General features: G+C 30.1%; 10 protein-coding genes and 1 pseudogene across 26 annotated transcripts; 8 read left to right on the top strand and 3 right to left on the bottom strand.

The window, feature by feature from the left end:
- The first annotated feature begins 4,224 nt into the window (after nucleotides 1-4,224).
- Nucleotides 4,225-8,147, top strand: LOC130934916 (probable ADP-ribosylation factor GTPase-activating protein AGD6; annotated as a pseudogene).
- Nucleotides 8,148-8,224: 77 nt separating this feature from the next.
- On the bottom strand, nucleotides 8,225-16,240 carry LOC130932824 (uncharacterized). Of its 11 annotated transcripts, none has more exons than XM_057862246.1 (8): nucleotides 15,943-16,238; nucleotides 14,259-14,644; nucleotides 12,927-14,059; nucleotides 11,775-12,221; nucleotides 10,301-11,688; nucleotides 10,084-10,214; nucleotides 9,928-9,991; nucleotides 8,225-8,809 (listed from the first exon to the last, which is right to left on the bottom strand). In XM_057862246.1, the coding sequence occupies exons 2-4, from the start codon at nucleotides 14,602-14,604 to the stop codon at nucleotides 12,153-12,155; spliced, it is 1,548 nt and encodes a 515-aa protein (XP_057718229.1). In that variant the 5' UTR covers nucleotides 14,605-14,644; nucleotides 15,943-16,238; the 3' UTR covers nucleotides 8,225-8,809; nucleotides 9,928-9,991; nucleotides 10,084-10,214; nucleotides 10,301-11,688; nucleotides 11,775-12,152. The 11 variants fall into 11 exon arrangements, with proteins under 11 accessions (XP_057718229.1, XP_057718231.1, XP_057718232.1 ...); XM_057862248.1 differs by having other exon boundaries at nucleotides 8,226-9,991; nucleotides 11,775-11,947; nucleotides 12,095-12,217; nucleotides 15,943-16,240; XM_057862249.1 differs by having other exon boundaries at nucleotides 8,226-9,991; nucleotides 11,775-11,893; nucleotides 12,095-12,217; nucleotides 15,943-16,240.
- A 2,026-nt stretch (nucleotides 16,241-18,266) lies between these two features.
- Nucleotides 18,267-20,980, top strand: LOC130936613 (uncharacterized). 4 transcript variants are annotated; one of them, XM_057866707.1, is made up of 5 exons: nucleotides 18,267-18,445; nucleotides 18,619-18,881; nucleotides 19,125-19,300; nucleotides 19,426-19,717; nucleotides 20,785-20,980. In XM_057866707.1, the coding sequence occupies exons 1-5, from the start codon at nucleotides 18,314-18,316 to the stop codon at nucleotides 20,846-20,848; spliced, it is 927 nt and encodes a 308-aa protein (XP_057722690.1). In that variant the 5' UTR covers nucleotides 18,267-18,313; the 3' UTR covers nucleotides 20,849-20,980. The 4 variants fall into 4 exon arrangements, with proteins under 4 accessions (XP_057722690.1, XP_057722691.1, XP_057722692.1 ...); XM_057866708.1 differs by having other exon boundaries at nucleotides 18,267-18,477; nucleotides 18,663-18,881; XM_057866709.1 differs by having other exon boundaries at nucleotides 18,312-18,477.
- Nucleotides 20,981-41,965: 20,985 nt separating this feature from the next.
- LOC130935578 (cysteine proteinase mucunain-like) lies at nucleotides 41,966-45,915 on the top strand. The gene is made up of 5 exons (XM_057865379.1): nucleotides 41,966-42,509; nucleotides 43,481-43,716; nucleotides 43,805-43,945; nucleotides 44,282-44,734; nucleotides 45,445-45,915. The coding sequence occupies exons 1-5, from the start codon at nucleotides 42,020-42,022 to the stop codon at nucleotides 45,529-45,531; spliced, it is 1,407 nt and encodes a 468-aa protein (XP_057721362.1). The 5' UTR covers nucleotides 41,966-42,019; the 3' UTR covers nucleotides 45,532-45,915.
- Nucleotides 45,916-49,034: 3,119 nt separating this feature from the next.
- LOC130934915 (thiol-disulfide oxidoreductase LTO1-like) lies at nucleotides 49,035-49,865 on the top strand. The gene is made up of 2 exons (XM_057864437.1): nucleotides 49,035-49,374; nucleotides 49,612-49,865. The coding sequence occupies exons 1-2, from the start codon at nucleotides 49,035-49,037 to the stop codon at nucleotides 49,863-49,865; spliced, it is 594 nt and encodes a 197-aa protein (XP_057720420.1).
- Nucleotides 49,866-54,212: 4,347 nt separating this feature from the next.
- Nucleotides 54,213-57,224, bottom strand: LOC130933000 (protein RICE SALT SENSITIVE 3-like). Its single transcript, XM_057862484.1, has 7 exons — nucleotides 56,974-57,224; nucleotides 56,758-56,811; nucleotides 56,488-56,613; nucleotides 56,263-56,371; nucleotides 56,069-56,110; nucleotides 55,870-55,926; nucleotides 54,213-55,286 (listed from the first exon to the last, which is right to left on the bottom strand). The coding sequence occupies exons 1-7, from the start codon at nucleotides 57,135-57,137 to the stop codon at nucleotides 54,678-54,680; spliced, it is 1,161 nt and encodes a 386-aa protein (XP_057718467.1). The 5' UTR covers nucleotides 57,138-57,224; the 3' UTR covers nucleotides 54,213-54,677.
- A 3,598-nt stretch (nucleotides 57,225-60,822) lies between these two features.
- LOC130932743 (mannose-P-dolichol utilization defect 1 protein homolog 2) lies at nucleotides 60,823-64,389 on the top strand. The gene is made up of 8 exons (XM_057862153.1): nucleotides 60,823-61,148; nucleotides 61,932-62,085; nucleotides 62,605-62,677; nucleotides 62,772-62,838; nucleotides 63,000-63,059; nucleotides 63,491-63,551; nucleotides 63,635-63,676; nucleotides 63,948-64,389. The coding sequence occupies exons 1-8, from the start codon at nucleotides 60,879-60,881 to the stop codon at nucleotides 64,052-64,054; spliced, it is 834 nt and encodes a 277-aa protein (XP_057718136.1). The 5' UTR covers nucleotides 60,823-60,878; the 3' UTR covers nucleotides 64,055-64,389.
- Nucleotides 64,390-65,892: 1,503 nt separating this feature from the next.
- Nucleotides 65,893-72,280, top strand: LOC130935092 (transcriptional repressor ILP1). 4 transcript variants are annotated; one of them, XR_009067806.1, is made up of 8 exons: nucleotides 65,893-67,167; nucleotides 67,928-68,095; nucleotides 68,993-69,663; nucleotides 70,385-70,673; nucleotides 70,904-71,193; nucleotides 71,315-71,551; nucleotides 71,649-71,691; nucleotides 71,890-72,280. XR_009067806.1 is itself a non-coding variant. In XM_057864661.1 (6 exons), exons 1-6 carry the CDS (start codon nucleotides 65,965-65,967, stop codon nucleotides 71,496-71,498), a joined length of 2,805 nt encoding a protein of 934 aa, XP_057720644.1. In that variant the 5' UTR covers nucleotides 65,893-65,964; the 3' UTR covers nucleotides 71,499-71,852. The 4 variants fall into 4 exon arrangements, 1 of the variants encoding a protein (XP_057720644.1); XR_009067804.1 differs by having other exon boundaries at nucleotides 71,315-71,691; nucleotides 71,890-72,278; XR_009067805.1 differs by lacking the exon at nucleotides 71,890-72,280 and having other exon boundaries at nucleotides 71,649-71,852.
- A 1,312-nt stretch (nucleotides 72,281-73,592) lies between these two features.
- On the bottom strand, nucleotides 73,593-75,822 carry LOC130935081 (F-box protein At1g47056-like). The gene has a single exon (XM_057864644.1). It carries the CDS (start codon nucleotides 75,517-75,519, stop codon nucleotides 73,831-73,833), a length of 1,689 nt encoding a protein of 562 aa, XP_057720627.1. The 5' UTR covers nucleotides 75,520-75,822; the 3' UTR covers nucleotides 73,593-73,830.
- A 2,843-nt stretch (nucleotides 75,823-78,665) lies between these two features.
- Nucleotides 78,666-81,976, top strand: LOC130936172 (protein DCL homolog, chloroplastic-like). The gene is made up of 3 exons (XM_057866195.1): nucleotides 78,666-78,940; nucleotides 80,029-80,143; nucleotides 81,520-81,976. The coding sequence occupies exons 1-3, from the start codon at nucleotides 78,729-78,731 to the stop codon at nucleotides 81,694-81,696; spliced, it is 504 nt and encodes a 167-aa protein (XP_057722178.1). The 5' UTR covers nucleotides 78,666-78,728; the 3' UTR covers nucleotides 81,697-81,976.
- Nucleotides 81,977-101,010: 19,034 nt separating this feature from the next.
- On the top strand, nucleotides 101,011-103,735 carry LOC130936101 (cyclin-D3-1-like). The gene is made up of 4 exons (XM_057866089.1): nucleotides 101,011-101,535; nucleotides 101,867-102,053; nucleotides 102,135-102,268; nucleotides 103,201-103,735. Exons 1-4 carry the CDS (start codon nucleotides 101,131-101,133, stop codon nucleotides 103,480-103,482), a joined length of 1,008 nt encoding a protein of 335 aa, XP_057722072.1. The 5' UTR covers nucleotides 101,011-101,130; the 3' UTR covers nucleotides 103,483-103,735.
- The last annotated feature ends 16,788 nt before the right edge of the window (nucleotides 103,736-120,523 follow it).

The following is a 120,523-nucleotide window of genomic DNA, read 5'->3' as shown; positions in this document are numbered from 1 at the left end:
TATGTATGTTTTTCTACCTAACATAGAAGAAAATTCAAACAAAAAGAAAGAATATAATAATAATATGTATATACCTTAACTATTTAGTGTCACTATGTATAAAGCAACCTCTCTTATCAAAATTACTCTATAAACTTTCACAACCACTAAAAATATTTGATTTTTGAAAGCATGTGTGACAAGTGTCTGTTTTTCTTTTCTTTTCTTTTCTTTTCATTATTTTGTATTCTACTTTTGGAGGGAATGAATATACTTTAATTTTAAAAACTTACTAATATATAGGACAAGATAAAGAAAGCATTAGACATAAACATGAAATTAAAATTCACTTTGATATATTTTTAAAGGCATCTTCCAAAACACGATGTTTCCTTTCTTTAATTTGCATCAATCTACATTTTCAGAATCTCTTTTTTACTTTTCATTTTTTATTTTTGTTTCCACGCCTTTTAAGATAACAATTTATAATCGATTTTAAGACTTTAAAAAGTTTAAAGGGATATTTTAAGAAAATAAAAGGAAAAGAAAAATTGTAAAGAAGAAAAGAAAAAAGAAATTGAAGAAAAACGTAACTTCCTTTGGCTTTTGTGGCTTTACCCTTTTTGTTTTTTTGGTAAAGACAATAAAATTCAACACCAAACAAGGTGGAATAAAAGACTTAGTTTCGAAATAAACAGATTATAATAATAAAAGATTATTAAGTGAGACTATGTTATTTGTGAATAATCTTAAAAAAATTATAATATTTTCTATTGACATATATCTTTAGTCATTAATATAGCTACTATAAATAAAAAAATTAGAATAATTTTTTTTTCACAATTATTGACAGACATACAAGAATATGTTAATTAATTTTTTTGAGTTTTGATAATTAATTACCTTAAAAAATACTTTTGAACAAAATTTTATAACTAATTGCTGTAAAAAATACGTTTAAATGCAATATTTTACAAATAACGACCATAACATAATCTACTGAAATAACTAATTTTAATAAGGATAAAAATATATTTATTTTTTTATAATGATTGAATAATTTATATCACTAAAAATTTGACTAATCCAACTATATTCAGAAAATTTGATTAATCCACTCCTTTGTTTTGTAAACACTTTTTATATGTAAAATACAATAGTTCTTCCGTAAATCACCTCATAAACCTTTTGTACTTTATTGGTATATGGTGGAAACTCAGGTGTAGTCGACTTCATGTGAAGTTGATACCTGAGAGCCATTAGATAATTTGACTGATTTGACTAAATTTTCACACAAAAATCAAAGATAATTATTTAAAACTAAACAAAAGCAAATTCTTATATCTACTTTTAAATTATGATAAATAGTTAAATACCCACAAATCAAACCTCTTGCTCAAATTCTAAGTAATAAATAAATTTGTTTTTATTATAAATTAGTTTTTGGCCGCTATCCGCTTATTCTAAAGGTAATTTTAAAACATATTATTGAATAAGTGAAGGCTCACGTATAATTATTTTCATAAATTATATATATTTTTGGGCATATAAAAACATTTATTTTCCCTTGATAACTTTTGTTCAAATTATAATTGCAATTACCAAACTGAAAATTTAAATACTCAAGATATGCAGATTAGACAAGATAATAAGAGAATAAGACTAAGAAGCCAGAACTCAAAATTATTGACGAAATTAAAAAGACTTAACATACAATAATAGTTAAATTCGATAAATATATAATACCTACAATAATCTTGCATTGCTGTGTTGCTGTGACTTTGTGATTATGCAACTCCAATAATCGTATAATTTTGGGAAATTTATGATTATGGATATAAGAGAAAGCACGAAGTGAATGTTGAATTGCAGAATGAATATATATAGTAGTAATAATAAGCATTAAGCAAGAAATAATAAAGGGTAACAAATAGTAATTATAGTTATAATTATAATTATAATTATTATTATTATTACACGTGTGAAACATAAGATAGGGTTAGTCAATTAGGAAGTCAACGATGGACTATTTTGGAAATCTTTACCACTTTACTCATTTATTTATTTTAGAAGATTTTGATCAATTTTTCTTATATTACAAAATCCACTGAATATAAAATACGCTTTGAATGAATCTTTGTTTTTATTTTTATTTATATTTGAGACAATAAACAAAAATATTTCCGTTTTAAAATTCATATAAAGAAGACGACTAGGTATTCATTTTTAATGATGATAAAAATAAATTTACTGTTTTTAAATTTTGAAAGAGTACTTTAATTTATTTTAGAAGTGATCCTTTTTTATTTATTTCAAACTTTTCCTGGTTCAGAAAATTTTCTAACACTTTAGGATTGTTGTGTTGACTTAGCTTGTTGAATTTTACTACTATACTTGATTTGGTAGAGGGGACCAATTACCTATGTTTTGGAATTATAGTTGAATAATCTTATCTCATAAATGTAGATTAGACTATGACTTTCAAAAAGTTATATTCTTTAAGATAAGTTTAACAACATTATAATATATGAGATTTTTCTGATTCATTGAAAGTTTGACACGACTATTTTTATCACCAAATAAGGTACCAAGGACTATCAACAAATTAATTGGCCTCGTTTGAGTAATTTCAAATAAATTTCGTATAGGTAACTTAATTGTCCTAAACGTGTTGACTTTTCAAGTTAGTAATAAGATAACTCAGTGTTAAAAATATTGTAATAGATTTATAAATTTAAAAAAAAATTACTTAAATAAAGATGTCAAAAACATTTTTTTTAAATATTTTTTAATAATTAATTTAATATATATATAATTAATTAAATTGTGCTATTTTTATTAAAATTAGACCGGAGAAGTCAATTTAACCGAAAAACTAATAAATTAAATTTTGAACCGGTTTAAATTAATATTTTTTTTTTATAAAAAATTACTACAATATCTCTATTATAAAAAATAACTAAAATACTCCTAATATATATATATATATATATATATATATTAATTTTAAAAACTCTAAATCTTAACTTTATAAGACAGAGAAGTAAAGGGCTAGAATTTAAGATTTTTAAAATTAATATATATAATAGAAATATTTTAGTCATTTTTTATAATAAATATATTATAGTCATTTTCTATAAAAAAAAATAATATTAATTTAGATCAGCTCAAGATTTGATTTATTATTTTTTCAATCAAATTAATTTATCTGATCTAATTTTGACTAAAATAACACAATTTAATTAATTATATATGTTAAATTTTAATTATTAAAAAACATCTTTAAAAAAAGACGTTTTAGACGTCTTTATCTGAATGACTCTCTTTTAAAAAAGTTACCAAATAAATTCTTTAAGAAAATTTTGTGATAGGCTTATATGTCTCTAAAAAACTGCAATAGTAAACTTATAAGTCTATATCAAAATAAGATAAAAAATTTAAAAAAATAAGAGAAAGTATAGATAAACATATAAGCGTGGTAATTTTCAAAGACTTTTTTTAGTATTTTTATTTAGAGATCTATAAGTCTATAATAATTTTTTTTTCAAAAGTCTTACTTAATTTTATGTTCTTAAAGAATTTATAAGCTCGTTACAAGGTTTTTATTATCCTTTTCTTTTTATTGTAATCTCCTCAGTGGCGAAAATTTCCTGTACATTTAAATTTTAAATTCACATTCACGATGGTCATATTTAAATTTCTTGTTTACAAATAGTTCTGTATTCATCTGGATAAAGTAGTTATATACTTATATGTTAAAAAATAAATTTATTTAAACCTAATTAATGCGAATTTTACTAAAAATTATACTAATTAATACTAAATACTAATAAATAAATAATATATAATTAAAAAAAGTAACAATAACATATAGTCTTCATATAATATTTGTTCAATAATAATAATTCTTATTTTATGTTGTAACTCCATCAAAAAAGTAATTTAATGGAAACGGTTGAATGATATTTGTTTCTGCAACACCAAAAAAATATATAACATAAGCAATGGTAAAGAAAAAATTGACATAGAAAAAAGAGAAAAGGACAAATAAGTCCCTGACTTTTTACCCCGCAGACATTTTCGTCCCTGACCATTAGAAAATATATTTAAGTCCCTGACGTTCTTAAAATTAGGACGGATCAGTCCCTCCGTCAAAAAGCCACCGTCAGACCCAACGGAAAAGTCTGACGTGGCTTCCCTTCTACTTACCTGGCATGACGGCTGCACACGTGGCACGTTAGGCAGATGGAGCATTTGAAAAGTGGACAAATAAGTCCCTGGCACTCAGAACGACGTCGTTTAACGGTGTCGGTCATTCACGACCCACAAGCCACTCAATCCCAAAATGTGCTGCAAACTCTTCTGAATCTATGTTTTCCTTTTTCCTTTTCCCCACTCTCTTCATCCAATTTCCATTTCTATTGTTCTTTTGGATCGGATACACAAAAGACATGGCGGCATCGTGCGGTTGCGGAAACTGCAATCCCAGGCCGCGAACAAGATCTGCGTCGATGCTCTCAGAAGAACCCACAGTGGGCCTCTGTCTCCTACGGCGTATTCATGGTCTCGAGTGCTCCGGCAAGCACCGCGGCCTCAGTCCACATCTCCTTCGTCAGATCCATCATCATGGACTCCTGGTCCGAATCCAGATCAAGAAAAATGGAGGCTGGCGGCAACGACGCCCTCAACGCCTTCCTCTCTCAGTACGGTATTCCAAAAAAAACTGATATTATCACAAAGTACAACACCAACGCCGCCAAAATCTACCACGACCACATCCAGGCCCTCGCCGAAGGCCGTCCCTGGCGCGATCCTCCCGTTGTTAAGGAGGATCTCCGCTCCTCTGCTGAAAAACCTCCCTTGTCGCACACTGGCGGTGGCGGTGGTGGTGGAGGTTGGAGGCAGTCGGAATTGGAGGCCTCCGCCACGAATAAGGAAAGCTTCTTTGCTCGGAAGATGGCGGAGAATAACACGAGGCCCGAGGGGCTCCCGCCGTCGCAGGGCGGAAAGTACGTCGGGTTCGAATCGAGCCCTGCCCCTTCGCAGAGAAACATAAACCCCCAAAACGACTATCTCTCTGTCGTTTCGCAGGTGGTTCTCGATTGCAGTGAATTGTGTGTTGTTTGTTAATTTGCTTATATTTGAATGGAGATGTGTTTCTCTTTGTGATTAGGGGATTGGTAAATTATCATTTGTTGCTGCATCTACCGCTCAATCTGCTGCTAGTGTTGTTCAGGCAAGCACCAAGGAAATCAATGCTACGTATCTGGGTTTATATATAATAACTTATGTTTTGAGTTCGTTCAATTGGATCAAACGAAGAACCCAAACGAATTTTAGGATTAGGGCAGCGATGTAAACGACGTCGTTCAGAACGCCAGGGACTTATTTGTCCACTTTTCAAATGCTCCATCTCCCTAACGTGCCACGTGTGCAGCCGTCATGCCAGGTAAGTAGAAGGGGAGCCACATCAGACTTTTCCGTTGAGTCTGACGGTGACTTTTTGACGGAGGGACTGATCCGTCCTAATTTTAAGAACGTCAGGGACTTAAAAGTATTTTCCAATGGTCAGGGATGAAAATGTCTGAGAGGTAAAAGGTCAGGGACCTATTTGTCCTTTTCTCTAGAAAAAAAAAATAATTACCCGCAAATATTCATAGCAATTGTTAAAACTTAAAAGTTATCAATTAAACTAAAATTATGTATAAAAATAATTAAAAAGTATGCATCTGATAAGATTAATCATAGCATTGATACAAGAAACAAAATTTCTATAATTATAATTGAAAATATGCAGTGTATTAGTTGGAAAATTTTGCCTCAAAGTATATTTGTCTTGCAATTTTTTATATACATGTCATTGTCATTATCATTAATCTTAAGTTAAAAAATGAAGAGAAAGTTGCTAATCCATCATCCTCTAAACTGCATAAATTAAACAATTTGTAGTCAATAAGATGAATTCTAAATTAGGACAAAGAAAAAACTTAGCAAAAAAGATAAGAGAGTAATGTATTATTAAAATAGAATAAATAAAATAAAATCAAATATAATGAAATGGCAAATAGATAAAAAGAGATTACCTTAAATATAATAATAAACACGATGTGGTATTAGCCATAAAAAGGTACGTCAATAACTTCTATATTAGAATAATTAATAGCTAATTATATTAATTAGATCGTTAAAAAAAGGTCAAAGTCATTAAATTGAAGCTAAAGACTCAAAATATAAAATTAACAGTAAAATTAGGAGTCCAAGTGATTTTTAAATCAAGTTTCAACAAAGTTATGGTGCACTTATTTTTTTCGTAAGTAGACGCTGTTGGTCCTTTTTTCTCTTCCTCTTTTATTATCATCTTTTATGTGTTGGCGTTGCTATATTTTTTTCTTCTTCATCTTTTTTCTCCTTCATTATTATTGTCTTCTTCTTTTTTTTTTCTATATATATCCAATAAAAATACTGAGTATAAAAATTTTGATACACAACACAAAAATTTTTAATATATAATACAAAAAATTTTTATACTATATATATATCAATAAACTTTTTATGTTATTTTTATGTTGTGTAAAAATTTATGTATTATATCATCTATAAATAATTTATGTATTATGTATAAAACTCTATGTATTGTGTGTAAAATTTATGTATTGTGTATAAAACTTTATGTATTGTGTGCAAAATCAAAAAATTAAGTGATAGATGCATGTATTATTTTTGCTGGACTTGTATTAATTGTTGGACTTGACTATAAAAGATGTTCACCATCAAATTTATTAGGTCAATGTTTAGAAAGAACGAGTCAAAGTGAAAAACTTAAAGGAGTTAACTAGTCTTGGAATAGTGAACCAGATATATATTTGATGTATGTATTGACTTTTTTTATGATATATTCATAAATCGATGCATGTATTGTAATATAGATTATAGTTTAGAAAATAAATATGTTAATAAAACAAATCAATATATGTAATGGAGAAATAATTAAGATTTAGCCATAAAAAACTATATATATATATATATATATATATATATATATATATATTTTGTAAAATTCAGATACTTCAATATATATATGTTGTGTCTTTTAAAAAAATAAATATTATTATAATGATAAAATACTTTATATATATATGTTGTATCTTCGTATGTTATAAAAATTTAAAATTTAAATGTCCATATGTCCCAAATATATATTAAAATCCAAGTATGCCCAAATAATTTGTTTTAAATTAGAAAAATTATTCTAATTCATTCTTAAACCACATTCAACTCAAAATCTTAAAGTAGTAAGTTAATGAGTCTCTTATCTCATAAACTTTTCGTCATTCCTTTCTTTCTTCAATATGAAAATAATTTCATACACCTTACATTTACAACATTAACAATTTAGTTCAATAATAAACTTATTCATTATTTAAATAAGTATTTAAAATTCGAAAATTATCTTATATATACAGTAATTCATTATATGCACCGACAACTATTTAAATAAAGTTTAGACAAAGAGAGAAATAAAATTTATTAATTGAAAAAATGTGTATAAAAATACAAATTGTAAAATATTTAATGTATTTATTATATATTTTAAAAAAATCACTTAATAATAACCTTAAATAGAAGTGCATGTAGATTGAATTGGGTTATTCATAAAAATTGAAGACGTTAATTTATTCAATATTTTAGAAATATAAAAATTTATCTTTTAAAAAAATTAGTCAAATAATGCTTTTAAAATATATCCTTAAAACATATATTAGTAGGATATTTTTAATACATTGAATGTATAAAAAAAATTTAATAATCCATTTAAAACACTAAGGAATGCAATGGTATTAGTAAGATTCATAACAAACTAAATTTATATTATAATAACTCGATGAAAATTGGATTTGGTCAAACCGATTTGGTATTAGTATAAACAATTGAACCGATTTAATATGAATTCAATTAAGGTATTAATAAAATCCATCAACATTTTATTAACAAGTTGTCATTCACAATAATATTTGTTATTAAGATTTCAAGAGGACTAAATTGCAAAAGAAAAAAAAAGTAAAATCTTAAATGTTTTTTAAATTGAGAACAACAAAGATACTTCTATGTATGCATGCTTCATTTTGCTGTTTTGATGTGTTTCCGTAGATTTTCAAGAAGCTTGGTAGTATGAGAAAACTATATAACTTGGTTTTGAGTTTTGAACCTTGCTCTTCATAAGCATTGCTAAGCACTGCAAAATGTCTCAAAGCCAATGATAAATCTAACTCACATTGTTATTATTATAGCCACAACAATACTAACTGGATTACATTTTAACAAGACAATTAGGAGAAGTGCATATTCATTTTTATTTCCACTATTACAAGAAAAGGGGAAAAACAAGAAAACATTACAAACTCATCACATACACAGAAATGAAAAACCAAGCACACCAGAAAATTAGAACATGAGAAACATAAAGTCACATACATGATTGGAGTTTGTAGCACATGTCATCAAGGAAACGGTAATATGCATACCTCCATGATTTGTATATGAACAATGGACCAACAAATCCCCAAAATCCCACTATAAATCCAAAAGCCACACTCATAAAACACCCACTTCACTCCATGATTCTTTCTCTCTTTCTCATTGTCATCAGGAACTTCCCCCTCCATGGTACAGTTGAGCAGCAATGGTGGACCACATAGCTTGTTGCCAACGAAATCGGATGCTTCAAAGCTTTGCAACTGAGTGCCCGCTGGGATTTTGCCCTCCAAGTGATTGTAGGACAAGTCTAGCTTGTTCAGGAAGTTCAAGTTTGTGATGCTTTGAGGGATCTCCCCTGTGAGTTGGTTGCCAGAGAAATCAATGGATTCCAATAACTCCATATTGCCAATACTTTGAGGGATGTGACCACTTAACTCATTCTTGGACAAGTTCAAATAAATCAGACCAGTTAGGGTTTATGGTTTCAAACAAGTCGGACGATCCGTCAAGCTCAAACCCGACGTTTAGGACAGAGGCCACGAAATGCTTGAGCCCGACTTTGAGAAGGAACGGACTCAAGCAGGGACACTGTTCATACCCTGACCCAATAACTAGCAGTCAGGCCCAATAACAATAAAAGGGCCACCAATAAAGGTGGACCTCGTGGGATGCCCGACCTCTTTTGAAGAGGTCGGACACCGACTCTGAAGGGCAAAAGCCCTATTTGCTCAAAGCAGACAAACTGCTCCCTAAAATCTCTACCGCATCTAGAAGGTTGTAGGTACCACCCCCCAACTCCTCACGACCTGCCACCCAAAAGGACTTGAACCTCACGTTCAGGCCCAAATCGGCGTTTCAAGTAACCCTCAGAACATTTTTCATGTTCATCTGGGTAATGTGGGTCTCAAAGATCTTTTTGGTTGATTGTGTGTTGCTATCACACTATGCTTTGGATTCCAATGTAACTGTAACATGACAAATTAAGAATAATGTGATTATTAAGAATTCTATCTTGAGAGGGAATGTGGCATGTATCTCAACCCTCTTCGGAAATCTTGTCATGTGAAAATTAAAGTGGTTTAGCGCACTAAGGACTAAAAAGTAAAATTAAACTTTGAAGCCACCAAGAAGGTTGGTTCCCTATAAGCTAATAGCAAGAGCAATTCACCCGCTTCTCACTTTCTCACTGTCTGGCTAGCACAACTAGTTCCACCCTCCACTTTTAGTTTTGTCCTCAAATCACACACCACGTTTTCACCAAGCTTCAGCTCTCTTCCCCATCATATTTATCTACCACACTTAAATTTTACGAACTCTTTAGATTTTAAGATTATAAATGTATATAGACAAATAAAAATTACAATTAATTTTATGTAAAAGTGGGTGTGTCTAATTGAAAAGCACCTTTTTAAGTTTGAAGTATCTAAAATATCATTTTCCACTTAATTTGGCCGATTAAAGTAAATACGTCACCTGTGGCTTTCTGCAGTGAAGACTCCATCAAGATGTACGAGGATATGTTGAAAACGCTTCACACCTATATCACAGCAAAAGCCATATAAGATCAAATATTATATATAATATTCATGAATAACTTATGACTCATACAACATTTCAAAATCACTTTACCAGTCATGGAAGGTTCCAATAAGGCCTCGATCATAGACCACGGGGAGCGTATTGGTAGCATAAGATTAGACAACATTCATCACCCACACAGGATCGTTAATAAGTCGGTAGGAGCCATACTTCCTCCATCTCTGTAAATCAAGTAAACATAATCAATGACGAAACTATTTTCTCAAATCATACACCATGAAAACAGGACAACCATTAGTAATATTACCCTTGGATCGGTGCATGGTGTGTAGTCTTGATAGTCAACGCCACATTCGGGAAAACTGATGGACTTCATCTGCACATAACCTACTGAGGATATATCCTTGGAGGGTTCAACAGACCTATGGCTGCTAATGAAGAGAAATCTATTCCTCTCAGAACCAAAGATTCCACCAAGCGCATGATGAGGACCTCCACAATGATGCAGAAATTCTTAGAGAGTGGCAAAGCAATTAGCATATGCACATGTCACATCACATCATCTATCATATATATTTGAAGCCTTAAACAAGCATATATGTAGACCGGTTATTATACCACACACAATGGATCAAATCATCGGACTCTGATCTCCAGTATCCTGTATGCAGTGTTAGTTTTGAGGATTTTGGGAGTCCAACAAAATCTAATTGGATCACTAAGCCTAGGATATGATTAAGATTGATTCACAAGAGAACAAAGCGATAATCAATATAAATCTAGCTAGCATATTATATACATATAGAAAAGTAACTTTTAGAATTATAAGTAATTGAGTTATCTACATTTAAATGTAATTGGCTATACTTGCATCGATTATTATGTAACTAAGATTAAGAAAAATAACTAATTAATTATGTTCTCTGCCTTTTGTAAAACTTAGAGAATGAAAATTCACATCATGGAGAAGGTACCAATATTCTCTTCCAACATTGACACTCGCTTGCGACCTCAATCTCTCATACTACACGCGTCATCCAGATCGCACTATAAGCATTAATCTTTGCTGGTCTAGAAAATTGGACCAATATAATGCAAGCGACATACACAACCAAAAGATTTACGTGGTTTAGATTGAGGTGCTAACCTAAGTGCCAACCTAATTGGAGTTGGTCGGATTTCAGCCAGGAATACTTCAAAAGTGCAGACTAAGAATGAACATCATATACAGAAATACAAAATTAAGCTTTCGACCTTACAAATCACAATACAATAACAGTACTTTCTAGTATTTAATTTAGAAAAAGTCTAGGGGATCAGCACTTTTATTAAAATTTGGCTAGCACTTAACCAGCAAAAGAAAAATGAATAATCTCACACCATTAAACACTAATGATGGCTAATTGATGGTTACAAATCACAAACCTGCTGGCCCCCTAGCACTCCTGAATAATTTATACTCACTCAACTTAAATAACAGATATCATAAATCAAAGAGATATTAGTTGGTAATGTGGTCAACAAAAGAGTTAGTCATAGACCTTCTTTTCATACGCTATCTGAATAGGAAATTAGTTCAAGCAATCAAGGTTCTGAGTCCATTGTCTGCTTCACACCAAAAATAAAGAAGGGAACAGAAACTTTCTATCACAAGTTGCATTAACAACGTCTTGCTTGCATCCCGTTCTCTTGCATCTGCAAATACAAATGACTAGGAGTTGTGGTATGCATGTATAAAATACAAGTATAATGAAATATAGCTTTCGAAAATAGTCATAGACCTCAGGAATTAGAGCTTGCCTGCATGCACTCATCACACACCCTGAATGAAACCCTTGCAACGTTGATGCTAGAATGATTTGTGATGGGGAAACTCAGCAAGGTCTTGCCACTTCATGAACTTCCCAAAGAACCCAGAGTTTAATAATCTTGATAGATTTCTCAGGCAAGCTTTCTAATAAAAAGAATTCCGATCTTTCCATGTGTTTACGTCTTACGAATTTCAGCCACAAAACAAAAACAAAAGGGGACCGGGAGGGCATGCTTGATATCAACCAAGTGAAAATACCACAAGTAGACAACTGATCAAGTTAACCCTTACCCACAGTTTATAATGATGATGGCACAATACCCCGGTCGTCCACTGAAGCAACTTCACCTCATTTTTCTAAAAGCCATGTCATCCACCTAGACAAGCAATGCTTATGTAGGTGCTCCGGCAAATCTGCCTAGAAAAATTAGTGGTCACAAAATCAGAATAGCAGAATAACCAGTTCATATCATCATTACAAAGATCTGTGTATTTTCTTATTCTAAATGCTCTACAGGATGTACTCATGTATCTGAAATTATTCAAAAGCTAGAACCGGACAATTATACATGAACTAAGCATGTCTTAAAACAAAACATTTTCTGGTACAGCCGCAGTTTAAAAATCTCCTAATAATAAAAATAGGTATGTATATCATACTTGTGAAATAAAAATTCAGAGCTTCAGAATCCAAGTTATTTCAAATGGTACAAATTGATTGATCTATATCAACAACTAAAAGAAAACTCAAGTATCCAAATATTCAGGAGATTTCAATAACAAAATATGAGGTAAGAACAATTTCAATTTCAAAGCAATCTTGCGAATCTCTGCCCCTACACAAGTCAACCAGCATATCAAGACAAAGTAGCAGACCTGTTTTATGTTGAGCTCAAATATTTGTGCTGAGATTTTTTAGATAGGCTTAAGCACTTCAAGGTCTATTGTTAAAATTAATCCCACATTGTTGGGGCAGAAAAAACACTTAAATTATTCACATTTATATTGCCTGAAAACATATCTCAGATGAAATTATGGATTTCTCTTTGCAACTGCTGCAAATAGAATGCTTTAACTTAAGTTACGGAAGATTGCTTTGTTTATTCAAATTTAGGGAACATACACTACTCCATGCTGAAGTGTAGCCATCAGTTGAAAGTAGCCAGCTTCTAGTATTTTGCAGAAAGTCCAATTCCAGGCTTGTAGAATCAAAATCCAGCAGCTCGTCATCATTACAATCATCACTATCATACTTCCTCCTCCTCTTCTTTTTAGCCTTTTGTTTTTTCTTACGTTTCAATCTAACTAAAGGACTCCGATCAAAACCAGAACAATCTTCTTCTAAGAGTCCATCATGATCTAGCAATGCATTCTTATTCGAGATGCGGAAACCAATTTGATTATTCATAAAGACTGACTCCCATGACTCAGGAGTTTTGCATTCTTGTGACAATCTATAGTAAAGAACCCAAGACTGAAGTCCCAAACACTTTATTGCTTCAACAATTGTCATGTTGCCTGTATTCTTAAAGATTGGGGTCAAGCTATTGCTATTACTTGGGATTGCAGCTATTTTCGACACAGTGTCACCGATTTTTGCTTGCAGCTCCGAAGCCTCCTCATCCCGTAAAAGGCGTAGAAGTTGCCTTCCGCAAGTAATGACAGCATTCAACAGTAGCATCAGGTCAATAGACCCAGTAGCAGCACAGTTTAAAAGTACAACCACAAACAAATCAGTGACATTATCAAAATGTTGAAATTCCACTTTGCGGTTGAGTGATTTACGAAGCAATTCCAAAAAGTAGCACAGGTCCTGCTCGTCGAGAGTAATAAGAAGGTGCTGGCACAAAGAAGAGAAGGGATGCTCTGTGAGAAATCCATCTATAACTTGCCATACATCTCCTGAATCCTCTTTATACATTAAGTTAATGAAATAATGCACAAAGAATGGCCTATCAATGAAAAAAATATCACCATCTTTGACCGACTCAACAAACTCGTCAGATGACCAAAATTCAGGTACATTCTGAATAAAATTTTCCACAGTTCGCTGGATATCCAAGTCAAGGAAATAATGTGGCTTGGTGGCAACCATGGCTGGTGACTGCCCATGCTTTCCCTTCCACTCCAGCTCCTCCCAGCAAATATCCCGGTTTTTAAATGCAAATTGGGTCAACGCCTTGAGACCTTTCCCTTGCTCTAGTCCATTGCCCGAGGAAGAATATGAAAACCACTGCAATACACGATTAGGATTACCTGCATTTCACCGGCAAGATGAACAAAAGAACATGTTTTGTAATAAGTAACATCTAAAGTGATTAATATCGCACCAACTATATATATAAAATTTCGACACAATAGTAGAAAATCAACAAAAGGAAGCAGCAGCCTAAAATGATAAAGAGTACTTTGAATCCTCCACACATATATACAAGTGATATAAGATTCCACATACCCTGAAAGAATTTCTGGAGTATGCGACTTGTGTGAGCTAAAATGGAACCGCCTTTATTGGGGGACTTATCGAACATCAAATGCAAAAGATGGGAGGCAAGGCCACACTTGTGTCCTCGACATCTCACCAAATTCCCAAAGAGCTCTCTCTGATCGCGTGGAGCCACACACGTCACAGATGCGATGCTGCTGCATAGCCATAGCCGAACCTCCGCACGACCCCCAGACATCATCCCTGACCACATAACGGATTCCAGCTCCTTCAACAGAGATATTCTCCATTTCGTAGAATCATTGTCATGCGCTTCGTCGCGCCGGTTGGGGTCCGACAAGAACAAGTCTATCATTTTTGCCAAAACCTTGACGCCACAGAGGAAGCAAATAACCCTAATTCCCAAACAGCTCAGTTATATAATAACATTAATGATCAAGGTTGTGAAAACCGAACCGGTTAATAAACCAATAGGATGACTGATACAGTGGTTCAGTGGTCCAGCTGAAATTTAATCGTAGTTTAACTGGTTTAATTAAATATAAAATAAAATTATTAAAATTTTAATATATTATTTTAAATATTTAAATTTAATAATTTTTAAATTAATAAAATTTAAAATTTTATAATTTTATATAATAAATTTATTTTGTGGTAATTTCATCCTCAACATACAACCAACAATACAATTAAAAATAATTTTAGATAAATCAACTCAACAAAAAACATATCAGCACAATCAACAAAATATAAAGTTGCCAAAATCGAACTGTCAATAAACCAGTAGCATGAGTAGTTTTAAGTTTGATAGCTAAGAATTTTAAACAATTGTTGACAGTCATTAATATCAAAGTTAAAAATAATTGTGCTTGAGCATGTTGTTGCAACAAAAAATTAACGAAATCAAGCAAAATAGACTTCATCAGAATAAATTACATTTATTTTAGCATCAAATACAGATACAAAAAATTTTATCAGAAAATGAAATCTAAAGAAAACAAACATAATGTAAAAACTTTTGTAATATGTCAAAATAACATATCTTTACTTATAACCACCATATTTTTTTATAAAAAGTAATGATAACATTATTCAACTTAAAATGAACTACAATCTTAAGTTCACATACCAAAAAAACATAAAAAAAATTACTACGATCAACAATCAATTAAAAATGCGAGGAGATTACAAGAATTTAAACTCATTTGGTAAAACTAGCCAAAACTTCTAAATTTGTCATGAGACAACTAAAAAAAATAGAAGAATACATAACTAATGTACTCTAAATTCTAATAGTACATGAAAACAACCGCGAAACTATATAACACCTCAACGAGTAGCGGGCACGCTCTAGGGAATCAAAAAATATTCAACAAAATCATTCCATTTAACCATTATTTCAAAAAATCAGTAATTTAGAATAAATAAAAATTTATAAAATCAGTATTATATTATTATTAATTCAGTAATTTAAACAGAATAAAAAAATTAATATAGTCTCCAATTTAAACAAAAAGAAGCAATTCCATATAAGAAACCAAGAACACAACAAAACTGAATAATTAAATAAAACTAAACAAAAAAAATAAAGAAGCAAGAACAACCTTCACAGTTCCACAACACAGCAGCTGAGCAATCATCAACAGAATGTGTTCTCAAAACTCAAAATCGAATAAAAAAGAGAATCATGTACCTAACAGAGGCGACCAAGGCTAAGCTCGGTGGAGGGACAAATCGCAGCTGAAGGCAGCACAACTGGAGGAGAGACTGGAGGCGGCACGGCAGAGGAAGAACTCGGGCTTCAAGAGGGCGATGGCAGAGCAATGGGGGACGTCGTTGACTAGAGAAGAGAGAGACGCCGCCAGATGGAGCAGAGGAGGAAGCTGCGATTGAAAAAACAGAGGGACAACAAAGGCTAAAGCAGAAGAGGACGCGGCGACGACACCCTCTGACGGAGGAGAGAAGTTCAGCGATGGAGAAGGTGGCTGCTAGGGCTGCTATTAGGGTTGGGTTTGAGTCAGAAACCGTTAAAAACCTGTCGGAAATTAAAAAATCGGCTGCTTATTTCAAAAATCGGTCAAAAACCGTTAAACCGGCCGGTCTGACCGAATCGGGTCCTGGCCGCTTTCAGAAATTTAAAAAAAAAAAACTAATCATTTTCCCTCTTCTCTCTCTGGCTCTCGCCTCTGAACTCGACGCATGAACGGAGAGAAGAGAAGTGAGAACTGAGAACTCGAAAATTGGAGGAAGCAGCTCTCCATCTCGTCGCCGTTCTTCAACGTTCAGTCACCGCCGCTGTCCACACTGCTACAGATTCGTCGCAAGGCATCTGTTCGCCCTCGTTCGCCGTGCTTCGGCCTCCTTTCTGGCCGAGATTCCGCCTCTGTTTCGCCGTGATTCCGCCGCTGTCTCGCCGAGGTTCTGCCGCTCTTCAGCCTCTGTTCCGTCGCGCTCCAGCCGTCGTCTTTCAGTTCGAGCTGCTTAGCCCTCTGTTCAGCCCTCTCCGTCGCGTGTTGGAGCCTCTTTTCAGCCTCCGTTCGTCCGCTGTTCAGCCTATCGTTCAGCCATCTCCGTCGCATTTTAAAGCTCCAGCTCCCTCTCCCTGATCTGTTCGAATTTCAGAACGTGCACCTGCCTAAGGTGATTTCTTTTTCTTTTTCTTTTTTTTTTGGTATTAATTATTCAGTTATTATTTTATTTGATTGTTGTTTTAACTTTTAATGAACTTATGCTGTTACAGTTCTTGTTTTGTTGTTGGTTTGCTGTATTAAAAGTTTCAATTGTTGTTTTAATGATTAGTATGCTGTTACAGTTCTTGTTTCAATTGTTGTTTCGCATTGTTACAGTTACAGTGTCGATGCATTGTTGGTTTTAGTGATGATGCTGTGAGACTCAGATAAAAATTGAAATGCATGTTTCTCAGGTCGTCTGCACACAATTTATGAATTATGATTGTTCTCTTGTTTGTATCACTGGGAGCACAGCTTAGACAGTACATTGATGCTACACTAGATCAGGTCTTAAAAATTAAAATTGACTATCATCTTATTAGAATCCCAGAGTTTGAGTATCACTTTCTTACCGCTATTGAGGTTCCATTCCTTGCCATTCCTTGCTATATGCTCTTAATCTATTAATTGAGTTTCTGGGTGTAAAATCAACCAATACTCAATTATTTTTCATGTTTCTCATACCTTTTCATATCTATTATTATTCTTATTCACGCCAACTGTGCTTTAAGAATCTACCCTATTTAATCAATTGAAATCAACATGACTGAAAATATATGATCCCGTATCCTGTTGCTCCTCATTGTAGTTGAACAGGCTAATTAGGCACATTTTGTCTTCCATTGCTCAATCATTTTGTGCTCATCAGCTTTTTTTTCCCTGCTTTCCCTACTTTAGAGTAACATAATTCTTCAACTATATTCTATCATTGAGAAGAGTTTACCATCTATGAATTTTTGCTAGCACAATAAACATGGAACAAAGTTAAACATTGAACGAAGTAGCTGAAGGTTCTTGAACATGACTCTTCTCTTTTGAGTTTGATGATTTTGTTATTTGACTTCTGAGTTTGTATTTGGGTGAGATTATAACACTTTGGTTGTTGTAGTACTTTTAATTTGGATGATATTTTAAAGTTTATATTAGACTATAATTATGTTTTAGTGTGTTTATTTATATTTTATTTATTATTTTATTATAAAACAGTTATTCCGATTGACCTATTGTTGAATCAGTTAAACCAGTAAACTAGTAACTAGAGCGGTTCGATAGCCGATTTGGTTTTCAGAACCTTGGTGATGAGTATTGTTGCTGATTACTTGATTAAAACTTAGAAGTTAATTAGAAATTTTAATTTTGTTAATTTTTAATGATAAAATATGAACAAATTATTATGTAAAACTTTGAATTTTATTAGCTTAGAAATCATTGAATTTGAATATTTGAAAATTGTATATTGAATTTTTGATAATTTTATTATATATTTAATTAGACCACCACGGTTCGACCTTGGTTGGATCAGTAACCTGTTGAACCGGTCACTTGACCGGTTTAATGACCGTTTCGGTTCTCGCAACCTTGGGTTTGATTGATGCAGTGGAGGCAGAGGAAGAGGAAGAAGCAGCTGGCATAGGATGCATATTCCGACAAGAATCTCAGCACTGCCTCTCTTTCTTCCCTTCCGAGGTGCCATTTCCTTCCACACAACCCTTCTCCCTGTCAGTTCCCTCTCATTCTCACTGTCTCTTTCTCTCTATTTTACGTGTTTTTCTTTTAAACTTCAATATAGCATCGTGGCTAAAAGTACTTCCTGTTGCATTTACTATCAAAATCTAAACTTAATGCGTCATTGTCTTCAGAGAATACTTACACTTTTTCCTTATTATCTTCGGGGATTCACAAGTTCATCATTTTCACCTCATTTGCAACCTGGTAGTGGCAGTAGAAAGCTGAGAAGAGATTTTCCAAAGAACATGGCCTGTGGTTTGGATAACAAGACAGGAACTGCTTTATTTCGCCCTGCAACAGATGCGTACGCACCTGAGGCTGTTGAAGCCTTGAGAGCTGGCAAGGTTATTGCAGTCCCCACTGACACACTCTATGGATTTGCTTGTGATGCTTGGTATGAGCTGTTCTTTTTCATATCTAATTACGTTTTATCTTCACACAGTACAGTTTTTCTCATCACACTTCTCCCATATTAAACAAAGCATGTGAAAATAATCACTTCACCACATTCTTTTATAATATGTCTCAGTTTTTTTACTCGGCAAAGACTGGTCTTGTGTCTCATGACACTGCAATGGAGACAGATTTATGAATGATTGGTAATTACTTATTGCCCTGTATTGGGGTATGATTGTAGCTCGTTGGAAGCAGTTAATAGGATTTATGAGATCAAGGGTCGAAAACATACAAGCCCTCTGGCTATCTGTGTTGGAGATGTATCAGACATATGCCATTTTGCCGTGACTGACCACTTGCCACATGGCCTGCTTGATTCCCTCCTTCCAGGGCCTGTTACAGTTGTACTAAGTCGAGGTTTGTAAGTTACCCAAAATGAGTTTGAAGCTGTAGCCTTATTTTGTTCTGTCAACATTTATTATATAAACATCAAATTCGGTTGTGATCCTACATATGTGATGGTATGCCTTGATATTTTACAGGCGATTCAAGTGTTCTTGAACAATCTTTGAACCCGGGATTTGATAGTATAGGAGTTAGAGTGCCTGATAACAATTTCATTAGAGTCATTGCTCGCGGTTCAGGAACTGCCTTAGCACTTACAAGTGCAAACCTTAGTGGACAGCCAAGTAGTGTTTGCATCAGAGATTTTGAGAATCTTTGGGAGCATTGTGCTTTTGTATATGATGGCGGTGTGCTTCCATCAGGTCGAGCAGGTTCAACAGTTGTGGACCTCACTACACCACACAAATACAAGATACTGAGACCTGGAAGGTAGATATGTTTGATCTAAATCTTTTAAGCTGCATTGCTCAAATAATTTGATTATGCATTTCACCAATTGTTTGTGCTATGTTAAGGGTCAAATACTATTTGTGATAGAAAGGTGGTTTCTGATATAAAAGGTTTTACATAACCTAGACCCTTAACGGACTTGGTTTAAGAATCAAAGATGAGTTTTAACCCAAAAATTATAATTCTTTATGTTTTTGAACATTGACAATTCAAAACTTCATTTTCTCAATTTCTTAAACAAGAGTCTTTATGGAGTACTAACTTAAGAAACCCTTATAAAAACTAATGATACTAAATATCAAATTAGGAAAGCTTAATAGGCTGCAAAATGCATACAGAAGGCTATAATTATTTTTCTCTCAAGACTTTTTGTTTCACTTTCACATTGTGAAGTGAAAAGAGTAAATAGTCAAATTAGTCCTTGAAAGATCACACGTTCTCTAAATTAGTTTTCAAAAGATTTTTTTAATTAAATTTGTCTTTTCAAAATTTTAAATTAGTCATGTTAGTCCTTATGTCACTTTCTTTGTTAATGGCGTCAAAATTTGCTAATGTGACACAAATGACACCATAACACACATCTAAAAGTCTTAATTGACTATTAAGATAATAAATTTATAAAATTAGATCAATTTAAAACCTAATTGAGGAGAGAATTTGAGGTATTGGAATCCCTCAATTTAGGTTTGATGTGATTTAATTTTATAAACTAGTCATGTTAATAGTCAATTAGGACTACTAGGTACCTGTTGTGATGTTACTTAACATACCACATCAACAAACACGGACATCGTTAGCAATGAAAGTGACGGGAGGACTAACATGACTAATTTAAAATCTTTAAAGAACAAATTTGATTAAAAAAATCTTTTAGGGACCATCAAAGACTAATTTGACCGTTTACTCTTATCATTTCAAAACTACTCGTTTATGAGTTTTAAGATATTTGGTTACTTTTATATTTTGTTTTCGTGGTGAATTCTGTTATATGGACCAGCTTATATGGAATTACAATATGCATTACTTGTTTATTTTGCAATGTGCAGCGCAAAGGAAGAGACAATTGCCATCTTGGAAAAGCATTCTTTAGTTGAATCAGCTGCCCAGTAAACAAGGGTGATTATATTTAATTATTTATTCGTATGCAGTGCCACGTTCAAGGCCTCAATTGTATTTGCTTGGACATGTGAGAAATTATGACCAAACACACTTAATGTGAATATTGAATCTTAAGCTTCACATGAATTCATGTTGTGTAGATTTTTATTTTATTGTTGATAAGATTTTCTTCTATGCTTAGGGATTTGATCATGTAAAACTTAACATGTTATGCCAATTGAGACTATCAATTTATCTTTGTTCGCATCTAATGGGTGAAATGATGGGAACAAAATGATACAAGTACTATTTTCTATTCATATGAATCGAACTAATACTCCCTAATGATTTTTATAAATGTTAAAATTAATGTCCAAATTTAAAATGTTTTAAGATTAATATGTTTTGGAAAATTTAAATTTATATAGTATTTAAAATATTAAAATTATTAAAAATAATATATATTTTTTTACCCTCGCTAGTCGCTACAAGCTAAAATTACTTGTCAATGTCAAGATTTTTTTTATGTTATGAAAAACACAAATGGGTCCCACAAGGCAAGTTGGTTGTTGTATCTACCTATGATAATTGCAACAAGAAATTAAAAACAGGAAGTAGTGAGGAAATTTCACTCCCCCATACTTTTTGGTTATATGTAACAACAAAAAAAGAATCTTAATTAGAATCCAAATTCCACACAGATAAGAGAAACTATAATCGAAGATACAACACACATCATCATCATCATCCATAGCATGTTATGGTCAAGTGAGATTCAAATACATACAAATTTTCTGGGAAAATAACCATGTTATCAAAAGCAATTTCTAGTTACTATATCCAAGAGAAAAAAATAATTAATTTTATTTAAGTCATTTTTCTCAATTTTGAAAAGGACTATATACTTTCCTATATACATGCTAATATTATAAAATAAATACATCCGAGCACATTAAGAAAATAATATTTTCCTATCCCTAGTGCTGTGTATTGTTATTTATTAGCCCTTTTGTTTTATTTTTGACATAATTATTAGTTTAATTCAAATTTAATTAAAAAAAATATAATGTTGGCCCCCCAAAGAGTTCACTTTTGCTTTCTGGGCTATGAAGTGTGGGCCCAATGAAAAGGCCCTATGTAGCATTAAGAAATCAGAATCTTCGCCCATGCATTAAAAAAAGGAGAAGATGTTTCTCATATTTTGGCCCTTTTTTATCCCGAAATTTGTGGGGTACCCCTTTCTAATCCCATTATTGGACCAAGTTGCACGGAATCTAATCTAGATCATGATAAGTTGAATAATAATATCTTTGATCTCATATATGAAGGTCTTACAAAGATTCATTTAAGGCAATTATGTTATGTATTTTATTTAATTTATCTTTTGTAATAAATTTTAAATTTTAAAAATTATTTATTTTTGTATTTTTTAAATTAAATATTAATTTTTAATTTTTTTTTTAAATTAGACATCACCTTTTAAACACCATAATAATCATTTTTATTTAATCTGTTTTACTACATACGATTGGAGATGCTGAAAAGAGATTTATAAAATAAACGGAATGAAACTCTGAATTAAAAAAGAGAGGCTTTGGATGTAGAAATCAAACACAAATGAATTAGGGATAGAGATTGCAACACAAAGTACGAACACATGAAGACTATTATTAGAAGGAGACACAACAAAATTTATTTGTAAAAATTCTGTTTTATTAAATTTATAATTAAGTAATTGTAGTTTAAAATTATATTTTAAACCCTTTTTTCATAATTTTAAAGCATTTGTAATTGAGTTTTTGTTGTTTAAAAAATATTAAAAGAAAGGAATATTTCTATGTGAATATTAAAGATTGGATTACAAATGATGTTTTATGCGCTGATATGTAAACCATTTGAAACAAAAATAAATAATACAGAAAATAATGAAACTACAATGCGATCTCTGAATTTGGATTCATGGATCCTACCATTTTTTAACGTCAGATCCTACAATGTTATCAGAAGAGATAACTTAAAGAATTAATAAAATAAACATTATGTGAAGGTAATAATTATTAGGAAAATTAATTAAAAAAATAGACATACAAATAAAATTTTTTTTAACAAGAGATATAACGATATTTTTATCCAAAATAAACATTAAAATTAACTATACTTCATCTAAAAGAGTGAAGGATACCATATTCTTATTATACATAAATAAATTTGATTTTGCATTTTGTTGTTTTTTTTTATGTACTTTATTTGAGCTTTAGAGTTTGACTCATATCTCTCTTTTTTAATATTCTCTAAAAAAAAAAAAAACTGTTCAAAATTTTGTAATAATTTTTTCTCGATTAGAGGTTAAAATTTTTTTTGTCCAGAATTATAAATGAAATTGGAATTTAAAATTTCTCTAAATGAGAAAAAAATTATGTCATTTGAATTATAATTCGCGCTAGAAATTAAAACTTGAGATCTTACCATTGAAATTTATTCACCTTGGATTTACCACGCAAATGCAGTCTTGCTATTGGCTAAAAAGAATATAATAAATTTTCTTTTCGAGAATATAAGAAATGTTAACATCACTATAAACGTGTTTTACTTTTTCCCTTAACATTTGCAATATTAAAGGACTATACCTTCTCCCGTACCCATAACATTATTGAAGCAACAATACATGGATCCAACAATTAAAAGAAAGTAGGTCAGATGCCAATTAACTTTAGTATTTGTATTTGGATTTAGGTTTTCTAACTATACAAATTCAAAAATAAAAGAAAGTGAGAGCTAAATATTATTAAATTAATATATTACATCAATAAGTACAAAGTCTTATCCACTAAATTTATATATATTATTCTTTATATATTTTTAATTATATATACTTTTTTTTCTTTTTATCACTTATAAAAATTTAGTGTTAAATAAAATAGAATAGTTATTCAAATTCATCCATAAAATTTTTAGAAGAAAACATTATAATTTTCAAAAAAAAAATTAATACACAATATAACTTCTAGCATTTATTTCTATTACTATCACGCAACTCAATTCCTAATCAATTTTTTCTATTATTTAAAAAGATGATAGATTAGTTTGGCTCAAATTTTTCGTTATGAAAATCATAAATGTGATGTGCCTAGATATGAAAATAGGGTGTACTAGACCAAATGGTGGGACAGCTTTATGTGAGTGGTAGGATTTAGAACTCGCACGTTCCGAGTTTTCTGTTGAAAAAAATTGGCTAAAAAGTCGAAGAGTCCGATTTGGTAGGGGCTGAAATTTGAATTTCATAGCATGAAAATCAGACAGTACGTTTTGTATATATATATATATCCGAAAATGAAGTCGCACGGTCCGAGTTGTATTTTTTAAATTTAATTTGAATCGCTCTCCCTAATCGGTGGGTCCGATTTATGGATATTGTATATATAAAAGTGTGTAACTCGTAGAAGAGTTTCAGATCCCGTCTTCTTCTTCATCTTGCTCGGCTTCTTCCTCTGGTTTCTTCCATTTGTGTTTTTCTCCTTCTTGGTATGTATCCCAAAAATCTGGTAGTGTAGTTTCTGTTGTTATTTTAGTAGAGTGAGAAAAATGGATGACAGAGCTCTTTTAAAAGTGTATTATTTTGGTAAGATTTTGTTACAAACATCTGAAGGAGTAAAATTCATTTGTGAAAATCTGTTAGATGTTATTATTCCCTTTACAATCTCATTTGAAGAGCTCAAAGGTGTGATCTGTGAGAAGATAGCTTTTGATATGTCAAGAAAAATATCTTGTATTTTATATAGATATCTCATACCAGTGTTTGGTGGATTCGTCCAATTTCAAACCAAATATGTAACGGACGAAACGAGTTTGCAAGAGATGTTTTCAATATATATTGAAAGTCATGCTCAAATCTCGTTCATCGAGTTGTACCTTGAGTTCGAACAATCTGAGGCCGACCGAAATATTGTACGCGAAGATTACAATAGTGACAGTGAAGAAGAGTTCGAAAGCAATTACGAAGTTGTTGGTCCAGACAGTGATGAAGATCAAGGTGACGACATCATAGCTCCAAATGTGACAGACGTGGCAAATGCACTCGCAAACGAAGTATCGTTTGAGGAGCCATCTTTCATGCAAGTTTTGGATTTGGATGCCATGCATGTTCCGGAGTTTCCGGAATATATGAGTGCAGGTACGTGGTTGCCGATATTTATAAATAGGATTAGAAGCTTGTAATAATTTAGATTGATTGATGGACCAAATAGTTAAGTGAAGTGTGAAAATATACTCAAGTAGCATTTGTTTATCGGTTTATTTAGTTAAGTTTAAGATAATAATGTTGTTAGTTAGTTATTGATTTAGTTAAAAAAAATTAGTATTTATTAATCAGTATTTAATTATGTGTTTATGTTGTTATTTTGTTTAGAATGAAATAATGACCAGATGTACAGTTTATTTATATCATAATTGATGCTGTGAGTATTGATTTACTTCTAGTTTTGTTTATTAAATATTCGTGTATTAAGTATTTTCTGTTCGGCTGCCTTCGCCGCAGAAATTTCTATTGTCACAGATGGTGAATTTGCCGTTGGGATGGAATTTAGTTCTAGGAAAGCTGTTATTAAGGCAATGAAAGAGTATACATCCGAAGAAGTGTAGACTACCGGGTATATGAGTCGGAGCCGTTGACATTTTATGCCAAGTGTACACAGTATGGGTCAGGGTGTGATTGCCTTGTCAGGGTTAGCATGATCAGCAGGAAGCACTGTTGGGTTATAAGGAGGTATAATGGTAGTCACACCTGTACCAGAGCCACCATTTCTCAGGATCATTCTAAACTGGATTCGATAACAATTGCAGAAGCCATCAAACTGTTGGTCGAGGCTGACCCCTCGTTAAAGGTAAAATCAGTTATTGCAGAAATACAATCAAAGTTCAACTACACCGTCAGTTATCGGAAAGCATGGTTGGCTAAGCAAAAGGCAGTAGAAAAAATATACGGAGGTTGAGAAGTATCGTACGAAACATTGCCTATATGGTTTGAGGCCATGTGTCATAAGGAGCCATCAGCTGTCGTCTATTTTGAGATTATGCCTGCATATCAAGCCGATGACTTGGTGACTGATATTCGGGTATTACATCAAGTATTTTGGAGTTTTTACCCCTGCATTAGAGCATTCAGACATTGTAAGCCAATTGTCCAGGTGGATGGGACTCACTTGTACGGAAAGTATAAGGGTTGTCTGTTAGTGGCAGTTTCACAGGATGGCAACAATAACATCGTCCCAATTGCATTTGCTATTGTGGAGGGAGAGACTTCTGATGCGTGGCACTTTTTTTTCAGCAACCTGCGACAACATGTTGTCACTCGGGATGGTGTAGGGCTGATATCCGACCGACACGAATCCATCAATGCAGCTGTGGCAGGCAGTAACAGGGCTTGGTCACCTCCCAGAGCTTTTCACATGTTTTGCATCAAGCATATAGAGTCGAATTTTCTGAGAAAATTCAAGGCACTGTACCTATAAAAACTGGTCGTCAATATAGGTAACGTTGAGTAATTCTAAATTCGTTGCTAACAGAGTTACCTTCAACAAGTGCTTGTCATCCATTTTTTTACGATTTTTTTTGTTATCGTGCAGGTTATTCGCAGACGGTGCGCGAGTACGAAGTGCGTTACCAGTGTTTACGAGAACGGGGCGAGGCTTATACTAACTGGTTAGACCAAATTTTCTGCGAACTGTATGCGTTGGCATTTGATGGTGGCTACCGATGGGGCCACATGACGACGAACCTAGTGGAATGCATCAACTCAGTGTTGAAGGGTGCAGGCAATTTTCCCATCAATGTTCTTGTCAAGGCAACATTCTACAGGCTTAACGAGTTGTTCACCCGAAAAAGAACCGAGGCAGAAGCACGGATTAATGCTGGGCATGTTTTTTCTGAGCTCGTGACCTCAAAGTTGCATGCGAACCAGCTAGCATCAGGAAAACATCCAGGTAAGTTTCTTCAACCGGTAGAATGAGGTCTTTGAGGTGCGTGAGATGCCAAGTGGACTGGAATATGCCGTTGACCTCCGTCGACAACGATGTGACTGTGCTGAGTTCCAGGTGGACCGGATTCCTTGTCGACATGTATTTGCATGTTGTGCAAATCAACGACTGGATTGGCAAGCGTATGTGCATGATGTGTATAAGATGGACCAAGTTTGGCGGGTGTACCGAGCTAAGTTTAGGCCACTGAGGAATCTTACTACATGGCCTGCTTACAATGGGCCTCGATTCGTACCAAATCCGTTCCTGAGACGCATTACCAAATGTTGCCCCAGGATGACGCGCTTCTTGAATGAGATGGACACGCGAATATTACGTCGTCCCAGGCGATGTAGGCAATGTGGGGCTGAGGGACACAGTCGTAGTAAATGCCGTCAGTCAGTTGGTGCAAATGCCGACGGATATGCTCAGTAGATTCATACATTGTGATATCTGAAACATTGTAACCTATGACAATCTATCCTACTCTTGGTTGTCAACATCCATATCCTGATTGCCCTCATCATTCTCTTGAACCACAAGATTGGACAAGTTCAAACGGTGCCCAAATTTTGCCCAGTACCAATACTTGTAAGTATCCAAGGGATGCTGTGAAGGCATGGAAAGCTCAATGAAAATGTGATTATACCTGTTTGTTCACTGCATCACTCAAAATGAATGAGTCATGACCGTGGCCCAGTTAAGATTTTTAGGACCAGTCAGGACTTCTCTGTGTGCCTTGTCTAGATTCCGTTACTGATGAGGAACTCCCTGAACAAAACCGAATTGTCACCTATACCTATCGGTTGCATGCCACTCAATGCATTTAAAACAGACCAACGACACCGTAGCTCTCCAACAAACTGAGTGCATGTAGATATCTGGAAGAATTATGTCCGGATCCACGCGATCGACAGCATAAGCAACCCACACAAACTGGAAAAGATAAAGTAAACTCATGATTACAATCCACTTCACAATTACAATGACAAGAATAATAACACTAAAAATAAGATTAACACTAATACTAAACCCGAAACAAATACTTCTTTAATTAAAACACACTTGGCATTCCTAAAGATCATCCAAGGCCTTCCTAAAGTGAGCAAGACTAAGATATTTATAGCATCGGTCTCCACGCTCCCAGTTACGCCACCTAATATGACTTATTTCATTAACACAATTGGATTCTAAATAATAAGATAAGGGTGACTGTAAGATAATATTACCTGTTTGCAAGCGAAAAACTGCGGGGTTCCCTAGGAAGCGGGGCTAGATATGGCAGGCGAATCCAAGCCCAACTTAGCAGAAGTGTCAGCGGATCATCGATCTCCTTACAGTCATAACGAGATGCCCTACATAACGCCCTGTATAGGTGTGCTAGGCATGCCGATCCCCAACTGTACTGTCCAATACTCCCAAAATCACGAAGTAGAGGTAGAAACTTCCAATGCACACCTGCGCCAGACTTGTCCCCAAAAAAGATCGTTCCGATCAACAACATAATGTGGCACTTCACGTACCTCTATATACTATTTTTATCAGTCAACTGTAAATTTTCTTTTGAATCCCGCAGTCAGGTCAGTTTTATGCAGCTTCCTCTACAGTCCGACTTACTGGGTGCAACTCTAAATTGGTGTAAACACTCCACCTCCAATGCTTCAAAACTACTCATTGTCATCCTTGTGACTGGAAGACCGTCCGTCGGAAGACCAAGAATTATTGCCACATCTTCAAGCGTCACCGCACATTCACCAATCGGAAGGTGAAAGGTATGTGTGTCTGGGTGCCACCTTTCGATTAGAGCATTTACCAGTGCTTTCTGACATTGGACTACCCCAATCTGAGATACATGATAAAAACCAGTTAATCGTAAATGCTCATCCACCCTATCATTGTACTAATCCGGAGGGATTGGGTGATCACATGTCAACATCCTTAAACTCTACAAAAACATAACAAATTATTATTAGTCAACTTGTTAACATTTACTAATTTACTACTATAGCAACTAAAATATCAAACTCGTGCTAAACTTTTTCCTAATTACAACATTTAATAGTTACTATGTACTAACCCACCAATTTATTAACTCTCATTAGTAAAAATATCTGCACAACTAACTCAACAACATATTAATTGAAAGCACACAACTATCATAAATTATCTTACTAAATCCAACTAAAACAAATAATTCTAACTTCTAAATTTACTTAATATTCCTAAAAAATATTCATAACTAACTATTAACAATAACAACTAATACATAATTCCAATTCTTATTAAACTAATAATGCTCTTATTTAATTAACAATTCTATATTAGTTGTTTATTTATTCACGGCTACAAAAAAAAGTAATAATATCTAAAATTATAATCTCTAAAATTAATTATAAAATTTAATCAACTAATTATAACTTTAAAAATTATTACAAAAAATATTCTAACTACATTTAAACAAATATTCTAACTATTATTTTTAATGTATTCCTAAATTTTTTAAAAAAAAAATCATTCTGTTTATATTCCTAAATTTAATTTCTAACAACAATAATAATAATTAACTTCCTAAGAATAATAATTATAATTATAAAAAATAAAAAAATTCCAAAAAAATAACATAATCAGGTAAAAATAATAATAATCATTTACATTTCTAAATTCAATTCATACAATAATAATAATTAGGAATAAGTATTGTTTTGGTCCCTTACGTTGAGAGTCGAAATCGAACCCGTCCCTGATCTAATTTTCGATTTAGAATCATTCTTAATGTTTTTTTCGTATTAAAATCGTCTTTTTTATTTTTTTGGACAAAAATACCCTTCCCTTTCCCCTCCCCCACCCCCACACCCGGTCTCCCCTTCCCGCCTCCCCCTCCCCTCCCCCCACCACCAACCCCACCCCCACCCCCGGTCTCCCCTTCCCGCCTCCCCCTCCCCTCCCTCCACCCCAACCCCACCCCCGTCCCCCCACGCGTGTTTTATTTTTTTAAAATTTTATAATTTTTATTAAAGTAAGGGTAATTTAGGAATAAAATTAAAAATTTTATTAAAAATGACAATTTTAATACGAAACAAAACGTTAAGGACGATTCTAAATTGAAAATTAGATCAGGGACGGATTCGATTCCGACCCTCCACGTGAGAGACCAAAACAATACTTATCCCTAATAATGACCTTCCTAACAATAACAATTATAATTATAAAATATTTAAAAATTTTCAAAAAAAAGAGTAAAGTATTGTTTTTGTCCTCAACGTTTAAGGTAAATCCTATTTGTGTCCCTAACGTTTAAATCGTCCTATTTGTATCCCTAACGTTTGTAAAAGTGATTCAATGTTATCCTGCCGTCAATTACACATCATGAACGCTTTAGTTTGAGTTTTAAAAATCTCTTCTTAAAGCTAGAATACAAATGTCTGGGATAGAATCGATGATCCACTCCAAAAAATAGCTCATCAAAAATTAAAACTAATTTATACAACATTTACATAATTCACTTTTCTAGGGACAATTGAATCTAAACACAAATAGTGAGTATAATATTAAAATCGAATACATCCAAGTGAGACATAATTGAGAATGAATACATCCAAGTGAGAATAATTGAAAAATATAATCTGATTTGTTAGTATAATTGATAATATGATAACATTGAATCAATTTTATAAACGTTAGGGATACAAATAGGACTTACCCCAAACGTTGGGGACAAAAACGATACTTTACTAAAAAAAATAACGTAATCACGTAAAAATAATAAACATTTCTATTCAAGTTCTAACAATAATAATAATAATTAACTTTTTAACAATAATAATTTTAATTATAAAATATTAAAAAAGTTTCAAAAAAACTTACAAGTAAAAATGATAATAATTTCTAAATTCAATTTTTAATCACAATAATAATAAGTAACTTCCTAACAATAATAATTATAATTATAAAATATTAAAAAAATTCAAAAAAACTTACATATTTTGGATGACTTAAATAATGTATAATATAAAATTCAGGAATATCAACATCTTTACATTTTTTTTTTCTTTGGCATTTTGAGTTTTCTTCTACCATGCAAACCAAGAATCAATGAAAAAAGAAAAAAGAAGAAGTAGTGGCTGTTCTTTGGTGAAAAGATGAAAGTAAAAATGGATGGTGGGTGTGAATTCAGCATGGGATAATGTTGAGTATAAGGGCACCGTTACGGAAAGACATCTGCGTGCGACACGTGGCTAGGAAACCACAATATGCACGATTTGTTTTCTCACCTACAACTCAGACCGTCCAACAAGCTATGATAAACAAGTATTGTCCAATTTGTGGTGTTCTGACACCACATACAGGTTAAGCACCCATTTTTTCCATAACCGCATCAAACCAAACTGTACCTCTATATTAAAATTAAAAAGTGAATTACTTTCTGTAGTTATTTCAAAAACTAAATAAATATATCAGTCTCTATAATTATTTCAAAAATGACATCATATATTCTTTTTTTTATAGTTATACTTCTAATAATCAGTATTTCTTATATAATATGAGTCAACATAAAAAATCATAATGTAATGGAGAAATAAAATGAAAAAGATTCACATAGAAGGCTATAAGAAAAAGATGCTTTTGGCACAAAATTTTTCATAACAGAGGACTAACAAAATTTTTCCCTTAATTTCATTAAGATCCACCTTAATCAAACTTAATTTGTTAAAATATATATATAATATGCATACTCCCAACAAATTTAATTAAAAATGTTCAATTTTTACTTAATTATATTCTTTAAAAAAAAAAAAAACCCTTGTAGAGGGGATAAAAGAAAACGACGGGTTTGGAAGAAAAATATCGAACAACAGATAAAAAAAATGATGTTACATTTGTTGTTATAAATACTAGAAAATATTAAAATTTATTATTTTTATTATTATTTAATTATTATTTTTTTAATAATTTAATAATATATTTTATTTTATATTTTTAAATATTAATAATTAATTATAATAATAAAATATTAAATTCTAATAACACTAACATTTTTTTTAACTAAGGAGTCCATAATAAGGGCCATTAGGGTCCATGATTGGGTTGATTCGTTGAAGCCTAAACCATTTCAATTAAGATAAAAACAAAGAGAGATTAAAAAGGGTCCAAATATTTTATTCTTTTGGTGAACATTATTTTCGTCCGGGAAACCACAGAGAACTTTCGTACACCAACGTTGGTATCTTTTGTCCATTCCACCTACTTCGTGGATCATGGCTGAATCATCATCATCATCATCCACACCACAAGATTCTATTCACACTAATTCAATCCATACACATAGATAAGATTATCAATTAATTTTTACCATTAACTAATACCATGGTGACCGTACTTAATGTTAATCACAAGCAACCGTGATGGCATGGTTTCATAAAACCTTCTTAATCACAAGTTGTTGTCACACTTGGCAATTAATGATTGGAACATGTTTCAAATATAGATTTGTTTTTGTCTTTCAAAAATTTTTGTTGAGTTTTTTTTTTTTTAATAAGTACTCCTTGATCAGTTTACAAATATATTTTAATTTTGAAATGACGAATTAACTGGTGTTGAACACATCTATTTTTTTAAGTAAACAATATGTAAAAGGAATATCTAACATTGTTGATAAGATTTTCTTAATTTTAAAATTATGTAGCCTACATTATTCGGTGTCATTTGATTATAGTAAAAATTAAAATTTAGAAAAAGCACAATAAGAAATTTACAATAATTGAACACACTACTTACAAAGGGAGAATTATTTTGATATTATTGTTTTCACAATAAATACAAAATATGATGAAGAATATCTAGTATTTATCTTTTCATAATAATTTTTTTTTAGGGGAACTTTTCATAAATTATGAATGGCTCTCATTATCACGAACACAATGATTGATAGGGAAGAATGGGAGCAAGAGATGTATATATTTTAAGAATATTTGTAGGTGTAGATTATTTGAATATGGATTTTTCTCCCCACAAGAGATGGAGATACAGTAAAAAATATTATCAAGTAAAATTACTATACTTAATGAAATAAATTAATAGTGAAGATTATATTGAAATAAAATATTTTTAATTTTATTAGACCAAAACTAAAAAAGGACGACATTATTGTAAGAAACAAAGAGAAAGTATCAAATACTTACTTAATCCAATATTGAAATTCACTTTAAATAAATGGATAAAATCATTGTAAAGAATTAATTAAAAAGGATTATTTTAAATTGGTAATACATTATTTATAAGTAAATGAAAAAATGTGATAATAATAATAATAATTTTTCATAGCAAGTAATTTAGCATATTTGGTGAAAAATAACTTCTAAAAAGATTCAGACCAAATTATCATTAAATACTATAGAAAGAATTTTAATTGTATTAGATATATAGGTGTTCTAATAATTTTAACCGTTTATTTCAATTATAAAAAATACATATAATATATTAATTAAAATTAACGATTAAAATTATTAAAACAAATATATTTAAAAACTTTTTTAATACTACATTAGAACAAATTGTGGGTCATGGCAAAAATGTTATAGGACTATTTGGCCAGCCCAGTTCGTACCCCTAAATAATTGTCATGTAACAATCTCAGATTTCACTAATAATGTCCTTTATTCGGTAATTTTTCTATTATCTTAATTAATTATATATATTATTGTTTGGCAAATTAATTTAGCACTGTCGTGACGTTATCGGATTCTAATTTCTAGTACTAACAATATAACCCCAAAATATATTTTCTAGCCCCTTACCTTATAATAATAAATAAATAATAGACTGAAGGGTTGTATGATTTGGTCAAACATTGCGTCTCAAGATTATGAATGAAAAAGAAAGCGATTTGCCATTATAATTTATAAGTATTCTCTACCCCAATAATATTCTTACTCATTCTCAAATGATTTTGAGTAAAAGAAATTATTCAATATTAATATGTATAGTTTTTTACCAAAGAAGGTTGATTCAACTCACCCCTTAATTATTGTTTCCTTTTTTTTCCCTAAATATTTGATTCAAGTTTAGTGTAACTAGAAAAAAAAATTCTATTTAAGATCTCATAATAACTTGTTGTTTTCAACTTGAATTTGATTTTTGTTTATAAAATATATATAAAAGATAATGATAGCTAGTTTGAAAAAAAAATATATATTTTTTTTTATGTAAGTCTAATTACTATATCTCTTTTTGTTTGTATCCATTATAATTTTTTGAATTAATTGCCCCATAACCTATGATAGTTGACATTTGTAAAGTGCCATTTTACTTTGCCTGCAAGGAAACTAAACCAATCTTCACAAACAATAATGACCATGTGAGTATTCATTCCTAATTTTGAAACTAAATAGTCTAAAAGTCTAAACTTCCCCTAAGCCATTTTTTTTGTAAACTATATTAAGCTATATATATATATATATATATATATATATATATATATATATATATATATATATATATATATATATATATATATAAATAAAAATAAAAAATGATAATCAACACAACTATCCAACACTATCCTACGTATATATGATGTATACGTATAGTGATTACATTGGATGCAAACACAAAGCTCAAAAATTTTAGGAGTCTTTGATGTTAACATTATAAGCTCTTAACAAATGCGAAAGAATATTATGAATAATATATATTAAAAAAATAATTTATTATTGGTGTAAAATAATTTTATGTGTGTATTTAATTACGTAATATTATATCAATAAAAATAATTATCTTTTGTTAATAAATTATAATTCAAAGTATATAATCTCCTCATTCTTATTTAAAAGTTTTAAATTTGAGTCTTACTTTTAAAAATTAAGAGAATAAATTGACAATTTATAAATATAAATCCTTCCACAGAAACTTTAGTAAATAACAATAAAATTATGAAGTAGATTGATTATTTAAAATAAATGCGTCATATTATTATAATTAATTTAATAGTTCATATTCATATTATGATATTTTCCCATACGCATTAAATATTTAAATATTACCATACACAATAATTATCCATATGGTAGAAACTATATAGAATTTAACCTTTTATTCTATATATACATGCATGTTTGAAGCAAGGTAAAAGTTTTAAAGTGAATTTTTTATCTGAAAAATTAAAGAAGTGTATGAAATTTAACTATTTAAGTTAATAGAAATATTTTATCATTAATCATAAATATATAAAAATTAATTAAATACTTTGTGACAAGTTAAAACATTTTTTATTATGTGATAAAATATTAAAATGAAAAATTATTACAATCATAAATATATATTTTGTATTATTATTTAAATCAACTAATAAATAATTATTACTAATTTTTATATATAATAATTATTGATGAATATTTTGATAAAATAGTCGAAAATTAATAGTTCGATACAATTGATAAAATTTGTTAATTAATATACTATTAATTTATTTCTGTTGAGGACAAGTAAGAATATTCAAGTATCTTTGTATATTAATACATTTCTATTATAATATTATTCTATGAGTTCAGTATAATTTTATGACCAGGGATGGAGCAAAAGCTTTAAATTAGAGGGGACAACATAAAAAGTATAACCGGAAAAAAGGACAAAAAAAAAAAGAATTATGAGAGACTAAATTATAAAATAAGGAATTTTTTATATAAAAATTATTTAGTTAAGGGGGCTATTGTCCCCCTTTCTATATCTTATTTAAGTGTTTATGACTGATCATGAGTTTTTCTACATGATCATTTATTTAAATAATTACTTCAACATTTAGTATGTCTTTTTATACTTTGTATAATTAATATAAGATTAACTAAAAGTATCTATATAAGGAATTAGTTCACATGTAAACAAGTTTGATTCCTTATCTATGAACAACGTGAGTTTTTAGTCTTTTATTAGATACTAACTTGTCTCTGTTCTAAGAAAGATGCCTAATTTTACACTCTCATAAATAATAAATACTACTAATAATTTGGTTTAATTTGAGCAAATAGTTTTTTTTTTTTTCGGTTTGCATAAGAGTATTTATTAGGTCAAAAGTCTAATGACTAATTCTTTAGATATTGCAGAAACAAAGTGGGCGACTTTCTTAAGCAAACAAGTTTCTTTTAAAAAAATAGCTTAAACAATAACTGATTATATTAAAAGTAGCTTATAAATAAGTTATTTTGTATTTAAATTTTTAGTTCTAAAAATACTTATTTAAAAAAAATATGATAAAAAGTAGTAATATTATGAGAGAATTTATTTTTTTTTATTTTTTCTATAAACTCTTAAATAAGTTTTGAAAAAGCTGTAATTTGATTTTAAAATTACACCAAACATTAATATTACTACTTTTTATAAGTCACAAACTTAAAAATATTACTTTTAAAATTTTCCAAACGAATATTTAATGCTATGAACATTTAGAATAAACATGTAATAATGTCACATGCTATAAAAACAATTGCAAAAACTTTACATTAATGGAAACATTTAGTATTTTATTTATTTATGTAAACATGAATTTAATTTTGATGTACCAATAGTGTAAAATATTTTATATAATTATATAATCACATCTTTTTTTCATAATTATTCACGTGATCAATATAAAATATAGTTATTTTTATTGATGTTGTTTCGGCCTAATCCGAGCGGCCGACTTGGCAGGCGCGCGATGCCCGAACTGCAGATAATATCCAGACACCTCCTCCCTCCACCAGCCAGCCACATGACAACTATAAGGGAAAATTTTTTGGAAGGCAGGCCTACCCTGTGGACTTGTCTTATACTCATAATATATTAGGAGAGTGTCCTATCCCTCCTTCCAGGTACATCACGATTCCCTACTTTTACTGTCATTTCGTACGGATTCTGACTTGAGCGTCGGAGTTTTTTTTGCAGGTGACTCCCCCTCATCCAACCAATAGCTCAGGAGGTCGTGAAGCCCCAATCCTTACGCACTAGCTCTAGCTCGGGAGATCCGTCTTCATACTAGTGACCTAAATCTAATTCTCTTCACTCCATCTTACATCCCAAATAACATCGATTCGTCCGAGACTCAAAATCTCGAACATATATAATAGTATATAATTAAATACACATAAAATTATTTTATACTAATAATATATTAAAATTAAATTAATGTAAATATTTATATAAGTTATTGTTTCTAGGAGTAAGAAGCTAGAGAGGATGTGACCTCAAATAAAATATACATAATAATAAGGTGATTTTATCCTCACGCAACTTGGCGTATTCAATTGCAACTAAATGAATATGAGATCTTTGCACGTTGTCTATATCAAAGTTCAATTTTCGTGTAATTAGCAAGAACTATATGGGCCACTAGAGGGTAGATATTTTTATCACACAAAAGAATTAAAAGATTAGATATTTCCAATATTTTTCGTTTTATTATTTTTTAATTATGTTACGTATATATTAAAATAAATTGTAAATTTTAAATATTAAATTTTATATCAAAATCAATTATCAATCATTATTTTTATATTTTATAAAAAATATATATTATTATAAATAAATTTGGTTAATTATTTGTCTATTAAATATTTAATTATTTTACTATAATATGTATAAATATACAATATTATATAGTACTAATTTATGATTACCTTTTAGTATACATATAATATTTTTGTATTATCATTTCCCCCTTTTTTGGGGTTTTTTGTTTCAATAAATAAAAAATTAATTATTTACAAACAAACGTAAAAAATGAAAAAGGTGTGATCAGTATAAACAACTTATACCATTATTTCATAATAGATTATTCCGTTGAAAAATTAAATTGTAATTTCACAATATCTTCAGATCTTTAAAAATAAGATCCAAGCATGGGCGGGAATGGCGAGGACCCAACATAACATTGCTATTATGAATTTGATAACATTTTTAGAAACACAACATGAATTTAGATAATAGTTTTTATATATATATCAAGTCAGAATTTTTGTGGCGCGAATTTATTTTTTTTGGACGTTTTCTTTTCTCTTCTTTTTTAACACATTTCGTTTCTTGACACGTTTATTTTTCTTCTTTTATTTGTTTTTGTTATGTATACTAAATTTTGTATTTTTATTTAAAATTATTTGGTTTTAGTATGAATATTGTGATAGTTTAATACAATTTATATATTTTTATTATTTAAATATTCAAATAAAATAATATTAGAGAGATAATAACAATAAAATTTAATTTTTTTATTTAATTTAATATTTATAATTTTATTTATATAATATCTATAATCTGATTTGGACATATGCATTATGGTGGGAGTTTTTTATTTAAATAAAATAAATTAACACTTTTTTTGTTACTCATAAAAAGATCTAATATTTATTTGTTATTTTATCGTATTTTTAAATTAGTTATCGTGTGCATCTTTAAGAATTATTTTTGTCAGTGTGATAAATTTTTTAATATTATTTTAATAATTTATCTTTCTATGGATTTATAGGTCTATTATTATTATTATTATTATTATTATTATTATTATTTTAATATATTGATAGTATAAAATATTTATAATACTTTTAATTATATTTATTATTTTAGATGAACGTTTATTACATTATTAATATAAAAAATATTTATTTTTTATGAGTAATATTATATGATTAAATACATATAAAAAATTGCTTACATTGATATATAATGCATCAAACTATTATTATTATTATTATTATTATTATTATTATTATTATTATTATTATTATTATTATTATTATTATTACAAATCAATGTTGGTACCTTTTTTATTAAATAATTGAACAAGTATTACGTAATCTTCTATCTTCCGTATATATGAAAGTTTGATGCATACTTTTTTTTAAAATATTTTTTATCCTATATAATTCATAAAAAATGTATTTTGTTATTTTAAAAAATAGTTTAAAGGATTTCTTGGTTAGAAGATAATATATTTACTATCTTGATTAATCTCATGTTTACTATTATTATATGTATTTAATTTATAAAAAGATAAATTAATATCTAAGTTAATACCTATTAATATACTAATAATATTGAGAGTGAATAAATAATATATTATTGAATATTTAATATATTCATATTTAATTATATATGTTTTAATATGTTTGTTTATTATTATTATGTGTTATATATTTACCTCTACTATTTAAATATTTTGAATTTGTCATTATTTATAATTATATATTTATTATATATAAAATTATTATTTATTTTAATAATAATTTAAAAAAACAAAAATAAAAGATAATAGATTGAAAAAAATTGTAACTTCTTGTAACACTCAAATGATGACTCCTAAATATTCTTCAAATAATATTGAAGCAAGGTACGACTATCATTTTTATTTTATAGAAAATAATAAATGGCAGCTAAACATTTTTGTATAGAAAAATCAAAGATATTTTTATCTGAATTAATTAATGATTTGTAGCACTAAACTTCAATGAATCTACATGTGAAGGTGATGGGCGCGTGGCGTGTGGCGCGTGACGTATAGCGCGTGAGAGAGTGAACAAGCTGCGAGTGTTTCCAATTGGGCCATATTTCCCATTTCCGTGGGTACCCTTCTCTTCTCATTTCTTCTCTTCTCTTCTTCCAAAGTCTTATTCATTTTTATTCCCCTTTTTATTTTATTTATTATGAATTTATCTCTCTTACTTGGCTTTCCCATGCATGTGTCTACTTGAAAATTGTTGATCTAAGTTATTTATTTTATTATGAAAACGTTTAAAATAACATGAAATTGAATTTATTATATAGTAGATGCTATGGTGCCTAAAAAATAGTATTTATTTACTAAAAAAGATTAAAATTATTATTTAATTTAAAAAATATAAGAATAAATAATTTTTAAAAAATTAAAATTTATTATAAAAAATAAATTAGACAATTATAATACTAACTTGAATTTGTTATTTACTTTTTAGTTTTACTAACAAGTATATTTTAATTTTATTAAAAAATGTATTTAGGAATATAACATTCCAAAATCTGATTTTTGGAAAAGAAAACAAACTGTAAACCAAACATATTATAAAGAATACTCTTTAAAATAGTATATAATTAGATAATTTATATAAAAATGTAAATCAAATCTAAAGTTTTAATTTTTTAATTGAATATATTAAAAATAATATTTTATCCTTTTAATCAATATTCTTAGGATAGTATTTAACCAAATCTCTTTTTTTATGCAATGACATCATTGTAATTTTACTTTATATGGAATCAAATGCAATGAAAGTATGCAATTCAAAACGTAAATAAATAAAAAAAATGTAAAAAGAAAGAGGAATAACGTAATTCATTTTTTTCCATTTTATATATTTTCAAATAACGCTGGGTTTTTTTTTCATTTAGTTTTTTAATATCCATAGGGTAAATATAATATTAATACCATTTTTTGAGTGCATCTGGGCATGAACAAATTGATATTTTTTAATTCAAATAATTTTTTTCTTAAAAAAAGGGGCTTTTCACTTACACGAGGCGCAAATCAAGTTGCTCACTTGCTCGTAATTAAAATAATAATATTAATATTATTCAAGAGAATGCTACATATTAACAGGATCTAACAATAATAATATTAACATTCAAGACAATGCTACGTATCAACATAACATAATCTTCATTTTTAGACAGAAAATATACGAGTTCAACTAAAAAGATAATTGTTAATTAAGAAGATTTCTTAATCACACCATAATCTAGCTGTAAAAGTAGTAAGAAGATCTTAAATGTTAGAAACAAATAGATTATGAGATTTTTTTATACAAATAATAGATTTATTTAATTATTATAATTAATATCTTTTCATTACTTAAGTAATCTTCTAATACCTTAAATTAATTAACTGATATTTTTAAATAATTTTACACTATTCATATATACCATGATGAGTAAACACATCTTATCATATCTAATTCATTTTATTCCCATAAATAATCTATTTAGGGATCGGATATGTTTAGAAATGCTGAAAAATTAAATTTATTTTAATAATATTTACTTGTATGATTATTTTTTAAAATAATTAATTATGTGACAATCCATTATATGTTTGGATATTTAACTAAAAAAATTTATCGTATTAAAAATATATGAAGAGAGGTGATGTAATTACAAAAGTGAGTATAAAATATTATATTATTTTAAAACGTGATATTGAAAGTTAAGTTGAAAAAAGTTTTATAATTTAAAATATTATTTTTACTTATAAATTATTTTTTAGACTAAAATAATTAATTTAAATTATGATAAATTTTCACATAAATATGTTTCTTTTCAAGCTAAAGTCTTTTTTTATTGGGTAAAGTATTAAATTGGTCCTCTAGATTTGGGCGTAATTCTGTTTTGGTCCTTAAGGTTTAAAGTGTTCTATTTGAATCCTAAAAAGTTTCATTTAGCATCAATTTAGTCCCACAGTGAGGTCAAAATTAAATAATTAACAAAATATCCTACATAACAACAGTACAAGAACAAAATCGATAATCTAGAGAACAAGTACAAGCTCCAGAGGCATAAAATCAACCATTGATACATCAATATATTTATTTATTATTTTTTTATAATATAAATAAAATATTTTCTATAAAACTAAAGAAAATGATAAATAAATGTATTGATGCATCAATGGTTGATTTTGTGCTTCTGAAGCTTGTACTTGTTCTCTAGATTATCGATTTTGTTCTTAAACAGTTGTTATGTAGGACATTTTGTTAATTATTTAATTTTGACCTCACTGTGGGACTAAATTGATGCTAAATAAAACTTTTTAAGATTCAAATAGAACACTTTAAACCTTAAAGACCAAAACAGAATTACGCCCAAACCCAATTTAGTACTTTACCCTTTTTTATTTTTCTGATAGCTAGGTTCCGAAATATGCTATACGTCCCTCCTCCCATAGCCTCACATTTTATTGATATATTCCTACCTAATATAGGCATTAATATTTAATAATCATTCACATAACAATCTAATAATGAACATTATATATTATATAATATATAATAATAATAATGCAATAATTTAATATAAACCGAAATTATCTTCCTACCCTCTTATGCCTTTATAAAGTCCACCTTCACTGCACCCTTTCTCCAACCCTTTGATCTTCTTCTTCTTCTTCTTTGTCTTCACAACCATGGCTTCATCCTTCACCATCTTCCTCTTCTTCTTCACTCTCTTCACTCTCTTCACTCTTTCATATGCATCAGACATGTCCATAATCTCGTACGACAAAACCCACTCCAACACATGGAGAACCGATGAGGAAGTCATGGCTATGTACGAGGAATGGCTTGTGAAGCATGGAAAGAAATCAAGTAACGGTCTCTTGAGTGGTGAGAGCAAGAATCGGTTCGAGATCTTTAAGGATAACCTCCGGTTTATTGATGAACAGAACAGTTTACCGAACCGGACTTTCCAGCTCGGTCTGAACCGGTTCGCCGATCTGACCAACGAAGAGTACAGGGCTAAGTACTTGGGTACCAGGATGGATCCTAACCGTCGGATGATGAAGGCTAAGACCAGGAGCAACCGATACGCGCCACGTGTCGGGGACAAGTTGCCGGAGAGTGTTGATTGGAGGAAGGAAGGTGCTGTTGTTGGAGTCAAAGACCAAGGAGGATGTGGTAAGTGTAAAAAAAAGAAAAGGAAAAATTATTTTCCTTTTTTTTAAAAAAAATTTATAAATTAATTTTCTGTCTCCCTTATTTATTTATGTATTTTTTTTAATTTGAATTTTGTTTTAGCTGCTATGGATGCGATTGTTGTATTGGTTGGTTGTGACTTGACTGGTGACTTGTGACCACCCACATGATCTAATAATATCTGAAAACTTTATCTGAAAATATCTGCAGAGTTATTATTACTATTATTATTATTATAAGTTTTTTTAAAAAAATAATATAAAATAAAAAATTATTTTTAAAGTGATTTAGTATGATTTATCAAGCTTTGGAGGTTCTGGATCTTGATAGGAAGAGATTGAAATTAGTATAGTAAGATAAATTAGAATAATGAGAAAATAGAAGCAGATTTGAAGTATTAGATTACCTTCGTCAGTGTATCTAATGATTTAGTATATGTCATGAGAAATTGGATATTTTTGGGTGCATTATGTCATGACTTCCATGCTTCAGGAATCAGGATGACGTTCATTTACTCACTGACCCTTATTGCGTTTTTATTTTTTACTTTTCTATAGTTTTATTTTACGGATTTTGAGATTTTGTGAGAAAAAAAAAATAGTAAAGAGTAAAAACAAGGGGAAAACTCAGGTGAAGTTGCAAACTGTTTGGATGAAAATTTAATAAAATCAATTAACTACTCTCAGGTATCAACTTAAGTCAGCTGAGTTTCCACCTAAAAACAATCGCCCGCTAAGTTGTTTGTTTGTATTGAATAAGATTCTTCAGGACCCTTTGTATTTCGTAGCAAAGATTAATACATACTTATATCCTTTTTATTAAATGAAGCAGTAATAAGAATTTTGAAAGAGATTTAATTGTCGGTTGAATACTCATTGAGTCTTGAGATTAATAATTTGTTACATGTTAATAATGTTATTAATCTAAATGTAAATATGAATTCTATAATGTAGGGAGTTGTTGGGCATTCTCAACAATTGCTGCAGTGGAAGGAATAAACAAGATCGTAACAGGGGATCTGATTTCACTGTCAGAGCAAGAACTTGTGGACTGTGATACATCATACAATGAAGGGTGTAATGGTGGACTCATGGACTATGCCTTTGAGTTCATCATCAACAATGGTGGCATTGACTCTGAAGCCGATTACCCTTACACTGGCTATGATGGCATATGTGACCAAAACAGGGTTAGTTTTTCTGCACTTTTCTTGTATTCTTGACACCTGCATAAAAATGTACTTGTTATTAATCAAATATGTGTCCCTTTGTGCACAGAAAAATGCTAAGGTTGTGAAGATTGATAGCTATGAAGATGTTCCTGCCTATGATGAATTGGCATTGAAAAAGGCCGTTGCCAATCAGCCCGTGGCAGTTGCCATTGAAGGAGGTGGCAGGGAATTCCAGTTATATGTATCTGTAAGTTTGCAACCCTTTAGATGCATGAATTATGATTTGAATTCCACTAGGGAGCCAATGGAATATCTGTAGTGTACAATGGGCTGTTTATTTGACCCAATATGAGTTAAAAAATGAATATTCAGAATGAAATACTACTAATTTTTCAAACACAATATACCCGTATTATCCAAAATAACCATCAGGGTAACAAGGATAATAAACATATAATATCCTACTGAATCGAACATCCCTAAACTTCGTTTGTACACATTGTACATATACTCCATTGGCTCCCTATACTTCCTCTTATGATTTTGGATGTATATTTACGGTGATTGTTGTTGGGTGTGGTAGGGTGTATTCACAGGAAAATGTGGAACAGCATTGGACCATGGAGTTGCTGCTGTAGGGTATGGGTCAGAAGGTGGGCATGAGTATTGGATTGTGAGGAACTCATGGGGAGCTAGCTGGGGAGAGGACGGTTACATCCGAATGGAGCGGAATCTTGGTAACAGCAGAGCAGGCAAGTGTGGAATCGCCATCGAGCCTTCTTACCCTATTAAGAATGGCCCCAATCCTCCTAACCCCGGACCATCTCCGCCGTCGCCTGTGAGGCCGCCGTCGGTGTGTGATAACTACTTCAGCTGCCAATCTGGAAACACATGCTGCTGCCTTTTCCAGTTTGGAAATGCATGCTTTGAATGGGGATGCTGCCCTCTTGAAGGTGCTACCTGCTGTGATGATCACTACAGCTGCTGCCCTGCCGACTACCCCGTTTGTGACACTTACAGAGGTCTTTGCCTCAAGGTATGCATAATATCCTCACAATTTATTTCTTGCTTTCAATCACTATTCTTATAGTTTGTTCCTATCATTTTAAAATTTTTGGGATGAGTGGTTTCATAACAAAACCGGTTACAAAATTGAGTTAGGATAATTTTAAATTGGTTATGAATATCTAATACAATTGATGTGTTGAGACTTGAGATAGAAGTGAAATTTATTTTAGTCATTGTGAGTAAAATTTATACAAAGTAAATTTTAGAGATATTTATTTCAAAAAATATACTTTATCTTAGATTTTTCATTTATCATCATGTCATTCTATAAGATAGGGTGTCAATGATGTCACTACTAACTTGGGGATAGATTAGCGTCACATTTTCTAGATCAAGGGCTATTGTATGTGAAATTGTTTAACCTCAAGAAGCTAGTGTAATTAACCTTATAAGTTAAGGTTTATAAGTGATATATTTTGTGGATTAAACTTGATTCTTGATTGTTTTAGGATGTCCCTTTTGTATAACTACTCTTTAATTAGGTGGAAACACAGGGTGTAGTTAACCTTATGTAAAGTTGATAGTTGAGAGCCGTTAGATGACACTTTAATCAAACCTGTCATATCATTTAACTGACTCTCAACTATCAATTTCACATAATGTTAGTTACTCCTCTGTTTTCATCCTTAATTTATGATAGAAAATCATATTCATTGATGTTCTTGTGATTGCTTGCAGAACAAGAACAACCCATTTGGAGTGAAGGCGTTGAAGAGAACTGCAGCTAAACCTCACTGGGCCTTCAATGGTGTGAGCAGTGCTTAAAAGCAGTTAAAGTTGAAGAAATGTGTTTACGTGCTGAAGAAGCTAGTGATGAAAACAAACAACAATGGAGGAAGAAGGAAAAGGACTACAACACCAACTATATATGATACTAATCTTCCTTTTAGTTTCATCAAACTGCACGTAACACATGGATCTTCATCTTCACCATAGTGATGCAAAGATGATAGAATTATGCTTCTTTATCAAATTTCAGTCACAGGCATTGACTGTGTACATAGGCATTTAAATATCTATGTTGGGTGTAGTAGTAACTACTATTTGGATTCATATTTCAGAAACAAGGGAACGTTATTTGGTTATGTTGTGATGTAGTATTTGTATTCTCAAAGTTTCAATCAAACAAAGGACTACTTGATTATTGCACTTTCCAACTTTCCAATTTGTTAGATTATATAGCGATAATTGGGAAATTTCTTTTTATTTGCATTTGATTAGTAATTCTGAGAGTGATTCTTTTGGTTTTAAGATCTATATGTGGTTTTATTTTGTGATTTTGATCACATCATCTAAGATTTAACACAAGGTATTTGGTATGGAAGATATTTTCTTATTGAAAATCAGGCAATGCAAAACATTATGGAAAATTTATTTACATGGTTGGCTAATTAACAATTATAAATTTTGTGAGGAAATTCATGTTTTTTTTTTTTTTTTTGAGATATTTAAACCAAACTGCTTAAAAAAATGATGCTTTTTTTTGCATGGGAAAAAAATGAGATCTACTTAAAAGGCTACATACTCTTGATACATTTTCATTGGCCCAACCCTAACGGTTCCCTTATCGGAGCAATAAATTATGTGTCTCTTAGGTTGCATTTGTTTATAGAAACATGATACTCAGATACGAATATAGAGTCATAACTGAGATATGAATATAGAGTCATAAAACCATATTTGATAAAGGAAATATGAACAGAGACAATGTGTCAAAAGACACTAAATTAATGTATTTTGTATTCATCCTGACCGTAAAGACACGGAGATATTAACAAAAAACACAACTTATTTTTTATTTTTTTATTATTGTTGTTAATTTTTTATAATTATATTTTTCATCTCAAATTTTTTGAATAAAAAAAATAAGAATAAATTAGATTTTTATAATTTATTTTAATTTATCACCAAATAAGATACAAGAACACAAAATTTTATATTTTTATTCTTTATGTCTTATTTTTAGTGTCTTATCTTATCCTATTCTCAAAAACATACACAGCCATAATACACTAAATTCGAATTCAAATCTTAGAGAATGTTAAGTGGTGAATAAAATTTTGAAATGTTGTATATATGAGTGTGTAGGAAATCACTTGTTAAGTTCTTCTCAACCCTAAAGCTAATACAACTTTACGAATTTACCTTGGTCGCTTTTTTTTAGTCCTTGTATTTTTATTCTTTCTTAACCTTTATTTTTAAGTGGGTTAATATGTTTGCTAAAAAAGGTGAATATTCACAACATGATTCTTTTGTAATCGGTCTAAATGTATCGATCATGATCTAAATTGCAAGGGATAAGTAGGACTAAATTCTTAAAATGGTCTCTTAAATTCACAATTTTTATTATTTGTTTCTTAAATTAAAAATTATTTATACTGATTCTTGAAATTTAGTTTTGCACATCATATTATTAATCTTTGGATTCTTTCTAATACTAAACTAGTGAACTAAGTGTTAAATTGGTTCTAACTAGTTACGTTAAACATATAGTTAAACAGCGTCGTTTCGTTTTGGCATTTAATTAAGACAAAAATAGAAGAGTTTATATAATGTGAAAATTATTATATCTTCTTTCATTATCCAAAACGATTTTATTTTCCCTTATTTAAACACTAAAATGAAAAGACACTATTTAGCCATTTATCTAGCGTGACAAATTAGAATTAGTTTAGCATTTCGTTCGTTGATTCAACGTTGTAAAGCGTTTAGGGACCTATATGGTGCATTTTATTCGTTGATTCAATGTTGTAAAGCGTTTAGGGACCAATATGGTGCCTAGAATTGGATCTCGAGGACCAGTATAATGAATTTTAAATCTGAGAAACTAAAATGGTGAAAGTCGTGAATCTGAGGGACCATTATAAAAATTTAGTTGGATAAGTAGTTGCAAAGGATTGTATTAGATAGTAATATTTAAAACCTGGTTGAAAATTTAGTTTAAATTTAAAGTATATTTTGTCAGATTTGAATTTATTATTTTTTATTTGGTATAATTTTAGGTTTTGGATCTGAATAATTTTAAATAAGTGTAATTTAAGTATAAATTCGAATATTTAAATCAATCTGAAATCATGTTTTATATTTAAAATATATATTTTATGATAAGGCTTATAATAAAACATTATATTTTTATATTATATGATATTGTTTTAGATTTAAAATAATTTATTTTTGTATAATGTTATATAACATTTCTTAAATTTAATATTTAAAAATAAAAATTTATTAATTTGTTATATAAAATTTATAAAATTTATAAAATCATATACACTAATTATATATCATATTTATTCATTTTAATTAATCTGATATATTTTAAATTAATTTAAAATTGAATTTATATTTTAAAAATAGACCTAATAAAATATTAATATCGATTTCAATTCTAATTAATCCACAACTATTTTTAATTGAATTATTAACAACCCTACTATTACACATGCACATCGTAACAACGATCATTCGATAGATATATTTTGACTAAATAGTTAAATTATTTCTCAAAAAATTACTCATTTTTTAAATTAGTCATTTTAATCTTTTTGTCACTAATGTTATCAAAATTTGTGACATCACAACACATATTTAATGATCTTAATTAATGGCTAACATGATAAGTTTATAAAATTAGATCAAATTAACTCCTAAATTGAGAAATTTTAATACCTCAAGTTCTTCTCTCAATTAGATTTTGAATTGATTTAATTTTATAAATTTATCATATTAATGTCAATTAAAATTTGAGGCATTCTACTGTACAGATTGGAGTAGTATAGAGAGAGAATATAATTCTTTTTATAGTTCGTTTTTATTATTTTATTATTATTTATAATGTGGATCCTACTTTTATTAATCTCTCTTTCATTCTATTAAGAGTAAAGGACATTTTCGTCCCTGACCTTTTTTTTCGCGAACATTTTCGTCCTCAAGGAATGGAAAATACATTTAAGTCCCTGACCCCTGAAAAACGTGGATATTTATGTCCTTCCGTTGAATTCAGCCGTTTGCACTAACGGAAAAGGATGAGCTGGCAGAGGTGGCGCTGAGGTGGCCGTAACGAAGGACAGGTGGCATGGAGCATTTCGTAACAGGACATATAAGTCCCTGGAGACAAAAATGACGCCATTTTTGTAACCTCCCCCAATATCTCTGCCTTTTCTTCTTCCTTCGTCCTTTTTCCCTTCCATTCTTCTTCCTCGGCCCCTGCCTCCATCACCGCTGCACAGCGGCGCCTCCGTCAGCCATCATCAACGCCTTCCACCACCATGGCCACTTTCACCTTCTCCATGTCCCTATCGTCTTTTCGTTCCTTTGTGCCCATTTGGCACCACCGGAGCTTGGGCCTCTTTGACGTCACGCAGCGTATGAGGTTGCCGCCGCCTCTCAAATGCTCCACCGCAAAACCCGATCAGGAAACCAAGGTTCCCGCCACTTCCTCCGGCTCCGGCGAATGGACTCATAAGCTGACCGCGAGGATCGGCCGGATCGACTTCCTTGAAACCTCGTACCTTACCTACCTGAAGCTCACCAGTTCCGAAGCATTTTGCCCTATCGGTGGTTCTCCCTGCGGCGACATACTCAACAATGATTACGCGCTTATTTTTGGTATTTTTTTTTCTTTGCCTTCTCTTGAATGTGTTGCAACTATTCGATGGTGCTTGCAATTGAACTGTTCTATGATTTGATTCTGTTAGGGTTTTGGCTTGATGTGTGTGTTTGCCATATTGTTGTTTTATGTGTGATTCTTTTTTGTCTATGGATTTTGTGGTGTGAAGGGTATTATTTGCAGGCAATGTGTTTGAAAGAATGTGTGAGTGACATTTTTCTGTTTGTGTTTGATAGGTGTTTCTCTTCCTTTAGTTGGGATGGTGGCATATGGCTTGGTTGCGGCGCTTGGTTTGCAATTGGCCACAAAGAAGATGTTGCCTTTTGGGATTGGCAGGTCCAGCTCCCAGCTCATGGTGTTGGGAACCACTACCTCCATGGCAGCTGCTAGTGCCTATTTCTTGTTCATTCTCAGCACAAAATTCTCTGGGTTGACTTCCTCATACTGTTTGCTTTCGGCATTCTTGTCTTTCAGCGTTGATGGTGGCTGACGGAGGCGGCCGCTGTGCGGCGGTGATGGAGGCAGGGACCGAGGAAGAAGAATGAAAGGGAAAAAGGATGAAGGAAGAAGAAAAGGCAGAGAAATTGGAGGAGGTTACAAAAACGGCGTCGTTTTTGTCTCCAGGGACTTATATGTCCTGTTACGAAATGCTCCATGCCACCTGTCCTCCGTTACGGCCACCTCAGCGCCACCTCTGCAGCTCATCCTTTTCCGTTCAGTGCAAACGACTGAATTCAACGGAAGGACATAAATGTCCATGTTTTTCAGGGGTCAGGGATTTAAATGTATTTTCTATTCCTTGAGGACGAAAATGTCTGCGGAAAAAAAGGTCAAGGACGAAAATGTCCTTTACTCTTCTATTAAAGAAAAAATCTGTAAACTTATATCTTTACTATATAATTCACTTTAAAATTTTTATGTATTTTATAGTATCATTTAATGTGTTACATTAATAAATTTTGATGCTGTTAACAAAAAAAATAACAAAAGAAATAACATGATTAATTTAAAATACTTAAAAAATAATTTTAATTAAAAAATTTAGAGGCTAATTTAATCATTTATCCAAGATATTTTCTTTTGATTCAATGCTATGAATTTGGCCAAATAAGACCAGTCATATCTCTTGTACTATATGTGGCCTAAAAGAGATAATATGACTAATCATGGGCAAAAACATAAAAATAAAAATATCAAATCAATTGCTCTTTGTCCCATTTTAAGCATTGATTTTATTGTAAGATTTATTCATGGTGAAGTCTTTGTCAATGGAATAAGGCCACCTATGTCACAAAATTCATAACCTAAGTATGAATTTTCTATTTATCTTCCGGTGTACCAACCTAAGTATGTCCAATGTCCTCCTCATCGTGTTTCACGATTAGTCATCACTATTCACCCTCTAATAACGTTAGCGACTCACTAAAACTAAAAGGCACAATATGTTGGGCCAACCGTAGGGAGTTTTTGACCATCGAAAAAATTTTGAAGAAGAATTAAGCGAGAAAACATAAGATGAGAAAATACCACATTTAACTCAAAACCTTAAGGTGTCAAATTAATAGGTCTCTCATCTTATAAACTCCCCACTCTTCTTTATTTTTTTTTATCTGGGACTAACTTCAACACTTCTCACACTTGCAACACTAATAATCTCTCCCTCAATTATGAGTCTCCACATCAAGCATCAACTCCTCTTTTTTCTAACTCCTCCACTATGGGTATTCGTCTATCACACCGCCGTAAAATACCGCGGGACAAGCCGCCTGAACCATCTTTGCTGAGAAGACTTTCGATACTTCACCTTAAATACTCCTTAAAACCACCAGACCAATTAACCATCGGCTCTGATACCACTTGTTAGACTAACCGTGGGGAGCTCTCAACCACCAGAAAGATTTCAGAAAAAAATCAAGCGAGAAAACATAAGATGAGAAGACACCACATCCAACTCAAAACCTTAAAATGTCAAGTTAATATGTCTCTCATCTTATAACAATATAAAAATTTTCTATTTTTAATCTTGCTCTAAAAATTAATAATACAAAATACACCTCATTTCTTCCAACAAAAATCTAGCAAATGTTGTCATCTAGACATCTACAATGGAGTTACTGACTTAGAGCTAAGTTAAAATTTTTTACAGTATGAGTAATAAGGATATAGGCATATAATACATGAATTATATTACTAAAAATTAAAAAAAAAAAGTTTTTAAAAAATTTTAAATTGAACATGTTATTTTGAACAAATTTTATTTTCTAAAATTTTTTACAAGTATTCTTTTGTCATATTAATCATTCTGTTACTTTTAAAGATGATTAATTTATCTTATAATAATATATTTTGTGACTTAATTATGATATAATAAAATTTATTATCTACTTATCTAACTCATATTTAAAATTTGATTGAAAGTCTAAAGAGACCAATTTATCCTATGTGAGTTATTTTTAAAAATTCTATCGAATAAAATTAAACTTTGTTAAAAACTAAAGTGTCTATCTAATTAAAATTGATTAGAGACAAATTTAGATAGTTACTCTAATATTAATTAATGTTTTCTAGAAATAATTTTGTTGCAAGCGAACATATTGTACAAAAAGAAACAATGTTGTGTACGGGAGGAAGGGCCAAATACCAATTGTCTCTTACAGCAACTTGATGGAGACTTCAATTATATACCATCCTCTTTCATTTTCAACATTATTAGCCCTTAAAAATGGAACACCCCATCTCAATAAGGGATAGGCCTACCCACAATGTATGTCCACCCCCACTTACTATTCATTCATTCACCTATATATATATATGGTTACTTTATTTTTATTATTTTTCATTGAGGCCTTGATTGTTTGTTTAAAGTGATTTAATAAATTTTAGCCCACGTTTAACTTGCATTTTTTTATTTTTAAAATTTTGTGAAATAGAAAAAAAATTGGCAAAACCATAAAATTTTGTTTTTTTTTTTTCACTTTTTATATCCTAATTTTCTTTTTTTTATAAAATTAAAAAAATATAAATGTAAATCAAATATTTTAAATATTTTTTTTTAAAGTTAGGAGTGAGACTCGAATTCACGACTTCTAGATGAATATGGAAAAATTATGCCATTTGAATTATAGCTCGTTGGCCAATTTCAAACACTTTGCTATGTATAAATTATTGAAATTAAATCTTTTGATTTGACTAAATAATAAATCAATTTTAAGCACTTAACTCAAAGTAAATTAGTTGAGATTAAACTTGCAAGTTTTGAATTCTAATAATTTAGATGGAAAAAAAAGAAAAAAAAATAATATCTCAGTGGTCACAGGTTTGACAAGGACTACAAATATTATGATCATCAATCGTTTAATAAGAATGAAATTAAATTGTAAAAACAATGGCCCTTTTTAATTTGCTATTTTATTCAATTATTGCCTTGTCATGACCTTTTTGAAATCATTGATGAGAGAAAATATCATCAACAGTGTGAAGACCACAATTTGGGTGCAAGTTGTTATGGTAGCATCAATGTGTATTGTCACACAATATAAATATATGATGGATTGTGTTCAAAGGAAGAAGCTGCAGCAGATGGTATCTGCAATTGCATTTATCTTTATCATTAATGCTCTAAAAAGAAAAGAAAAGAAAACATAAAAGAAAGCAGTAGCGGTTTCAGAAATAGTACACAAGCTATGAGTCTATGACTAATTTAATAATGTTTGGCCAGCAATAAATATAAACCATTGTGTAGTGGCTGATTTTTAACCCTTTAACTCAATTATAAAATATATCAATCATATTACATGTATATTAAAATTAGTTACTAAAATCAATTATCAGTATAATATTCATGTTAAAATATAAATATATATTAAAAATAAAATAAATTATATATATTATATATAAATACATTAATAATTAATTTTAATAATTAATTTTAGTATATAAAATAATATTTTAAAAATATACATAATATATTAATTAAAATTAATAGTTAAAATTATTAAAAGGTCTATGTTAAAATTTAAGGTAACATACAATTTGAAAGTTAGATTTGTATATTTAAAAAAAATTAAAATATTCTAAAATTTGATCATTCTATTTGTTTATATTGGCCTCCATATCATGGTGAAACACACCAAATTCTAATAGGAAAAATATAGGTAGACAATAAAAATATTAAATAATGTGAACAATAGATATATCGAATGTTCATTTCACTAAGTATACGAATGATTATTCTAATATTAAGATTTAGGTGTAATATATTTTGATTTGATTAATAATTATTCATGTTGTTCAAAAAAGTTAATAGTTACCTAGCATTACCCATTCTAATAACACTGAAAACATAATTGTTGCCCAATATTAAAATTAAAAAAGTGTTGTTTAGTGACCTAATGTTGTTGTCCAAGTAACCAACCATATACTAACAAGATAGCTGTTAAACTTAAAGAGTGATCACATGAATCATGATCAAATTCAAGGACATTTAAGACCTACTTCAATATCCAAAATACATGATTAACAATAATTCAATTTCGATGGGTAATCATCTCATGTCAGAAATATACACAAATTTATTTATAAAAGAAAAAAAAAAACAAAATATCTCTATCTTGAGACAAAATTTATCTAATTTTTATCGACCAAAAAATTAAAATAGTATCAATATTAGGGAAAGACATAATTAACTTTTCTGTCTCCTTTATATCTTCATTATTTCATTGTCGGGATTGAAATACTAACTAAACATCGTTTTAGGTTCGTGTTTATTCTATTTTTTATTTTTATTTTCAATATTTTTCTATAATCTTGTGAAGTAGAAACTATAAAACAACTAAAATAAAAGAAATATAAACATAATAAAACCATATTCTCTGTTTCTACATTCACACCATCTTGCCAAAAAATAAAAAAATATAAAACAAAAATAGAAGAATTTAATTTGGTGAAAACTCAAATGCAGTCGACTTCACCTGAAGTTGATAGTTGAGAGCCGTTAAATGAAAATGTAATCAAATCAGTCAAATTATCTAACGGCTCTCAGTTGTCAACTTTATATGAAGTCGACTACACATGAATTTCTACCATTTAATTTTGATGCACTGTCACTCTAAAATAGTTTTACATGCGCATCTAATTACATGATGTCATATCGTAAAATAATTATTTTTCACATTAACTGCGTGAATAGTAATCCAAAAGAACAATTACACAATTATATAATTACATAATTGTATAAAACGTTTTATACTGTTAGTGCATCAAAATTAAACTCAACACAAAAACTAAACCCGCATTTATTTGTTTAAGACCTGGCGTTTTCTTTATGATCAGCATCACCACCAAGATGAAATCCAGAGTCTTCAATCTTCACCCTTTGGGTTGTGGTGTTGATGATCATCCTATTATTGGTTTCAAGAACTTGAGAGTTGGGATTAAAGCATGATGGAACTTCATTAGGAAGCCTTGATAGCAATGCGCCAAGACTACAAGACATGTTTGGCAAAGTAGAAGGACCTGACCAAAGACTTTGTTGTTGCATTGTCCCTTGTTGTGTTCCATCTTGTAGACTATTATTATTATTATTATTATTCCTTCCCATCATGTTGATTGCTACCATGGAAAAATAGTTTGATTTTTCTTCAAGTATTCTACTACTATTATTATTATTATTATTATTATTATTATTATTATTATTATTAATTGATCCAATTTGGTTGATAACCATGTTGTAGTTTGAGAGAGGCATGTCATTATTGGAGTCCATGATTTGGAAATTGGATTTTGCAATGTATGGATTTTGTTGTTGGATAGGTAAGTATGATGGTCTTTGAATTGCAAACACACCTGGTATGCTTTGAAGGTAGCTGAATTTTCTTTGTATGCTCGTCACTATGTTCAGATCTTCAGCAATCTGAAACAACAAACCTTGGATTTAATATCATTAATCAAGATTTTGCAATTTACCCCATGTAAAAAACTTGAATATCAAAACATAACTTGGTCTTTGAAAGATATTTTATATATTCTTAATTCAATTTACTGACAGCTTAAACTTTAAAAAAAGTATACAAAAAAATTAAGTGAAAATTCAGGTGCAGTCAACTTTATGTGAAGTTGATAGTTGACTGATTTGATTAAATTTTCATCTAACGACTATTAATTATCAATTCCACGTGAAGTTGACTGTATCTGAGTTTTCACCTAAAAATTATAGAGAGTTTAGTTTGTGTTTTTATTCTTATTTTTGATATTTTTTGTTTCAAAAATTTTATAAAAAAATTATTGTTTTCACTGATAATAAAAATAAAAAAATACAAACTAAACATAAGTCTTAAAATATTTTATTCTTATGATACTAAATATAACGTTAGAAATAACTTATCAAAGCATAATTTCAAATCATTATTGGAGTATGATTAACTAAAAAGAAACATATTTTCAAGACTTATTTATGAATATTTCAATCATTTAGAGAAGGGGAAAAGGTGTAAAACCTTGTTAAATGAACCAAGCTGCACTAAGCCTTCTCTAACACCAATGACAGCAACAGTCTACAAAAATGGTTACAAATTTTGGTCAGATCAAATCCAAGTTGAAAATAGTTTTCTGACAAACATGCTATTTACATAATAATATGATTCTAAAGCCTTTTTTTTTGGGTTTTTTATATTTTTGGGAAAAAAGTATACCAACCTGAATACCTGAATTGAACTGAAACTCCCAAGCTCTTGGTTGCTGCCAATATTAGAAGTATAAACTATAGAATATTAGATTTTAGCTTTATATAATAGACACAGGAAAAAAGTGAGGTGAAAAAGCCAAAAAAAACAGGAAAAATTTTTGTTTAGCACTTTTTTGTGTTTTGTTTTAAACAATTAACTCCTTACATGATCACTTGAAGAATTCCATGTACCAACGTAGTCAGATTCACACCCATTTTGAGTGTCACCATAAACCCATTTGTGACTATTATCTGCAGCCACTTTCCCTAGTAATCTAAAAAAAAAATAAAATAAAATCATACTTTAATCCTTCTTCCTTTATATGTGAATTGTGAATTTCCTTTTCTTATGGAAAAAAAAATGTAGCAATTTGAGTAATTCTGTTCTCACCCTTCTCCAAAGTTGTAAACTTCATGAGACATTTTGAAGAAAACTTCAGCTCCAAACCTTTCATTCAAGCTCCTTCCATGTTGGCATTCATTGAAATCACAGAATCCATCTTCCCAAACAAGGATCCTAATTAACAAAAGTGACACAAAAAAAACTACTATAATTAAAAATTACTATCATATCATATATAATTTATAATGTACAATAATTGTCATAATTGATTTTTGCTAAATAAAATGAGACATATTTTGTGTGTTCCATTAAACTTACCAGTTTCTTTTGTTCCCTTTGGAACGATCAAGAGCACTTCCACCAAATTCCCACCTACAACAACAAAGCAAATCAATGATCCATCCACAAGCATCTAACATTCGAGCCCGATTCAGAAATTTGACTAATCTAACTCGAATAACTATGAATTTACTCACCACTCGACCGATCTGAGTTGGTAAATTTTGCTTACATTTATAGAGTTGACTTAATTACCTTGGAGGAGGGAAGTTTCTTGGTACAATTCTCCAAAAAACAGCGTAAACCCATTTGGAGGAAGAAGAAGAAGAAGAAGAATCTGAAGTAGAAGTTGAAGAAGAGCATAGGTTTCTAAGAGTATGTTGCAAGAGACAATGAAGCAAGGGTAATCCACTTTCCATTGTTGGTTATTGTTGCAAATGAATGAGTGTGGATGGAGACTTGGAGAGTGTGAAAGAAAAAAGGAACTGCCAAGGATTAATTATAAAGACAAAAATGCTAATGACACAATAATAATAATAATAATGAGGGTGTCAATGGTGCCCACTTTGTTGTGGCTTGCAGGCACCACAAGAAGTGAAGTCATCAATGATGATCATATGTACATGATCACTCCAATATTGAAAAGAGTTGTTGTAAGTTGTAATTTTCTTTTTGGTGGGACCTCAACTACTCTCACATTTCCCTTTCTACTTGGTCCCTTTGGTGAGAGGCATTTATGACTCTTAAAAGAAAAAAAATAATTATTTTTTTCTTGTGGTCTTGATTTCGAAAAGTTGAGGACTAATTTACCCTGAATTGGAGTTCTATTTAAAAATAGTCAATTCTATGGTGCATATGAATTGTGCCTAAATTTTGTCTAATTTACTTTTTGTAGTAAATTTTAATTTTTTAAAAATTATTTATTGTTATATCTTTTAAATTAAATGTTATTTTTTTACTTTTTTTAATAAATAGGCACCACTTTTTAGGCACCATAACATTCACCTTTAAAAATTTATTGATGTCTAATACATTATTGTATATATAAAGCGAGATTTGAACCCTTAACACTTACTTAAACGAACAAGTAAACTAACCACACAACTAGTTTAAATTGGTTTTTTTTAAAAATTCGTTATAATTCAATGGTAATGTAGAGTTTAGGAATATCTGATATTTTTATTTTTCATTCACTAAACTAACAAGAACAGCGTATAGAATGTTTTCTTCTTCTTTCTATTATTCTCTATCACTTGATCCTATATATCCTATGATATAGAATGTCAACAAGTTATAGTTTAGTTTGGAGTTTTTTTTTTTTTTCATCTGCCTGAATTATGGTTTGAAACTAACAATTATGCTATTAAAATATTTAGCTTATATTAGGATATATTAGTCTCTACTTTTACAAATAGGGGAATATTATACACAAATTCACCTGATTTTTACAAAAAAAAGAGTGTAATTTATTCTTAAAAGATTTAGATGTTTATAATTCAGACATATATATACCAAAATAACAAGAAGGAGTATTATTAAATATCAATTAGGGTAAAGTATATTTTTTATCCCTGAAATTTGACAAAAGTTTAAAAAATATTTCTAATTTTTATTTTGTTTTAATTTTGTCCCAAAAGTTTTCAATTTGCATCAAATATATCTTTGACGGCTAAATTTTTAAAAAATTTAAAACCAATCTAACAATAATACATGAAAATTATGCTTGATTTGCTTGTGTTGAGGGTTATTCTTATGAAATTGTTGTTGAATTGATCTTAAATTTTTTGAAAAATTAGCCGTTAGGGGTATATTTGATGCAAATCGAAAACTTTTGGAACAAAATTGAAACAAATAAAATTTAAAAATATTTTTAAAAATTTTATCAAACTTCAGGGACAAAAAATATACTTTGTCCCATTATTAAATAATTAATAATAATGATAGATGATGATAGATGAATGAATTGAAAATGAAAAATTATTGGTTCCTTATTGGCAGTGTCCTATATACCTGTTGTCTCTAAAGTGTGGTCTTGTTCATCAACAATTGATTTCAGCACTTTCATTTGCTTTATGTGACCTCAAAACACCATGCAATCATTTGTTGCTGTCACAACCTATTAATATCTTTTCTGGTTTGTATCATGTTATTATTTTTACATTAGTACAAGCTTTAAAGTGTTGCACTTGGACATCAAGCTAAGCTAATCTAACTTTAATTTTTGGTTGCAACCTCTACCAATAATGTTCATTGTATTTCAAGGACCATCTCACTTCACCTCACTCATTAACAAAAGTAGATAGTACAATAAAAAATTAAGATCACCAACCCAATCAGAGTTAGTTAAGTAAAGATGGTTCAAGTTCTAAGCAAGTAAGTGCAAGATTAAAATTTTGAATATGGAAAACTCATTTTTGAAAAAGTCTATACAAAAAAATAATTATTTTATTAGTTTCTATAATTTTATTAAATTTTAAATTACATCTTTACAGTTTAAAAATTTGTAATTAAATTCTTAGATAAAAATTTATGATTAGATCTTTACTAGTTGTTATCTTTTCGGAAAATATGTAATAATCTTAGAATATTTATATTTAATATATTTGAGAATTCATCCTACATCAAACATAAAAATGAATATTGTAAAAAGTTTATATTTTTTAACAAAAAAAATAACTAGAAAATATCTAATTGAAACATTTCTATTAAGTACAAAGATTCAACTACAAATTTTAAACTATAAAAGCTTAATTAAAATTTTAATAAAACTATAAAAAGATACCTAGTGATTAAAATTTTAATTTAGATTCTTTTACTGTTTTTTTTTTGTGTGTGAAAAAACAAATAATAGTAATAACATGTCTATGGAAACAAACAAAGACTATATGGTCCATGCAATTTGTTTTTGTTCTCTACGGTATCTCTCATTCCAATAAATTAATGACTAATTCGTCGCGAATTTAAATATTATTAAAGGATTTGTCACTAATTGATGAATTTTTGTATATACAAGACAGAATTCAAATTTCAAATACTTAATTAATAGATAAGTTAATTGACCACTTAACTAATCCAAGTTGGTTTGATCATGCAATTTTAATGTTAGGTCAAGAAGCTGGACCTTTTTATCAACAATGGAGTGAATGATGCACCCTGTTGGATGGGCAAGTAAATGGAGTGATAGATAATACTTCAAATATGGGCCCAAAGAGTATACCCCAGTTTTCAGGCAGCATGCCCATTCAATCCTCTAATTAACTTCCATTATTTTTCTAAATTGGTGGATGCAATGTACCAAACTACCAATAAAGGCTTCACGAAATGCCAAGAAACAAAAAAAAAAAAAAAAGAGAGAGAGAGAAAGGAATTCATCATTGAAATTATTTCTGATTAATTAGCTTATTATCATAAAACAAATAAATATGGTTCTTATTTTAACTAGAATTTATATTTAATTTTATAACAATAAGATGTTAAATTTAAAATGAGTATAAAAAATAGTCACACAATTCATAATATAAATTATCTTATAGCTAATTTGATCACACTTCACATTCAAAAATATTATGCTATTCTTAATGGGACAACTAAAAAAAATATATATATACTTCCACTTCTTTTTAGTGGCCTAAAGCTAAACATGCATGTTTATAACATATTCAATATTGTTCAATAATGAAATTCAACTAACATTAAAAAAGAAAGGGTTTAAGTGAGGATTTTTCAGGGTTCAATTTAATCCTTTTTATATTTTTATGAATTTAATAAAACACTAAATATTTTTTAATTAATATCAACTAATTTTTAATTTTTTTATCCTAAATTTTAAACTTGAACTCTAAATTCCAACTCTAAACACTAACTTCTCTAAAAAAAAAAAAAAGTAAAAACAAATTATAATTAAAAATTAGATAATATTAACTAATTAAATTTTAGTTTTTTATACCTATTTCTTTTAGACGAAAGAATTTCGCCAAGAACATGAAAAAAATATTAACTTCAATGTTTTGTATCTTGAAATATTGAAAATATTAGTTTTTGACTCTTATTTAAAACGATTTAGGGTATTAGTTAATTTAGTTTTTTCTTATTATGATTTTGTTTAAAAAAAAAACAATTAAGCAAAATTTGAAAAATAAAAGTTAAAAAAGAAGAATTGAATGGAAAATGGATCCCTGAAACTCTTCAAGTGGATTGAGATCGGAGAGATTCAGAGCGAGAGAGATACGAATCGGAAGAAACCGAAGAAGAAGACTGAGTCAGTTGTGAAAATGGAAAAATATCTGTCCGCCATTGGTATTGACGTCAGCTGCGCGCTCAATTCTCTCCGCCATGGAACCATCCCTCACAAAGACTGCCTCCTCCCTCTCATCTCCAAGCTCCTCGGCTACGCCATCGTCGCCGCTTCCACCACCGTCAAGCTCCCTCAGGTCAATTAATCTTGAATCTTAGGGATTTCTTCCATAATCGTTCTTTGATTACTTTAAGCTTAGGTTTCCTTAATTATCTGAGCTAGAAATGAGACGAATCAGGAAATGTTGTGACGAAGTGAGGAACAGATGGAGATCGATTTTTTTTTTTGTAACGGAGTTCTAACTGTTTTTGTTTGTAACTGCATGCTTGCTGCTGAGTTGGCATAACTGTCATAGAGTTCATAACTAACCTGTTGTATTTGATTCGAGTGTTTTGTTAAATATGTGTTTTCTTCGGTTTGAACTTGCCTTGTCTGTCTAATTGTGTTCAGAGTTAAGCTAGGTTTCTTGATTTTGCTGTGTGTGGTAAATGATGTTGGTCTATGATTGTCAGTAATTGCTTTGTGCAAGCTTCGGGTGGTGATGCCGAGTATAGAAAAGATAGTAGAATATCATCTTAGGTGGCTTGTAATTGTTCAGAGATGGTTTGTTGAGGCTCTAGATAGGAGAGTGGATCAAATGGAGAGTAGTTTTATAGCTAGAGGTTGAGGGGCACTTAAGAAAACTCTAGAGGAAATCATTAAAACAGAATTAAATATACATAGTTTTGACACTAGAATAGCACTCTGGCATTGTTTGATCTATATAACCTACTTCACTTAGTGGAACAAGGCTTAGTTGCTATTGTTGTTGTTGAAGATATGATGATGATGATGATGCACGTTGCTAAGCTAAACTTATTTATTATGTTTTTGTTGTAAACGGAGTTGTTTTGTTTGTGCGATTCCTGTGTACATGCAGATTATGAAGATTCTGAAGCACCAGAGTGTGAGAGGCCTTAGCATGATATCCTTCGAGCTTGAGGTTGTTGGTTATACCATAGCACTGGCTTACTGTCTCCACAAGGGGCTTCCCTTCTCTGCTTATGGGGAACTGTTGTTTCTTTTGATCCAAGGTGAACCAACGTTTTGTGTATTTTTACTTATTTTTATGCTTTGTATATATTTATCATCATTCTTCCATTCAACTTTAGATTATGCCATATAACTATTAGCATTGTGTTATCAGAAATGATTATTTGGTTGCTGATTAAAATCTGCATCAAGCTTTTGGGCTCATTTCCCCCACACAATGAACTTGTTTTGCATGTTTATGTGGTTGATTATCCTGGTATCTCAGATTTTGTATAAATTGTCCCTCTATGTTTCAAATGTTGGGATACCTATTTTCTTAATTTGGGGCAATGAGATCATCCCTCGTTGTTTCCAAGATATGTAATTTCACCTTATTTTGCTCATTATTTCGATTAATCTTACACCAGAAATGGATATTCTGAAATTAGTACTTGCACAAGTGTCACATGCTCTATTGATCATGCAACTTGTACAGCTCTATTTCTTGTCGGGAATAGCTGTGCTGCACTTTCGTTTCTTGAAATGATCTAACAGGCTTCCTTTGTTTATCTCTGATGCAGCTTTAATTTTGGTTGCCATAATCTACTACTATTCTCGACCTTTGCGTACCACGACATGGATCCGAGCATTAATGTATCCTACTTGCTTGCAGAAACAGAGTTTTTATACTTACATTCTGCAATACATTAGTTATAGTCAACCCATTCCTTGATTCATTGGTTTACAGATATTGTGCTGTAGCACCCACTATCTTAGCTGGTCAAATTGATCCTTTTCTCTTTGAGGCTTTGTATGTGAGTGTTCAACATGCATTTACTGATGTTACTGAAAATTTTCACCAATTAAATCTTTGATAAACTGTTCCATGGCTGTTGACATCATGACCTTTTTCTTAATTATGAAATTATGATGACTCCATGTCCAATATTCCTGATGTGGGTATGGTCTTTTGTAGGCATCCCAGCATGCGATCTTTCTCTTTGCCAGGATCCCTCAAATATTGAAAAACTTTTCTGTAAGTGAAAACATAAGGCTCGCCTAATATGCCTCCAATACTAGAGAATATACCTAGTTGCATTACTTACATACATGCATATATGATTGTGATGTTTGGCTCCCCAACTTTTTTCCTATGCGGCATTGAGTAAATGGGTTCCTTCATTGTGCACTTTGCACTGCATGATGAATTGATGATTCACTTGAAGCTTTCATAAAAGGGTTTTTGGTTTGACTAATCTATATTCCTGTTCTTCCTGCATGTTGAAGAAAACTACGTGCTTTTACTATTCCTAGGCTAGGATGTTTTCATCTCTGATGATATGATTTTCATTTTACACTTCTGCATCTGTCATAGTATTGTTTAATCTATAATGCTTGTCAATTATCTAAGTTGAGACTTGTTTCTACATTCTTATTCTCATTTGTTATTTTCTTTGCTCTGAGCAGAACAGGAGTACAGGGGAGCTCAGCTTCTTAACTTCTTTGATGAATTCTGCAGGTTCAATGGGTAAGCCAGTATGTCATTTTGGAAATTTTCTTTATAGTTTGTTTTTGTTTGCAAATTAATGTTTATGTTTATATATGTTGCAGTTAGAGTATTCACAAGCCTCCAAGAAAATGCACCAAAAAGCGGTATCCTTGCTTCCTTTACTTTCCCCCCCCCCCCCCCCCCCCCAACCACTAATCAATTTTTCTGTCATTATTATTGTTACTTCCATCAAAGCGATTTTTATACTGTTCGTGTTATTTTATCAAACGAACATATGAAGTTTTTACCGTGTTACATTAGAACAAATTCATTTCAATATTTATGTTTTTGGTGATCTTTTAATTTAACTCTTTAGTAGTACTGCATTCGTATCTTAATTATGTATCTGTGACTGTTTCCTTAATTCTTTTGAAGTTGTAATGGGTTCCGCAATTGGTGTTGCTACAAATTTCACCATCCTAAGCCAGATATTGTTCTACCAAAAGCCAAGGGTCACTGAGAAAGAGAAGAAAACGAAATAGAAGAACTATACAAAGTCATGTATACTGCTACTTCAGAGTTCCTTGTGTTCATCTTTCAACAGGTGCTACGTCCTTGAAGCCATACTCAGAATTTTATCACTGTTGAATTGACCCTTTTGAACATTTACCTTTTTTCAACTGCTGATTCTTAAGGTAGCCAACTTAGAATGGGTAACTGGGGGACTTAAATGGGTAATTTCGGAGAGTAATGTAATATTTTTTTTTTGGGTAATTCAATTGATTTCATGTAATCTTTTGTTTTGGTATTAACTTAATGCAATTTTAACATTTCAAAAAGTTTTTATAAGGTATTGTATAATTAGGATCAAACAAGTGAACAACACTGATATAACTTTAAAATAATATTTCATATAATATAATATTATATAAAATATACATCTAAGCAGCATTAAAGACCCAGAGCCCCAAAATTTTAAACATGGACTATTGTAAGGCATTCATGAAAGATAAAAACACAAATCACCAACTACCAGCTCAGCTGGCTGTCAACCAAAAACCCTTGATTATTAATTTTCTTCTCAATGAGTAAACTTCTGTCTTTGATAAATAAATTAAAAAAAAAACTGAACCAAACACTGGTGTCACTGACTAGTATTGCTTTGCATTTTTTTTAAAGTTTAATTATTTTTTTTAGGTAGATTGTTGATTAAGATTTAAGCTCTCTTTGTAAATCTATGTCAAAAAATGAAATTACGTTTATTCCATAGATTAATATGTTATAATCTAAAGTATTTAGTTTCTCAAAAATATATGTAATGTCACTTTAATTCTCGAAAAAGTTGTAATATCAACTCAATCCATCAAATATTATAAGTAACATCAGCCTAATTTCCACACACATCTATGGCATGAAATCAGTTCATAAAAAATGTGACACCTCTAATCTATTTTGACCATTTTTTTTATGACGTCAAATAACTTTGAAAACAATTTTTTATTCTTTACACTAAAACAAAATAGAGTTAACCACCAAAAATAAATTCTAAAAAGAAATTTTAAAATGATAAATAACCTTTGTCAAAAATAGTCTAATCATAAATAAATTTGGAAAATGTTGTTTCATAACATTTATTTATGAATTATACCACTTTTTAATTTTTCGGACTAGATGAATTATACCGAACCTTTTTTTTATATTGTATTATTAAGTGTGAATTTTTTATAATAAACCAAATTATATGTTGTCATTTATAAAACATCAATGACGTTTTGTGTTTTTATAATTAAAATAATATTTTTTAATAAAATAATATTTTTTATTATGAAAGACCAATAATATTTTGTACTATTACTATAACTATGTAAAATATTAAAATAATTAAATATTTTTGTATTTTATATTAAAATTATTCATATATAAAAATTTTAGCCAATTATACCACCTTATATTTTATATTTTTTAAGAATTTTTAGTGTATATTTGAGTGTTATTATTTTGTAAAAAAAGATATTTTTTTAATAAAAAAATATCTTTTTTATTTTTTAACGTGTTTGACAAATTTTTAATAGTAAAAATAAAAATATTAGTAAAATAAAAAAAATCTTTTTTAAAAAATTATAATTTACATCTTTTTTTTAAAAGATTTTTTTTCTTAAAAAAAATATTTTTCATATAATAAATAAATAAAAAAATACTTTTATATTATTATATTTAAATATAATTAATAAATAAAAAAATATTTTTATATAAAATATTCAAACATAAAATTATTTTTATTTTTTTATAAAATTTTTTAAAAAAAAATAACTCAAAAAAAATATTTTTTTAAAAAATCACCCAAACAATGTTTTGGAGTTCGTTTTGGTAGTCAGTTGTGTGTATACTCATACCATATTCCCACACCGCCATTCAACCCTTTCGCCATACTTTCTCCGCCGCAACCCTCGCTATGTCCTCCGCCAGATCACGGAACTTCCGCCGCCGCGCCACCGAGCCCAACGATGACGATGCCAACGACGGCACACCTTCAACCACCGCCACGATGACCACCACCAAGCCTAAAAAGCCCCCAAAGCTCCTCAGCTTCGCCGACGACGAAGGCGACGACGCTGACGCTCCCCCCTCACGCGCCTCCTCCAAAACCCACCGCTCCGCCGCCGAAAAACCCTCCTCCCGCATCGCCAAGCCCTCCTCCTCCTCCTCCTCCCATAAAATCACCACTCACAAGGACCGCATCGCTCACTCTTCTACTCCGTCCGTACCCTCCAATGTCCAACCCTTAGCCGGAACTTACACCAAAGAAGCCCTTCGTGAGCTCCAGAAGAACACAAGAACCTTAGTCACTAGCAGCAGCAGCGCCTCTCGTGCTTCCGCTTCGGGTTCGGGTTCGGATCCGAAGCCTTCTTCCGAGCCTGTTATTGTCCTCAAGGGACTCGTCAAGCCGTTAGGTTCGGATGCCGATGCTGCTAGGGATTCGGATTCCGGAGGGGAGCAGGAGGACGTGGAGGCAAAATTGGCCGCCGTAGGGATTGCGGCGAATGGGAAGGATTCTGTTATTCCGGATGAGAAGACAATTAGGGCTATTAGGGCGAAGAGGGAGCGGCTCCGGCAGGCTCGTCCTGCGGCGCCAGATTATATCTCGTTGGATGGGGGGAGTAATCACGGTGAGGCAGAGGGGCTGAGCGACGAGGAGCCGGAGTTTCGTGGCCGGATTGCGATGTTTGGAGAGAAGAAGAAGGATGCTGGGAAGAAGGGTGTGTTTGAGGATGTGGATGTGGATGAGAGGTTGAAAGTTAAGAAGGGTGATGACGATGTTGGTTATGGTTATGGTTATGATGAGGAGGATGAGGAGGAGAAGATGTGGGAAGAGGAGCAGGTTCGGAAAGGGTTGGGGAAGAGAATCGACGAAGGGTCAGGTAGGGTTAGTGGGGTTGCCACTAATGTTCCTGTTGTGCAAGTTCAGCACCAGCAACAGCAGCACAAGTTTATTGGTCCCTCGGTTGGAACCGTGTATGGCACGGTTCCTGGGGTTTCGGTGAGCCCAAGCATTGGGGGAGCCATTGAAGCTACGCCGGCTTTGGATGTTGTGTCCATATCTCAGCAAGCTGAGATAGCGAAAAAGGCTTTGCAGGATAATGTGAAGAGGCTTAGGGTATGTATGTACTGCTTTTAACATGGCTATGCTTGGATTGATATACTATAATATTTATGATTGGATGAATCAGATCAATATTTATGAAAGTTAGTCATGTTTCATTGTTTATATCTATTGTCTGATTAGCTTGATATGGGGAAATTTTGGATTTAGGGTATATAATCTAATTAGAAGCACTACAAGCTTAGAATATTGGATAGTGGTTCATTGAATTTCTTTATGTAGGAAATTTTTGTTACTTCTTTGTACACAATTGATGACGTGGAAGCTGCCCAAGGTGTTTTTCTAAGAGTTGAGGCATGAGCATGAATGGAGGCCCCAATCTAAGACAAGAATGTGAATTTTATCATAAATGCCGAGCTAATTGACCGAATCATATTCTCTTTAATCTATTCAATCATATAATGTGCGTGAATAATGTTAAGCTCTTGGTGATGCATCCTTTTAAGCTAACATTTTGTTTTGCACTTTTGTTATTCACCACGAACGATGAAGCATACACACCAATTTGACGGTGTGTTTGCATTTCTGACATGTATTGGACACTGATGTGAGGTGCACATCACTCTTAACATTTACTCTTTGAAGCATGATTGTGTTGATGTGTTTATATGGGACTAATGTCTATATGGATAAATTATAAATTATTGCATACTTTTATAGCCATTTGGATATAATCTGTTAATTGCCTTGTATATGGGAGTTGGTCTAGTATGAAATTTGCCAAACTTTCTCTTATAATGGATTTTGATGGCAGGAATCTCATGCAAGAACAGTGTCATCACTGAATAAAACTGATGAAAATCTGTCTGCCTCCCTTTTGAATATTACTACTCTTGAAAACTCTTTGGCGCTAGCTGATGAGAAGTACAGGTATATGCAAAGGCTCCGAAATTATGTCACCAATTTATGTGATTTTTTACAGGTAATCACATTTCTGTCTCCTAATTTCTTTTTTGGTTCATCCTTCATAATCAAATGTAGATGATATATATATGTATCGCAGAAAGAGATTGGTCACTGTTGGTCGTCCTGAGTTTTGTTTTTTTCCTTAATTTCATTTCACTAGTTCTGCCTCTTTTGCTTCTTCACTATGCCCATCTTGGTTGTATTCATGAGATACTGAGGTAGGTATGCTACTTTAGGGTGTGGAATGCTTTATGTTTGGCTCTATTATTCTAATGTCATAATTTTTACTATTTTCAATGTCATACCTATCATTTCCGATACCATATTGATCACATGGCTGAGTACATTTGGCACATTTTTTAATTCTTTACAGGATATGGGCTCATATGATTAATTGATTATCATGTATGTGAACGAATATCTCTATCCGAACTATTATGGCTCAGAGCAGAGTGCTTGTTTCTAATATTTGCCTCCAAATCAGCTGTCAACCATAAAATAGTTTTTTTAGTAGTCTAGAATGTTTTTGGATATAGTTTTTTAGGGAATATTTGACTGACCTTGTTATTTTTATATTGTGTGCATAAATATCAAATTCACCCACCTAATGTGCTTCATCTTTCTGTACAGAACCTAGCTTGAGCCAGAGTTTTTCTGGTTCTCTACCCTCTTTATTTTAGTGGGTATTTTATCATGACCTTTGTTTTATATAAGATTAAGTACTGAAATAAGTTCATGAGTTAAAAATTTACATTGCATTGATACTTTTTATAAACTTAATGAATATGTATTTTCTTTCTGCTGGATATTAAATACGTGAAACTGAATTGTCTGCTTGTTATTTTTAAATGCCTTTTTGAGGGTATCACTTCTTGGGCTTTAACTAAGATTATTTGGCTACTGTTGTTTTCAGCATAAAGCATTTTACATTGAAGAACTTGAAGAGCAAATGAAGAAAATTCATGAAGATCGTGCGTCAGCTGTTTTTGAAAGAAGAGCCACTAATAATGATGATGAAATGATGGAGATAGAAGCAGCTGTGAAGGCTGCAATGTCAGTTTTAAGCAGGAAAGGTAACAATGTTGAAGCTGCCAAAAGTGCAGCTCAGGATGCATTTGCGGCTATAAGAAAACAAAAAGATCTTCCAGTGGAGTTAGATGAATTTGGTAGAGACTTAAATCTTGAGAAACGGATGAAATTGAAAGTGAGGGCTGAGGCTCGTCAACAACGCAAGAGGTCTCGTGCATTTGATTCTAAAAAACTGTCATCCATGGAATTGGATGATAATAAAGTAGAGGGTGAGTCAAGCACTGATGAGAGTGGTGACGAAAGCCAAGCATATCAATCACAACAGGATCTGGTACTGCAGGCTGCCGATGAGATTTTCAGTGATGCCTCTGAGGAATATGGTCAACTGTCTTTGGTCAAAAGAAGATTTGAAGAATGGAAAAGAGAGTATTCCTCAAGCTATGCTGATGCTTATATTTCATTGAGTCTTCCATTGATCTTTTCTCCATATGTAAGATTGGAACTGCTGAGGTGGGACCCACTCCGTAAGGGACTAGACTTTCAAAATATGAAATGGTATTGACTTCTTTTATAACTTATCTGATTGAATGGTCAAATTCATCTCACTCGTTCTCAAAATTGGTTCTCGAAATTTTTTTTAATCAAATTTGTCCTTACAAAGATTTTAAGTCGGTCACATTAGTCTTTTTGCTATTCCCGTTGCTAATGGTGTCAAAATTTGCTGATGTGGCATGTTAAGTGATACCACACTAATCACAACGTACCCATGACAATTCTAATTAACTGTTAACATGATAAGTTTATGCAATTAGATCAAATCAACCCCAAATTGAAGGGGACCTTGAGGCATTAAAATCCCTCATTTCGAGATGGATATGATCTAATTTTATAAACTTATCATGTTAGCACCCAACTAGGATTGTCAGGTGTGTGTTGTGGCGTCACTTAACGTGTTATATTAGTAAACTCTGACTCCGTGAGCAAAGGAAGTGAGAGAAGAATTAATGTGACCAACTTAAAATATTTAAGCACGAATTTGATTAAAAAAAATCTTTTGGGGATTAATTTGAAGAACAAGCAATTTTTCAGGGACAAAGTTGACCATTTACTCTTATATTTTTCTTGAAGTTTTCCGGGGGTATTCTGGAGTCCCCTTTGACTTATTTCCTTAGTCACTTAATTGTGATCCCTAACTTGATTGTATTAGGATGCTATACATCTTTTTCCTTCCATCAATCTCTAATATGTTTTCTCTCTTCCCCTTCTCTATCTACAGGTATAAATTGTTGTTCAGTTATGGCTTGTCTGGCGATGGAAAAGATTTTGTTCATGATGAAAATGATGCTGATCTTGAACTTGTCCCAAATCTAGTGGAAAAGGTTGCACTGCCTATTCTGCATTATGAAATTTCCCATTGCTGGGACATGTTTAGTCAGCAGCAAACCATAAATGCTATTGCTGCCACAAAATTAGTTGTGCAACATGTGTCACATGAAAGTGAAGCCCTTGCAGATTTTCTGGTTTCCATTCGTACACGTCTGGCCGATGCTGTTGCTAATCATATGGTATGTTCAGAAAGCTCATATTGACAAAGTAGTTAGAAAGTACATTTTCATGTATCCCATTTTCCTCAAAACTGAACTCTCTGCATATGTTCCTTGTTTACTTTCTGCCAGTCTGCATTATATATTTTTTGGGGTTAGTCTGAATGATCATTTCTTTTAACTATTTTGGCCTTGGAGGATATATAAGATAAGCATTGGATAAATTAATTCTCATCTTGTATGCTGTGTAGGTCCCAACTTGGAGTCCATTAGTACTAGCTGCTGTTCCAGATGCTGCAGGGGTTGCAGCATATCGGTTTGGAATGTCTGTTAGATTATTGAGAAATATTTGCTTGTGGAAGGATATATTTTCAATGTCAGTATTAGAGAAGCTTGCCCTTGACGAGCTTTTGTATGGAAAAGTTCTACCTCACTTTAGAAGCATATCGGAAAATGTTCATGACGCAATAACAAGAACAGAACGTGTCGTTGCTTCCCTATCTGGGGTCTGGGCTGGCCCAAGTGTTGTTGGAGACAGCAGGTATGTTGATATCATATGTTGTATCTAACTTTTTCACACATGCAATTGGTGTATTGTCTGTCATTGATTTTTTCTCGTCAACAATCTAATGCTGTGTGTTCTCTTTTTCTACTTATTGTAGCCACAAATTGCAGTCCATGGTGGCTTATGTGCTGTCACTTGCAAGGATTTTAGAGAGAAGAAATGCAGCTGAGACTGACACAAGTCATCTAGCCCGCCGGTTAAAGAAAATACTTGTCGACCTCAACGAATATGACCACGCTAGGAACATAGCTAGAACCTTCCATCTCAAGGAGGCATTGTGAGTGAACACAGCTTGCATTCAATGTGTCTTTATACACCACTCTTGGTATACAAGGTAATCTGACCCTTAGTTGAGCCTTTCTGAAGTGAGTTTAGATAGCTTTCTGACTCGCATAGCTTGATGTATGATTTTCCTATGGACCTTCTTCAAGCCTGAGGAGACATCTTTCTTTCCCTTGTACACGGAGAACCACTGTAAGATTTTCCATCATCACCTGTGATTTATATAACATGATACTGAAATGAATTACTGTTCTATGTAAAGTATTCTTCCTTGTTCAGTTTTGGTAGATTTGGGTCATTGGGTGGAATATTTTTAGCAAGATGTATTTATATATATCAGCATTTTCTAGTCATTGAAGTTTGTGTTCGTGCTCCATATGTTCATGGCAGAATAAGTCTTTGCTCCATATGGTGCCTCTTGGAAGTTGGAATCGTAAATTGCCTTTTTGACTAGCCATGGATGCTCCTACACTTGCCCCTCACGTTCTACTTCGATTTCCACAATTAGAAATCGATATAATAGCGGATCAATTTTTCAAACGTATACAGAAGATCGAAAACGTACCTTTGAAGAAATTTGATTTGAGGGAACGCGGGTAGGATTCAAGAAATGAGAATGATTTGAATGAGACGATATGCCAAATAGGAAACTTGGGTCCCCTCAATTAGGAACGTGAATTTCGATTATATATTCAATACGTTGAAAATATGCTCTTAGAGTATATGTTAAACACTTAAAACTCTAAATAGAAGAATGAAACTTCACGCTGAATTTCTCACCCTTGATCACAAATGTGAGAGAAACTAATTCTTGATATTGAATAGAGATGACTTTGTCTCTTTACTATTAGTTAATATTTTACATTATGAAAACTGTTAATGAAATGACAAAGGTAATTTATAATTTTTAAATGATTAATGTAATTGATAAAATTTTTTAGAGCCAAATTTAGAAAACTTAATTTTTCAAAAACTAATTTGATCATTGCCAAATTTATTCCTCAACAGTTAATAATATACATGTGTATGTGTGTGACAATAAACATTACCCGGTAGACTTTTGTTTATGTTTTGATCAGTAAGTTTCAAAAAAGAAAAAAGAAGAAAGGGGGGGGGGGGGGGTAATTCCATTATTTGGGAAGTTGGAAAATAAAGTGAAAAGAAAGCAGATACTAGATAAAGAAATAAAATGCATAAGGCAAAAATATAGTTGAATAAATCAACAGAAACTTTTATTGACCCCGCAAAAATGAAAATCAACAAACAGTTCATGTGATTGCCGCAGTGTAGTCACCATGAAGGACCAAAACAGCCCTCGAAATAAAATAGAATTGCTGCAATATGCATGTGAACGAAGTATCCCTTTTTCCCCGTTTGGCCTTAGATTACAATATCTTATCAAGGCCCTAATAAAAGCTTCGGGGTAAGAAGGGGTGAATCAAAACAATAATTGAAGATTGAAGTTAGGTTGTCTCTTTGACTAACCACTAAACAGATACGGGTGCATAATTGGTGGCTCATATCTACCCAACCACGGGATTCTAATAAAAAATTAATAAATAATGGTAAGTGTAACCCATTTTATAACATCCGCAAGGCAAATCAACCGCATTCAATGGTGATGCGATTGTGAATCGATTTGGTGCATGATTTCTCAAATTTTTTGTCCCCAAGAAGGCAAATCAAAGCCAAATCACACGCTTATAACCATATCACAAAGGAGCATCAAAATTCAAAAACACTCGTAAAAAGTTAAAACTATGGGTAACATCAAACTGCAATTGTAATAGAACATTCTTTTTTAGCATTGCTAATGTTTTCCTATACAAACTCATCCATTGAGATAACCAACAAAAATAATTTCTTTTGCCATTCACTATGAAGCATCTGAACTATCAAACTCTGTCTCCCTAAAGTAGCATGAACTATAAATGCTGCAGTTTTCAATCTAAAATAGAGAAAAGACTGTTTAACGACATGAACAACCCAGCAATGTATCAGTATGTGATCAATTGATCATACCATGTTTTAGCATGCAGTATTAACCTAAGAACGTGTATATGAGATGGATGATGAATATGGGGACAAGTCAATGAGTTTATCAAATCAAGTAAAGCATCAACTAGTACACCAACAGAAAGAAATCAAAAGCAATGTGATTGTCACTTCCGACTATGAAGATTCAATTCAGAAGGAGGCAGTTAACATCACACAGCATAAATTTCAAGTTTTTTAAATACAAGAAAATAAGAGAATCAAGTGATGCAAACACAAAACAATGAAAGATGGTCAGAGACTAGGGTTCTTGCTTATGCCTTTTTTATTCTGTCTCTAACCATGCCGGGCACTGGTGTTACCACCAGTCCACTTTCTCAAAGTGCAAGCTACTAAACTCCTCCCGGACAAAAGCCCTAACCTCGACTTAAATGAAGTAGAGCGACCGGTACTACTCGAAGCAACGCCAGCTGATGCACCTCCTCCAGCTCCTCCGGCATTATGGGCAGCCATTGGAGGAAACTCCAATCCATTGTCCTGTGCTCCACCATCACTAGCACTTGCATCTTGATGATCCGTATCACCAGTATCCAAATTCACTGCAAGTGACACCCTAATCTGCCTCAACCAATCGCCACCCTCAGATGTAACACCCTTACACTTCTTCACCTTCACCTTCACCAAATTGGGACATCCACTAGCCAATGCCTCCATCCCATGATCCGAAACAGGGCAACCCTTGATGCAAAGTTTCTTCAAAGCCACACATTTCGCAGCAATGCAAGATATCTCAGGGTCACCAACTGTATCGCTCCCACACAAAGCCAACCTCTCTAGATTCAAGCAATTCGAAGCCAACATCTCCAAACTCAATTTCGTAGGGTTAACACCAATAAGCACCAATTCCTGCAAATTAGGGCAACCCTTAGCAACACCAATTAAACCTTCATCACCAATTCGATTAGCCTTCCAACCATCTATATGAAGCTTCCTTAGAAGCTTACATCTCTCAGAAATAGCAATTAACCCTACATCGGTGCACTCAGGGGTTTTAACAAGGTGCAAAATCTCCAAATTCGAACAATTAGAAATTGCTTGCAAGCCAACATCACTAATCTGAAGCCTCTCGAGGTGAATTTCTACGATGCTAGGAGCACCGCTGCCGCCTAAGGAGCGCTCCGAGATGAGCTGGAATAGCTTGTCCCAATCACCAGAGCACCGGAAAAGCTTCAAGGTGCGCAGATTCTTTGCGCCGAGAATCAGCGAACTAAAGCACTGTCCGTTGTAGAGCTCCTTCAGGCAGATCGTACGGAGTGATTGCGCAGCTGTGCCTGGACCGATAGGCTCAGCCGCTGCGGCGTCCGTAATACCACGTAGGCGCTTGACGGAGAGCTCCTCGAGCGAACCGCAGTTCTCAAGGACCGCGTTCATGGCTCTGGATCCGAACATGCAAGATCCGCACGAAAGCTTCTTCAAACCCTTGCAGTTCTTCGCGAACGCCTCCATGCCTGCGTCAGTGAGCTCACGGCATGCGCGGAGCTTGAGGCGCGTGAGATTAGGGCACCGCCGCGAGATTAAGACGAGAGCATCGTCGCCGATGCTCGCGGATCTGCGGTCGCACTTCAACGCCAGCTTCGTAACGGAGTCGAACCTCGAGAACAGCGACGGTATTGCCGGCAAAAGCTCTGATTGCGCGTTCAGCGAGACGCGGTGACGGCTCTGGCCTTCGATCTGGAGCCACCGCCGGCAAACGAGGGAGCACCGGTTCCTATCCGCGGAGCTAAGCGACTGGAACACCGAAGCCAAGCACTCGTCGGGAAGATCGGAGATGTAGTCAGGCTCAACGAAGTCACGGCGGCTTCCGCCGTCGTCGTCAACGGAGTTCACGGTGGAGGAGATCATCGGAGAGACCGAGGAAGAAACAGATCTGGACTTGGACGAGATTCCGGAACGGTTTCCTTGAACAGCGGCGCTCTCGCGGCGACTAGCGACGGCAGCGGCTGCCGTGGAAGCTGTGTTGCCCATCCACGGCGGTGGTTTAATAAATCAGCTGAGAAAACGGACGGTTGAGATTGATAGTAACTCAGTCACTAACACTCATATTTGGTTTCGCTCTTACGAGAGAAGAAGAAGAAGAAGAAGAAGAAGAAGGCGTCTTTATTCAGTTTTCTTTTGTTGAGCGTGCTAAAATGCGGAAATGCTGTGTTTGGAGGGTTTCACAGAGTTTCAGTCGCGGATGTGAAATCGGTTTCCATTCTACTTTTTTTTATTATTTCCATTTTTGTGTCCCCTGTTTGCTGTGATGAGATAAACTAATCAGTAATCACTAAACATATTTAAAATAGTTGTTATTGAACAAATGGTAACTCATTATATGAGTCTGATATAAAACTCAAAATATTAAATAAATTTACTTTGATCTAATTTGAAAATTAAAATAATAATGGGGAGAGTATATACTTTTCTTTTTAAAACGGACAAAATAAAGTAGCTGCTGTGGAGACTGGTCATATGATCCACACCAGTGAGGCAGTGACAGTTAAGAATACAGTGCGGATAGCCCCACAAACTAGCGTGGGGATGAAAATGCAAATCATATGTTTCAGCGTTTCCTATTAATTTTCAGAATTTTGTTAAGTGTGTTGTGTATGGGTAGTACAAGTGAATTCAACAATTAAGAATAATATTTAAGAATTTAAGAATAAGAGCGCATTTAAAGAAAATTAAGGAGAAAAAACGATTCTTTGCCGATTTCTAATTTCTACGTCCATGATAATAATAAAATAAATAAAATAAACGAGTGGTGTATTATATTCCTTTTCATATGGACAATCTTGCTAAGATATGGTCAAACATTAGCTTTTTATTAAGTGAAAAAATAAAAAGAAAAGAGTTAGGAAAGAAAACAAAACAAATTGGGACGAATAAGATTGATTTAATTTTATGAATGTGAAATGAAAGAATTGAAATTTCAGAAGATGAAATAATATGTGGAATTTTTTTTCCCAACATATATAAAAAAGAAAAATTACTTAAAAGCATTTTCAATAAGAACTATACAAGTATAATTATGTTATAGTAAATTAACCTCGATTAGGGATACCAAAAAATCAACTTGAGTTGAATTACTAATTGTTCGTCTTTTTATTTAAATAAATGTTAAAGAGTTTAAATTTATGATAACTATTTTTTTTTATTTCAAGCTAATAAATTTTTAAGTATATTTATTAAAAATATCACAAATAAAAAATTTGGTAGAAAATAAAAAATAATGATCACTTTTAAAAATGTTATACATCAAATAGTTAAAAAATATTTCATTCTTTTTAACCAATAATCTTAAGATAACATATTTTGGTTGATTTTTTTGGTTATGGAAGAGGTAAAAGTATTGTGCCGGGTCATGGATGATAGAGGTGCTATATCAATTTGTGGGACAACTTTTTGCTCAGATTTGGTATTAAGAAATCGGACCTTCCGAGTTCTTTGTTTTTTAGTTTTTTGAAGCAAATCGGAGGGTCCGTTTTGCATGGAGGGAGGATCTAAAATTCACATAAAGTAAATTGAACCCTGCGATTTTTTCATGATCAAAATTTTTTTTTGATGATTTACATGAAATCGAATGATCCATTTTCTTTGTTAATTTAAAGCCGCTGAATCCGAATTGTGCCTGACACCACACTAATGTTAAGCACCACTCTTCCCCATATCCAAGTCCAGCACCAACTTTATCTCCATAATAAAATTAAAAAACGACATATTTTAGTTAATCCCTTAAAAATATATACTCAAAACATAAATTTTGGAGAACTTAAATTGGATTAAAAGGGAAAAACAGCCAAGATTTCGTTGGAAATCACGCATCAAACTTAAAACAAGTGCGTGGAATGATATTTTGGATGATTCATAAGTATGGAATTGACAAAGACATTTGAGTTTTTGAGTGTTAACGCCGGCAATAGTGCTAGTCACTTTATAAATGAACTTGCAACCGCAGCTGCTGGAGAAGACTAACTAAGACTTGAATTTTGAATTTTCAAATTTATACAAACACATCTAGAAGTTTTAATAATACAGGAGTATTAAAAGAAAATATTATTTCTCTTTTATTATAAAAGTCATATTTTTAGACAATATAAAACTAATACATTTTCTCAAGCTCAAAATTGTACAAAGGCTTGGATTTATGTAAGGTTAAAACTCTTGCATCAAACTCGCGTTTCTTATTCTTAAACAAATCTGAAAATATGCGCAGAACAATTAATACAAATACCAACTCGGTCGTAATCAAACCATTAAAGCAAGTTGGGTGGAGTGGACTCAAATTTTCTTTTGTCAAACTTTTTGTGTCCACGAACTTTTATGGTGAGAAAATTAAAAGCGATAGAAACTCCTAGAAGATTCAAATGGTGCTTAGCGAGACATTAATTCGTAATTTCGTATCCTAATAAAATTATGCATGCTCCTTAAGATTTACTGAAAATTACATTAAAATTAACTATTGCGGAAAATTTAAGGGGGTATAAGTTTAAATAAAGGTCATAAATCTATTTATTTATATTTACGTGTCAACAATTACACAGTGTATGTATTCCAAACAATTGTTTTATATATATAATTCTGAATAATGCCGAATTATGAGTTTCGTCTCATTGGTTTTTCCTAACTAACAGAACTTATCCTAAAATAATGATAGTTGGAATAATTAAAGCAATTAAACATGATTTGGATGGGAACCTAATTAAAATTATTATTTGTCTCTAACTTCTTTGATTTATATATATTCATAAAAAAAAGGTTCAAATGAATAAGTTTAGTTTCTTTTCTTTCTTTTTTTTACGTTTTAGTATTATAATTTTCTATTTAAATATAGAGATCTAATTGAAAATTCTGTAAAACTACAAGACCAACGGGTTGCTGTATGCACAAGGCGAGATTCGAACCCCCGACACTTGCTTAAGCGGACTAGTGAGCTAACTACTAGACCAACCCAACTTAGTTATGCTAATAGAATTTTTAAAAAACAATTTATCGTGAAACGAAATGGGCCTCCTAATTCATAGAGCCCAACCAAATTCAATTGGCAACCCTCCAAAACCCAAACCCGACCAGATTCGGATTGATAACCCGATTGCTCCAGTTTCCATTGACATTTAAAATTCGCACGAAAATGATATCGAAGTTGAGGAAGGAACCACACTGCTGATTGAGACTTTCACCCGAAATTTTCAGTTATGAGAAATTCTTCTCCTTTTAATCTTCTTCGCCATTTCCTGCTTCATCGGCACCTTCGCTTCACTCTTGCGCCGCCTCAGCATCGAGCGTGGTGCACCGCCGCCACACCGACTACAAACCCGGACCACCTGTGGAAGGAGAAGGAAGAGAAGATTTTGAGGGACATTGAGCCTTTGGTTACACTAACCAAAGATATTCTTCACTCTCCAAGGTAGTTAACTAACTATGCTTGTTATTTAGCTTTGCACTCTTTCTGTTTGTTATATTGTCTCAGTCATTGATTACTCTTTCTTCTATCTTTTGTTTTTCTCCAAGTACAAATAAGTAGTTTCTTTGTGATTAAGTTCCTTTAGAGTGCGTTGCAAGCTGCATTTTAGAGGGTAAAATGCATCATTTGAACTGTTAATAAACGGTTTCCAGTTTCATGTTTAATAAGATATAGACTGAAAGCATTGTTTTTTCTAAACGATGCACACTTTATATCACTTGGGTGCTTTGTTATATCACCTTAATATTATAAAATATATAATTAACTTCCTGATAAGTAAAGTAACAAATCTTCTAAAGGAATTGTACAATTTTTGTACTCCCGTTTCCAACACCAATCAGACTTATAAATGGATTAAATAAGCTGAACCTTTGTAGTAAGCCATTGTGATGGAAAGGGGAAGAAAAGAAAAGACAATGCAAGTAATTTATGGGTACAATATAATATAATATACATGAAACTGGTTTGATTCTGTTGTAATTAATGATTTTATGCATGGAATGGCAATAATGCAACACCTTGTGTAGACAGAATAAAGAACGAGAACATGAAAGAGAAAGTTGGAGTAACACCTATTAGCAGATGGTGGAATTTCGTCTTGAGTAGTTTGTACATGTAAAGAGAAGACCAATAGAGTATCGAGTCAAGATGGTAGATCAGATGGAAGATAAATTTGTGGTTAGGAGAAGAGAGATCTAATTAATAGAATAAATGGACTTGCTGCATACATGATAGCTAACACATTGTTTGATCCACATAGCCAACTCCACGTAATAGAATAAGACTTTGTTGTTGTTTTCATCTATGCAAGGAACAAGAGAACAAAAGAGACTTTGCTAGTTTGTGAAAAACTTAATTAGACAACCATAAATAAAATGCACAAAAATAAGGATCACGAACGTATAGTCTCATACGAATCAATCAGTCTTTTCATCTTTTATTGGAATTACCATGTTTACTATTTGAATATGTGGGTGGTGTCATCATGAAATGACTATGATTATATTTATGTCGTTGATTTTCTATGCTAGGTACAAGGATGGGGCACAATTGACTGTTGAAGATCAGAAAATTGTAGCGGAGATGATTCTTCCATACCATCCATATTCTGAAGATAAGATTGGAAGTGGTATAGAATCCATTATGGTAAGTTCTAGAGTTGAGTATACATGTTTGACTTGATTCATAGGTGATGATTCTGCAATCTGTGGTAGCCATGCAGCATCCTCCATGCTGTGACAAACTGATGATACCATTGCATTATCTGCTTTATATTTTGTAATCACTTTCATTTGTCCTTAATTATGTGAAATAAGCCTGAAAACTGCTCATTAAGGAATAGCAAATTTGTAATGGGGTCAATATTACAGTCTTCTAAGCAAGTAAAAAGTCCTCAAAATGCCAAGTTACTTTTAACCCTATTATCTAAGTGTATATATATTCCTCTCTTTACATTTTAATTCTTATTTAGAATTATTTGATAGAATCTATTGATGATGCTGGTGCTAATGCTGCTCCTTTTTTTGGGGTTTGTTTGGGGGGGAGGGGGGGGCTTTTTTTAATTTATTATTGAAATGGGCCTAAAGCCCAAAAGAGAACCTAACTAGAGATTAACCCCCAGTTTTTTTTTTTGGGGGGGGGGGGGGGGGGGGCGGGGGCATTAATGCTGTTCCTTTGAATACTTATTTCTTTCCCAATCTAAAGGAATTGGGCTTCTGACTAATGGAAAACTATCATATGCATGAACTTAGTAGGCCAAGCCCATTTAACTTAGGCCTTTATGTAGATGACAATGACATTCTAAGAATAAAAACAAGAATGTCCAAAACAAAAAAAAATAAAAACAAGAAATACCCACGAAGGCTTTTGATAGAATGGCTTCAACCTTGTCAACCGAGAATGAGAAAATAAAATCTGGATAAATACCAATACCTATTATGGGTATAAGGATAGAAATCCGAAGTCGTGGAAGTCGTGGATGCACTTCTGGATAATGGAATCTGCGGACAACCGATGAGGGATGGTCACAATAAGGTTTACAGATCATTTTCAAATATAATTGACAGGACATACATGAACACATACTTCACAAGCAATGCATTTATCAAATTCAAAATGGATTCGACCGTGGAAACGTTTTGATGTAATTAATTTTTATACAAATTTATCTGATAAACAATTTTGCATTAGTTACTCTCTGATTCCTCAAGTGCTAATAACTGCATTGCTTCCTCAATGTTAATGCATTTTGAAGGAGCACTTATGAATACTTAGGACACAACATTAACTATTTTTTTAATGCAAAAAATAATTAAAGTTATGTCATCAGAGTAATTTTGGAAATATACATAAGTTGCTCTAAAGTCTAAAGTTGATGTTCCTTCAATCAAATTTTTAATGCATGTGCACAATTAAAACTGAACAATTACTTCTAACCTGAGTATTATTTACTTGTAAATTACCTATTCTGGTTCTATCCTGTAGGCAGCAAGTGCTGACTATATGATTCTATTTACTTGTAGGTTGATCGTCATCCTCATTTCAGACAATCAAGGTGCCTTTTTGTTGTAAGAACTGATGGTGGCTGGGTTGACTTCTCGTATCACAAGTGCATTCAGGAATACATTAGAGATAAGTATCCAACTCATGCAGAAAGGTTTATTCAAGAGCATTTTAAACATAGAAAATTAATTGTGTAATGTAATGTAATTGAACTCGATTACTTAATATCTGTGGTAATGTGACTACTTTTGCAACTGCTTCATTTCCATTTTCCTTTTTGTTCTCCCCATTGTTCAGTGACCTACTTAGTCTTATTGATTGTCAATGGTAGTTGATAACCATTGACTGGGATATCTACCTTTTTCTTTTTGTGTGAAGGGAAACAGACACTGAAAATGATTGAAGTGAACTTCAGTTTGTTGAAGTTTGGAACACTTGGCATTCTAGAAATTCTTGATTGGGTAACTTTTAGGCACTAGTGAATGATGTTTTTGTTGATTGACCCTCTTTGACGTTAGTAACAAAGTTACTACCTTACAGTGTCCTCTGCAGCATTTTTCTTTTATATGTTTTTCCAAAGCTCCTTCTCTTCAGGTTAGAAGTTAGAACATTGTTAACGGCATCCACTTATTTTTTTCACATTTCTTTCACCACAAAAGAGGAAAATATTCTTGTCAATGTATTGTTAAAAACTCACCCACATCCACCTGAATTTTCTTTACTCTAAAACCATGCATTGACCTTTCCTTTGTACATTTGTATTTTGTAACATATAGTACTAAATAAACATAACAGTAACCCCCCTCCCCCCCCCCAAAAAAAAGAAAAAAAGAAAAAAACATAGGTTTTTACTTGTTTTGGACTTGCCCCCTAAACGTAGGTTTAAAAAAGGTAAATTTCACGTGGAGAAATAGATATGTAGGTCACAATGAGTTTCATTGAATCTAAACTTTAGAGGAGGTCAATGGAATTTGTTCTTATTGTAATTGTTACTTATTATCAAAAGTACTTTTGTTTCTCTAATAAAAAGGTGAAAAAAAGGGGGCTGAAATATGTTTGGAGGATGCTTTCACAGGGAATGTGGACTAATTCCCTCACTGTGAATGGAACCATTGAGGATGTAAATATCACAAGTCTATAAAAATTTTCCTAAAATGAGTGGTAACTTAGGAAATATCTTTGAGGAAGAATGAAGATTGTAGTTAAATGTTTAAGGGAAATGTGCATTTCATATGATGTTTTTATGTTTTTTAATATTTTTTTCTATTGTAAAACAAATAATCTTCACTCTTCACCCAACTTTCCTCTTCACCGTAGTATTACCCGGTAACTTATTTGAATCCTTGGATTTTACATATCCCATTCTTTCTGGATTGTATACAGCTATATTGTTCACGGGCTATTTTAGGAGTGGTTGAGGTAAGACAAAATCTGTTGGAGATTTTGGGGGGAGTCAAAAGGGTCAACCTCAGCAGGGGCAAGGTTGTCCCAACTAGGTTCAGAGGCACCTTTGCACAAGTCAAAGTACGGGGGAAACTGTGTTTGGACTATCTTGTAGGTGCTTAGTTGAATGTGTTTCTTGATCCCAAGACAAGAACATCTCTCTTTCAATGTATTGGTTTGCAGAGAAAACCGATAAGTCAAACCTTCTGCCGTTATAACAGAATCACCATTCTCATATGACAAAATATGACCATATTATAGTAATTTTTGAATAAACCCATTTTCTTGAGTTGAATTTCAAGGCTTTATTTTTAATCTTTTAACATGAAGTTGGAGAACTGTCTTGTACTCTTGTCTGGGAGAGGTTGATTCTTTTGAACTGCCAATTTGAAGAATTGTTTATTAAATAACTTTTTTCTTCCTTAGTTGGTACTTTGGCAGACTCATCCTTTTTTCATTCTATTTTCATCTTAAATTACTTCTTTTGTTGCATGAAAGTGTCGTGTTTTTATAACAGCTGAGTCTTAGTTCCAAAAGGTGAGGATGATACATATATCCAACAATATATCAAACAATGTCTTACTGTCTTGTTAAACAAGATTGAATTCGGTAACAAGCTCTTTTAAAATAAGAAGATTGATATATTAAAAAAGTGGGCATTAAGCTCTTCAAGGTAGTAGGAATCACATATAATAAAAATTACTAATTCAATGACGACTTTTGTTTTATCATTTTACTAATCTCTTGATTTTGAAAGATCTTTTTGCTTGAATTAGATATAAAGTCTATGTAGAATAAGCTTCACACCCATTCTAATATAATAGTAGAGAAGTATGTGTTAGTTACATAGAATATTCCTTTAAACTTTAAACTAAAAAATACAGCAACGATATTCAAAATTTCAACTGCACATCAAAACACATACTTTGTATTCTTATTTTCTTACTACTCTTGAGGGACAGTTAATAAGTCAAGCAATATAAATGGAAAATGCACTACAATAGTCCAAAGTGTAAGAGGCATGCATTTTAAAAAGACTTTGTCCTTTCATTCTTTGCATTTGGCTTAACCTTTTTGGTTTAGAAAATGATTATGCGCCAAGTAATTACAGTTATTAAGTTGAGATGTCTAGTCTTGCCAGTTACTAATGGAATTTGATAGGTAAAAGGTTCATGCAGCTGTGATGATTATGAAAAGTAAAGGAGGTTACTGCACTGCCAAAACGATGCGACATTACTAATTATTGTAGTTGATGGTTAACCTTTATTTCTCTTATTTATCTAATCACTCGTTGAATTTTGGTAAAACTTTGATAATATTTTTGATAAATTTAATACATAATTCTACTATGTAAAATTGAGCTAAATTTTAAATATATTGTTAATATCAACTTTTCGATTCGTTCTATCATTCAATTAAGACAAGGATTAAGTTATTTTTATGTGACCTTCAGATCGTAAGTACAAATTGTGAACTATAGAATTAACCACTAAGATGATATCAAATTAAGTCGTAAGATGTTTGTACATTGAACTGCTCTTTATTAAATTGATGTGTTGCAGTAGCGAATGCCACTTTGACCCAAAAGACAAAAAGACATATGAATGTCACCTTTAATTTCATGTTTAAGTAACTTAACTACTAATTAAATAATGTAGTAAACAGAATACTAATGCCTGAAGCCAGGAAAACTTAGTTCATTTTTTTTTCGTAAAATTGGTTTTACACAATATGCTACTTTACATTCGATGTGAGTGAAATAATAATAATAATTGTTTGATGATCGCCTTAAATTTTGTCAGTTGATAGAAATTAATCATTATGCTGAAGAGCAATATTTTTTTTGGTGTCTAAACATGGAAAGAAACAAAGCAAACACTATCCTATATCCGAGCGAATGATTTGCAGACAAGGCTCAAACCAAATAACATGATTAGAGTTACTCTTGGCACCATATCTAGTCATCCAATCCGCAGCTCTATTTGTTTCTCGGGACACCCACTCAATATGAACAAGCCAAGGACGAGATAAAAACTCCTGAATCTTGTGAACAAAATCTGTTACTTCGTATGAATACCCACTTGTAAGCTCATGCATGATGGGTAGAATGTCAAGGCAATCCGTTTTACATATAATATCCCTCAAATCGTAATCCCAAGCTAAAATCAGCCCCTCCAAGTAGTAAATAATTCACATCTGATGATAGACCAGGGAGGAATACTTCCAGAGCAGCCCAAGATCCAATCTCCTTTAGAATTTTTAATAATATATCCAAATCCCACTAAATTTGAATTCAGATATAAGCTTGCATCACAATTAACTTTAAAAAGATGGAGAGTGACAAAGAATTTTTTAGGCAGGTCAGTCATGTTGATAATATTAACTCATTATATAGAATTTACTTATGATTTAAAAGTGGTTCGTCATAGCAAAAATAAACTTACACTAACTTTACATACAATAGATTTGATATATTTTGCTAAAACCAGGGACGGAGCCACATAATGGCAAAGGAGGCATCTTTAATTTTAATTTTTTACATATAAATTATATGTAAATTTTAGTTTAAATTTTTTTAATTTTACTTTAGTTTTATTTTATTATATAAATCTTTTTTATCTCCTCTAATTTTATCTAGTTCCGTCTCTGATTAAAACTTCATTTAACTGCAATTCCTAATTCAAACTAATTAGCAGTTTTAAAAGATTCCAAAAAAAATCACCAAGTCTTCCTTTCCATTTCCCCCTCTTTTCCATTCCTCTTCCTTTTTAAAATTTTCCAATTCTATACACAACAACTCTAAGGTTAAAACCAAAAGAGTAAAAATATAAAAGACAAGTGATGATGAGATGGGAGTTAAGAAAAGTCAAAACCCTGGCTATCATTAATTTCACATTATAGGACTCTTCATATGTACAATGAACTGTCATGCAATTTTATTTTATTTTATTTTTCATAAACTGTTGTTATGTAATTTTATGATTATGGGAAAAACATTATGATTAATGAGTGAATATGTATTGTGGACCAGCATGTGGGTGGTGATGGACCATGATTTTAAGACGATCCCATGTGGGCCATTATTGTTACACAACCCACATTGCAATAATGAGATTTTCCATTTGCATGGTCTTGGCTGATGTATGCATTCTTCTTTTAAGAGTCACCTTCTCTTTGGTCTTTGCAATTGCACCACTTTGCCAATACCCAATGTTGTGTTACTTGTTACTATTTGCTACCAAGGTTATGACGTTATGTATTACTTTTTCGTTAAATTTCTTAACAAAATTATCATGTATATACTAAAATTAATCGTTAAATAGTCATGTATACTTTATATATTTTAATGTATATTTTATTCAACATATATTCTAAATGAAAATTGACTTTTTGTTTATGTGATTTATAAATTTGAAAATTATTGTTCCTTTTTTTACCACATTCTATTTGTATATTTTGGATAATTATTACACGTAACAAATAAACCTAAATATTTATTTATTTTTTGGTCAATTGACAATTTCTTATGCAGTACCAACAACATTGGTTAGGTACTAAAAGTAGTAGTGTATTGTGTAAGGCCAGTGAAGAGAAGGAAAAAAAAAAGTGAATATCGCATTCGGCTCCTAATAATTATCTTAAAAGAACTACGAGATTTAAAAAAAAAAAAACCTAATCCGCCCTTGATTTTGTTTTTTTTACTGATTAGTCCCTGTGCCAAAGAAAAAACATTAACTTTTTTTGGCACAGAAGTCGGATTATGTATTTTTTTTTCAAGAGTCTCGTTGCATTTTTTTTCAAGAGTCTCGTTGTTTTTCGAAGTAATTGTCTGTTTAAGGTTTTTTCTAAAAAAAAAAAAAAGTGGTTTGTTGCTTTAGTAGTGTGCTTGAATGACTAGCTTAGCTTCTACCTCTATATATCTACCATCACCTTTTCACTTTCAATCTTCCATTCCTTACTTATTTTCATTAAGAATTATTACCGAGTATTGTTATGGTAAATTGCACCAACAAAAAAATAAATATATGTAAATGAAAGTATACCTGGTTATTATTTATAATTAAACATACCTAACATTAGGTATTTAATGTATGCCATGCATAGCCCTATTCCGCGCATGTTTCTCTTTATTGACCAACTTCAATTCCTAGGAGAGCGAGCCTATACAAGATGTAAAAGAATTGATAATAATAGAGGTGGGAAAAAAGAGAAATATATATGTATGTATGAATTTATTTAATCTCTAATATGTGTAATATATTAAGACTATTATTAGTATACAATTTTTTTAATTTTTTATTTTAATAATATATTAAAAATTAAAAATTTGAATTTTTTTATAATTTTTTAATCAATAACTTTAACGTTAGTTATGAGAGAAAGAAAAGAAGGAATAAAGTTCGTAACCTATTACAAGATTAAAAAGAAAGTTGATATAAAGGGAGGAAAATAAATGAATAAAAAAGAAAAAAAAATAATAAAAGAGGAGTAAAGTTTGAATGTTTGATGACTTAATTTAGACAAAAAAAAAGGTTTAATTGATAATACATTTTCGAAGGTTTACCTGATAGATAATTTAACAAACATTTTTTAATTATTTATTATATACTCAAATTTTAGTAAAACAATCATTCTTAAATTGACCTAAATTTTCGTCAATAAAAAGAAAAAGAAATAAAGCACCTACTTAACTAGGTAGGAACATATGAAAGGACTACATTTTAGACAAAATTTTTAATTATTTTTTATTACATAAAAGTAATTTAAGTATAATATGTAATTATTGAATTAGTTTATCTATATATAAAAAAAAGTCTTATAAATTCTTTTTTTAATTTTATTTTTGACATGATAGTTACATAAAAAAAACAATAATATCAATAATATATTATCAAATTATAAAATATAAGTAATTTATAGTATATTTAATTAAGAAGTTATCACATATCTTATTAATTAAAATTAAATTTTTTAAAACTTTTAAAAAATTTAAAAATAAATTATAAACTATTAATTACTTGAAAGATACTATATCTTTATTGGTCTTATAGAATACAAGACATAAATATTAAAATAAAATAATAGTCCAAATAAGTTACAATAAAAAAATACGTTAATTTTTTTAAGAATGTAAATTAGAAAAAAGATATATTTTTTACAAGAAAAATATCTAAGATACACAATATAATTACTAAAATATAACTATTTAAATATATATTAATAGTAAAAAAACAAATAATTTTTTAAAAAGTAGATATAGAAATAAATATATAAAAATTAATTTAAAAAATACAAAAATTTGAGTGTATAAAATTAAGTTAATTAAATAAAAAATATTAATGAACTAAATAATTAAAACATAAATTCATAAATAATATATATAAAACTACTAAATTATATAATATTTTTTATTTTTTTAAATACATAAGATATAAATTCTTAAAATTTTAAAAATTGGTCGAGGCCACTATTCGCCTTCCTCTACTGTATTCCTACTGTGCCTAGGGGAAAAATCAACCCTTTACCAGGCTTATGTATCAAACAGTACATGCTGAATTTTACACACTACAAAAACAGTTATTTTGCTCATTTTATCGATATTATTAATTGCATGCCACATGTTGAAAGAGAGAAATTTTTTAGGGGGAAAAAAAAAAGCATGCTCATGCACTCTGTGTCTTTTGCCTGCTGCTTCATCAATGGTTCTATTTTCTGGTGCTCTGTTGCAATTATTTATTGTAATGGAGAGATTGCAGAGACATCTCTTTATCGTACCAAAAAAGAAGAATCATCGAGTTGTCCTTGACCTGTGTTGTGCTATGCATTTGTAGTAAATGGTGTTGGAAAGTGTATGCTACCATAATTGTGACATTATTATTCATGGATTTAATTTTGATGTACGTTTATTGCTATTATGATTTGGCCAATAGGTTTTGAACAGGGCTGTTTAAGAAACGGCCCATCTTACAATTCCATTCAGATTTAAAATATATTTTGTTTGGTTTGAATTTGTCATTTTATTCAGTTTTATTTTAGATTAATTTGGGTTTGGATCATTTTTCGAGTAAGTCCGATAAAGCTTGAGATTGTATTTTATAATTCGTTTTGTTAAGTAGATAATAATTTTTGTGAATAATGTAAATAATAGATTTTAAAATTGATCCGATAAAATAAAAAAATACTCTATCCCAAATTACTTCTTAAACCATAATATTAGAATAACTATCCGTACGTCTAGTGAATTAAACATTCAACCATTGTTAATTGTGTATGAGTAAACCGAATTAAAAGATATAACTACTATCCAACTAAAAATTAACATAATCATCTGTATATTTATTGAATTGAACATCTGATATATTTATTGTTATATTGTTTAATATTCTCATTATCTTTCTATACTTTTTTTAATAATTTAAATATATATATTTTTTGAGATAAAATTAATAATAAAATATTATATTTATATACATTAATTAATATTTTTTATATTATGTGTCATTATTTTTACTTTAAAATAATTTATTTTATTATAAATATGATATAATATTTACTAAGTTTAATTTTTAAAATATTTTTTTAATTTATTATGTAAAATTTATAAAATTATATAACTAATTTTATATTGAGTCAACTTAGTTAATTTTAGATCAATTAAGTATCGGATTAATTTTTTAAAAAATAAATTCGATAAAATATTAGAATTAAATTCGAGTCTGATCAAATAAGATCGATCCAACTCATGTATATTTCTAATTGTAAGTCACTTAATAGTCAAAACTCAATTTCTTGTTGTGTGTTTGATACTTTGATTTTATATTATAGTTGCAAATAATGTAAATTGAAAAGTAATACATGTAATTACAAGTAATTGAATTTAAAAGTTTAAGAATTGGCTTAATTTAAGGTTGCATTTCTCCATTATCTCACTAAGGAAAGCAATGCTTCATCGGAAGAATAAAACGGCCACATTCACGTCTCTTTCTAAAAATCTTCTTTGGATTTTGGCATTACTCTAAAGAAGCTTGCATGTGCGATTCTTTATGAAAAGTTCATTTATGTTTTGCATTTTAAATTTACATCTTGATTTTTTCAAGTAGAAGAAAAATTAGCAAACAGGCAATAAAACAAAGAGAATGGCAATTGTAATTTTTACTGATTCTCTATTCAAATTAATATTATCAAATTAAGTTTTTATTGATTAAAATATAAATTCGAAAGACATTCAATTTTAGGAGATGAAATATTTAAAATTTTGTTAACTACTACCTATTCCAACAATTTGTTATTCCATTTAATTTCAACAAATTTGATATGATCATGTTAAAATTCGTTTTAACAAGATTTCACTTTTAAATAATTACCATTTGATATGATCATATTGAAATAACTTATTTCAGGAGCTTTAGTTAAATAGTAAATATGTATCCATCAACCATCTTTTATTCGCTGATGACTTTTTACTATTCTGTAAAGCAACACCTCATAATTGCGCTAATTTAATTAATATTATTCAACAGTATGACTCTTTAAGTGGTTAAATTATCAATTTTAGTAAATCGACAGTATTTTTCAGTAAAAATACCCCTCATTCTATTAAGAAAGAAAAGTTATTTTTCTTTGAGTCCCTAATATTAGTGCGCAGGAAAAATATTTGGGTCTTCCATCTATTATTTAACAGATTTAAAAGTCAGACATTTGCTTATATTAATTAAAGATAATATTTCAAAGAAACTATAAGGTTGGAAGCGTCATCTATTGTCAGCAAGTAGAAGAAAAATCTTAATTAAAGTTGTGGGGTGTGCTATACCTATCTATACTCTAAGTTATTTCAAACTGTCCGAAATGCTACTGGATGATATTCACAAAATGATGATACAATTCTGATAGGGTCAAAAATAGAATAAAAAAAATTTTTCAGTAGATTGGCTAGGATACAATGAGTAGAACTAAAGACAAAGGAGGTATATGGTTTAAAGATCTCAAAGTGTTTAATCTGGTGATGTTAGCAAAATAAGGGCGGAAATTAATGACTAAACTAAATTTTTTGTTTTATAAAATCTTCAAAAGCAAATATTTTAGACTTACTTCTATTCTAAAAGTAAAACCAGGACTGAAACCATCTTAGATCTAACAGAGGTTACTGGAAGGTATAAAAGTCTTGAAACAAGGTACCAAATAAAAAGTTACAACATATGGTATAGTAAAATTCAAAGAAGACTTATGGTTTGGTAACTTACCTCCATTCCGATTACAGAAAGAATACTGCAGTGATGAAAATTTGATCTGGCTAAGACAGCTCTTTAATGAGATTGGGGGTTGAAATACACAACTCATTCACAATGTATTCAAATCTAACATAGCACATTAAATTTTTCAAATGGACATTAAAGAAGGTGAAAATTCAGTTATTTGGATAAAGCATGATTCAGGTCAGTATAATTTTAGAACGGAATATGAAGTAACTTACAATTTTTTTCATAAGCCAATTGAAGCTCTTCACGCCAGTTTCAAAGGAAGACAACTATTGAAGAGCATCTCGGAGGTTTGATGTCAAGCAAGAATCAAAGCCTTTCTATAAAAACTTGCTTATGAAGGGCTAACGTTGAAAACAAATCTTCATAAGAGGATAGCTCATATTCCCAATTTGTGTCAGCGATGTTCTTCACTGCCAGAAACGCACCTCCACGCTATGATCTTCTGTTTGAAAGTTGTGCAGGTTTGGAATCAATCACCAGTAACTAGTGTGTTTTCGAGAGATCCGAATATAGAACCATGGAAGTGGTGGTGTCGATTGATGGAAGAGGTGAGAAGAGGAGGAGATCCAAAAGAAAAAATCAGTCAAGTGAGCTATCTTCTATGGTAAATCTGGTTGTTCAGGAACTCTCTCATTTTTTAGAATTGCAAAGTTGAGGCTGAAAAGATTATGTCCTTGTAAAATCCGGTTAATTAACGGCTAATTAACCCATAAATGAGAATTTATTCTAGAAAGCCCTAAATGTGATTTTTATGGCTAAGTGTGATAGAGGAGGTTGAGATGAGAATTTCGGTACCAATTTTATAGACTTCGGACCAAGATTGGACCGAACGGGCCAAACCGGGCCAACCGGACCCAAAGTGGGCCCTTGGCCCAACATAACTAAACCAAAACCCTAGTTTTCAGCACTCTCTCTCCTCACTTATCACTCAAAAAATGCTGAAATGGAGGCCATGGAGGGGAGAACTCTCTCTCAAGTTCTTTCTCTCACTTGATCTTCAAACCACCATAACTTTTGATCTAGAGCTCCGATTGTCGCACCGTTTGCGGCCACGCGTTCACCAAGGAGAGCTCTACAAAACTCATACAATCAATCTTGAGGTAAGCCACGTTTTGCTCTTCGAATTTCCAGCCTTGTTTTCGAGTTTCATGAGCAAAAATATTGAGATTTTGGGCTCTTTGATGTTATAGGACCCAACTCTCTTGAAGGAGAAGGTTAATCTTGTCTCTTTGGACCTTGGGTGTGGTAAGATTCTCAACGCGAGTGTAATTTATTGTTCTATGATGTTTGGGTATTGAGATGTTGTGTATGGGTATGATGATTGTGGCTTAGGTTATGTATGTGTGAATATTGGAACTTGATTGGTGATTTTGAAAAGCTTAAGAAGGGTTTTGGTGGTAAAAAAATCTGTTCTTGGAGGTTTTGAGGCCTTGAGAGCTTGTGGATAAGTGATTTGGAAGTGCTTCGGTTGAGCTTGGGAAATCGGCTAAGGTATGGTTTCGGTTTCCCGTATCTAATATGTAATGTGGTAGGAAATACTTAGGTTATAGGCCCTAAGATATGCATTGAATGGTTGATGTGGTTGAATGATTGAGATATATGATGTGGTCATATATGTGATGATGATTATTGATGCCTTGGTGGTAAGATGTATGAGAAATATACATGTTGTGATATATGCTTGATGATTGGTTATGGTTGAATTGTGGGTTGAACCATGTTGATGGTGAGTATGATATTGATTGTGTGCAATAATGATTTATTAGAATTGGTGTTACTGAAATTTGGCATGAGGAAGAGTATACGATATGTCAATGTGTTTGGGTTTAAGCCACTTGGGTGAAGTGGGCTAAAATGATGGGATAGTGATTTTTGTAAATTGAGATAATGTGTCAATGTGTGAGTTGAGGAGGCTTGATGTTGAATTTGATATATTTTGATTGATTTCAACGAAAAGGGATGAAATTGGCATGTTTTGATTGATTTGGAAAAGAGTTGAAAATGGCTTGTTTTGAAAATGGCACTTTGTGGTTTTTATGAAAAATATGGTTTCTGGGCATACTTTGACGGGACATAACTTGGACTATGGATCTCTGTTTTGTGTCAAATCTATTTAGAAATGAAATTGGATCCGGGATGTCCATGTCGTTCAAAGAACGGGTGAAAAACGATTTAAAATGAGGAAGTTATGTCCGTCGGAAGATTGGGGTTTGAATCTGTGAATTATGCAGCTTTTAACTTAGAAAATTTTTAGCAAAATGACCCCCCCGCGCGTAGGCGCACTTGCCGCGTACGCGCCGTTCTTCCAGGAAACGCCATCCACGCGTGTGCGTGACGTGCGTGGGCGCGTCGATTGTGCTGCACCCAATGCCCAGCCATTTTTCAGAGAGTTATGCTAGAACTGTGCCAACTTTGTGCTAGGGGCACGAGAACACCCACGCGTATGCGTGGCTGACGCGTGCGCGTCGCTTGGGTATTTTTCAATCCACGCATTAGCGTGCTTGACGCATACGCGTCGATGAGTTTTTGAGGCCATCCACGCATGCGCGTGGAGTGCGCGTACGCGTGGCCCTGTTTTCATCCCAAAGTTAATTTTTGAGTTTTAAAAGTGAAATCTCCTACTTCTAAATCTCCGATCTCACCACTTATGTCTTAAATCATTATGATATGCCTAGCTATTAGAAAAGGAGCTAGTGAATGTGGTAACTTGCGAGTGAAGCAAGGGAAAAATGAATGATCAATGAGGATCAAGCATGATTATGTGAGAGGCGGAGGATGGTGGTGGAAGTGCTTGTTATGCCATGGGCCGAAAGGCTGTAATTGATAATGAAACGGCTGGTTATGGATTTAACCGTGAGCCGGATGGCTGGATTATTGCCGTGTTACGGCGGAGCCATGATTATGGTTATGTATAAATGCATATATGCTGTTGAATGAATTGTGAATGTTGCACTTCCACTGTTGGAGATGAGAGTTTCCCTGGGAGGAAGCAGTGGCCAGCCACCACGTGCTCCAGGTTGAGACTCGAAGCTCTTTTGACCCTATGTTATAAGTGTGGCCGGGCACTATGAAAGACCCGGATGAGCTCGCCCCCGCAAATATTCCCCAGTGAAGGTGATGGATATAGATCATGATTATGATCAAGCTTATGATGAGTATAACTCGAGTTGGGGATGCGTGACAGAGGGACAGTCCAATGGTTAGCTACCAGGACTTGTCGGGTTGGCTCTATAACCGACAGATGATATCATCAGCCACTAGGGATAGGCATTCATCATATGTATACTATATGAATTGTTTGAGATTGCCTATTTGACTGCATACTACTTGCTAATTGTCTAAATGCCTTAATTGCTCCTATTTGTATATTTCTGGTTTGATATAACTGTGTTTGCTACTTTATACTCCTGATGGCGGTTGGGAGGTTTGAAGGAATTGAAAAGGGAAGTATTAGTTAGACTGAAGTATCTTTAGTCAGATTCTCTTTATGGTTTAGCTTGTTTATAAGCTTTGATATTATTCTGGAGGAAGTTCTAGGATTGCCTTCGGCTTTCCTCTATTATTATATATTATATATGTGGAAGCTGTTACCATGCTGGGGACCTCTGGTTCTCACCCATGCGGATTTTGTGGTTTTCAGATGCAGGACGCGAGGTTTCCCGCTAAGGCATGCTGGAGACTTCTAGATTTGCGAAGATCCTTTGTTCTCGGGGCTATGTTTTGGTTTATATGATTTGCTTAGATACTTTTATCTCCATTAAATAATACAAACTGAGATGACTCCTCTTATGGGAGATTTTGGAGAATAGGTTTATGTATTTGTGTCCCTTTGGGTTTCCTTTGGGGTTTTCCTTATTTTATCATATGTATATATTGCTATGTTCGGACCGGTTATCTTCGCGGCCGGATCTTGAGTCTTGATATTCCTGTTTTTGACACTCCTTTGTATATATATAATCTCGTGCTGGTTTATTCTTGTTCGTTACGTTATCGATCGGAGTGTTGCGCTTTTGAGTTGCGATTTTTGTTTACCCCTTTTTCTACAAAGGCTCCTAGTTATAATCAATCATTCATACTACTATACGTACTAAATTTTTATTTTAGAGGTCGTAATACCTTGCCATCTCTGAATTATGACTTAAGCATAAGACTCTGTATGGTAGGATGTTACAGTCCCAAACTCTGAAATTTGCGGAGAAATATGGACAACTTCGGAGGCATAGCCACCGAAAATGAAGAGAGAAGAATAGCTTGACCTATTGTTCTAAATTCTTAATGCTTTAGCTTGGTTTTGTTTTTTCTAAGAGTCCCCCAAATTTATGATTATTGTATGTGCTTATCCCTGACTTTGTGGGTATTGTTAGGGGTGGTAAACGGGTCTAAACTTGTTGGGTCGGCCTGTGTAATCCGCCAAAAAAAGGTGAGCCAAACTGAAAAATTAAGACTACCACACATCAAAAGCCCGCTTAATTCGCACCGTTTAAACCGTGGGCTTTGGCAGGGCAGAATGGGCTTTCCTGCCGGGCTTAGAATTTTTTTAAAGATGTTATAATTTAGTGTTTTGGATTATGTGTTACGCTTGATTGATTATGTTCTGAATATATAGATGTTTAATTATATATTTCGGACAATATTTATTTTACTTTGGACAATATTGATTTTATTATTTTGTTTCAAAAAACTTGGTTTATGATTATGTTTATTACATATTTATAATTATAAAGACTTTAATGTTTATTAATTTAGAAATTATAATTTTTTTATATCTTTAAAAATTATAAATTTATTAAAATGGTTATGAAATTATATATATTATTTAATATTTTTTGGTCATTTATATCATTTAATACTTAATATAAAAAAAAATTTTTGGCGGGTTCCGTTATTAGGCAGGGCAATGTAAAATTTTAGGACCGTCTCATTAGATAGAGAGGGAGAGCCAACCCGTCAAAAGACGGACTTTTAGTGGGACGAGACGAAGCTAGTGGGGCGGGCTTCCCCACTTGCCACCCTTAAGTATTGTAATCGAACCATTTGATTACAATAAAGGTATTAAATATTAACTTCGATTAAAAATAATCATAATAATAATTATCATTTGAATAAGTTAAACTATTTTTCCATTATTGGACCACATTTAATTTATAACTAAATATGAATCAAAACTGCCAAGATTATTTAATAAACTTTTTTTAATTATCTTTAAGTGGGTTATAACTGGTTAGGTGCCATATATATAGCTAACAAGTTACAAATATTATTGGAATCATTAATTTTATTTAATTTTTTTTGTATTGTTGACAACTGTGTACAGAAACCAACTTGTTTGGAGCAATGATTCAATTGCCCGTATACTATTTCAATGAGGACTTTGTGGTGGTGTTATTTGTTTATTTACTCCGAATTTCCAATTTTTTTTTTCAAAAAATTAATTTCACTGGGTATCTAATGAGTTTGTTTGCTTTTGACTTAATTGTAGGCTATGTGGTTGTTTAGCTTGTGTATGTTATTGACCTAGCTACCAGTTGCATCATGATATAGTGTTAAGAATTGTGAAAATTTTATATGAATTTGTACTGCAATGTTTTTTTATTATTCAACCAAATATAAGATTAGATGTAAGGTGTCACATGAATTCTTGAGAAAATAAAATATGTATTATAAGAATGATATTTTTTTATTAATCGTTTTAACGATTTAAGAGTCAAAACGAATGATACCGTCAAGCAAACAGTCTAGATCGTTTCATTAGATATATATAAAATCAACAAAAAATAATTCTAGTATTAATTAGTAATTAATATTTCAATAATGCTAAGGAATCAAGATAATTTCAGTAAAAAATTAGTCAAATATTTTTGAGTAAATTTAAAATTTTTACGTAAATGGTATTTATATTAGGCATTATGATGTTTCTTTTTTTTGTAAATTAGATGGTTCTAAATTTATTTTCTAATTTCTTATGTTTTAGGCATTTGGAGAAAAAAGAAGGATGAAGAGGCGTAAGTTAATTGAATCAATTTTTGTAATTTATGTTACAATAATACTAAATGTATCACTTTTTAACTTAAATATGGTAAAACATTTAATAACCAATATTTTAAATTATAAATAAATAAAATTAATTACTATATTTATAATTAATTAAATTATTTTATTTTTGACTGGTTTAGAGTCGATTGATATATTTTTCCTTAATATTTTCATGATACAATTATGCAACATTTTAATAGGAAGATAATTATTACATCTTCCCATATTGCCACTGTATTGTAGATCTTTTTGTAATTGTACGAATCTTCTTACCTTTATTTGTTAGTCAAAATTTTAGGTAATTTCTAGCACTAAAAATAATTAAAAAATATTTGTGTCATAGTTTAAGAACTATAGAAATTTAACTTGGCTTTTCTTTGGCTTTCTTTAATGTATTTGTTTTTTTATTATATTTTTTAATTATTACTAATTAAATAAATAATTTAAAATATAACTATAAATATTATATATATAAAATTATAAATATTAAGTTAAATAAAATAATTTTATACTATTATCTTTCTAACATTATTCAAATACTATTATTTATAAGAGTGACAATGAATAGAGTATGATAGGGTTCTCTACTTGTGGGTTGAATTTATTATTAAAATTCAATTCTATTTTATTAGCGGATTAAGAATAATCAAATCCTAATTTTACTACAGTAAATTCATAGGTATCCCACCTATTCGCAAATTTTTATAAATATGTAATATTATTATATAATCTAATGAATATACAAATTAAAATTTTAATAAAAATTAACAACATAATCATTTTATAAATAATACAATAGTCTCATCAATAATATAATCATCAAATATTTAATTTTACATAAAAAATTTTACTTAAATTAATAACAAAAATATAAATAAAATACTGTAATATAATGTTACATTGTATTTATATATCATTAAAATAAAATTAGTTTTTATATAAATAAAAATATTAAATTATTGATTAATAATTTTGGTTAAATAATAAAAATATTTTATACTAATAAAAAGTTTTTTATTTAATATTTACTTATAATATATTTTTATAATATATACATATATAAGATACAAATTAATTGAATAGAGTTAAGACTCAATTAATATCCTACCTAACTCACAATCAAATTTGTTTTGTATTCAACTTTATCCGCAACAAATCAAATTTATAACTCTATCGGACGAATGTATGGTGTGATCCCTAATTATTTAGGACTTGAGGTGAATACTATATATAGGCTTGGTTAAGGGAGAAAGAGAACTTCCATGGCCAACCGACCGACATACTATATTTTTAGGTTGTTAAGAAGAGTTTAATTAAAGTATGATCCGCTAATTAACAACCTTATATTTGTAAGATTTTATCCTAGTAACTGATTGAGTTAAATACCTTTATTGACTTAAATAATATATAATTAAATATACATATAAAATATTTTTATAATATAATGATCATGATATAATAATTATTAAATACTAAATCATATGTACAATTTTTTTTTGGGTGACTAATCATATGTACAATTAATTATTAAATATTACGTAATTTTTCTAATGTCGGCCCCAATGAAACATCTTAGAAAGAAAGGTCAAAGAGACACCGTTTTTTCAAAACGAGGACTTGAAGGAGTAGTAGTCATCACTCATCACATATATAATTTCATTTAAAGAAAATAATAATCAGATTACTTGAAAAAGTTAATTATGTAAAATATAATTATATTTTTTTTATACCTAAATTTATCATCTAATAGTGGTTACTATTATGTTGTATTATTTTACAAAATACAAAGATATTGATTATTTATAAAATAAAGTTTAAAGAGATTAATCTGTAATTTTGCAACATAAACCTCAAATTAAAGTTAGTACGTTAAATACTATATATATATATATATATATATATATATATATATCAACTATTTGAATTTGTTGAATAATTTTAATACAAAATAAAGTCAAGAAATAAGTCAGTCCACATAATTTTGACTTTTAAGGGAAACTTATTCATTTTTATATGATTTAGCTAACCATAATATTTTATAAGAATATTAGTTGAAATTGGTAACAGTAACAACTACAAACTTATGATATATATGATATCTCCATTGTATTAATAATTCATCCAATAAACTTATTTAATATATATTTTTTTGCCTATTTATTATTGTAAAAATTATTTTGTAAAAGAGATGATCAAGTATTTAAAAACAAATATCTCATGCGCTCTGAACGAAATAAAAAGTACAATGTTTTTAAAAAATTAATTTATTGTTAAAAACAAATAATAAAATATTTTAAATAATAAATTTTAAACTATAAATCTTACATCTAAACAGTTAATATAAAATATAATAAGTAGTAAATTAAAATAATTTATTTAATTAATAAATAATACAACATTTTTTATTTAATAAAAATGTTTAAAGATGACTCCTATTTCAATGTCTAGGACACAGACAAAGACACCTACTCAAAGTAAAAAAAAAAAAGTGTTTTATATATTGGCAAGATCTTTATTACAAACAACGACAATAACAAAGTTTAAATTTATAAACTCATATAAACTATGATCACTCACAATAGTTTAGACCATTGCTTAATTATTAATAAAATAAAAAACATATGATTGAAAATATAAATACACATTATTATCACACTTATGTCTTTTATTTCTAATTATTTAAAAAAAAAACAAATAATTTTTTACTAAATTAAAATATAACTAAGTCTCTGACTTTTGTTAGTAAGAGACACAATTTTCTATCCGACTACTGTTTACAAATATAAAAAATCTATTTATAATTAAATTTGTTGAAAATTTTTTTTTTCAGTATAAAAGGTGAGAAATCTGTTTGTGATTTTTTTATTTATATATTGGGGTAAAGTATAAATTGGCCTTATGTTTGGACGTAATCCTATTTGGTTTTTAAGATTTAAAATGTTCTATTTGAATCTTAAAAAGTTTCATTTAGTTTCAATATAGTCCACCCAGAGATTAAAGTCAAATAATTAACGAAATGTTCTACATAACAGCAGTACTACAAGAACAAGATCGATAATTTGTAGAACAAATACAAACTCAAGAGGCACAAAATCAACTGTGAATGCATCAATACATTTATTTATCATTCTATTTAGTTCTATAGAAAGTATTCATTTAAATGGTAAGAAAAATAATAAATAAATGTATTGATACATCTACAGTCGATTTTGTGTTTCTGGAGCTTGTACTTGTTCTCCAAATTATCGATCTTGTTTTTGTACTTCTGTTATGTAAGACATTTCGTTAATTATTTAACTTTGACCTCACAGTGGGACTATATTGAAACTAAATGAAATTCTTTTCAATTTAAATAGAACATTTTAAACCTTAAGGACCAAAACAAAATTACACCCAAATGTAATGAACCAATTTAGTACTTTATCCTATCTATTGTATAAAAATTTAGTTGACATGATAAATTTATTATTAATAAAAAATTTTAAATATTTTTATTTAATAAAATAAAATAAATATATTAAAATTTTGAATTTTTTATATTTTTAATAATTTTTTTTATTAGTGGCAGAAATTTATCATATGTGTTAAGGGCACATGTTAGCTAAACTCATTGTATAATATATATAGTATTTTGTGTTTTGTTATTAAATTGTAAGAATAACAGCTAATAAAATCTGCCACTATAACAGTGGTGGTTTTGGGAAACTCCCACACACCAATAAATAACATTCTATAGACTCACTCTTTCTCTGCTCTCTCATTATTTTCTTTTCTTTCTTTCTTTCTTTTCATCCTTCAATCACTCCCTCAGTTTCTCTTCTTCTTTTTCAATAAGCATATTTCACAATCATGCTTTTCCTTTTCTCATTCCTATAATGTACCAAAGAAGAACAAGACATGGCACATCATCATCATCATCATGATTCTTTGTACTGCTCAGAACAACATTATTTTGATGATGAGGAACATGATCATGTGTTTCTAGAACAAGACATGTTGTGTGATGATTCAGAGTTGAAAACTCTTGTATCAAAAGAACAAGAACAAGAGAAGAAACTCAGCATTCTTTGCATTGATGAGTGGGAAAGAAGAGAAGCAGTGGAATGGATTCTTAGAGTGAATGCATATTTCTCATTCTCTGCTCTCACAGCTTCTCTTGCTGTTAACTACCTTCACAGATTCCTCTTTACCTTCACCATGAAGAAGAATCAGCCATGGTTGACTCATCTTGCTGCAGTTGCTTGCATCTCTCTTGCTGCTAAAATGGAAGAGACACAAGTTCCTCTTCCTCTTGATTTACAAGTATGATTAATTCTATATATAAAATAATAATAATAATAACAATCTCGCGACATTACCAACAGTATTTTTGTCAATTTCTGCCAATTTTTATATATAATTGTGTTTAATAGAAGTGTTTTTGTGAATGTATTTAATAAAAATATTTTTTTTATGATTCTATTTAATAGAAGTGTCTTTATAAATATATTTTTTAAATATATATCTTTATATATATATTTAAAATATAATAATTAATTATTATTGAGAATAAAATAATATGTTAGTATTCTATATTTTTTAATAATAATATATTTTATTAATAATGAAATTTGATTTATGAAAATATGTGTAGGTGGAGGACAGCAAATATGTGTTTGAGGCAAAAACAATAAAGAAAATGGAGATTTTGGTACTTTCAACTCTTGAGTGGAAGATGAATCCACCAACACCTCTCTCTTTCATTGATTACATCACAAGAAGACTTAAATGTTTTCACTTCCTCAACACATGTCAGTCTCTTCTTCTTTCTCTCTTACCAGGTAATAAATAATTAATCTCTTTCTTTAACTTCTATATCTTCAAAATTCTGTTATTTATTTATTTATTTATTTTTAATGCAGATTCCAGGTTTATTGGTTATCTTCCTTCTGTGTTGGCAACTGCTACAATGATGCATGTAGTTAACAACAATGTGGAGCCTTGTCTTGCATCTGAATACCAAAATCAGTTCTTGGCTATTCTTGAAATCAACAAGGTTTGCATCTCAATCATCAAGCATTATTCAGAAGTAGTCAAGTTCTTAATTATATACTACTCTGTCTTATATGCTATTAAATTTTAGAGTGATACTACACTTTTGATATTTTTAATTAAATTCTTTATTTTATAAAGTAATTATAATTATTAACATAATACAATTAAATACAGTAAGAATATATATTTATTTTTTCTCTATATTCACTCATTTTTGTGTATTTTTTTTTCATTCATGATGATTTCACCTTTTTTTTTATTTACTAAAAGAGTGCATGTGTCCAAAGTAATTTTGTACAATGAAATACATGTAGTGAAAAGTAAAAAAAAAAAAAATACATGTAATGAAAAGAAAGTTTTCAAATATATTATATATATTTTTTATAATTAAAATCAACGGTTAAAAATGACTGAAACACCGATATAACCGTTTAAAAGTTTTCCTATATATTAATATACTGTTTGTCTTTACTATTAGGCTAAAAGTTATATATAGTTTTTAATAAAAATTTAATATATTTCTTTATAACTTTTTTATAAGTTAAAATCACATCTAAAATAAAAGATTATTTACACTTATTACTCGTCATAATATAAGATAGAAAAATTTTCAAGTATATTAATATATTGATATTTCAGTAATTTTTAACTGTTGATCTTAATTATAAAAAATATATATAATATATATAATTAAAATTAACCATTAAAATTTACTAACATCAATGTACCGATATACTTTAAAGCTTTCTTATAAGATATTAAGTCCATGAAAAATAAAGTTAGCCAAATAAAACCCGAATGTACAACAAGATCTTGCAAAACTTGTATGAAGCAAATTGTAATGTTACTGCCTCATTGTAAATGTTACTTTAATAACTTAATTAGTTTCATTGCTTAAATAATTAAACATAGAATTTGATATATATGTTGCAGGAGAAGTTAGAAGAATGCTACAATCTTATATTGGAGGTTGTATCAGAGTCAGGATTCAACTACAAAGAATCCAAAAAACGCAATTTTGGATCAATTATTATTCCTAGTAGCCCAAGTGGTGTAATTGATGTGTCATTTAGCTTTGATCATCATGATAGCTCTAATGATTCATGGGAAGTAGTATCTGCTAATGATTCTGTTTCATCAACACCAAACAGCATCAACAAGAAGAGGCCTAGGACTCAAGAACACACTGCTTCCTTTGAACAATTCAAGCAATGATTTTCTCAGCCCTTAATTAATTAATTAATTAATTTCAATCTTCTTTGTGAGAACATCATGTATGTCTATGTATATATATAGTCCTATCTTTATTTGGATTCAATAATAAACATTTATGTTGTGATGGGGCTATATATAAGGCAAAGGTTCAATTTTGTGGACTTAATTTCCACTTAAACCTGAGATTATAGGTGTGTGAATTGAAGGGTTTGGTGCTAATTAAGATTTTATATATAGTACATAAATCAAAACAGAACATTAGCATATCATTTAATCATTGAAGATTATTTATTTCTCTTCCTTTATCCAAACAATGACTCAAAAGTATATATGCCAAAAAAAAAAACGAAGCTAGCATTTGGTGGAGAGATAGAGGTTGTGGAGAGATAGAGGTTGAGAGACAGAGATTAAGAGACAGGGAAAGAAATAAATTTTAATATTCTGTTTGGTGTAAAGTAAGAGACAGGAATTGAAACAAGAATGAAGTTCTAATTTAATTTGCATAAAGAGTAAAATTGAAATTAATTAATTAAAATAGAAGTATTTTAGGTATAAAATTTTATTAAAATTTCAATTTCTGTCTTTAAAAATTTTAGTGCCCTATATTTTCATTTTCTGAAATACTAAAATTTTGAGAACAGAGACAAAAATTTTAATACCAGCCGTTGAGCCAATAAATATGATATTAAATTTTAATCTTTTAATTTCTGTCCCAATACCTCAAAGCAAACACTACCAAAAAAATAAAACAAATACTACCGAAGAAAACAAAAGAAGAGTACTATTATTTATACATCTAACTAAAAGTCTTATAAAAAATTGGTGTTTAAATGAGACAGCTATTTTTTAGTGTTAAAGAATATAATATTATAAACTTGGTTAGAATTTAGTAAGCACATGACATGATATGTGTATTTGTTAACAAAAATGAACAATAATGATTTTCTTCAGGGGGAGCTTTTCATGGGGACCATGGCCCCAAATATTTTATATAAAAATGAATAATGCTTATTTAAATATAATATTTGGTTGCAGATCTTTACTGCAAAGTCATCTATGGGTATTTGAGATTCACATAATTTATTCATTTGGAATTTTTTTGTGCTAAATTTAATATAATGGGTTTTGAACTTTGGTCCTTTTTTTATTTGAAGTCTTACCAATCGAAGAAAAAAACTAATATATTGGACTATAATGGACTTTGATAATGATCTAATTTTTTATAACAATCTAATTTAATGTTATTTTAAGTTTTATTAATTTTTAAATTAATTTTTTTAGACACAAAATTAAGATATTATATTCAATAAATATTGGTGTTATAATATTGAAAGTATCGATCTTTCAAGTTCCAAATTAAATTCTAAACATTTATAATTTTAGGACAAATGACATATTTAAATAAAATCAATGAATTCCTTACCCAAATGTGCAAAATAAAAATATGTTACGTAGTTGTGCAAATTCTAATATTATATAAACCGTGGGAGCCAACCACGATTTACAATTTGAACATAAACCGTGGCTGGCAGGGACGGTTTCTGGAAGAAACAAAATGAGCATAAACCGTGGCTACCAACCACGGATTACCAAGGGAAAATTTAAGGCATAAACCGTGGGTAGCTACCACGGTTTATATGGATATTGGCTTTGAACGTAAAACCCTGTAGGCTCCCACGGTTTACGTTTATAATACTATATATACATAATCCGCTGAAGATGAGTACGGATTATGTATATATAGGGTGTGTTTGGCAAACACGTTGGTGAAGAAAGAAGTGCGTTTGAGCTTCTTGAAAGTTTCACTTTTATGTTTGGCAATTTTTTCTTTTTAAACGCAGAAACGATTCTGCCTCTAAACCCACGTTGAGAAGAAGCTAAAATTTGTAGCTTCTGCGTTTCACGTTCATGGTTGTTGATTACCTTTAAAAAATTAAGTGAGAAAATTTTTTCTTTTTTACCAACCTTACCCTTTATTTTCTTCTATAAGAAGGATACCAATAACTATAAGTTTCACTGTGTAGTTCTTTCTACTTTTTCATAGTTCTTTCTTCCATTTTTTTTCCATTAAAATCATTCAGATTTATTTCAATCACTAGTAAATTGAATATTTTAATTTTTTATTATTTTTAGTACTCATTTTCATATTTTAATTTTTAGTGTTATGATTTATGATGTTATGTTTTTATATGAGTTTTTTTATCATTTTCTATACTATTTTTTATATGTATATTTTTTTATGAATTTTTTATTTTTGTTTGATTTTATTTATATGATTTTTTATTTATTTTATTGTATTTTTTTATTCATATGACAAATATTGTTAATTTTTTTATTTGTTATAGTGCTATAATTTTTCAGATATTTTATTAATTTTTATGATTTTTTATTATTTTTTGTTCATATGAATTCTTTTTTCTATCTTTTACTACATTGTATTTATATTATGTATGAAATTTTTTATTTATTTTATTCATATGTATTTTATTTAGTTTTTATTGTATTTTTTGTTCATATGATATATGTAGTTGATTTTATGAAATTTTTATTATTTTTTTATCTGTATGATTTTTTTCTATTTTTTGATGTACTCTATCTTTGTTTTATATTAATTTTTTTATTTTTTATTTTAACTTTGTAAAATTTGTAATTGTAATTAATATATATTACGTTTATTATCCAAATTTTGTATAATATAAACTATGATCCTATAAAAAAAGATAAAATAAATAAAAAATTAATTATAAGTAACAATAGAGCCATAAATAATGAAAATTTATAGTTCAAAATAATACTAAATTAAAGAGTACGGGTAATATTAGAAAAAGTATAGAATATTTTTTTTGTTTAACATTATAAAATTTATAGTACTCTCTTTCATATTTTTTTATTATATTTATTTATTTATATAATAAATATTTTTTATATTATTTTTGTTAGATTCTGTTTTTGCATGTATATAAAAAAATAAATTGATGTCTCTTTTAGTAATTTTTCATCTAAAAGTGATTTTGAGTAGTATAATCCAAACAACATTTATTTTGCTATAATCAATTTTGATACAAATATTGCCAAACATAAATCACGTTAACACAAACTTAATTTTCATCAAAATCAATTTTGTAAAATCAATTTTATAAAAATTCACTTTTGCAAACTGAAATCCAAACACACACATAGTATTATAAACGTAAACCGTGGGAGCCTACAGGGTTTTACGTTCAAAGCCAATATCCAGATAAACCGTGGTAGCTACCCACGGTTTATGCCTTAAATTTTTCCTTGGTAATCCGTGGTTGGTAGCCACGGTTTATGCTCATTTTGTTTTTTCCAGAAACCGTCCCTGCCAGCCACGGTTTATGTTCAAATTGTAAACCGTAGTTGGCTCCCACGGTTTATATAATATTAGAATTTGCACAACCACGTAACATATTTCTGTTTTGCACATTTGGGTAAGAGATTCATTGAATTTATTTAAATATGTCATTTGCCCATAATTTTATGTATCATTGAAAAGTTAGGTGCTTTTTTATCCTTTTAATTTAATACTATTTTATACATTTTTTAGTTTCTTAATTGAATTTGTTATCAGAAAAAAAAAATTCAAATATTCAATAAGTTTAAATTATAACTTTTAATACTTATCGTTATAATGAAAATTTCTTTTATATATTTAATATTTTATATATTCTAATTTTTTTACAATTATAATAATAAAAAATAAAAAATTATGTCTTTTTAAAAGAAAGACTAATATTTAAGAAGGAAAAAATATATATTTTACAATATCATCTATTGATAATTTTACTACTCTAATAAATCATGAAAAAATAATTCGATACAATTTTTAAAAGTTCAAACAGTTATATCTAATGAGTTTGATCTTAAATTTTTTAAATGTAACCTTAAAAATAACTAGTTTTAATTTTGACAATATCGTCAAAAGAAGAATAAATGAAATTAAAAGATATTTTATTAAATAAAATCTATATCGTAAATATTTAAACAATTATTCTTTATCTAGTACAAATTATCCAAAACAATTTTAATATTTTTTTGTAATTAAAATTAAAATACAACATATTTTTTATTTTTTAAATTACATATTTAGCCCCTCAAAATTTCTCTTCAAGTTCCACCACTGATTTTCATTATGAATTTTGTCCAAAACTCTAGCAACATTATTTTATTCTAATTAAATGCCATTGTTTAAATAATAATAACCTGTCACAATATCAAGAGGCACCATATATGTTAATAAAACTCAGAGGGTAAATTTTCATCTTTCTTAAACTAGTCTAATATTTGAGATGACACATTAAGGCTTTGTTTGGTTGGAAGGAAAGAAATAGAAAGGAAAGAAATAGAAAGGAAAGAAGAGAAAGGAAAGAAATTGAGTGGAATTTTATTTTTCTTAGATATGTTTGGATGAAAGAAAAATAAGAATGAAGGAAATAGTATAGGAAAGTTATCAGGTGTACCTAGGAACATCGGTGTTCCAATTGTTTTAACCGTTGATTTTAATTAATATATATTATATATATTTTTTATAATTTAGATCAACGGTTAAAACAACTGGAACACCGATATTCTCGGTACACCTGATAACCTTCCAATAGTATATAATGTTATGAAAAGATAATTTTATCCTTAGATATTTTAAAATATATTAAAAAATAAAGGATAATATTAAAATATTGATACAAAATATATTTTTCTTCCATTTTCCATCCATTATTGGAGGGAAAAAATTTTTAATGGATCCTACCCATTTTTTTACACTATTTATTTTTTTCCTTTAACTTTTTCATTCAACCAAATAAAGGAAAATAGTTATTTTCCTTCCAATTTCTTTCCTTCCTCCCATATTATATATTAATTTCAATGAAATTAAGCATGTTCTTAAAATATATAATTATTTATTTATTTATTTATTTTGGGTAGGTTGGTGTGGTGGCAGGGCAGGGCACAGCTTGAGCAAAGACAAGAACACACATACAAATACAAAGGGGAGGACAAAGGGTCTATGCCTTGGTTTTAGCTAAAAATGAGAAGACATGGGAGAAGAAAAACCTTTTCTTTCTCCAAACCAAGAACACATAAAAAGAAATGAACAAAAATTTAAAGAATAATTGTATCACAGCTGGATAGCTCATTGCATAGTTGCTTTCTTTACCCCTGCCTTTTATGACACAAAATAATGAAAAATAACATATAATTTTATACATAATTTTAAACTTTTTTAAATATACCTAAAATACTTATATTCTAAAATTATAAAAGTTGATTTTATTTAATATATTATATATATTTTTTATAGATAAATTTGACATTTAAAACTATTAAAATATCAAATATATTTAAAATTTAGCAACTACTTAAATGAAGATGGCAAAAACATCATTTTATAAAAATGCTTTGTTTAAAAGTGTAATTTATTTATTTAATCACATTTTAAATAAAAATAACACTTTTATATCATATTAAAATCTAATCATATAATCTATTATCCAAAAATTTAAAAAAAAAAATTCACATAAAAATAATTATAAAATCTTCATTAAAATTTTTTCCCATTAGTTTGAAATCTATAGAAATGTGCCAATGGCCGACAACATCTTTCTCCCTTCACATCCCATGTATCAGAAGTTCAGAACTCCCCAACCTCTTTTGGTTTGCTTGACTTTAGACATATATAATATTTGATTTTTTTATTTTTTTTCTATATATCACTAAATTTTTTTAGAGTTTATTATGTTGTAATCAGTTTAGATTTAGTGGTGTGACTCTCTTAATAGATTAATCATTTGTTGTTTTTATTGTTATTATGGTATTTATATGAAGATTCAAACCTTATTTGAAGAAAGGATTTAATCCACATATTTTAAATTAACGCAAGTTTCTAATTAAATAATAATATAAAACTCTTTATTTTATTAAAATATTGTTACAAGATTTATATCTTTTAACAATACCTGAAATAAAGTTTAGTGTGCTTATAACTATGAGATATACATCATTTTTAATTAATTTATTATAAGATTAAAATAGTCTCACTCAATTCTTTATATTAAAATAATCCTTTGATCTATAAATATTTATTCATGCAAATTTCACGCTTCACATATTTTACATCTACATCACAGCTTTTTTCTTTTGTGACTTAATTAATAACTAATAAAATCATACTCTATTAAATCATTAAATAATTTGGCATAACACAACATTGTTACTTAATTAAAAAGTTAAGGTCTTTAATAAACCAGCAGACAATGATTTCCTTAGCAAAATGGTTTTTGTAGTGATGGATTATATTCATGCTTAAATACTAGCAATAACAATAAAAAAAGGGATGAAACTAAACTATTTACATAACTATTTCTTCTTTTTTTTTTTCAACCCCTCTCTACAAATGTACATCTATAGAAAAAAACTTAAATCTTTTTTATTTTATAATTTATTTAAATGGACATAGGACAATTCCAAATTATACTTTACATTGATAAATCTTTTTGACCTTTTCTTTTATATATGTATTTGTATTTTAACAAATAAAAAAAATCAAAATAATATATTAATATATACAATGGAAAAAAGTAAATATGATAAATAAGATGACTTAACTGCTTAAAAAATGATAGAACTATATAAGTCATTCAAAGGGTAGGTTAAAATTAAAGAATGTCAAACAGATTTTGAAAAGGAAGACATACACCTTGAAAAAAATGGGAGACAAGGGAAAATGATAATATCTCTTGATTTTGATAGATCAAGATGATATGTCTTTACTTTTTACAAAATGCTCTGGGTATTTTAATTATACTGCCTATTCAATTTCAACTAAAAAAAGAAAAAAAAAAAAAAGGGAGGTTGGTCTTTTGTGCTTCCTTTGTTTATAAAGATAATACGCTGCTATATGAATACAAAGATATAAAATTATATTTAATATGTCAGACATGAATAAAAATATTATATTTTAAAATATTAAATTAATATATTTTATATTTTTTTAACAGTAAAAATATAAAAACACAGAATAATATATGACACAATTATTATTATTATTATTATATAAAAACACAGAATAATTCATATTACACAATTTTTTTTGTATTTTATTTTTATTCTAAATTTTTATATAAAAAATTAATTTTTTATTTTGTTTTATATTCAATTTATTATTAAATAAAACAAAAAAATATTATTTTTTATTTATTATGTCCTATTCTCAAAATCAAATGAAACTTTAAGTTTTATGAACATATTATTGATAAAAAAATATTATTTATATATTAAAATTAATTATTAAAATATTTGTTTATAAATATATATATAATTTAATTTATTTTTAATATTTTATATTTTAATATATATTTTATATTAATAACTAATTTTAGTGATTAATTTTAATGATCACGTATACGTTCTTTCTACATATTGTTTGTGAATGTGGACTCTTCAAAATATTTTGACTCCTTCAATTGAGTGAACTAAAGAGTGTAATAATAAATAATAATAATAATAACCAATAGGAAAAGTATAAAGAAAATGAAAGCCGTATTCGGTGCGGCAACAACTGTATACAACAACTACAATCCTAAAGTCTTGGTCATGCTTTTTATTGTTTTTTATATTTCTAGTTCCCATATTTTTAGGCTTCTTTTAGATTGTCTAGGTATCACGTACCCCATAAATTAGTTTGTAAAATTGAGTTAAACTTATTTTATTTTAATTTAATATGATATTAGAATCTATTTGAACTAATATTATTACTTCATCGACCTTTTTCGATTACAGTGTCTTTGATTTACTCTCAATAGGTCAATTTTCATCCATATGCAATCCTCTTCTAAAAATTATGTAATACCTTTTATTATTTCTTTATCTCGAACCTAATCATATAAAAAAAATAATTTAAGAATATATTTAAATTTTGCAAGACACATTCAATCATTATTAAGAATCTATGAAATACGGATACTTTGATGAGTTACCGTGTTCGTGTGTCGAACATATTTTGGATACGACATTCATCGATACTCGTCCGACACGCGTGTCTGTTATGTTCAACCGTGTCTTAATAAAAAATAAAAAATTTTTCTCCAAACACGTCTGGACACACCTAAATACTATCACGTGTCAGCGTGTCCAGTCTAATTCTTAACATATATTCTAAAAATAAATTTAGATATAGTATATATTATTATTTATTAAAAAAAATATTTTAAATACTTGATAAAATTAAAATAAGATATTAAAAATAATTAAAAAATTAATTTATATTTTAATATCAATAAAATATCAAAATATCATTACGATATATTTAAAAAATATTTTATATTTTATATGTATACGTGTCTCTAAATTTTAAAATTTGCGTGTAAACGGACCTCATATCGTATCGTGTCTCGTGTCCGTGTCGGTGTCCGTAAATGATAGTTAAGAATAGAAGAAATTAAAGCCGTTTGTTGCAATTAATAAACAAAAAAAAGAACACATGATACCCAAGTCTTACCTTAGGTTGATCAATTCATTTAAAAGTTAATGCTATCACTTACCACAAAAAGAGAAGAAGAAGAAAAAATCAGATCATGTGTCTTAATCTATGGAACTTGTTATTATTTTTTAGTATTTTTTTCAATTCAGAAGTTGAAAATGAAGACAGAACAATTAACTGGACGTAGACAAATTGAATTTATATAACTAATCGGATTTGATGCGTCGTACTTCATCCCTCAAATTCAAATATAATTTCACTGCCATGCGTTTAATTTGTATATCACTATCAATCGCATTCATTAATTAATTAACATAGATGGTTTAAAACATTCTACTATAGGATTATTTTCTAATATAAAAAGATGGCTGGATAGACGAATTACTTCTTATAAGATAGATTTTTTTTTTAAATTTATCTCTAAAAATTCTTATCAATTAAATTAGTTCTTTAAAAATTATAAATTAATTATTTTTATATTTCTGTGATATAATTAATAATTTTCATCAACTAATGATATAGAACGTTAATTGATAGGATACATAATACTTAACATATCTAATTAGACGTTGAATAAATATATTTATGAAAATTTATTAATTTAATCAATTTCTAATTATATAAATCCTAATTCTAATATAACCTAACAATACCAAATTAATAGATTTTTATAATTATATTTGTTTAATATCTAATTAGATATATTAAGTGTCATATATGATGTGAGTTAATATTTTATGTTATTAATTATTGACAAAAATTATTAATTAAATAATTAAAGAACAAAAATAATTAATTTATATTTTTTTAAAGACCAATTTAATTAATAAAAACTTTTAAAGATAAAATTTAAAGAAGAATCCCACTAGGAGTTAATGGAGTATTTGTACAATGTGTACAATGGACTATTTATTTGGCCTAATATGAGTTAAAAAATAAACCTTCAAGATAAAATACTACTAATTTCTCAAACAAAATATCTCCATACTATTCAGAATAACCATCCGAGTACCAAAAATAATAAACACCTGATATCTTACTGAATTAAACATTCTTAAACCTCCATTCTACACAGATACTCCATTGACTCCCTATATTTCCTCTTTAAAAAATAGTCATCTTTTAAACAAAGACACTGAAAAATAATCATAGTCATATGATGATTATCTTCATTATACGTATCTTAATATTCATTTTAGCGTGTCAATTTCGGAGTATCAAATTGGAAGGATGAGAGATTTGTCTTTCACTTTTATGGGCGTTTATGAGTTGGATTTGGCTATAATTTGCAGAATTGTGTACATGTCATTGATGATAGAATGTAAACTTAATTAGAGTATAAGTGAGAGGATAATGATGAAGAACATTGAATAGCAGAAGAGATAAGTATAAATTGGTTGGAAGTGGCCCCTTTGATTTGGGAACTGAATTGAAGGAATGGGAAAATTTGATAGCATGGCATAAGAGAGAACACCATATGTTACAATCATGCATTGTGAAATTTATTTAATTTGTGTCAGCAATTATGCAAATGCAGCCTTCAATGGTCCATGGACTCACACCATCATCACATCTTTGATTACATATACTCAACTATATATGGACTTTATAATTTAAATATACCGATGAAGTAAAAAATTATATACTCTTATTTCTCTCTCAGTTATAACAAGAGGTTATTCTTTAGGTGGAAACTTAGGTGCAGTCGACTTGTAATGGAGAGCTGTTAGATGATTTGACTAATTTGACTAAATTTTTATCTAGACTTTCGGCTATCAATTTCACGTGAGTTTTTACCTATTTTTTATTGGATTAGAATGGATTTATGGAATTTTTTTTTTTTGTCATGATAGATTAGAATGGATTTCCTTATTCCTATCGGTAGCATTTTGTCTGAGTTTGAAGCATATGTTTTAATTCAAAAAATATTTCACTTGACGTGACCCAAATATATATATATATATATATTTTTTACTCAGCCCATTCTTATGGGAATGTGTTTGGATCGCTTCATTTTTGAGATAAAACGAAAAATTAAATAACCAGCAATTGGACCAAAACAACCCACTGGGGGAGAATGAAGTGAACTTTTTGGTAGATCCCATCATATAACCAACAATGAGGTTTCTCTAGGAATATCAAATAGATTAACCTTTTATGAATCACCAAAAAAAAAAAAAGGTTAACCTTTTATGTATGCGTGCTTAAATGGACGGACTAATTATATGTAAAGTACATATATATGTGACTCCAAAATAAAAGTTTGATCCATTTAAAAAAGATTCGTTAGACTAAGGACCCGATTGAAAAATTTTAGAAGTAATTTTTTTTTAACTTTTGACTTATGAAATGTAGTAGTATTAATGTCTGGTGCAATTTTCAAAACCAAATTGTAACTTTCTAAGAAGCTATTTAAGAGCTTATAGAGAAGTTAAAAAAAAATGACTTCTCTCAATAATACTTCTACTTTTCATCACATTTCTATAAAATAAGTACTTTTAGAATTAAAAATTCAAACACAAAATAACTTATTTATAAGTTACTTTTAATAGAGTCATTTATTGTTTACGTTATTTTATCAAAAAGAACTTAATTAAGTTGGTTACCCAAACTAGACCTAAATAAACATACATATTTACTATTTTATTTTCTATTTTTTGTCTAATAGTCAATTTTAAAATAAAAACCATCAATATATAGACTAGAATATAAACTTTGGGCAAACATTTTTGTCATTTTGCCAACCTTAGTTTTGATGAAGTTGAAAGAATGGCATAACTGGATCGCACAACAAAGTTGGTTGTTTCCTTTTCAGAATCCATGAAAAGATTTGTCATTGTTTTCCTCCACACATGCATTCAATTCTTTTTTCTTCCTTTTTTTTATCAGTTCTTTCTTGTCAAATTGCATTCTTTGTATATTTCTAGGCCTTTGTTATAATTGTATAGGGTTGGCAAACACAAGTTGCAATAAGAGATCACGCGTGTGGGCGCACTTGGTTTTATAAAGACTCATCGAAACGTGACCAAAATTTTCAAATAAAGCAAAAATATGATTCTTGCATCCTTATTAGTTATAAAAAGTCGGGTTGGTCTAATAGTTAGCTCACTAATTTACTTAAACAAGTGTCGGAGTTCAAATACTATCTTGTGCATGTAGTAATATATTGGCTAGCGATAAATTCTTAAATGAAACTCAGTACTGCAACAGATTAATCCTTATCATGTCGAACTGAAAAATGCCATGAAAACAAAAAAAAAAATTTATAGAAAGCCTTTGACCTTTCTACTTGAATTGGTCTTATTGGTCTTTAATTTCTTTTTCTCTTGTGAGATTGGTTCTTGTTGCGTTTAGATTCTTCTGCTAGAAAATTATTTTAAATAATTTTTTAATGTTATAAAATTATTATATTAAAAGTTTAAATTTATAAAAAGATATATATAGTTATTTATCTATTATTTTTTCTCACATAGTAGCTACTCTTTTGAGTTTGTACGAATTTTCATAAGTTTTTTTAGTCTTGTGCTAAAATTATTTTTTTAGAATTAAGAAAAAATAATGTTTAAATTGTTTGTCATATAATAAATTTTGATATTATGTAATGAAATTATTTTTTTAAAAGCTTAAACTAACAGAAAAAATTGATAAATGAATTATTAGATATCTAATAGCTAACAATCAAAGAGGAAAAAAAATTAAAATTTAGACTAAATATTGATTAAAAATTTATGTATATATAATATTAAGTTCAAGAAAGATGGCTAAATTAGTAAAGTGGTCTTACAAAGATGGAAGCTGAGTGTTATGTGGGACACAAGTAAGTAAATTATAGTTTGAGAGACGAGGAACACGTGATATGAGTGAGAGTGAGAGTGAGAGTGAGAGAGGGAGTGATAGGGAATCTTTTTGGAATCGCATGAAAACAAAGCCACAAAGGTTCTTTAGTTTTATTTTATAAAGTGAGTATCTTCCACAAGATTCGTTTCATTTCTTGGTGTGCTCCTCTTTCGTTCTACTTTCTAGGTTCTTTCTTCTAATTAGGGGTATAGTTCGATCCGGTCCGAAAACTCAGTCCAGTTCTAAATATTTTAAGAATTAATTTAGTTTGATTTTATTAAATTTAGAGTCGGGTAAGAATTTTAAAATAAACTCGATCATTATTTTATGTCGAGTTTGAGTCAAAATAAATTTGGCTTCGCCTTATTTATATGTATTCTAAGAGAACTAAAAAAGATATATATATTTTAAATTAATTTTAATATTATATTATATTAATTATAAGCTTATTATTTTATTTTTAATTACACTTGTTGAATTAGAAAATAGATCAAATAAACATCAAATTAGAATTTATGAACAAATTCAAGTTCAAATATAGATATAAATATCAACTTTTCGGTAATAAGTATTTTCTTTATAAATAAGTACATCATAAATAAGTTTTTTATAAATAATTTTTTTTATAAATTATTGTTAAAATTTAAAAAATTTGATTTTTATCCGATTTAGACCCGCTATAATTGTAGTTCAAAAATATTTAGGTTTTATCGAATTTAGGACCAAGTTAGAATCTAAAAAATAAACTCGATGTATATTTAGGATTAAATCTGAGTCAAATTTAATCTGATTTCACCTAATCCATAAACATCTCTACTTAACTACTTCTAATAATCGACATGCATGATTAAGCTCTAAGAAAGAACATATAAATAAAAATTAAACAGCAGAAAATCATTTTATTACGTTTTATCGAAAAAATTTTATATAATACAAAAGTGACTCGCTCAACTTTTAGTATTTGCTCATGCAGTTGCAATTAAGAAATAAATGTTAAGCTACTTAAATTATTAACTAGATATCAAAAGAAGTTTCTCTTTTTCAAGTGAGACAATTATTATTTAAGTATTTGTCCATATTCATCATCCACCCATTATTTGAGCCTATTATTAGAGGACATGGATTTTCTTTCAATTCTGAAGACTTATAAAAGCAATACAAATTATTTGAGTTGTCTCTTAAAGTTTCAATCATGTGTCGTCTCTCCTTTAAAAGAAATATATTTATTTAAAATATTACGTATACGCTAAAAATTAATTATTAAATTAAAATAATTTATCTTTTTTTTCTTTTTAATATATGAAACTAATGTACTCTCTCTTTACTATAACATAAAATATGAGCCCTAAACTATAAATAAATAGTAAATAAGAGTGAACCAATTAAACGTAAGCGTATCATTATAAGAAAAATATTGAACATTGTTAGATTTATTGTCACACATTAGCAATAGATCTATTAGCGAATTTATTGACAGACATGATAATAAATTTGTCGGATAAAAAAATTACTATCAGATTTAATATTCTAACGATAAATTTATCGGTAATAATTGAAAAAAAAAAAGAAAAATTGACACCGATATTACTATGAAATTTACGTCGAATTTATCCATCGATAAATCTCAATTAATGAAATGTTACGTTTTAGTCATACACAATGCATTACCGTCGAATTTATCCGTCGATAAATCTGACAATAAACCTTATCTAAATTCAAAATGCATACTCCTCTCCCTCACTTTCAAAAACAGCTTTCTTTCTCTCACATTCTCTTATCTCTTCTCTCTCCCCTGCAACATCCTCTGGCCACCTTCCTCTAGAATTGCTCACCACCATTCTCCTATAAAATATATGTCAAGTTGACTGGATCGTATTTTGTTGTCTCAAAAGGAGTTGCTCCATCTGATTCCGCCATCATTGGAAGAGTTATCGTTGCCGCTCCTTTTGTCGTTGAAGCTGTGTCTTTCCTCCGTCATTCAGATAGGTTCCTCTCATCCCTCTCCCTATTCCATTATGTTTTTATTTTTCAATAAAAAATCTTAACTCATTTTTTGTCCTAACCCCCCTTTTTGCCCTAGCTAACAGCATCTCGTCACTGATTGTTCTTCTTCAGTCTCTGTTAGTTATTCTTCTTGTTGCTGATTTTTCTTGTTAACTGTTATGTTATTGTTGCATAGATGTTCAGTTCTTGTAGTTATTGGATTTATTTACTATTATTGTTCTTGATTACTTAAATTTTTTGCTAATAGCTATTCAGTTTTCATAGTTATTGCTATTATGGTTCTTGTTGATTTGTTAGTGATTGTTGTTGTTGCTATCATTGTTCTTATTGATTTGTTAAATTTTTTGCTAATAATTATTTAGTTCTTCAAGATCTCTGCTTTGTCTTGAGATGGTATCGAGGATTAGGAAAGGTTAGACACAAGCAAAGGTAACAGAGAGGGAAGCAGGGAAAGATTTTCAATGTATTTTCTTATCTATCATTTGTTTACAATCACTCTCTTAATATAGAATTTTAGGAAACTAAATACAGAAAGTATTCTAAATAAATATAATTGATTTTCCTTGATTATCTTTGATATCCTGTGATTTGTTACTCTAATTATAATATTCTAACAAATATTCTAACACTTTGAGCCTTGTGTCTCCATTGTGTTTGAAAACGTATCGTTAAAGTACCTTCTTGTGTCGTTTAACCAAGCAATTAGTGCCACAATGTCTTTTTTAATTGTCATTTTCTCTTCAAGAGGCAGGCTTACAGAGTGGTTTGAGGTTTGATTTCTCTTTTCTTATTTTGTTTTCTTTATTTATATATGCTCTAGATGAGATAGTCATTTGAGTTGAAGATAAAATGAAGTAAAATTTATTAGTAGCTGATAATTTTCTCTTTTAGTAAGTTATATATGTTGTTGATGAAAAAGAGTAGCTCATATCATTGGAAAAAAGAGAGTGTTGGTTATTTCATAAGTAGTTTGTGTTTCTTGTTGGTTGAAATGCACAATTTTCATATCATTGATGTGATTTATTAATTATTATGGTTGTTGTTGTTGTTTATAGTATCTGGTTAAATTATGATTCTATTTGTGCACTTTTTTTATAGGTAAAAATTACATATTTCATAGTCTCTATAGTATTTTATCGATCCTCTAATTTAAGTTGCAACTCATCCACTTGATTTCCAATAATTACTGACAGTAGAGTGGCAAAAAACAATATAATAGAGGATGATATAATACAAGTTAGTGTTTTTTTTTTACTTCGTTTTTTCTCTCTTTTTTTCTTTTATTTTAGTGTTTTTATTCCTTAATGGTGATTTACTTTATTGTCAAATGTGTTTGATAACATTATGTGATACTAAATTAAGTTAAGTTACTTCACTAAATTTGGTTTTGCGATTTTGTAACATGTAGAATCTGAAAATAAGGAGAATAATAAAGTAATAGTTTCTATTTATGTTATCTGTGTGTGCATATTTTATAAGAAAAATAATTAGTTTTTCTCTTCTCATGATATTTAATTTGATTGTGTGCTGTTTGTACAAATAAATAGTTATGCCTTTCTTTATGCTTTGTTGTTTTTTATTTTTAGTTTTCCTATGATTTTGTGATTTGTTTAGAGTGTAGGAGTAGATTATTCAATTTGATGATCTATTGTGATTTGTTGAATTGAAATTGCAAATTATATAGGAATTATTTTTTGGATCTTTAGCTTTTTGATTTGTCATTGTTTAGCTTTTATGTAAGTAATAGATTCTATTCATGAATGAAGTAGTTTTAAAGTAAAAGAAAAGAGATAAAAAAAAACTTGTTTAATTCATTTTTTGTATTCAAAATTTTTATTCGTGAACTTTCAACTAAAAATTATATACAAATTATTATAAGAGATTCTAAAAACTTTAAACTTTGTTAGTTTATAAATTATCAAATGTAAACGTTTAAAATTATATAGTGAATTTTCAAACAAATTTTTAAAAAAATTTAAAATTTAATTTTATCGTCAAAATTACCGTCAATTAAATTCGCCGATAACTATTAATTTAATTATTAATAATAAATCATAAATTACTGTGAGATTTATTAGGAAAAAAATTCAACGGTAACAAGCTCCAAAAATTCATAATTAAAAATTTATATCCGCTGATAATTAATGGAAGACAAAAAAATCCGTCGATAAATAATTATCGACAATATTTATATTCGTCGAATTTATTCTGCCACTAAATCTAATAATAGACAAATTACTAGCGAGCTTTTTTATTAAATCCAACGATTTTCTTGTAGTATATATAATAAACATTTTTCTATGTTGTGTGTATGTATCATTACACTTGTCCTTTGGCAAATTCAAAAGTCGCTACAAGTTAAACAACTTTAAAAAATACATACTTTTTATGTTTTAATTTTTTGTTTAAAAGCCATGTGAAAAAACTTCATACTTTTATTATTATCTATATTTTTATTCTAAGTTCACTTTATTTTCATAATATATATATATATATATATATATATATATATAGCACGCACTTTAACTTAATATACACATATATTTATTTTTATTTAAAATTATAATGCTAAATTTGAAGTAATTTATACTCATATAAATTTATTTAAAAGTACGTCTTCATTATTGATATCAAACTAGGGAGAGAAATTTATATATATTCACTCACTTTCAATATTCTTAGGAGTGATAATGTCACCATGAA

Source organism: Arachis stenosperma, chromosome 6 (genome assembly GCF_014773155.1).
Source record: "Arachis stenosperma cultivar V10309 chromosome 6, arast.V10309.gnm1.PFL2, whole genome shotgun sequence".
In the NCBI taxonomy this organism is placed as follows: Eukaryota; Viridiplantae; Streptophyta; class Magnoliopsida; order Fabales; family Fabaceae; genus Arachis; species Arachis stenosperma.
The sequence above is the reverse complement of the archived record's forward strand: the minus strand, read 5'-3'. Positions and strand labels throughout refer to the sequence as shown.

Coding starts and splice junctions, on each gene's coding strand:
- LOC130935578 (XM_057865379.1), top strand. CDS start 42,020: ATGGCTTCATCCTTCACCATCTTCCTCTTCTTCTTCACTCTCTTCACT. Junction 43,717..43,804: donor GCATATGTGACCAAAACAGG/GTTAGTTTTTCT, acceptor CTTTGTGCACAG/AAAAATGCTAAGGTTGTGAA. Junction 44,735..45,444: donor ACAGAGGTCTTTGCCTCAAG/GTATGCATAATA, acceptor GATTGCTTGCAG/AACAAGAACAACCCATTTGG.
- LOC130934915 (XM_057864437.1), top strand. CDS start 49,035: ATGGCCACTTTCACCTTCTCCATGTCCCTATCGTCTTTTCGTTCCTTT. Junction 49,375..49,611: donor TGATTACGCGCTTATTTTTG/GTATTTTTTTTT, acceptor TGTGTTTGATAG/GTGTTTCTCTTCCTTTAGTT.
- LOC130936172 (XM_057866195.1), top strand. CDS start 78,729: ATGAGAAATTCTTCTCCTTTTAATCTTCTTCGCCATTTCCTGCTTCAT. Junction 78,941..80,028: donor GATATTCTTCACTCTCCAAG/GTAGTTAACTAA, acceptor TTTCTATGCTAG/GTACAAGGATGGGGCACAAT. Junction 80,144..81,519: donor GTGGTATAGAATCCATTATG/GTAAGTTCTAGA, acceptor ATTTACTTGTAG/GTTGATCGTCATCCTCATTT.
- LOC130932824 (XM_057862246.1), bottom strand. CDS start 14,604: ATGATAGACTTGTTCTTGTCGGACCCCAACCGGCGCGACGAAGCGCAT. Junction 14,060..14,258: donor ACTCCAGAAATTCTTTCAGG/GTATGTGGAATC, acceptor GGTGAAATGCAG/GTAATCCTAATCGTGTATTG. Junction 12,222..12,926: donor ACACTTCAGCATGGAGTAGT/GTATGTTCCCTA, acceptor TAATTTTTCTAG/GCAGATTTGCCGGAGCACCT.
- LOC130936613 (XM_057866706.1), top strand. CDS start 18,394: ATGCATATTCCGACAAGAATCTCAGCACTGCCTCTCTTTCTTCCCTTC. Junction 18,882..19,124: donor GGATTTGCTTGTGATGCTTG/GTATGAGCTGTT, acceptor GTATGATTGTAG/CTCGTTGGAAGCAGTTAATA. Junction 19,301..19,425: donor TACAGTTGTACTAAGTCGAG/GTTTGTAAGTTA, acceptor GATATTTTACAG/GCGATTCAAGTGTTCTTGAA.
- LOC130935081 (XM_057864644.1), bottom strand. CDS start 75,519: ATGGGCAACACAGCTTCCACGGCAGCCGCTGCCGTCGCTAGTCGCCGC.
- LOC130935092 (XM_057864661.1), top strand. CDS start 65,965: ATGTCCTCCGCCAGATCACGGAACTTCCGCCGCCGCGCCACCGAGCCC. Junction 67,168..67,927: donor ATAATGTGAAGAGGCTTAGG/GTATGTATGTAC, acceptor TTTTGATGGCAG/GAATCTCATGCAAGAACAGT. Junction 70,674..70,903: donor ATGCTGTTGCTAATCATATG/GTATGTTCAGAA, acceptor TATGCTGTGTAG/GTCCCAACTTGGAGTCCATT.
- LOC130932743 (XM_057862153.1), top strand. CDS start 60,879: ATGGAAAATGGATCCCTGAAACTCTTCAAGTGGATTGAGATCGGAGAG. Junction 62,839..62,999: donor TTCTCTTTGAGGCTTTGTAT/GTGAGTGTTCAA, acceptor GGTCTTTTGTAG/GCATCCCAGCATGCGATCTT. Junction 63,060..63,490: donor AAATATTGAAAAACTTTTCT/GTAAGTGAAAAC, acceptor TGCTCTGAGCAG/AACAGGAGTACAGGGGAGCT.
- LOC130936101 (XM_057866089.1), top strand. CDS start 101,131: ATGGCACATCATCATCATCATCATGATTCTTTGTACTGCTCAGAACAA. Junction 101,536..101,866: donor CTCTTCCTCTTGATTTACAA/GTATGATTAATT, acceptor AAATATGTGTAG/GTGGAGGACAGCAAATATGT. Junction 102,269..103,200: donor CTATTCTTGAAATCAACAAG/GTTTGCATCTCA, acceptor TATATGTTGCAG/GAGAAGTTAGAAGAATGCTA.
- LOC130933000 (XM_057862484.1), bottom strand. CDS start 57,137: ATGGAAAGTGGATTACCCTTGCTTCATTGTCTCTTGCAACATACTCTT. Junction 56,614..56,757: donor AAAGGGAACAAAAGAAACTG/GTAAGTTTAATG, acceptor TTTGTTAATTAG/GATCCTTGTTTGGGAAGATG. Junction 56,372..56,487: donor GTTTACAACTTTGGAGAAGG/GTGAGAACAGAA, acceptor TTTTTTTTTTAG/ATTACTAGGGAAAGTGGCTG.